At 35.2% G+C, this 132,884-nt stretch overlaps 3 protein-coding genes across 3 annotated transcripts in view; 1 reads left to right on the forward strand and 2 right to left on the reverse strand.

Moving 5' to 3' along the window:
* Positions 1-34,758: 34,758 nt before the first annotated feature.
* On the forward strand, positions 34,759-96,220 carry si:dkeyp-19e1.3 (USP6 N-terminal-like protein). The gene is made up of 14 exons (XM_056451435.1): positions 34,759-34,879; positions 57,989-58,062; positions 60,530-60,615; positions 64,321-64,360; positions 66,393-66,473; positions 66,729-66,836; positions 69,096-69,205; positions 73,234-73,282; positions 82,563-82,683; positions 82,794-82,888; positions 84,010-84,075; positions 90,804-90,903; positions 91,373-91,525; positions 92,469-96,220. The coding sequence occupies exons 2-14, from the start codon at positions 57,997-57,999 to the stop codon at positions 93,602-93,604; spliced, it is 2,211 nt and encodes a 736-aa protein (XP_056307410.1). The 5' UTR covers positions 34,759-34,879; positions 57,989-57,996; the 3' UTR covers positions 93,605-96,220.
* A 1,446-nt stretch (positions 96,221-97,666) lies between these two features.
* On the reverse strand, positions 97,667-113,534 carry uevld (UEV and lactate/malate dehyrogenase domains). The gene is given in 13 exon segments (XM_056451436.1): positions 97,667-98,355; positions 99,406-99,529; positions 99,618-99,705; positions 105,062-105,235; positions 107,070-107,240; positions 109,825-109,956; positions 110,042-110,116; positions 110,716-110,857; positions 112,057-112,220; positions 112,359-112,424; positions 113,149-113,160; positions 113,163-113,232; positions 113,382-113,534. Coding segments are annotated over 13 exon segments (1,425 nt in total). The 5' UTR covers positions 113,424-113,534; the 3' UTR covers positions 97,667-98,190.
* A 16,267-nt stretch (positions 113,535-129,801) lies between these two features.
* The window catches only part of si:dkey-11e23.9 (protein FAM13A), a 3,613-nt gene continuing 530 nt past the window's right edge, over positions 129,802-132,884 (reverse strand). The window contains exons 2-7 of the mRNA XM_056451274.1: positions 131,162-131,279; positions 130,873-131,079; positions 130,614-130,791; positions 130,333-130,459; positions 130,132-130,196; positions 129,802-129,998 (exon numbers count right to left, since the gene is read on the reverse strand). Of these exons, the coding sequence (XP_056307249.1) occupies positions 129,854-129,998; positions 130,132-130,196; positions 130,333-130,459; positions 130,614-130,791; positions 130,873-131,079; positions 131,162-131,279 (840 nt within the window). The 3' untranslated portion in view covers positions 129,802-129,853. The remainder of the gene's footprint in view (positions 129,999-130,131; positions 130,197-130,332; positions 130,460-130,613; positions 130,792-130,872; positions 131,080-131,161; positions 131,280-132,884) is intronic.

A 132,884-nucleotide genomic window follows, 5' to 3' on the forward strand; every position in this document is an offset into this window, starting at 1 on the left:
AGCATGGTTAACTTGACTTATTTACTGATATTGATTAACTTTAAATATTTTGATCATATATTTTACAGTCAGGGCAAATTAAAAGTAATCGAAGAGTCGCTTTAATGTTTCAACTGATACTTTTATTCTGACCTGTGTTTATTATTTCTATAAATGAATAAGTAACCACACTTGCATATTAAGTAATTAATTAAAAAGTTGGCAAAGTATAAATATATAATATTAAATTTAAACTAAATTATTTTACAATCCCACCGTCACCTTTAAAGAGAGTAACATTTCATAAAATAATTCTTGTTCTAAATGACAAGATTGATGTTATGATTTGTTTCTGTTTGTTGTATATAAACCATTGTTACCATGAATGACATTTTAGAGAATGTCTTTATGGTAAAATGGTATGATATGAACAACAACAACAACAACAAAGTAAAAGTAATCAGAATACATTCTAATCTGTTGAAAAACTAACTGCATGTCAAAAAACGGATTTTGCGGCTTGTTCAAAATTTAAAGTGAGTTAAAATAACAAAAAAAAATTTGAGGACAACCTAATTGCTTTATGTTCAATTCACTTAAATTTGTAAAAATGATTAGGTTAACTTAATCGATCTGTGTTGAGAGAACATGAAGGATTTTTTAAACCTGGGATTTTTTATACAGTAAAAAGCGTAAATTGAGTAAATCCACTGCCTTAACAGTGACAAGTTGATATTACTTAAAACATATAAGTAATTCTGTTGCAACTTAGAACTGTTAAGTTCACTTAACTTAATTGTTTTAAATTTCACATGGTTTATTTACTTAATACTGCAAAGATCATGGATTTACCTACTTTTTTAAGGTAAAGTCAACAACACTTTTTACAGTGTACTTTTGAATACAGTAATTTCAGATACAATAAAGACAAAATTAAACAACACTAAAATTAACACAAAACTAAAAATCCTGTAATCCTTATTGACCATTTACTTGTTCCAAACCTGCACTGTAAAAGGTGATTATTTATTTTAATTAAAAAACTGAGTGAACCGGTTGACTTAAAGTGACATGTTGACTTTGAAAGTGAGTAAAAACATTTTAACTTGGAACTGTTAAGATGATTTAACTTATTTTTTGTAATTTAGCACATAGTTTATTTACTTATAAATTCAACATAGGCTCTTTCTGAAAACATAGCCTTATATACGTTTCTGGAGATTGCAAATTTTGTTGCCAGAAAAACATATGGCTGCATTTTGTCTTTAAACCGAATGCTATGGAAGAGCATGATGCCGTTCCTTTTTGCGCTAACCAGCTGACCGCTTACCTCCTTGTGGATGGCTTTTCCACTGTCAGCAGTTTGTTTGGTGGCTTGTCACATGCATCGGAGGACTTCAGAAGCAGAGTTGACTGACTACAAGGTTCAAGTCTGGTGAAGAACAGTTCCAGAAAGCAGCAAGACAAAAACAGAAGCCAAAACAATAAAACAAACATATAAATAACAGGGTTAGAATGTAGTAAAATCTGAAAACATTCTCTGTTGAACACAAAGATATTTTGAAGAAAGCTGGATTACTTGTTACCGAGTTATATGAACTATGCGTTAAATCAACTTAACAATTCCAAGTTACTTTGAATTTATCAGTCAGTTAGTCAGTCAGTCAGTTGACAGCAGCCTCTGGTGGATTTAAGTAAGTACAGCAGGCGTGAATGGCACTCGTGAGAAAAATTTGAGATCTGAAAAAGCATACACAGCGGTCTCTGGTGGATTCACGGAAACAAAAACTGCAAAAAAAAGTACCTCCTGGAATGTATTTGGCACTCTTAATAAATATATAGGGGTACATATGCATAATAAGCTTGGATTGCATTTTGTTAAACCTTGATGCATCATCACAAGCCATTGGTGTTGATATTGGTATTTTTTCTTCAAAAACAATTTCAGCCCCAAAAATTCCTAAACAGTCTATTACTAATGGCCTCGAGTCTAAGTCAATTAACATACATTTTTAGATCATAATATTAAAGTACTGGATACTGTGGTCCTGTTCACAATCTAAATAACAATATATTTGAAAAAAAAATGTCTTTCAATTTCCAGTTTTATCATTGTCTGTTATTTTGCATTTGAAACAAAGTTTGTTTTCAAAGACCAATAGTACACTCAAAAATGGCATTCTCTGTTTGTTCATACTAATTTAAATTGAGCTGAAACAAAGAGTTTTTTGGGGGACAACTTAATTGTTTAATGATCAATCCACTTACATTTGTAAAAAGTAATAAATTAACTTAATTCCTGCATGTTGTCCCAACACAAATTGGACACAGATTGTGTGGAGCCCAGCATTTTTTACAGTGTAGTTATCAAGATGGATGTGGTTTGAAATTGGAAAAAATTGTTTCAGAATAAACACAATCTGAGTATTAATTCTAAGAAAAAACTGATAAATTATAATAATAATAATAAAAATTATCATTTCAATATTTTCAACAAACTTATTTTTTTTGAGGTTGCATTCAAATGTGTCCAAATCCTTAACTTGGATGAAAAAAAAAAAACACTGTAAAGGAACAGAACACATATAGTTGAAGTCAGAATGATTAGCCCCCTTTTGAATTATTATTTTTTTTAATATCTCCCAAATTCTGTTTAACAAAGCAAGGAAAATTCCACAATATGTCTGATCATATTTTGTCTTCTGGAGAAAGTCTTATTTGTTTTATTTCGGCTAGAATAAAAGCAGTGGTAATTTTTTAAAAACCAATTTGAGGTCAAAATTATTAGCCCCTTTAAGCTATATATTTTCCAGTCTACAGAACAAACCATCATTATACAATAACTTACCGTATTACCTAAACCTGCCTAGTTAACCTAATTAACCTAGTTAACGCTTTAAATGTCACTTTAAGCTGTATAGAAGTGTCTTGAAAAATATCTAGTAAAATATTATTTACTGTCATCATGACAAAGATAAAATAAATCAGTTATTAGAAATGAGTTAATACAACTATTATGTCTAGAAATGTGTTGAAAAAAATCTCTCCATTAAACAGAAATTAGGGGAAAAAATAAACAGGGGGTTAATAATTCAGGGGGGCTAATAATTCTGACATCAACTGTATAAGGTCGAGAACTAATTGTTGAATAGTGTTTATAATAAAATAAAGACATACTTTCATGATTTGTGAGAACACATAACCAGGGGTCCATTTTTTTAAAGTTCAGATATTTACATTGCTTAAGTGTCACAACACTTAAAAGATGTTTAGGGATTGAAAGACACCAAGTGATGAAGTATTTCAGGCGTAATTTTGTCCCATTCTTCCTACAAACAAATCTTAAGGTAGGACACAGTACGGGGTCTCTGTTGTTGCATTTTGCGCATCAAAATGCACCACACATTCTCTATTGGAAAGACTGTCGGGACTGCAGACAGGCCAGTCAATTACCTGTATCCTCTTCCTCCACAGCCAGAACTTTGTAATGTGTGCAGAATGTGGTTTTGCATTGTCTTGTTGAAATATGCATGGGCGTCCCTGGCAAAGAAGGCAGCATATTGTGCTCCAAAATCTCTATGTACTTTTCAGCATTAATGGTGCCATCAAAGAAGTGCAAGTTACATTTCCCAAGGGCACTGACACAACCCTATACCTTGACAGACCCTGGCTTTTGGACTTCGGATGATCCTTTTTTGGATTATCTTTTTCTTCTTTGTTCCGGAGCACAGGGCGTCCATTTCTTCCCCCCAAAAATACCTGAAATACTGATTCATCTGACCACAGAACATGTTTCCATTGTGTGATGGTCCATCCCAGGTGCCTCAGAGGCCAGAGAAGTCAATTGCGCTACTGGACACTGTTAACATAGGGCTTCCTTTTGGCACAGTACAGTTTTCACTGGCATTTGTCGAAGTACTACAGATTGTGGTACTTGACAAAGGTTTGCCCAAGTAGTCCTAAGCCCATGTGGTGATATCGCTTATAGATAAATGACGATTCTTGATGCAGTGCTGCCTGAAGGAATGGAGATCGTTGCTGTGGGTCTAAATAACAGGAAAGGGTGTATATTTACAAACGAAATAAAGCTGACCAGACAACACATGAAATATTTTGTGTTCATATTGTCTGCAATGAAATACAAATCCAAATGTGGAATTTATTTGTGTTTTCCATACTGTCCTAACTTTTTCTGATTAGGTGTTGTATTTACTTATGCAGTTATATACCATATAAAAAAATTGGATTTTGTGTTCCAAGGTCACGTTTATTAAAGAATATCGGTGATCCCCATTACGCTTTTAATACTTTTCTAAGCTACAGTTAAAGAGAAAACACTTGAAGCCATTATTCAAATCCCCATCCAGTGCCTTCCTATGGAGAGATCTTTAGAGATCAGAGGAAACACAAGGTCAAATGCATTTCATAGCCAAACTGAATTTGAACAATGCAGAAAATCTGTGCTTTCTTTTAATGTCACAATGCGTTATCTTTTCCTGTCCCCTGGTCCTATCAGTAAAGGACACTCTTTTAGCACAGCGGCCCTGAGGGTAATCGAGTACTCTTTAGCATTTCATCTCATCCTACTAGAGACCCAAGCTTTTTTTCTCCAGCTGTTGCAAAACTGCCAGTAATTCTTTTATCGGCAGGACCGCAGGGGCTCTGCACATCATGACTTTAATCAATTTACACATCAAACCCGCCACGGCTGGAGGGATCACTTGATGCTCAGGTAGAAGACAGAAAACAAACTGGCAGGTTCTAATCGCAATTGTGTTTGCCCTGGAAAATGACAATAGATTTTTGCTTGAGCTGATAAAGTGACTCAATTTTCCACAGTTGACTTTTGATTATTATTATTTTATTTTTCTTTAGGAAAGAGAAGACGAAAGGAAGATATTTTAAGTAACATGACAAGTTACTGATTTGAATGTTATTAATGGTGGATTATAAATGTCATTTTTGAAACTTCTACTTTTAATTACATGGGTAGCATGGTATATCTAAAATACATCGCAGTTTTGGTGTCATAAAACGCCAATATCTGTCTTATTTATGCAAGCAAGGGTTGTATTTTGGCAAAATTACCATTTATAAAAAAGGATTATCAGAATATTTTTAGAATATGTTTATATGATAAAATTAATATTGGAATATTACACAAATATCATGTTTGATGAAGATAAAAATAAATCCAAAAATCCAAAAATACATTCATTCACATTTAGGCCTTAAAATGTGTATTTATGACAATATAGAACAATAGTTTTTAAAAAATGTACACTTATGACTGGTTCTGTGACCCAGGGTCAGATTTGTAGTCAGCAGGGTAACCAATTACATTTAAAAAGTCATCCAGTCCAGTTCTGGCTCATGTCAAATAACATAAATGTTACCCTTGGGATGTTTAATAGTCTGAGCTGCTGAAACAAAGGTTGGAGGTTCAATCCAAAGTACTAAGTCCCGTTCTATCATCATCATCATCTCCTTGATCATGACTTGCTCCAGGCAGACTGTCATTGCAGTTGTATTATAAGTCACTTATGATTAAAAATACTAAATGCCAGATATACCTGAGACCTACAGAAGAGTAACTAGACCTGAATGGACAAGATAAAAAAGAGCTTTTTTATAATGGACAATGGTAGAGTTATCAATGAATTGGTTAACCTCACAAAAAAGTGTATATTTTGGGATATTTTATCAGAACCAGTCAACACTTTACCATAAGGTTCCATTAATTAATATTAGATGATGTATTTATTAAAACAGGCAAAATCTATGAAAGTACAGTCATCTTTGTTAAATAATGCATTAATAATGTTAGTTTGTAATGCATTAGTTGAAATGTTAGTAAATTAGCATTAACTATTGGGGAATTACCAACCTGCAGCACATATGATGGGCTCAACTGCGCCTACCGGTTGCAAAAAAGACCGGTTGCAATAGCAAACATGTCGTGTTGTGCGGTAGGATGCCAAATTTGAGTAGAGAACTTAAATTTTACCGTACACCACACTGCTTTCACTCCTGAATGGAGTGAGGACCTAGTTAAAAATTGACTCTGCAGTTATTTTATATCAGGTAAGTTCGCGCTATGCTGAATCATACACATTACTTGTTTTTGAAAGCAGCAATGATTCCAGCAAAAACAGTTAAATATTGTTAATTAAACTTGCGGACACTGAATGCTTAAAATGAAACCCTGCAAACCCCGAAACCCTTCACATACCCTGCCGTACAGGTGCAGTTCGCTGTCAGAATGCAGTTGTTTTGCTTGTTGATGATTACCCTCGCCTTCTACAGTTCTGTCTTCTTTCCTTGTCTTTGGCTAGGCAGAACCTCGGTTTTTAGCACTACATAGTTTTGAATCTGGTAATTGTGGAACATGATTTCTTTCACATGACCACACAGAACTAAAATGTAGGCATCTAAAGACTTGTAGGTCTTTAACTTCTCTCTTGTAAAATCACTTGGAGTTTCAGTGAGATAGTTGTATTTCGAGCAGGATGCTTGGCCATTTTGTCTTATCCAATATCCATAGGGAGGGTGCTAAATGGACCTGTCAGACGAACGCCGCTCACTTTAACAATAATTTTGCTGAATAACTGTGCTTATCACTGAGTGACAAGCTGTTATAACACGCTTAAAGCATTATGTAAATAATATATATAATATGTAATCAATATAACTTATCTCTAATACAACAACAAACTCTGTACCGCATAGGATGTCATTCCCTCGCTGTAAATGCTAGTGATACCGTTTTATTTTTCTGCAACCTTGCTGCGAGCGCATCTTGAATGTTTGCAAACCGGTAATTTGTCTATAGAACCTTGTAAAGCATGGCCTATACCTTCATAATTCTATTTTATTAACTCTTCGGTAATTTAAAGGGTTACAAAATGTGAATATGAAATATTACGTCTTATAAAATCAAACAACTTCACTTGCATAAAACAAGTTTAGGCTTAAATTATAATAAAAAAGGCTACACTGTAAAAAAATGCTGGGTTCCACACATTCGGTTGGGACAACATGAAGGAATTAAGTAAACTTATAAGCTTTTACAAATTTAAGTGGACTGAATATAAAACAATGAATTTGCCCCAAAAACCTCAAGAATTGTGTTATTGCAGCTCATTTTAAATAAGTAGTTTGAACAATCAACAAACACTCAGGTTTTGAGTAAATAATGAACGTGGATTTAATCTGAGACAATCACTCAAAAACAACACAATTCTGAAGTTTTTTGGTGGAAAACTTCATTGTTTTACGTTCAATCCACTTACATTTGTACAAATTATTAGGTTAGCTTAATTGATTTGTTTTGCGACAGCATGAAGGAATTGTGTGGAACCCTGCATTTTTACAGTGTTAAAGCTGCAGTCAAACATCTACAAACATCAAGACCACTTGAGGGAACATGTCCCTGTTTGCTCTAGTCGGCACATGGATATTAACTGACAGATGTAGGCAGAATGGCTACCCATGACCACCTGATGCGCTGAATCACCCTCATTCACAGCCTGTTTCTCCACACTTTAAATTGACGGTCTTTATTCGAAATGCCATTCCGAACTAGGTGACATCGCTTTGGCATTCACTATGCACTGTTTATGCATTTCTGTAAGTTACAGAAGAACCCACACCGGTACAGGGAGAACAATTATCACAATTACGTATTGATTGGATGGTAGCCTCCTCCTGAAGGGGAGCCGCGGCATAATTGTTAGACTTCAGACAGAGTAATTGCAGCACGCTCACAGCTGGCCGATTATTCTTCGTCCCCCACAATTCTCTCCTCTTTCCTTTATTATTTCTTTCTCTTGTTTTATCTTTTTCTTCTTCATTGAATGTTACCTTTCATCTCAACAGGCTCATTAGATGCACAAATTAGGAGTGACAACAAATAAGTATGCTATTAAATGTAATCTAATAAATTGTGTAATAAGCATAACAATGGCTGTTTGAAACAATTCATAAGTATTTTACAATTTGGTTAATTTTGAGTTCATATGAATCCCGTTTATATCTGTTTATCCATGGGTGAATGTTAGGGTTAGTGGGGTACGTAGTTTTACATACAGTGGGTAAAATAAGGATTGAACGCATCATGTTTTTTCCTGGGAATACTATTTCTAAAGGAGATGTTGACATGAAATTAAACCAGATTTTGGAAAGAAAAAAAAACAACACAAAGATATAAACAAAACAAAACAAAAAATCTGAAAAATGAGAATGTGTAATAACAATGAAATGACATGAGAAATTACTGAACTACTGAAATGTATTTATTACTTTATATAAAAGGTTTTTCTGGTGATGGCAGCTTAAAGACGCCTCATATGGAGAATAAGTCACATTAATTACTCAGGTGGGAGTTTTTCACAGACTTCAACTTCAAGATTTGTAAAAATCTTGATGGTTCTGTGGGTCTCGTCTATCAAATCTAATCTTTAATTTGTATTTTCTATTGGATTCAAGTCAGGTGATTGGCTGGGCCATTCTACAGCTTGATTTTCTTTCTCTGAAACCATTTTAAAGTTTCCTTGGCTATGTTTTGGATCATTGTCCCGCTGAAATGTCCACCCTGGTTTCATCTTCACCATCCTGATAATGTAGATGTTGGACCATTAATTTACGATGACAAGGGACAGACGGTTGCTGAATAACTACTCAGAGATTTCAGTTGGGCTTTCACTGCCTTTCTACACCTCTCTTCATGTGTTCAATACAAATTTTTAAACTAATTAAATTTGTTTTCTTTGCATATCTGAATTTCTTTGGTTGCTATAAACATTCTGTAAAAAAATTCAAGTCAACGACACTTTTAGAAATATGTTTTCTGAGAAAAATTATGATGTGTTCAATACTTATTTTCCAAAAAAAAAGAAAAGTTTTTGACTTAAATGGGTGGGGGTGTTGCATTGGCAGGTGTGTTTGTTTGTGTGTGTCTGTCTTTCCACCTGCAGGCCCCGCCCTAACTATGCAGACGACGTGCCCTGGGATTGGAGGAGGTTACCCAGGGCGTCCTTTAAAAACGGAAGAACGGGCGTGGGACGGGAGAGCGAGTTTTTTTGGCGTGTTGTTTGAGATTGTTGTGATAAAGTTATTCCTGTTGCTAAGTTGTTTTCGTTGATTGTGTTTTCCGTGCTGTTGAACTAGTTTTGTATACCCATCCATGTTCCCCCTTCCTATCATTTTGTTTTGGTCTCTTGTGTTGTTGATTGTTAATATTGTAAATATATACACGGTAAGAGGCAGTAGGGGTTGGACGCCACTTTTCTTTTTGTAAATATTTTCACCTGTTTTTGTACTTAGTTAGGGAGATAGGTGTTTTTTTCTGTTATTTTATTAAGTATAGTAAGTTTCATTTGGGTGTTTAGTTAGTATATTTTTGTTTATTATTTTTCTGTGGATTCTCCCCGAGGGAGTTGGCTTCATGTTTTTCTTGGTGACAAAAAAGGAAAAGACAAAAAAAGACAAATAAAGAGACCCTACACAAAGGGGTCATCAAAAGTGAATTTTATTTGTCGGATGTTTTTTTATGTTGCAGCCTTGACCCTAGACCAGGGTCGTAACACTGTACATATACTTTTTTTTTTAATACAACAAGTTATAAAAAAAACACATACTTGTTAAAAACTAAATCATTAAAAAAAAATTTTATATCATATGACTATAATTTAGATGCTTTGCTAATGTTAACCCCTAAAATGGCTAGCTTACTTCACTATATTGCATTTAAATCCTAATCTAATCAGCACAAACTATATGTTTATAAGGTATCTGAATACATATTTTACCAATGTTTTTGTTATGTAAGAAAAGTAAGAGATCAAAACATATTAACTGTCACCCTTCAACCTGTTGGACCATTTACGGTTACATTTTTACACCTTATTATAATCTAAAAATAAGCAATCATGACAAACTATATATCATTTGAAAGGTTAAAATGTCTAGTTTCCATATCTGACTGACTTTGGTAAGAGATTACTGAAGTATTGGTAGACTGTCTGCTTAATATCTGCTGATACTCCTCCTTCAACAGACATTTAACTGACTTCAAGAAACTTTGCAAGTACATGTCAACTTACACTAACCCTAACCCCAACCTAACAGTTTACTTACGATCTAATAAAAATTAGTTGGCGTGTTTATGCAATGTAACTTAAATTCAACAAATGGACCATTAAAATAAAGTGCGACCCAATGGTTATTTTTTAATTTGCAACAAGCACATGCATCAGAGTAAAGCATTATTTCGCTACAGCAATCTACATGTAAATAAAATCTGATGGCTAAGTTCAAGCCACTTCATTTCAAATATGTAGCAATAAAACTTCAGAATGTGATGTCTACATTGCAAATATTGTCAAAATAATAAACAAATATATATATATATATATATATATATATATATATATATATATATATATATATATATATATATATATATATATATATATATATACTGTATGGTTCATATTCCTTAAAACATACACAGAAACAGGGAGCACCCTTGTATGGTTACAATGGAAAATGAAATGTCAACTGGTGGTGGTGTTTGATTGATACTGCAGCCAAACAAAATTTTACTTAAAGCTCATTTCAAATTTGGAATTTAATTTGTTCAGATATTTGGCTTTAATTTTCTTTCAAATTTGGCCTAATACAGGTTTTGTACAATACCTATTTTTTCCAACCCAGGCTCCATCTGAAAACGTACCTCTATATACATTTCTGAAGTGTGCCAAATATGTCTCAGGGGGTACGTTTTTTTGCGTTTTTGTTTTCAAGAATCCACCAAAGGCCGCTGTGTATGCTTTTTGAGATCTCAAATTTCTCTCTGGGGTGCCATTCGCACCTGCTCATCTCGCGTAAATCCACAAGAGGCCACTGTCGACTGACTGACTAACTGAATGAATGACTGACAGACCGATCGACTGACGGACCCACCATTCTCCTTCCCTAAACCCAACCAATAGTATTTTCAAAAGCACCAATTGACCCGCCCACCCACTTCCACAAACCCAACCAACAATTTTATAAAGCAATCCAGAAAAAGAAAAGCCCCTCGTCTGATTTTTACCACGTTTTTTACCATTTTACCACATTCTCACCCTGTTTTTTACTTGTTTATTTTATTTTGGGGGGGATTTTGTTTTAGTCTTACCTGCTTTCCGATCATGAAAAAGTTCAGATGCTAAAAAATAAAAAAAGGGTGGGGGAAAACTTCATTTCAAGCCACATCAAAACGCAAAAGCCATATGTGTACTTTGTGTTTTGCTGGTTATGGCGTGTGGATGTAATTACCCGTTGGCATAATTGCACTTCAGTGTGTCAAAATACAGCTGCCAAGCAAAGCGGCTAATCACGTAGAGTGCACCTCTGCCGTTTTTTTGCACATGTAATTTGTCAGAGGTGGTTTGAGCTATAACTACGTTTGTGTCGTGACAGTCTAAAGTCCCCAAAAGCACCTTGTATTTCATATAAGTGCTGTTTTTTAAGCTAATAATATTAAGCTTTGACTGTCTACACTGTAAAAAAAATACTGAAAAAAAAATACACATAATAACAACGCTCTCCCTCATTTTAAGCTATTAATACTGCCCTTATTTTCATTTTTGGAATAAGATTGCAGAAGAATGGTTTGACTAGAATGTACAGTTTTTTACCATCATACTCATAACTTTTTAGTCACTTGGCAGAACTGCAGTTCGACCCGCTGTGGTTAAAACCCATTCTTACAACAGCTTGAAAGAAAGTTATTCATTTTTACAAATTTAAGTGGATTGAACATAAAACAATTAAAAAATTCAAGAATTGTGTTGTTTCAGCTAATTTGAAATTAGTTTGAACAAACATCAAACGTCATTTTTTGAGTGGTTGAAATTTATTTGAAACTGATAACATATCAAATGTTTATTATCTACATTCAGAAATATACACTCACCGGCCATTTTATTAGGTACACCTGTCCAACTGCTCGTTAACTCAAATTTCTAAACAGCCAATCACATGGCAGCAACTCAATGCATTTAGGCATGTAGACATGGTCAAGATGATCTGCTGTAGTTCAAACTGAGCATCAGAATAAGAAAGAAAGGTGATTTAGGTGACTCAGAATGTGGCATGGGTGTTTTCATGCCAGACGGGCTGGTCTAAGTTTTTCATAAACTGCTGATCTACTGGCATTTTCATGCACAAGCATCTCTAGGCTTTACAGAGAATGGTCTGAAAAAGAGAAAATATTGATGCCAGAGATCAGAATAAAATAACTGGTTCCAGCTGATAGAAAGGAAACAGTTACTCAAATAACCACTTGATACAACCGAGGTATGCAGAAGAGCCTCTCTGAATGCACAACACAGCGAACCTTGAGACAGATGGGCTACAGCAGCAGAAGATTCACACCAGGTGCCACTCCTGTCAGCTAAAAACAGGAAAAGGAGGCTACAATTTGCACAGGCTCACCAAAATTGGGCAATAGGAGGTTGGGAAAATGTTGCCTGGTCTGATAAGTCTCAATTTGGATGGTAGGGTCAGAAGTTGGCATCAACAATATGAAAGCATGGATCAATTCTGCCTTGTATCAATGGTTCAGGCTGGTGGTGGTGGTGTAATGGTGTGGGAGATATTCTTGGCACACTTTGGGCCCATTAATATCAATAATAGCCTACCTGAATATTGTTGCTGACCATGCTCATCCTTTTATGACCACAGTGTACCCATCTTCTGATGGCTACTTCCAGCAGGATAACGTGGAAAATGAATGTCCCAAATGTTATAAAGCGCGAATCATCTCAGACTAGTTTCTTGAACATGACAATAAGTTCACTGTACTCAAATGGCATCCATAGTCACCAGATCTCAGTCCAATAGAGCACCTTTGGGATGTGTTGGAATGGGAGATTCGCATTGCATTATGCTGCATTATGCTATCATGTCAATATGGACCAAAATCTCTGAGGAATTTTCCAGTACCTTGTTGAATCTATGCCACAAACAATTAAGGCAGTTCTGAAGGCAAAAGGGGGTACTAGTAAGGTGTATTTAATAAAGTGGCTGGTGAGTGTAGATATGGGAACTATCACTGGTGTGGTACCTTAACGAGTCCACATTTGTACCTAAAAGATATATATTAATGTCTAGAAATTGCAAAAACTAAGGTATGGTGTGGACCCATTATGCTTATTTGTAGTTTTTGAAAAGGTACCACTCCAGTGATAGTTCCAGTACCTTTATTTCTGAGAGTGTGCATATATGTGTGCTTGTTTTATCACCAAATCTTTAAGGAGAGAACACAATGTTCTTGGAAACATTATCATGGAGTAATGTGTACTGTGTAATTACTTTTCTGAAACATTTCATTTTGAATTTAATGAGTCGATTCTATTTTTGAGATTGAACTGACAGCTATTTTGAGTCTAGCCAAACTGGAATATTATATATAAGTGGACAGACAGAGTGAAAGAACAAAGCCGACAACAGAAACTGAAGAACTGTAATGTACCATGAAAGTTTTGAATCATCCAAAGGCATAGTTTACCCAAAAATGAAAATTACCTCATAATTTTTCCTCCGTTGTGTGGTTTTAAACCTTTATCATTTTTCTTTTTCTTTTTTTTTTGTTGAACAATAAAAGATTATAATTTTGAGAATGCTTATCACATATCAACTTCCATACTTTATTACAAAATTATTAAAGAAGTCTATGGGTACCAGCAACCAGCATTTTTTAAAATACGGTCTTTTGTGTTCAACAGAAGAAAGAAACTAAAATATGTACAAGTAAAAGGTAAACAAGTAAATGATGGCTGAATTTGCATGTGTGAACTGTCCCTTTAAGCATATTGTATTTTTGCATTAGAGAACAATTGATAGTTCTGCATTTTAACATGTTAATCATTGAGTAGCATGGTTTTATTATTATATACTATACTTTATTTACAAGCTTTTTCACAAATAAAGTAACCTGACAAAACAGCCATTCTAACTAACTAATTAATAATAGTTTTATTCCAGAAGGTTTTAATGAATTACATTTGTTCATTTTAAATAGCACTTGAGCTAAATAGTCACTGTTGAGCTGCCTAATGGTGTCTCAAATGACAATTTATGAAGATGATCAGGCCACGTTATTATGAATACCTGTTTAACTGCCTGTTAATGCAAATATCTATTCAGCTAATCAGATGGCAAAAGCTCAGTAAACTTAGGTAATCAGGCATTGATTCAATTTCTGATTTATGCAACCTTTTTCATCTTTGTGGAAGTGTGTAATGTTGCTGTTTGTTCATGAACAATCGATGCCTTAAACCATCATTGGGGGATAAACAAATTGTACTAAATTGTATGAATGAGATTGTACGAATTCATACGAATTTGCCCCTAAATCAAAAAAATTTAAATTGCAGTGAGATCGTGTTGAATATATTGCCCTCCGAAAGTCACTTTGGAGGGAAAACAACCATGGCTGCCATACTGAAGTGTTGTTCCAAACTAAAGAGCTCAGAACTGGCCACTTCAAAGGTCCCTTAAAAATGCAGGATTTTGAAGAGTACAACTGATTGACCCCAATAAAGCTTTGCACAGGGAAGTTGCTTGGTTGTGTATATGTGTGAGCCCAATGCAGGAGTGCATTAAAGCAATGCAGTTAAACACCAGAATATTCTCTATTCTTAACCATAACGCCAAGTACAACGACACACATTCAATATTAATCCACAAGTGTGAAAAAGTATCAAAAGTCAAAGTTTTTTGAAAATTGACCGTATCACTTCTGTGTAACAGCTGATGGTGGCCATAGCAACGGCAGGGAATTTATCTTATGTAATTTAATACCTTTGTTTAAATAAAACCCATAAAACTTTAAGTGTTCTGGGTACTTTTACATTGAATTACCTTGGGACTTGTGGAGCTGTGCATCGATGGATTTTCTCTTCAGTGTTTGGACTTTCAGCAGAGAAAATTAAACGGCACTGAACTGAACTAAACTGATCTTCAACTCTAAAAACTGGACTGACACAGTTTTAATTTACTAGAACTTCTATGTTAAGCTGATTTGACACAATCTATATTGTAAAAACGCTATAGAAATAAAGATTAATTGAATTGGATTACCATAGCGGTCCCCTGCATCTGTGTGTGTTGCCGCTGTGAAAATCTGTGTGTGCACGTACTGAAACTCCCCTTTTCATTCAAACCCTTCACTCTTTCACCACTCGACACTCCCTCCTAAACAAAGCCCACTTTCCTGACTTTTTGCAAACTAGAGGTGTGAAAACACCTTGCAGAGACATGGAGGGTTTCATGGCCCATTAATATGACCTCACAATACGATGAAATATCAGGTGAGAACAGTGAGAATGACCACTGTGGTAATTCTAGTTATTGAATTCTGTTTTTTATTCTAGTTATTTAATTCCTGTATTGAGCACCCCTTTAAGTCACTTTGAATATGTGCCAAATAGGCTGGCCTTGTTTATACTGTACCAGAGGTGAGTAGCCAAACAGGTTTGTGCTCGTAGATTGGAGATAAAAAAAAAATCCAATAACATTTTAAAACTTGAAGCAGAGTGTCACTTCTGTCAGGACAGAAGTTTTTGCACAAACTACCCAAACCAAACAATAGAAGGCTGGTGAGGGTGGGTTATACTGTAAGTGAAACAGCTCCAGCTAGTAAATGTGCTCTAGAAACTGACACCCATGCGGACAGTTGCCAGTTCATTCCCACCTCGGAACAGGTTGGGTGGTTTGTGACTAGCAGGGTTATATTGGGGCCGTGACCTAGATGGTAGTGAGGTTAAAGGGGGTGAGGGTAACAGAGGCCAGCTAGTAAAGTGTTTTGCAGGTAAACCGCACTCCTCTGAACCTGAAAATGTGCTCTAGCGACAGATGCTACAGACCATGGTGTTTAGCCTCCGTTAGAGCAACCAACTCCCATGCGGAGAGTCACCAGTTCAATCCCAACTCGGAGCAATTTGGCCGATGTAGGACCTTCAGAGTTACATAAGGAATATTTCTAGGCACACTTTGTGCTCCTTTGTACCTATTCTCCATTGTTTAAATGCCCCGACCAGCTAAAACACTATTAACCATAGCATACCAATCTTGTAATTAGTACTTCCGGATAGATAACATCACAAAGCTCTGACTGATCTCAAAAGCTTTTCTGAAACTAGTTTCTTGAACATGACAGAGAGTTAACAATGCCCAAGTAGTGTCTTCAATCATCATATTTCAATTCAAAAGAACACCATTGAGATGTAGTTGAAAGAGACATTCATATAATTCATGTTAAATTTCCAGCAACTGTGATATCCTTGCATATCAATACAGATCTAAATTGTTAAATCAATACCAAGAATTAGGGGCAAGGTATGCCTAATAAATTTGTCAGCATGTGCCATATATGATCAGGCTGAACATGGTCTGTCAATGTATCAAGAAAGTAAACACCATTTTATTTATTTATGCTTTTTGTCTTGTCCTTGCCTTATCTGAATTTATTTAGATACTTTTTTCTGTACAGTATGTTAGTCAAGTACATTGACATTGTAACTTAACTCAAAAGACCTCATCATATGTATTACGAAAGTTCTCACCTCAGGGTATTTTGCTCCAACAGCACTGCTTCCTTTCTCCCATTAGTCCCAAACCTTCTCTGAGAGGGAGCATGTTATTGAATTTACCTTTCGTAATAGCCCCTGCCGCAGGCAAGGATAGAACTGGATGTGATAATTACGAACACCCTAAACCCGCAGAAGCACCTCCTAATTAAACTCTGACATTTTCTCGCAGCCGAACACACACACTGTTTTGCTCAGTCTTATCTCCTTCCTGTTGCTCTTTGTTCTCCAAATCTCCAGCTCTGATGATAACAAGAAAAACAGCAACAAAAGTGTTCTTAAATACCGTTCTTCAAATGTTAATGGGCCGAGAAAATGTTTGGCTTTATTCACAGAGTGAAATCTACAGTTCTTGAGAACAACAGAAATGGATTTTGCTGTTTTCACCCTCAGATTTGTAAATTATCAGAGGCATAAGCCAAAAACACAGATTTTTGCTCTTAAAATGATCTACAGATTTCACATGGTATTTGCTGTTTGGTCACACAACATGTTTTTAAGGCTTTTAGCTCATTAAACTAATAATTCATTGCGTAATATAGTTACTGAGGTAGTAGTTTAGGTGGTTTAGGTATTGGTTATGATTAAGGATGTAGAATAAGATCATGCTTTATAAGTACTAATAAACAGTCAATATCTTACTAATAAGCAGTCAGTATACTTAAGTTTCAGTTTATTTATTTTTCACAACAAGGGACAGTGTACATTAATCAACATTCCCCAAGAACGTTTATGTACCTAAATTAGCCCAAGGTCTTCATTGATGGTCCCAAATGTTAAAGGACTTAATCTAAAGTGTTACCCACTTCATTATTGCAAATATTTGTCCATTTTATTTATTTAAAAATGAGTTGTTTTACAACCCCTGGGTAGTTTATGGGAGTGGTTTCACACTTGGATTGAGGACTTAAAACTAGAGACGACTGACGTGAAACTGATGTTTCGACAGTGGCGAGGTCTTGAAGTGCAAGTGTTTCAAAAGGGTTGAGGATTGGTGTGGTGGATGGCGGAGGGGTGTCGTGGACAAAAGTGAGGGGACCTGGGGTGTCGCGGACGAAAGTGAAGAGGGTTGGGGAGTCGCAGAAGAAAGTGAAAGTGATGCGGATGGGGAAGGAGGGAGGTTGAGGAGGGGGATTGGTAAAATGAGGTGCCGGATCTGGTGTGTTCCGCCAACAAACTGAGCCCTGCACCTGGCGAATCAGTGTTTGATTGACAGGGTCAGAAAAAATCTGTGTCATAGCTTAGTGGACTCTGAGTGTGCACAAAGATCCAGTGTTGCAAATTGCCTGGGTTTGAATCCTGGCTTGTACACATACTATGACTTGATTTATTTTAATTAAGCTGTTTTATGACCAAAACAAGACAAATTTATTCATAAAGTGTTGGTTCGGAGGTCAGATCAATGTTGAAACAACACACGTTACAAGAACAAGGCATTTAAAATCTAACCTCTTTAGCTGCATCAGTCTGGATTTGAACCCATCATCTTCGCATGTTAGTCAGGAACTCTCACCGCTTCAATAAATCACTTGAAACTTCAACTCTACAACGTGGGGTTTAATACCTCTTGCTTAACTGTTTCTTTGCTAAAGTTGTCTCAGAGCAAAACATAAAAAACGACCACTAGTTGTGACTGTAGAGATGGGTTTAGAAACGTTTTGAAGCTTCGACACATTTGCGTTTCATAAAGCCTCGCTTTGCCCACCTCTAGTTAAAACAGAAGGGTTTAACCAAAGGCTTTAACCAAATACAAACACTGCCGGTCTATAAAGGTGGTGTGTTAAGGCGCATTGTCGGTGCGTTGCTGTTTTGAGAAACTGAAATAGACCATGCCATTGACCAAGTAAAAGCTGGTCTAAAGTCCAACGCAGTGCGCGTTAGTTATGCGCCTATGCAGGTTCAAACACTTAATACACACAGGATGTACAGAAATACACAAATATCTTTACATTTGAAAAAAAGGAATAAAATGTTGCAAAAAATATTATTTAATACACAGGTATAAAAAACATTAACTCCATGCCTTCTTCATGTCCGGGGGGCTTTTTTTAGTTTGTTCATGACAATTTGCATTTTTATTATAATGTTATTATTATTAGCAGTATTATTTATTATATGCATATTTATATATTTTTTATGAAAGCAAATTTAGATTTGTCCATCTGTCGGGTTTTGGAGACGTATGCATCACCATATGGGGCATAGGACGTGTGTTTGGACATTACTCTGCGTTCTAAACACACTTAGGCAGCCTAATTTTTACCATGTTTTTAGATTTTACCACATTGTCACCATTATTTACTTGCTTTTTAAAATTTGTTGACTTTTGTTTTACCAGCTTTGTGGAACCATTCTTCGCCAGACTCAAACCCTATTGTCGTGGTCAACTCCACTCTGCATTTCAAGTCTACCGACGTATGCGGTGAGCCACTGGACAAACTGATAACAACGGAAAAGCCGTCCATACAGAGGTAAACGGTCAGCTGGTTACCGCCCCATGGCATTAGTTTCAAAGACAAAATGCAGCCATACAAACCTCTGGCTACATACTTTGTGATCTCCAGAAATGTATATAGGGGTATATACCAGTGTTAGATGTCAATTCGATGTTGTTTGGACATCAAGGTAGTCAACTGACATTAAATCAATTTGCATTTTTGTGTTATTTGATGTCAGTAGCTATGTTTCTATCCAAAAATGTGAATTAACTTTATGTGTAAAACTGGATTATCGCATAAAAGACATGCGAAAAAAGCAGCGTTTCTATCCAACAAGTCAAAGCGAACAAAATCATCACTTCTTGATTATCTGGTGTTAAATATCAACAGTAAAAACGGAATTTGCTGCAGCAGGAGAAGCTGCGTGAATCTTTTATTCATTTAATAAACGACTTGCGCCTCAAAATACGAAGTAACCACGCAGTGGTGTTTTAAGGTGTGAGCACAGACGCTCTTGACAGTTCTGGAGGTAATATAAACACTAATACTGGAATGGTTAAGGTGTTTTAGTATGATCAAAACAACATTTTAAATGTTTTACAATGTGGTCAGCCTACTGGTTTATCTATTCCTACACATTTTTACCATCACATGATCTTTTATGACAAAATCACATGACTTTTTTAATCCGCATACTTGATTTTGTTCAGTAAAAGTGTTTCCATCGCAGCTTATGCTCATCTTTTCTTATCGAATAAAAAGTTTATCCTACTCAGTTATGCGCAAATGTTTTTTATGCGCATTTTCGAAATGTATCAGCATCTTGGTGTCCAAAATGTGCATAAAAATGGGTGGATGGAAATGTAACTATTGTAACATCAAAGTGTTAAAGCTGGGATGAAAGCCAGTAGACTGACTTTATATGAAAGAAAATCAAAAGGATGTAATGTTTCCACCCCCTACTGAGAGTCTGTCAGTCTTCTGTTTTATGACACATTACATGAAGGGTTTTACAACGTGCAAGACACCAAATAAAACAGTTTAAAACAAGATTAAAGGACTATCTTTTTAGTAAAGCATACACACAAAGCATCACATAACTGTAGGATGCGTGAGTGTGCTCCATGTAGGTGAGTGGGCTTGACAAAGTGAGTTCTGTCTTATGGTCTGTTTCCACTGAGTGCTAAAGCACGGTACGGTAGGGGCTGGTATGGGTCACCTTTATCAGTCTTGCGTTTCCACTGCCAAAAGTGTACCAATGATGGCCGTGGTGTATGACAGAAAGTTTCGACATCATGTCGACATCATTCTCGCTCAAAGAAATGTCTAAGTAAAGCTGTACGGGTCGTTCACATATCATATGGGAAGCACTTCTCACAAAACAGATGCTTTATACACATAAATATTTGAGTATAAATGTTCATTACTAACCTTTCTGTGAACATAATTTGATTATAACTGCAGATCAATGATAGCCTCATATCAATGCGAAATAGCCCACTGTAACGTCTGCAATTATTTAAAATAATTAAATAAATGCAACATATATGAACACATAGCCTACAGACTCTTACAGTCTCCAATGTGTTACCAATTACAGAAAAACTACACACAGCATACATTTAGTCCTTATTTGAGTTCAAAAACAACACGCAACCTCTCATCTGCATCTTTAATCTTCGCCAGTACATGTAACCTCTTGTTAGAAAGTAATTCCATCATTCCGAGGTAATAATAGTCCAAAAGGTGATGATAATAGTTAAACATGGCAGTTTTTTCATGTTTTAGGTTGCTGAAAGAGTCATTTGCTCTTTTGATTATTCTGGCTTCTCCTTTGTTTTTTCGCGCTTCACTCTTGGCTCAAGAAGTTCGTTATTTTGAATATAGACGCACGGTGAGGGATTGTGAGAAAGCAAAACTGCTCACGATTTAGACGGCCTTGTCAACAACTACGGGGCACAGGGTAGATTGTCTTCTTGGCTCTGTGGCTGTTCATCAAGATGACAACAAGGTTTGTTTAAGCTCGGGTCAACCATGGCTCATTATTATATGTATATATTATTATGGTGTAATATCTAGGCTGTGTATTAGAAAATGGTGGTTCCTTTGTTTTCATTCTCGCTTGTTGCACATGCTGGTGACGTTGCTTTGTAAAGCAATAGCATTCAGCTGCACGTCTAGCTCTGCCATTTGGTACCCTTTCGTGCTAGGTACTCTTTCAAAAGGGTACCCAAAAAGTGAACCATACTTTTATATCTTTTTATAGTGGAAACAGCCAAAAAAGCGAACCAAACCATACCATATCGTACCACTCAGTGGAAATGAGCCATTAATGCACCAGGCGTTTTATATGTTTGTTTCTATATTTGTTTCTATAACTCCTGTTTTCATTTATAGCACTCCATTTTCAAATTAATATTTAATATAGCTTGTTAAAATTTCCATTGTGACAGCATCTAATTATTTTCTTTGTTCTCTACTTCTACCTGAGCATTCCAAGGCCTCTAGAGATCGTGCAGTGCCATCGATGGGATCCAAGACCTGTGAATAGAGTAAGCCAACCATCAAGGAATTCGAGGGCAACACATAGACTTAATACACAAATAACCTTCATTAAACATGTACACATAGACATCGCTATAAAACTGCAGGTTATGTTTAAATATATAATAACTAGGGGTTAAACAACTTTAGCTTTTTGTAAGTCGACTTTTATGTTATCAAAGTCGAGTCGATGTCGACTTGTCACTGCTGACATCATCAATAAAACACGATTAACGAAAAAGATGTCAATATTTAGCAACATGCCACAATTTGCGATTTATTTGCAGGAAAAATATATACATGCTGTTTGACAGCTCATAACATGTTGCAAAAACAATGCAACATTACCAATCACTAATTTTAGTGCAGAACAAATGCACTGTCAACACTTTCATTTCGTAAATAATGCAACATTAGTGCCCGGGGTAGTTTTACTGCTAAATAAACTGCTCAGATGCATATTTTACCGCTATGATGGTGCACGCTAGAAAGCTGCTCAAAATCCTGCTCAAGTCGGGCATTTTTTTGCAGTTACTGGCTCATCTTGGTTGTCAGACGTCTCCTCGCTGCACATCTCCACTGCGTTCTTCACCGGGGATGATATTCACACACGCTATAAAGTTTGTGACACTTCCGCAGCAGCGCACTTCATGCTTTCTGTGTGCTTCATGGTTCAGACAGAGAGAAATGCCCACCACGACTACAGTATGAAGTAGCAGAAAGTATGTGAGAGCCCAGTGCAGGAATGCAATAAAGCAATGCAGTTAAACACCAGCATATACTCTACTCTAAAACCTGACCCCAAGTAATAACAATGACACACATTCATTATTAATCCACACAGTGGCAAATGTTGAACTATTGTGAAAATTGACCACACCGTGTGTGTGAGGAACAGCTGATGGTAGCCATAGCAAAGGCAAACAGCAGAGGATCAGTAACGCGTTCAAATCAGTAAAGGAAGAAGCTTGCGTCACATTTTTAACGTAGTTTTAGACGCGATATGTGAATCCCATACAGATTTAACCTGAGAGATAAAGTACAAGCACTTATGTATAATAGATACATGATTACAAGCTGCGCGGTGCCATTACAACTTAAAACACACAATTAAACTCTTAATATTAAAATATTTTGCTACACACACTACTCAAAACGAGGTAACAATTTTAATTACACTTACATGTTATAATCTGGATGAAGAAGAAACTGGTCCATTTGAACTGTAAAAGTTACTGACAAAGTCCCTGTCAAAGTCTGACAAAGTCCCATAGTCTCTGCTGCTCCTTCAAAAACAAACGGCCGACGAATCCCGCGTTGCAGCGTAGGCTATTTATATTTATATCATTAAATTTGAAAAATGACAGGAACAAACACAGCACTAGGTTGGCTATACTGTGATGTTGTTGTGAAAATGAACTTTAACCCTTTATTCCTCGCAGACGAATCACCATCTGTCAGTGATCATAATCTTCGCGTCATGATCAGTCCTGTGATCCCCCGCGCCTCCGCTAGTATCTGAAGTGAAAGCATGTTCACATTTTACCGGAACTGGAACTACATATTTGGTGATGTACCGTGTCGACATCGATGCGATCAAACAAAAGATCCGAACCCAACTCTATTCGTTTATTTGACTATTTCACAAAAGAATCAATCATTTTAAACAAGGTGCACTTTTAGATTTAAACCTCAGCTGGATGTTTTCATTCACTTAGGGCTGTGTTACACAATGCATGGAAGCTCATTTTCAAAAACCCATAATAGGGGCTCTTTAATTTGATTGTAATGCAATATTATGCACCTTTTTTAAAGCTTTTTTGAAAAAATAATGTATAAAACACTATACAAATAAACTTGAATTGAATTGAAATAAATGAATATATACATACAGTACTATGTGTACATATTTTATTCCAAACCCATATGACTTTCTTTCCTCGGTGGAACATTTCCACTGTCCTGTCCATGAAAGTCAATGAATCCAAAACACTGGAGATCAACAACAAAATATCATTTAGGTCTCATTTGGCCTTCTAGGTGATATATTTTACCGTTTTAGCATTCAAACGTTTCTGAGTGACTAAAAAATTGTGAGGAGTGACAAGGACAGACAGCTAAAATGACAGCGGAGGGCAGAACGTTGTTTGCATGTGGCGATAAAAGGCTTTCTGTCACGGAATGTGTGGGACGACACAACACAAGACATTGTGTCTGAAATTGCTTATCGGAGCAGATGCGGGTAAATTGCCTTTGAAATGCAGCGTGACCGGAGAGCTGACACCGTCATAAGGCTGGATCAATGCCATTTTGGTAAACATGGCAGTCTGTAGCTGTGACGTGGAAGCAACGGGTGTTGTTGCGCCCATTGACGGCGTCCACTTCCTCTCGATAATGGCTGCAGCTGTGGCACGCGTCCACGCCAGCCCCGTAAGCTCACACAAGTGGTTTGGGGGCTCATCAAGCCTCCCAGGGAAGAGTTAGGCTGAAGAGGATCTAATGGAGAACAGGGGATGCGTGGACAGGCATTCTATACACTACTGTGGGTTTGTATCAATAATGCGACCTCTCGTGTTAGCCCACTTCAAATCCACCATTAGATGTAAAATATACAATGCAGGCTGCGTTTGCCAGATGGTTTCGATTTCCACATCAGTCAACAATTTCAGCTGCGCAAACATAAATTGGGCTGACATTCATTGTAGCCCCCTCTCCATCTGTATATGCAGCGAGGACTGGAGAAGGGTGCATGTGTTAGGGCGCACATGTGCCTGGCGCAATCTGAGCTTCATCTCTGACCAATGGAGTCGAGGGTCACGCAGACATCAGCGCTCGAGGGCTTTTGCAGCCTTTATCAGATCAGGGAGTCAACCAAACTAAATGTATTTATGGGATCTGAGACAATCTGCGTACTTACTGCTTGACCTGACCCTGAAACAGAGAGAACCTGCAATTTCTTGAACTCCCAGTGAGATGACGAAGTACTCAAATGTACAATTATCAAACTTATTGATTCATTCACATAAATCAACTGATAATTTGCTGTTTCTAAAGGAAATACTGGTGTTTGCAGGAAAAAAACAACAACAACTGGTTATATGTCATGATTATCATAACTGTTACGATGTCTTAACCTTGATAGCACATATACATCATGGAGGAGTCTAATTGATGTTTGAGTTTACATCTGAAGGACATTTGATAGAATAAAAACTCATATGCAATATGTCTAGGTGATGTCTCCTGACCGATGTTAAAGGTGGCATATACTGCATTGATTCAATATGTAAAATTTTTCTCTAATATCTACATAGTAGGTGGCTTATGTAAGTTCTGAAATTCTCCAGAAATTACTTTATATGCTAATTTCATATATTCATAATCAGAAGGTCGACATTGACCATATTTGGAATGGTTGTTAATTTTAATGAGCTCTGCAGCTCATTGCCTGCAGTCTGTCTCATAAAACACAGAGTGATGTACTCTGAAATAAACACGTGCAAAATAATAATACTTTTTTGTGACTTTTTTTTTTGCACTTTTTTGTCCAAAAATATTTTTAAAAATTGAGTATGCCTTGTTAACACTTTCACGTGTACGACCTCACTGGTGTTATCAGCCTACATTCAAATACACATAAGTACATAAGTACTAGTAAAACATAATATTTATAGCTTGTAAAATACTTGCTGATTTATGTGGAGATGCAATAATTGTTATTTTTAAATATAATTGGAGGATGTGCTTTATTCAGGTAAGATATACACTGTTTATGTCTCTAGAACGGTTACTTTATTCCTCTCCCATATAAACAGTCATTTTCTTTCATGTATTTTAGGAGAAAATTATTAATTAAAGGGCACCTATTTTCACCCTTTTTTCAAGATTTAATATGAATCTTATGTGTCTCCAGAATGTGTCTGTAAAGTTTCAGCTTAAAGTACACGGAGTGGGTAGCGCGTTCGCCTCACAGCAAGAAGGTCACTGGTTTGAGCCTCGGCTGGGTCAGTTGGCATTTCTGTGTGGAGTTTGCATGTTCTCCCTGTGTTCGCGTGGGTTTCCTCCGGGTGTTTCCCCGACAGTCCAAAGACATGTGGTACCGGTGAATTACGTAAACTAAAATAAACCATAGTGTATGTGTGTGTGAATGTGTGTATGGATGTTTTCCAGTAATGGGTTGTGGCTGGAAGGGCATTCGCTGCGTAAAAAAATATGCTGGATAAGTTGTTGGTTCATTCCGTTGTGGCGACCCCAGATTATTAAAGGGACTAAGCTGAAAAGAAAATGAAATCTGGGAAATTTCTGTTCTGAATTTTCACCCACACACATACACGTTTAGCTTTGCACGGCAAATGTGACAGGATGCACGTTAACATCTTCTGTATGGATATCTGTTATGTTAATATACAAAATAAACTTGATTTAATGTCCACAAACCAGGATTCAAGCATCTTATTTTATAATTGTACTGACACTATGCGGCTGTGGTCTCATACCCCCCCGTAGCTTATGTTTTAAAGATGAAATGCAGCCATACGTAGCTCTGGCCACGATCTCCAGAAATGTATATATGGCTACATTTTCATAATGAGCCTATGTTGAATTATGATGCCAGGTACTGTTATCAACCATCACCATACATTTAGAAACATGAAACATCTCCTCTCTATTTGACTCCAGCAATTATGCCCAAATGTACAGTGGCCGACAGAGCTTAACAGGCTGTAATTTAAGAAAACACATAGAAGTACAAAAAATGACAGCAAATTGGGAAAAGTTCCTCATTGGTTTGACAGCATACATGTTGCAAATTCTCACAATGCAAACAAAGTAAGAAAACACCTGCCTTTTCACACAACACATGTGAATAGCGTGGAACACAACGTAAAAAGGGGATACAAAAACGAGATGGACGTGGCCGGGATATCTATGTTTACTGTGCTATTGCTATTGTTCAGTTAAGTTTAATTCAATTCATGTTTATTTCTATAGCGCTTTTACAATGTAGATTGTGCCAAAGCAGCTTAACATATAAGTTCTACTAAATTGAAACTGTGTCAGTCCAGTTTTCAGAGCTGAAGTTCAGTTTAGTTCAATACAGTGTGGTTTAAATTTTACTGCTTAAAGTCCAAACACTGAAGAGCAAATCCATCAAGCTCCACAAGACCCTAACCAAGCAAGCCAGTGGCAACAGTGAAGAAGAACAAAACTTAACCAATTTACGAAAGTGAAAGAAAAAAACCTGGAGCGAAACCAGGCGACTTGGGCACGACCATTTCACCACTGGTCAAACTGCAGAGCTGCAATCTAGGCCAGGGATTCCAAAACTTTTCAGCCCATGACATCCAAAATAACATTTCCAGTGACTCGTGACCCCCAATATCCTCTGAAGTGGTTATAAATCTACAAACCCTGCATGCAACAGGGCACACACACCAATAGGCCTAAATCTATTCTTCATTTAATTTTGGAGAACGTCACTCTGAGACCTCCATATTGAGTTGTGGCCTTTATTTTTAATGTACATGAGTGCCGTAAAGGTGTCAGAAAGTTTAAACTGGTGGCATAAAATCAATCTGTGGCATCTGATACTATTGCTGTGTCTCTAATATAACGTAAATCAAATGGGAAAAAATGTAAAGGCCGATGGCTTTTTATTTGCATGTTGTTTTTTTAAATGTAACAATTAACTACTATTTGCTCTTCTGTATGTTATGGATAAAATATGGTGAGTCTAATAGTTTAATGAAATAAATTAGATTTTTGGAAATGACCAAGCGATCCCCCCTCATTGTCCCCCCCAACCAATGGAGATATTTTCTTAATTTGCTGGCGTTTTTTGTAATAGCGTGTGTTTTCTTAAATGACATCACGTTAAGCTTTCTCAGACGCTGTACAAACGTGTCCTAGAAATATCTTTTCACACAAATGTTTAGCTGCGCTAATATCTGATTAGGCAAATGTTTAGGATGTGACATGCTTGACCACATTGGATTTAGAGGGCACAAAAAGGTACAAATGACGTAGGCTATGCCACTCTCTGGCTTGTTAAAGGCCCCATTGCCTGTCACAGGTGTCTCCTATTGTACATCTGCCAAAACACCGTGGACATCAGGCCATCTTGTTTGAAAATTATACCCTTCAGAGCAAACAAGCTTCTTCACAGAGAATGGATACTCTGTCAGCGCTGGTTTGCATGGGGAATATGCAGCACTGGCAGTTTTATAGATTGTTGTGTCAATGAGAGATAGAAATGTGGCATTATCATTTGAATCATCTGTGTTTTAATGCAATTGCTCTTGAGGTAAATGGTGGCTATTTCACTGTGACACTGATGAGACAATAATGAGCACGGTAATAGCACGGTGGCTGCTTTTGTGTGCCTTGTTTTGGGGAACACAATTTATCACTACAGACACATACATAAACATGCAAACTGACTGTAAGTAATATTTTTAGGTTATATATTAGGTATATTTTTTAAGATGACGCTAAATTTAAAAAAACTGAATTTAATTGTAGTTAAATCTTTATTTTATTTAGATGCTTTGGTTTCAGGGTACAGTTGTCAGAAATGAGTTTTGTCTGCCTTCAAAAATTATTGAAAATTTCAATTGGATTGTAAATGGACATGCTAGCAACCATATTGCAGCATGCTAACAACAAAACAACTAACTAATAACTAGATTATGGCTGCATCCGAAATAGTGTCCTACCCGGTACTGCACTTGAATTTAAATGTATTACTCAGCGGTTAGAAAAGTACGTTCTATACAGTATGAATGTCAGTAGTATGAATGGAACTCGGACATACTACGTCCACCATTTTGTCATCATCACATGACCTACCCGCGTCAATTGCGTCGCTTTACTCCATTCATGAATTCTATTGCAGTGCATCATGGAATAGCGTAGCATCCATCGGATGCACACTTTAGAATTTCGCCAGAAGTAGTAGGTCATCCAGGTACTTCTCACATACTGTTTTTTTTTTTAATTCTATGAATTCAGACATACTTGGCTTGCATACTGTTTTAGCGTACTATATGGAAGTATGAGACTTCTAATGCAGCTTATGTTGCCAAAAATGTTGATGTTCTGATACATATCAATACTATATTCATATAATACATTTAAATCAGATATATGCAATGAAACAGAGCTGTCGGAATTAAATTATTCAAAGATGATGCTAAATTAAAAAAAAAAAAGTAGTTAAATCTATTTGTCTTAATCTTCATTTAGATGCTTTGCTAAGATTACAGTGGTCAGAAATGTGTTTTGCCTTATTTCAAATATAGTTGAAAATTTCAATTGGATTGCAAATGGACATGCTAGCAACCATATTGCAGAATGCTAACAACTACCTACCCAGCAGGCACAAGACGTCAACATGACGTCAGATTGATGTTGTACTCCAGCGTCGTGGGGACGTTGCATTTTGTTTTGTTTGGAATATCAATGTTCAACATCCAACTTAAAATCAACCAAATATCAACATAATGATGTTACAGCTTGACTTTGTGTAGACTTACATCAGATACATGACGAATAATTGTCAGCTTTTGATGTCAAAATGACGTTGATTTAAGATGTTGGTTCAATATTGGATTTTGGTCACTTTCTAACACAACCTAAAATCAACCAAATATCAACGTAATTTGTGTTCAACTGTAGTTAAATCTTTTCTTCATTTAGACGCTTTTTTTTACATTACAGTTGTCAGAAATGAGTTTCTTTCAAAAATGGTTGAAAATTTCAATTGGATTGTAAATGAACATGCTAGCAACCATATTGCAGCATGCTAACAACAAAACAACGAACTAACAACTAGAATATATTGTCAAAATGCTGATGTTCTGATACATATCAATACTATATTAATATGATACTTTTAAATCAGAAATATGCAATGAAACAGAGCTGTCAGAATTTAATTATTCAAAGATGATGCTAAATTAAAAAAAAAATGTGTTAAACTGTAGTTAAATCTTAAATTCATTTAAACACTTTGCTAAGATTACAGTTGTCAGAAATGTGTTTTGCCTTATTTCAAAAATGGTTGAAAATTTTAATTGTAATTGTAAATAAACATTCTACCTACCATACTGCAACATGCTAGCAACTATCTACCCAGCAGGTACAAGATGTCAACATACAACATGACGTCAGAATGATGTACCCCAACATCATGGGGACATTGCATTTTGTTTGGAATGTCAATGTCCAACTTAAAATCAACTAAATATCAATGTCTAATGATGTTACAGTTTGACGTTGTGACAAAATACGACAAAAGTGGACGTTACCACTATGATGTCTATCAGACAATGGACAATGTTACCATACCTGACGAATAATGTTTAAAATGTTGGCTCAACATTGGATTTTGGTCAGTTATGAACACAACCTAAAATCAACCAAATATCAACATCATTTGATGTCGTATTTGGGTGGCAAAATAACATTGTCCTTAGGCGCTGGCTAGACATTGAATTTTAGTCACATGACGTCACAACCTAAATCTAGCCCAATATTAACGTCTTATGACATTGTGTGCCTGCTGGGTAACAACTAAACTATGCTGTCAATTTTTTTATATTGTGTGTATATCGATACTGAAATATATATTTTTTTTACTTATATTGCTTTGTTTGTTTGTTTGTTTGTTTGTTTGTTTGTTTGTTTGTTTGTTTGTTTACACCTGGTACAGTGATAATTTACCAGCTTGAGTACAATTCTGAACCACTGGTATCAATGGGCCATACAAAAATCCTTTTAGGTATGCTTGAGGGCTTTATATTATATTATATTATATTATATTATATTATATTATATTATATTATATTATATTATATTATATTTAAATAGCTTGGCTTGTTAATATGAGAATGTGATCTGTACAAAGTCACAACAAAAGTGTACCAGACTGCCTTGGACTAGATTTTACATTCTTCCTGGCACAAATATATTCCAATTCATTTTCCAAAATCCTGGTATTCTCACATGCTAATATTTCGCAAGATTTGCCAAGGTTTTACAAGTTACAATTATAGAAGGGAGCTATGCTATTGCATCCATTTTGTTCCCCTAAGACAGTGATTCTCAATTCCTGCACATTTTGTATGTCTCTCTATTTAACACTCAAGGATCAGTTCATGGATCTCTCTGTTAATGAGCTGATGATATGAATCAGGTGTGTTAAGTAAGGAAGACATACAAAATGTACAGGGTAGGGTGGGGTAAACCGTACCGGAATTGAGAAACACTGCCCTAAGACATCATCAGAAATAATGTTAATATTAAGCTGTATAAACTGTATATAAAAATAAAATAGTCAGTGCCATGACCTGAGCTCGATACCTGATTCAAGGTCCTTTGTTGAACCTTCCCCTTTCTTTCTGCTTGTCAATTTTTTCTGTCTCCTCTAAACTGTCCTATAAAATAAAGGTATAAACAATAAATAAAAACACTAAGCATTAAACATGTCCTCTAAGCAGGATAAAACAATACAGTCTGGTTTCATTTTGCATGCAGGCAACAGAGCAACCGGTAAATAAATATGCCTGATACCAGCCAGAGACACCAGATTCAACCCCTCAGGCTATACATCACTTCCTTTCGCCGGACTAAAGTAAGCTGCCGCAGACAGTGCTGTTCAATCAAACTCTTGACGCAGTTTTCTAAATCGGGGCTTGTTAGTGAGTTTAATAAAAACAGGGATGTAACGCTTCACTCATGATTCGATTCAAAACCATTCTAGAATTAGATTTTCTTAGATAAAAAATATAAAAATAGATATTTTTATTTTCACAAAATCAGATTGAAGACATAAGCACTGTCACTTTATTAGGATATTGCTGCGTGTTTCTTTGTGAGAGTGAAATATAACTAAACTAAACTGAACTTTTAAAACAAACCCCAAACCAAATCCACTTCTCAAATGAAATAAATCTCTTAATATATGCAAAGTAAGTCCATAAATTAAGAGCCAACTATTGCATTTTTGTTCATGATCCAAACAAAGATCCAGTGTACATGCAGCATGAGCAGTGAGGGAAATAGTGAGATATTCAGTTGCAGACCCGCAGATTAACACAATTCAAGCCGGGGAAACCATTTATGGTTAGACAGATCGGTCCCAGTTTTGTATCGTTAAATGAGCTCAAGAAAGTTGGCATGATTTATATGTTTAATATGTATAAACAATTCTTGAAATACATGGTGTTTCATTCCGCTTTGGCGACCCCTGATTAATAAAGGGACTAAGCAGAAAATAAAATAAATGAATGAATGAAATATCACTTTACAATAATAGTAAATGAATAGCAATGAACTAATGCGTAAATTAAACATTACTTCATTATGAACTAATGATAATTAAGGCATGCACTAATTAATAACTGTGTGGTACTGTGTGATAAAAATGCACATTAGAGTGTGCTTTTAGTGTGGCCAGTCTAAGGTGCACTTATGCAATAATCATGGTTTATAATTAGCATCTTAATGTGTACATAATAAAGGTTTTTAGATTTTTGACTTCAGCTAATAAAAAGTTGGACCAAAAACCAAAGTTTTGCAAATTTTCAAATTGCAGTTTCAAATTTTGTTTAGTGTATGAAAACAGTGTTACTGCTGCAAGAATAGTTTCTTCATACACTTAAAAAAAAAAAAAAAAATATATATATATATATATATATATATATATATATATATATATATATATATATATATATATATATATATATATATATATATATATATATATATATATTGTAAATTAACAGTTCCATATTTTGTGATTCATGCTTTTATTTTTTATTTTTTATTATTTATTTATGCTTTTGAATTGCAGTATGGGACCTTGATCTTTCTTCTGACAACTTTTAAGCTTAAAAAGTTGAAAAAAGTTACTTTTATTAACATTTTTAATAGTTCAAAGCAATATACAGTATTGTCTGGGTTACCTTGCAATAAGCTGCCACTACATTTTCTGTTATTTTACAGATTTTTTTTTCTCTATATATTTTTTCTTATACATTATATTGTTTCGAGTTACTAAAATGTCAATATGTTACTTTAATTAACTGTAGAGTTGTATTTTCAACATCAAAAGTCGACAGAGCAGAGATCAACACCCCATAATGCAATTCACAACCACAAATAAACGGAAAACACAAAACATGCAAACTAATTAACAGATAATTTTTACAAGGTATGGTAATATAAATGTATTTTCTTCAGGCATAAAATTAACCAACAAACATATTTAGTGCACTAAAATGACTATAAGCAGTCAGTACACTGAAAAAAAAGCAATAAAAATGGCTGACTATTTTCAAACACACACACATACACACGTGATCCATTTTTATGGAGTGAATTTTTTGTTTCAATTTTTGTTGTGTGTAGGTAAACAATAAGTGTTACTATTGCAGGAAAAGTTTCTTCAAAGGTAATAAAATGTAATTTTTCCTTCATTTTCTTTTCAGCTTAGTCCCTTTATTAATCAGGGGTCGCCACAGCAGAATGAATCGCCAACTTATCCAGCATATGTTTTACGCACCGGATGACCTTCCAGCCACAACGCAACACTGGGAAACACTTCATAGACTCTTGCATTCACTCACATACACTACGGACATTTCAGCTTATTCAATTCACCTATTTCACATGTCTTTGGACCCGGAGGAAACGTACGTGAACACAGGGAGAACAGGCAAACTCCACACAGAAATGCCAACTGGCCCACCTGGGGCTTGAACCAGCGACCTTTCTGCTGTGAGATGATCGTGCTACCCACTGAGCCACCGTGACGCCCTAAATTGTCATAAATTCAGGTACAAAATTAATCAACAAACATATTTAGAGCACTAAAATAATTATAAGCAGCCAGTACACTGAAAAAAGCAATAGAAATGGCTGAGTATCTACAAATGAAACATCCACATTATGAAATTAATTGTATTTTGAAATTAATTGATTATGAAATTAAATGTATTAATTTAAATTTAGAATTTGATTAGACAAAATTGTGTTTTCTTGTAAAACATACTCAATTATATTTTTATAAAAAACTTTACAAAATCATGTAGGCTACTTGAAGACTAATAATTCCTAAGAAATATTTAAACATGAATGAACAAAACTTCAAGTGGCATTTTGGCATATTGTGGCTACAATATTATAGCTTTTAACATAAAATAGCAGCTAATTTGAAATATAAGGACACGAATCAGTAAATCTTGGATCTTGAAGATTGTCTCTGCATGAATGTTGACAATACTTTTTGAAACCCTACCCTACTGTGGTGAAATGTTGAACAACATTACAAATTTGCGTTGTCTATCTAACAACATATTGAGTTATTTTTTCTCTCAGGCAATTCGCACAAAATATAGGTTTAATCACATTTTAATATTTAATGTTACATTATATATTAAGTAGGTACTTAGAATTTTAAGAATAGATAAATTTGCAATGAATAAACATCAGCTTCTGGGTAATAAAACTGAATAGCTGGGCAATGTGTCAATATTAAGCTTAAAAAATTATATTTATTTTTTTCATATTTTGTTATTATTTATTATTTTGCAAATAGTTTCATAATACTGGGTTGCGTCTTTATAGGCAAACGCTGCGTAAAAACCCAAACATATGCCAAAGTAGTTGGTGGTTCATTCTGTTGTGGAATCTGAGCCGATGGAAAATTAATGAATGAATTAAAATTTGCAAATAGCCTACATCTATTCTAAAACCTCGCTCTTGGTCAGAAATTTACAAGCACTAATGGGCGCTAGATGGCGCAACACGGCTACTTATTGCCTTATAAAATACAGAAATGCATGTATTTTTTAAAATAAAAGTCAAATGTAATTATTAGATAATTTGTAAAAAAAATTGTTTGTTTTCATATATAGTATATGTTTAAATTAAATTTACATGTGAACTTTATATGTATAAAGCATTTATTATTATTATTATTATTATTATTAATAATAATAATAATAATAACAACAACAACAACAACCACAACAGCATCAGAATATATCTTGTGATTCTTGCAGTTACACGGAAACTTTCCAAACTATGAGCTGTGATCTGTAGCCTCATGTCACAAGCGCACGCTCACACACTCTCACTCGTGTGCTAATGCTGTGATCAGTCAGACTGGAACTGGAGTCTCGTCTGTCCGCATTGAGCGGTTTCATTAGTTATGAACACATAGATTATTTACTTGGTTGCAGCCTGTGAAGCGCAGACCGTCTGTTTTTAAAGGTAAAAGATTGTATTAGTTCATAATACTGATGTTGTCATATTTCGCTCAGCTTGTTTGTTTTTTTTGACGGTCGAGGCTGTTACAACATCCGTACGCTACAACTTCAGCGAAGTCTAACGTTAGGCTACTGATATTTCTGAATCTGTGTTTTCAGCGTCTTTATGTCGTTTAGAAGCTAGAATAACTTGATCATGTTTTCAATAAGCAGTTCTCAGCTAAAAGTTTCTTGTACATAAACTTCATGTGACTTCGTTTTTACTACATGTGATTGGACTTAAACAAATTGATGTCGATATTAAGATGGAGAATTGTATCAGTTAGACATTAGTAGATCACATTATGGAACACTAGACATGTACCAAACTAAATGAGCAACATATGGCTTATTTTTGTCATTCCATGTAGACCTACACAAACTAGCTTGGGATAAAGTTGGTTTTATATTTTGCACATTCGTTTTTTCTCCTTAGTAATAAAGGCTAATTTCAAAAAGTATTCTTTGCTAATTCTAAAAAGTGAAGTCATATTAATAGCAGCCAATGACTATCAATGTACAACTTTACAGTAAAATAAATAGTGCTCATGTTGTTTTGAAGTCATACTTACATGTGATTCCAGACCAAATATTCAAACTAGCGTGGTAAACAATATAGGGACGATGTCACAAGTTGTCACTGTTAAAAAATGAACAAATGTGCGAATATAAAAGCAACTTTAACTCCGTAAACTAAAGCATATGCTACAACATTCCTTGAGGTCTGTACTGTAATTTAAGTGTAATTTGATTTAGTATGACAAGTCTGTCAAAGTAAAATACTTTAGTTTTAAAACAACAAGATGGCTATTTTACATTTCAAATGTAAAATGCTAGCTGTTCCCATGAGACTCTTATGTTTTGTGTTCAAACCTTGAACTTCAGAAGGACAGGATGCTTTGTGGTCACCAGTCTACTTCCTTACCTTCTACCAGAGAGTGAGGTGTGGCCCACGCCGGTTTCCACTTCAGTAGCCCGCTCAAACACTAATACATCTTCTCAAATCTGCCTCATATACACACTGTTGATACAGTAGAAGTCATTGGATTATATGCTCTTTTGCAGTTGTACGTTAAACAGAGGAAGTGGGCCAACAGAAAGCATGTGTTTCTGTTTGAAACCCTCCAGTGAGAACTAATGAACCACAATCACACTGACATGTGGCCTGCTGCACATGCGTATGCTCAGAAAGAAGCTGTGGTGCTACTCTAGCTTTGGAGGCTCTTGTAGATGTGCCTTACATAGTGAAATTGTGCTTTATTGTTGACGCTTTTAATGAAATTTTGCATTTAAAATTTGTTTTTGAAGATTTGATTTGTATTATGTCTGTTATAAATTATGAGATCATCTGGGAAGAAACTAAGACGTTGTTGACTCATCTAATAATAGGATCGTTGCTTTTTTTTTTCTTTTGGTTCAAGAAATGTGGTTTAGAAGTAATGTGAGTCACTACTTTGTGCTTTTTTTTAAATCTGGATGATATGTCTTACTAATTCTGACCTTTAAATGTTATCTACATGTGTAGAACTTTCCGAGTTTGTTATGCACTTTAGTGTTTTTGGTAGCTAGCTTTTTTATTTTTAGTGCATTTGAAGATAACACTGCACTGTGAAACCCATAAAGTTAAGGAAACTCAAACCATTTATGGAAACCAATTGCAACAAACCATCTAAGTTCCCAAACTAATCCTAATGAGTACTTTGAACTTAATCTATTTGAGTACACAAAGCAATCTGAGCACAGTAAGTTAAGGCAACTCAAACCGTTTAAGGAAACCGATTGCTACAAACCATTTGAGTTAAAAAACTAATCTATATGAGTACTGTGAACTTACTCTATTTAAGTTGAAGTAATGGGGTATTTAATTAACTCATTATCTTCAACACTGTGTTCAAAACTTTTTTCAAATAACTTTCAGTAAATTTTGAGTAAACTACACTCATTTCATGTGATAAAGTTGACTGTTACAGTGGGTAAAAAGTACTGATATTAAAAAGCTGAAGTTATAGACACTCTTAAATTCTTGATAAATATCTCACATCTTACTTTTAAAATCCAGAGTGAGACGGACACTTACATTGTCTCTGAGAAAAAGTTTTAGGAAAACTGGATTCATGGGCAGTGTTGGGTATAATTAGTTACAAAATAAATAGTTACTGTAAAAAGATTATTTTTCAAGAGATTGCCTTTAATTTTCAAGTAATTTAATTACAGTTTTACTGTACATAAAATCATCAATTCTGGATTAATCAGTTAAGAGAAGCAGAGTAATTAATAGATCAAGTAGATTGAACATGCTTGAGAAACAATTAATTGAGTCAGCAGTTTATATCAATATATACACTACCGTCAAAAGTTTGGGGTCAGTTTTTGTTTTCATTCTTTTTTCTTCTTTTTTTTTTAAGAAAATGATTCTGTTCATCAAGGCAGCATTTATTAAATGTAAAAAAAAAAGTTAAATATTTATACAAAATTTAAATAACTGCTTTCTTATTGTATGTATTATCAAATGAAATTATTACTCCAGTCATTATTGCTTTTATTAGTGTTATAATTAATAATAATCATAATAATTAATATTAGAGTGATTTCTGAAGGATCATGTGACTCTGAAGACTGGAGTAATGAAGCTGAAACTGTTATTTTATAGTGCAGTAACATTTCACTATTTTACTATTTGTACTGTATTTTTTATTAAATAAATGCAGCCTTGGTGAGTAGGATAAGCTTATTTTAAAACATTTAAAAACCTTACTGAACCCAAACTTGTGACCGGTAATGTAGTATGCAAGCTGTAAAACAAAATGCTGGGTTCCAGACAATTCCTTGACGTTGTCCAAACACAAATTAATTAAGTTAACCTAATTGTTTTATGTTTAATCCAGTTAAATTTGTAAAAACAACTAAGTTGTCCCCAAACAAAATCAAGAATTGTGTTCATCTCATTTTAAGTAGTTTGAACAAGCAGCAAAAATAATTTTTGAGTGTATGAAATATTGTGTCATTAGCTTTGAAATGTATTCTGTTTCGATACGTATAATGTTTATTAGTCTTTAATGTTACTTTTTTTAATAAAGATAAAAAGTCCTATTTTGGCTTCGATTTAAGTCTTCGTCAAGTTTAATTTCTGTTGTCTGTTTACACTCACCGGCCACATTATTAGGTACATATGCTTGTTAACGCAAATTTCTTATCAACCAATCACATGCAACTCAATGCATTTAGGCATGTAGACATGGTCAAGACGATCTGCTGCAGTTCAACCGAGCATCAGAATGGGGAAGGAAGGTGAATTAAGTGACTTTGAATGTGGCATGGTAGTTGGTGCCAGACGGGCTGGTCTGAGTATTTCAGAAACTTCTGATCTATTGGGATTTTCACACACAACCACCTCTAGGGTTTGCAGAGAATGGTCTGAAAAAGAGAAAGTATCCAGTGAGCGGCAGTTGTGTGGGAGCAAATCCCTTGTTGATGCCAGAGGTAAGAGAAGAATGGCCAGACTGGCTCGAGCTGATAAAAAGGCAACAGCAACTCAAATAACCACTTGTTACAACTGAGGTATGCAGAATAGCATCTCTGAATGCACAAAAGGGTTGATTGAGGCAGTTCTGAAGGCAAAAGGGGATTCAACCCAGTACTAGTAAGGTGTACCTAATAAAGTGGCCGGTGAGTGTATATGTACCGTAGTGCATTTATGCATTTAATTTTTAGTGTAAAGTGAAGTAATTAAACAACTTGTTTAATTGAGTTACTGAGTTACTTTCAAACATAGTAGTTTAAAAGGTAATCTAAATACAATTTTAATGATGTAATTAATAACTTTAAATTAAGTTACTTAAAAATTAAGTTACTTTAATTACTTTTTAAACTAACTTACCCAACACTGTTCATGGGAAATAGAGAATTTTTTTAACAAAAGCATAGACTGGGGCTATAAAACGTTATTAAAATTAAGGTATTGACACCAACAGAATGTTTTTTTGATTAAACCAATTGATAGTTTCATTCTAGTTTATTATTTATGGTGTTCTCTTAGTGACAGCAGATGGCAATAATAGTAGTCAAATGTAAAATTTTAAATATATATAGTTGAATGCAACAAAACAATACAATAAGAATCATTGTTATCTTCAGCAAGACAGCTTGATCATTCCAGTGTTTTGCATTCATTATCATGCATCGGAAATGCTCGTTGCACAGTAAATTATGATTGCTTGATTCAGGCCTTCATTGAAGGATGCTAAATACCTTATAATGACAGATTTCCTATTTTCCTACACTATAATAAAAGGCTTTTTTACAAATTTAAGTGGATTGAACATAAAAGAATTAAGTTGCCCTTCCAAAAAAAAACAAACAAAAAAAACATATGAACTGTGTTGTTTCAGCTCATCAAATAAGTAGTTTCAACAAGCAGCAAAAGTCATTTTTTGAGTGTATATCTGTGGGATGCACTGTCTATATTAAGATATTGAAATTGCTTTGAATGCATGTTATTTTAGTGTTTTCAATTTTGAATTTTGCAAAACTTGAAAATTGTGTGGCTGGGTATTAAAGGGTATTTTTATTTAGAAGTTTATTACTATGGCTGTTATTACTATTACAATTTGTTTAATTACTATATAAAATGTCAATAATTATCCTTATGGATAATGAAAATTTTTATGGCTGGAAAATTAATCAAAGGCAATTTTTACGCATATTTTTCCAGTAAAACCAGTTCTAGTTAACCTTCAGCTTGTGCTTCCAGATATAGTATGGAGCTTAGTATATGACAAAACAATGTGAATTTGAATTGTGTTAATTTGTATTATTGACAATTGTAATTGAATTAAACTGAGCCGCATGTAGACACCAGTAAGCTGACGCAGCTCTGATTGGCCAAAATGCTTCGTTGTTGATGACCCCTGACTTCGTTGAATCTGAATTTCTGGTTTAGAATTTATGAATACTGAATTTGATGTTCTGAATTTCTTTATCTTGAAAAGTTGAAACTAAATTTTTACAAACTAGATACCCGCAGTCTTGGAATTCAAAAAAAAAAATTAATTCCCCCATTAAACACAATATATTTTATTTTAAGAAACATTTAAAATATTTTGGAACAGTAAACATGTCAGGCTAAATAATATATATAAATTAATTGAATTTAAAGTAAGCCATTGCACTGTTCAGGTAGCATGCTGGACGTTGGTGCATTAGTGATTTGCTTTTCAAATGTATCCTGAATCATGAGCTGACCATTAGCTTTTGAAAAGGAGGGTCCTTTTCTGCTGGAGATACTATTGACCTAAAAAAAACTAAATAAAATAATTGTTGTGCTTACATTTAGAATGTTCTTCAGCTTTGAATTTGAAGCACAATATATCGTTTCAGCATCGATATCGCAATGTTTGTCCGCAATAGTCACATCGTAGGATATGCAATGTTGAGGGATTATAGTTGATCACAGTGTAAAAAAAAAAATCCTGGTTGCCTTAAATTATTAAACTGAATCAAATTAACCTTATGAGTCCATTGAACTTATATTACGTTAAACTGACTTAAAACAGCTTGCATAACTTATAAAATTATTGAATACATAAATTAATATGAATTTTAAAGAGTAGAAATTCAAAACAGTTTGAAAATACATCTATAAAAACAGCCTTTAAAAAATTAAGTTGTCTTAATTTTTCCGATGTTCAATATAAATTAATATAATATTAAAGAATATAAAGAAATTTATATAATAAGTTAAGAAATTCAAAACCATTTTTTAACAATAGATAATATTCAGTTTTATTAAATCACAATTGTCAATAATTCAAATTAACATTGAAATTTCATTTTTGACGCTCCATAATAGAGTAACTTATAACTTGCAACCTAATAACTTATAAAATTAAAAACATGATTAACTTGCATTAATAAGCTACAATGACCTAAAAACATGTTGTCATGATGACTAATTGATCATATAATTTTTTTACAGTGCAGCACAATAATTTAGAATACCTAAAAATTGTGGATTCATTGCAATGTATAACCATAACAGAGCGAAACTTTATCATTTGCATGTGATTTCAAAGACATTTCAAGAGAGTTTAAAGCATTCGGACACAAAAAGTACAATATTTGTCACTTTAATGAGGAACAATTTTACTGAATTTTTAATACAATGACGCCTATAAAGTGTTATTTTACATTTCATTATTCAATTTCTGTACCTGAATGCTGTTTGACTCCTGAAAACCATAAAATCACTTTTTATTTAAGTTTTTCTTTGCTCTGTTGTAATTGATCTTGCTAGTAATTTGTTTATTATTTTTTACTTGATTCACACCCTTACAAAATCACCCCAATCAATCTAAATTCAAGATTGTTTTCCCCAAAAAGAGCTATTCAAGTCATCTACTGAAATTGTAATCGCAGTATATACCGCAGAAAAACAAAATATCGCAATGTCAGATTTTACAATGTCATGCAGAATTATTATTATTGTTTTGAAATATTTAGTCCTCTGTTTATCAGAGATATTTCATAGTGTGTATCACATGCTAAACAGTCATGCTAGCTATTAGTTGAGGAGTTTGATTTGACATTATATCCAGAGACAGGATGTCCCAATATTGTACCTCAAATAGTTTACTGGTTCACAGAACAGCTCACTCTGAGAACGTTCGTGGTATACAAATAATATATGAGAATTTACATAACATCAACTCATTTATTGTACTTGTTTTTAATATTATTTGACTCTCGATTAAGAGTAGTTTGGCTTTGGAGCTTTAAACTATATGTGGTCAGTCCATGAAAAGTCCAAGCCTGATGTGAAACTAATAATGCTAAATCTTAGCATTTGTGCAGTGTTTTAATAAAAGCTATATAAGGAAGTTAAAGGGATAGTTCACCCAATAATGAAAATCCTGTCATCAATTACTCACCCTTTACTCATTTCAGACCCTTATGATTCTCTTCTGTTGAATAACGAAGAATATTTTGTGAAGAAAACTGGTAACCTGTAACTTCCATATTTTTTTTTTGTTACGATGGAAGTCAATGAGTTGTAGGTTTTCTGCTTTTTTCATCTTTTGTTTTCAACCAAATAAGATTTGGAACCACTTGAGGGTAAATAATGAGTACATTTTGAGTGAACTATCCCTTTAAATAATTTATTACTGAAAGTTTGGTTCTGAAACTAACCCAAAGCTGTTCTTAATGTGACTATACATGTAAACTCTAGTGTGTCAAAGCTGTGTGTATTCTTGTTGCATGTCCGTGTGTTGGCGAACAGCTGAACTGAGCTCAGATCAATGTTGAGGATCTTTTTCTATCAGCACCTTTTCATTGCCCTCCTATCGTTGACCTCTGATTAATCGTATTCACAAAGGAAGTGATCCTGCTGTGTAAACAACAGCTTGTTGGTGATGGCACACCTGTATATACCTTTGCCTGCATTACATGCCAATTTCAACGGAATCCAACTGTGCATTTAGAGTTGGCATTTAGTCTTGCACATTTCACTTCAAGTCTCATTAGTCCATTAGGTTGAGGCTGTGGTATCAAAAAGGATTCAAACTTAAAGGTATCCAAAAAATGCATTCCTTTAGACATTGAGCTTCTTATTAGGACTGCACAATATAAGCATCGACATAGCTAAATGTGTGTGTAGGGATACGGCTGTCACGATCCTCCAAATCCTCGATTTGATTACATTTTCGATTCTAAAGTCACGTTTCAATTCGATTCTCGATTTAAAAAAGAAAAATTTGAAAGCACAAGCTATGCCATTTTAGGACTTTTATGCAATATAATAATATTTGACCTATGTGCGCTGTGACAGTCATAAAGCTCTGTGTTTCTCTGGAGGTCCAGCAATATGTAGTCAAGGCTACTAAATGTGCACTATTAAGACCTTCAATAACTCTCTCCTTCACATTATTGTACATGGAGTGTATCACCGTAGCTGTGAGATGCATTCTACTTGGGATTTCGTAGCATAATTAAATGCCTAAAACCAGAGTTTTCTACCACTGAATAAGTTTGCATGCCCGCGGCTATAAATACTCCTACTGCGCTTGTAATTGCCTTTGCACTTAAGTTTTATTTCAAATGAAGGCGGGAGAGTAGTTTGTGTAACACTTGTCGGTTTAACAGATAAATCAACACAATCTCACAGCAATTCGTAACTTTTTGATTTAGTGGCTAATTCGTATGAATTCGTATGATCTAACTCGTACAATATTGTACGAGTTGCTCATCCCCCAATGACGGTTGAGTTTAGGGGTGGGGTTAGGTGCTACGCCTCTTTTTTAAAATCTGACAATTTCGTATGACTGAACTCATACAAATTCGAACAAATTAGCCACTAAACTGACAAAACGTAAAATACTTACATTTTCTCATGAGATCAGGCAGGAAAAATCTATGTTTTTGTGGTGCCTGCGGAGATGCCCTGCCATGTTAGTCGTGCTGCCGGTGGAATAATGTGGTATACGTATATAGCAGAGCTTGCAAACTGTTTTTTGTGTGCAAACTGAAACAAACGTTGTCAACATAAAGCACTGCAAATTCAAAGTACTTCCACGCCGGCGACTTCAGTGAAAAAGGAGGAGGTTCAAGTTCTGTCGACAGGTCTCCTGCGTCTGCAGTTGCCATGCTATCTTTTGGCTGTTTGTTGTAGCTGTTAGGTTGACTCAAAGCTAGGCATGGGACGATAACCGTTTTCAAGGTTTGGAAAAGTCAAGGTTTTTATCCTGCCTGAATCCAGAGTTTTCTACCACTGATCAAGGTTGTATGTCCGCGGCTATAAATACTCCTACTGCGCTTGTAATTGCCTTTGCACTTGTTAAGTTTTATTCCAAATGAAGACGGGAGAGTAGTTTGTGTGACACTTGTCAGTATAACAGATAAATCAACACAATCTCACAGCAATTCGTAACTTTTTGATTTAGTGGCTAATTCGTATGAATTCGTTACAGGATATACGTTAATTTCCACTGCTGTATGGACATCTGTTATGTTAATGTACAACATAAACCTGATTTAAGTCCACAAACTGGGATTGACACATGTTCTTGATGAATTACACATTGATTTTACTTTTCTTTATTACAAACATGCATTATTGAGATGCAGATGATCACAGCAAACTCAACAGATCTTTAATCCTAGTTACTTTGCGCAGGTCCTGTCTTGTGGATATGATTATACGTGTTTCTATGGAGACATGTTAATACATGGGTGTCAATCAATTCCACACTACATCACGTTGCGGTGGTCTTCACAATGGGAGGGATTTGAATCCCATTTTAACATCAGAAAGTTAAAAAAACAGAGACATATTTTCTTTATATCACCTCAATATGACTATGGACACACTACCTACACACCGTTCTGTCCAAACAGCTTCTAAAAGTAGATTTTCGTCATAGGTTCAAAAGTGTGTTGTGGTTATCTGCTAAGGTCTGATAAAAAGCGCTCTGGTTTAGGTTACTTTTTTCTGTTGAGCACAAAATATTATTAGTATTAGCACATAGTATTTGTTTTTCCTACAATGATTGTCAATAGTTACAGATTTCTAACATTTTTCAAAATAACTTTAGTGCTCGACTCAAACTGGTTTGAAGTTTTGTCAATTGGAATATGATTTGTATACGAGCAATTCCAGCGTTATGAATGTGACATTGGCAGTAAAAACTCAAAATGTAAATTGACAGAGGAAGTATATGCTAACATTATATTGAAAGATCTGTTTATTTTCAAAACTACTAGCCAAAGAGTTGTTGGAGCAGAAAAATCTGTAAACATTTTTTATATTTTAAATGAGGAAATTAAACATGCGTTATGGATGTGACAAAAAAGTCTGCAAATTTACAGTATACAACATACTTTGTAGAAAGAGAGTTGGCTCACGATAGAACAAACATGATTGAGTTCAGGTATGGCCCGATATAAGATTCTGACGGTATGATAACCTTGGATAAAAATATCACGGTATCATGGTATTGCGCTCACTGCTCTAAAATTCATTCGTTTTAAATGTCTGGGTAAAAAGCAAAAACTTTTTTCCCCCTTTTAAAACAATATATTTTATTTTTGGAAAGATTTATGATATTTTGGAACAGTAAACATGTCAGGCTAAATAATTCAAATGAATCATTGACTTCTGCTGTGTACATTAGTTTCAAAAACACAGATCTCTTTACTATTTAAAACAACATCTTTAGATATATTTTCTGCTGGAGATAATGTTGTCCTAAAAAAACAAACAAAAAAATGTAACTAAAAAATCTTACACATACCTTAGGAATGGTATTACAGAAAGTTTTGTCAGTTTTAAAACCTCGACTTTTCCAAACCGCGGTATACCTTGAAAACGGTTATCGTCCCATACCTAATTGATTTTATTAGATTTTACATTTATGCATTTATAAGAAAAAAGCTTCGTTATGGATGTGACATCTCTCTGTTATGGGTGTAATGGATGTGAAATTGCCACTAGTGTGACTTTGGTCAATCAAATAGAATTGTTTGAATACACTGACAGAGACATTTTTGAGTATTTTTAAAGCATTGTAAAATACAAACCTACACAAAAAAACGTTTTTGCTATTTTGGCGAAAATGAATTTTTTTCATGGCGAGGTTGACATTTACATGGAACTGCTCACATTGTTTGTTCATTAATTTAAAAGATTTGGTTATTTTGAGTAATTATTTCCTTTTTTTGTAATTGTCACAAATTGACAATTTTGTAGTTGGTTTGGTTAGTAAATACTTAATTTATAAATGTTTAATTTTTTCCCCTATGTTGTTTAAGTGGATTGTTTGTCTTTAAATACTCTGTAGTCATTTCATTTAGGCAAGGCAAGTTTATTTATATAGCACATTTCATACACTGTGGCAATTCAAAGTGCTTTACATAAACAGGAATAAAAGAAACAAGTATAAGAGAAATAAAAACAAATAATAAAACTGGTTAAAAAAAACATAAAAACTGATAAAATGTGTTATAAAAGAATGAAAAAGCAGTGCGATCTGTCGGATGTAGCACAGTGCTCATTCAGTAATAGCACGGCTAAACAGATGTGTTTTCAGTCTTGATATGAATGTGCCAACTGTTGGAGCACATCTGATCATTTCTGGAAGCTGATTTCAGCAGCGAGGGGCATAATAGCTGAAAGCAGATTCACCCTGCTTTGACTGAACTCTTGGAATTTCTAGTTTATATGATCCTAAAGATCTGAGTGATCTGTTAGGTTTGTATTCAGTGAGCATTTCTGTAATGTATTGAGCTCCTGGGCCATTTAGGGATTTATAGACAAGTAATAATACTTTAAAATCTATTCTGAATGTAACTGGGAGCCAGTGTAAAGACCTGAGGACAGGTGTGATGTGCTCTGATTTCCTGACTCTGGTCAGAATCCTGGCTGCAGCGTTCTGGATGAGGTGTAACTGTCTGACTGTCTTTTTGGGAAGGCCAGTGAGGAGTCCGTTACAGTAATCCACCCTGCTGCTGATAAAAGCATGAACAAGTTTCTCTAAGTCTTCACTGGAAACAAAGCATCTAATTTAGCAGGACAGTTTGATTTTGTTCTGACTTTCTGAATTTCTGTTGTATTTTTGTTTTGTTGGCCTCAATTTGTTTTCCAGCTAGTATTTGTGTTGCATTAAGTTTATTATTTTGTTTATTTGAGTACATTTTCCCCTTTATTTCCCTGTGTCCTTGTGCCTTACCATTAGGCTTTCTCACAGTTTGCATTTCAGAATGTTCAACCATCTCTTTTAGTTCAGAATTATTATTGCTCTTGCTAAACATGAGCGAGGTTAGCTATGATATAAATCTGCATTGTTGAGGAGAATAGTTTCAGAGGTCAGAGACTCTTCTAGGATAACAGCTGGAGGATTTCAGCAGTTATTTGACTTTCAGAGTCATAAAAAATCACCTACAGTATTATTGTTTGGGAGAGTTTCAAGACAATAATGATATACTAACTCTCATACAAAAAACAAACTCCAGTTTCTTCAGTTAATATTTAGAGTTCACACAAGAATTAATAAAAAATGCCTTGCATCCACAGTAAATTGGATCAAAAATAAATAAAAAAAGTCTGAATATCAGGATGAGGATTCCAAAATCAATGCAAAATGGGTCCCTGAGCTTAAAATAAAGGTTATTTTATGGACATATTCTATTAAATTGTCTCTGATTTAGTGGTGTTCCCCAACCTCATCAGACATTATAGAAGAGTTAAAGGTCTTGTGAATATTTAAATAAAATTTTTTTAGATGTTAGTATCAGTGTTTTAGACTTGCAGATATCTATAATCTAATGTGTTACAAAACGGTGACAAAATTGCATCAAAGAAGATATAAATAGCCTTTTCACTTCCATCTAAATGTATCAACTGTTCTTTTTTCCCATGTCGTTGGTCAAATATTGACCAATTAAATTCTCTCTATTATCTTACATGCCCCGTATGGGATCAAATTCCTGCCTAAAGTACCATGGTCACAGATAAAAAAAAAATAATGCACGTAAATCAAAAGTATTGACAGCGCGTGTCAAATTATTTTGGGAGGAATTCCCTGGAATCACGGACAGGTGTATGTTACAGTATAAATAATATTTATATGAATCACCAATCACTGACAGGTGTCTATATTATCTGAAACTCCTGGAAACAAATGCCACACTAAGCAGCTATGAGTTGCATTGGAGTGACGTCAAATCCCTCTTCATCTCATTGGCTAAAGGAGCAACCGTCAATCTCGACTAGTGGACCAATGATGACTCAAAAGTCCGCCTGTAATTTAAATGAAACTTGCATTGCCTTTCGTTACATGACCCCGTTGTTTCTTATTGTGCGTTTAGTTTTTGCTTTTGTGCATTATTAGTTTACACACAATAAAAATATTTTGATTTACCTCATAATTTTTCTATCCGTGACCACTATACTTTAGGCGTGAATTTGATCCCATAGTCCCATCCCCTTCAAGACACTTCTCGCTTGCTTTTCATAGATGTGCTTGAGATAAACTACTCTTACCGTGAATTGGACAAAACATTTATATTGATACATTTTTTAGGTATTTTATTATTAGTAGTATTATTAGTAATATTGTTGTTTAAAGGGCCATGAAACCCTCCATGTGTTAGCAGGGTGTTTTCACACCTCTAGTATGAAAAAAGTCAGGAAAATGGGTGAATCCAGCTTTGTTTAGGTGGGAGTGTCGAGTGGCGAAAGATGGAAGGGTTTGCATGAAATGGGGAGTTTCAGTACATGCACGCGCTGATTTTTACAGCAGCAACACAAACACAGATGCAGGGGAGATAGACAGTGACTACATTTACATGGACATCAGTAATCGAACTATTTGCCTTAATCTGATAAGGACAATAATATGATTAAGGTGTTTATATGAGTTACTTTTTGAATGTTCCTTTCATGATCCCATTTTACATGTAATAGCACATAATTCGAATAACGTCATTGCGTCACCAGGCTATCCACATTTCCTCTGGAGATTCATGTAATTTCGGGTGTTTCATTCTTAATTTGTCAACTTTATCTGCAGTTGGGCACTTTCATTTTCACAAAATTTTATGCATGCAATAATGGATGTGAGAAACTGCTGGAAGAGTGTAGTTTTAATAGAATTTGAGACCGCATGCCAAATGGGAGAAAAAAAAACTCAGCATTTCTCGGTAGATGCAGAGACTCGGTAGGTGCAAGGAATATCGTCAAACAGTCGTGTGTGTCTCTTGTCACGAAATGAGGCAAAAATTCTACACGACGGTAATGTTTACATGTCTATAATATTGTAGTGATATTAACTATATCATTTTGACTAAGGTATGTCTTTAAAAAATGACACATATAACATATATTTAAAAACATATATATTTGTCGCGTGTTAGCAGACCACTGTAATCCACAAATGTGGGTTCACACGCGAGCGGTGCTCTCATCGTCGGGAAATGGAAACAAAACCTTCATTGCGGCACATTTATAAACACAACACTGAGGACCCATGTCTCCAAACAATTCTTCTTCTTCCACTTGTTTTAATTACGGTTAGCAACACAACGTTGCATCTCTCTGAACACTGTCACGTTGTACTGGCCGCTACAGAAGTCCAGTCTCCACGCTAGAATTTACACAAGGATCTCATGGCCCTGACACAGCTTCAAAATTTAATTTTTAAACCGGAGGAACGAATTTGCTCGAAATAACGCAAAAACAACCAATTTTCACTTTTTTTGTGAAATATGTGTCCTAATTGTGTTTTTAGCAATATACAGTTGAAGTCAGAATTATTAGCACCCCTTTGAATATTTTTTTTCTTTTTTTTATATTTCCCAAATTATGTTTAACAGAGCAAGAAAATTTTCACAGTATGTCTGATCATTTTTTTTTCTTCTATGAACCATTTTAATTTCAAAATTTTTAGCCGTTTTAAGCTGATTTTTTTTCGACTGTCAACAGAACAAACCATCGTTATACAATAACTTTCCTAATTACCATAACCTGCCTAGCTAACCTATACCTAGTTAAGCCTTTAAATGTCACTTTAAGCTGTATAGAAGTGTCTTGAAAAATATCTTGTCAAATATTATTTACTATCATCATGGCAAAGATAAAAGAAATCAGTTCTTAGAAATGAGTTATTAACACTTATGTTTAGAAATATGTAAATAAATAAAAAACTTCTCTCCATTAAACAGAAATTGGGAAAAAAATAAACGGGGCTAATAATTCTGCTAGTATTTGTTTTTATTCTTCTTTTGCAAGGATGGCTAATTTTATGCAGACGTCAGTAGCATGCTAGACACTGATTTCTGTCAAGCCATTACATTCCCTGAGACTGTGGTAAATAAATTATCGTTCTCTTGCAATTTGACCTGTTTTCCCTGGTCAGCTTATAGAAGATTTATTTTTTTTTAAAAGAAGCTTTTTCCTAGTGTGAAAAAGAAAGGTGTTTTGGATCTTAGTCCTAGACAGTGTATCATCACCATTAAAAATATAAATATCATTAAATATGCTATATTATTAAAGAGTTAGTTAGCCAAAAACAATATGTCATCATCTACTCACTCTTTATTTGTTTCAAACCTAATATGAGCTTTTTTTTTCTTCTGTCAAACACAAAAGGAGATCAGCACCAATAGCCTATTTAAGTGCATCAACACAGCACTGAGGTATTTGTGTTTTTACTATGCAAGTCAATGGTTACAGATTTTCCACTTTCTTCAAAATATCTTCTTTTGTGTTCTACTTAAGTTCTGGAACTACTTGGTGGTGAGTAAATAGTAAGTCAATATTAATTTTGAGTGGACCATCCCTTTAAGATGTGGGTTATTACTCCCATGTCACTGACAAGGTATTCCAGAACTTCATTGTTTTTTATGCTTTCTTTTTTTATATACTGAATAATACCCTCGCAGCTCATGAAACTTTTTTTTTTTTTGCGATCCATTTACAATAATATTAAAATGCATGAAAGTAAGTAATTGACGACAAAATAGCCAATTCGGTGAGCTACTGCATCTATTTATTACTCTCACTTTTAGTTAGATTCATAACACGCTGTCAGAAAACATTAATTTAGTGCCTTTAGTGATAGAACAGCTTTCACTGGTTACTTTACATTTAGTAATTTATTATACACTTTTATCAAAAACGACTTACAAATGAGGTATTCGGTGAATTAACATGAAAACAAACAAGAAGTGCTACTAATACAAGGGAACTATTAGTGCAAAGAGATAGTTAATTCTCATACTGTATACTTCACACTTGTGTGCTGTTAGGGATGCCAACAGACAAGATGGGGGCACGAACACATCGCGAGGCCCATCGTCTCTCCAGTTTCTGCAGTTTTGCAGTATTATTCCTGCTCATTTCAGGTCTCTTCGTGCAGAACATTAGTGCCTTTACATCGTACACCCGACAGGAGATTTGGATATTGGTTTGTGCATTCCAGACAGTTTTATTAGCAATCTTCAATTCATCCGTGAGATCGCCAGAACACCCCAGGCTAAGCGCCCTGCCCGGCTGGGCGGAAGTGCTCGAAGGCGGCATCAAGACCATAAACAAAGACGGGGGAAGTGTAGCGGGCTAAGAGCTAAGCTAAAGCTAACACCACACCGGCTCTCTTTACCCAGCATTTTTCTCGCCAATGTACGTTCACTGGTGAACAAAATGGATGAAGCATTCAACACTGTCATACCCTTTAAGTTAATGATCAAACTTCGAGACCTGGATATCGACACGTCTCTCTGCAACTGGGTTATGGACTTTTTGATCAACAGACCTCAGAATATAGAATGCAGACAACAGAATGTTAGATCAGGTCACATCTGCTCCACCACCGTCACACTCAACACTGGTGTACCACAGGGCTGTGTGCTGAGCCCCTTCCTCTTCTCCCTTTTTACCATCGACTGTAGGCCTGTGAACAGATCCAACTCCATCATCAAATTTGCAGATGACACCACAGTGATTGGTCTAATCAGCAATAATGATGAGACTGCCTACAGGGAGGAGATACAGCATCTGGCCACTTGGTGCACCGACAATAATTTGCTCCTTAACACCAACAAGCCCAAGGAGCTCATTGTGAACTTCAGGAAGGGACGAACAGGCTCACGTGATCCCAGCCACATCAATGGGATGACCATTGAGCCTATCTCATCCTTCAAGTTCCTAAGGACCCACATCTCAAAGGACCTTTCCTGGACCACCAACACCTCCAGCCTGGTCAAGAAGGCTCACAAGGCAACTTAAGAAGAACCAGCTTTCATCAGCTGTCTTGGTGAACTTTTACAGCTGCACAATAGAAAGCATCCTGACCAACTGCGTCACAGTTTGGTATGGAAGCTGCTCTGTTGCGGAGCGTAAGGCACAGCAGCAGGTGGTGAAAACTGCCATTGAGGATATCCAGAAGAAATGCTCTCTGCGCCGAGCATGCAGTATTCTTAAGGACTCCTCTCACCCTGCTCACAGACTGTTTTCTCTCCTGCCCTCCGGCAGGCGCTTCAGGCTCCCCCGGACAAAAACCAGCAGACTGAGGAACAGCTTTTTCCCCAGAGCTGTCTCCCTTTTTAACTCTGCCCCTCACTGACTCTTTTGCCCCCCCAATACACCCCCCACTCTCCTCTAACTTAAACTCCTCACAATCACTGCACTATTTAACATTTGCACATATTCATTGCACTACATTGCACTGATTCACTTATTTGAACTTTACATACCCACTGCACATGTACTTTCGTAATCATGTACACACCCACTGTGCATGTACATTTGTAATTGTTTATCTATCTGCACACTTCTGATTATTAATAGCATTCTGTACATATATTCTGCACACTTCTGATTATTAATAGCTACCTGTACATATATTCATTTATTGTAAATCTCTGTTCATAGCTAACACAACCTGTATATAATGTTCATAGTACATCCATCTGTAAATATCACCATAGTTTATCCATAACTGCACTTTATAACTTATACCTGTATCCTGCTCTTGCTGCTATTGCACTGCTGGTTAGATCTAAACTGCATTTTGTTGCATTGTACTTGTACGTGTGTAATGACAATAAAGTAGATTTTTAGTCTTGATATGGCCACAACATTCTTTGTGTTTTAGTTAATGGAACAATTTTTGGTAACAACTCTTATGACACATATTTTAGGAAAATGCTTTGGAAAAAATTTTACAAAACACTGGGCAAATGTATTACCCTTCCATTATGTTAGTGAGCTTGTTTTGGTCCATTGACTTCTATTGTAATGTAATTTTTTGATTGCAAAGCCATGACACCATATTGTTATGTATTATTAATTTTGTAAATAATGTTTGTTGGAATAGGTTAAATTTGTAGTTTCTGCTGTTGATCATCAGTTGCAGTGCGAAAAGGCTTAGTTTCTGGCTTTGGGGTTATATGGAGTAAGGTGTGTTTGTGTGTGTGAGAGTACGAGTGCAAGAGAGACCTATGCGCACTTACGTTGATATGTCTGAGAAACTATAAATAAGCACCTCATCTCTCAGAACATAGTAAGCAAAGTAATTGTATTTATGCACACACAATATAATCTGCTGTTATACTCCATATAACTTCATATAAAAGCCAGAAACTTTTTTCTTTTTTTTTTTTGCACAGGCCTAAAGGGTCAATGATGCCAACTGATGATCAACAGTAAAAATTTTACCTCTTCCCAACAAGAAAACAACCAACAATCAAGAATACATGATTATATGCTGTCATGGCTTTGCAATCAAAAAAATGTTTTTATAATGGAAGTCAATGGGGCAAAAACAGCTACTATCATAACGAAAGGGTAGTCAATTTGAACAATACAAAGGGCTTAAACATATCAAGAGATACTCATTATATTTAAAGGAGCATCTTTGCAACTTTTCAGCTTTTCTTAAAGGGCACATAGTTTACCTCTTTTTTTATGATTTAATATTAATATTATGGTTCTTCGGAGTGTGCCAGTTTAGGTTCAGTTTAAAACACAATTCAGATTTTTTTATTATAATGTGTTAAAAAGTGTCATGTTGGGGGTGTGTCCACAGTTTGCTGATTTAGGGGTGTGTTGCTTCACATGTAGACTAGTTTCGGCTTCCCGCCCAACGTAACAAGGGGGCAGGGCCATGAGCTCACCCGCTCTGTGTTTGCAACAGAGTCAGACAGGCAGACAGAGATGGAGCTGGAGTGAGAGGATCAGCAATCAGTCGTACATATACGACTCGGACACAGACCAAGCAGAGAGTACAAAATCATATGTGTCTTTGTACAGTTTTACAGCCAACTGTTTGCTAGTTTCAAGTGCCGAGCTTGTACACAGAAACTATTAACCACGCACACTGAATAAACTTTGACTGAGGCACCGGATGCGCCTCTCGAAGCCGCGAAACGGCACACCAGACACTCTCTGTGGCAAGGCAGAGACATGAAGTGTCCCGAATCGTAGCGCCAAGCATTTTTGAATTGTAAACATAGGTTTCTGCAGCAGTCCGCGGCGCCCAGCCGTCGACTTGTGTGTACCCTGATAGAAACCTATGTTTAGAATTCTAAAACACATGCTAGTTAAGATTACAGGGAGCTTCTGGGATCGCAAGAAATGCAAACGGCTGAAGTGTAAGGTAGACTCAATGAGAAGTACACATGTTTGCAAACCTACCTAAAGATACAACCAATAATTCCGATTGGAGTGATAATGTGGAGAATATTGCTCTTGTGTTGAGCCCAATGAGCCTTGCATCTAAAAATAGAGCAAGGGTGTTCCTTTAGTGATATTGCTTCGACTCGCGCTGAAAATGGCGGACATGAATCAGCAAACTGAGGATATGATGACGCGCCTGTCAATCAATATTGGTGGGCGGGGGACCGCTCTCCTGCGTAAAGTTGCGGTCGGTTTGAAAACCGCTCCAATTGGTCCACCGTTTTTTATGTTGTTAAATTGAAAACAAAAGCACTGGGTGTACTTATATCACCCCAATATGACAGTCTACACACCATACATGCACATATGTCTGTCCAAACAGCTTGAAAAGTAGATTTTGTACTATAGGTGCCCTTTAAGTGGTACATATTAAAATCTTAGATTTGTACTGCCTTTAAAGCGTTTCTGCAGGTTTCACCAAGTTAAATTTAAGACATTTTAAGACCATTATGAATGAAATTTTAGACTCATAAAGGGCTAAACACTAAGGAATTTTTCAAATGGCCCAGATGGAAAAGAGTTTTATTTGTCCTATCAAAACAATATATCATAGTTGAATTCATCTAATAATACAATTATATATTAATAATAAAAAATGTTAATAGTTTAGATATTTCTTATCAAAATATTTTAAATATTGGTTTAAAACAAGCAAGCTCTACTTGTATCCATACACTTCTTTTACTACATAAACTTTCTTTATAATAAAAAAAAATATGAACAAACGTTAAATGTTTTCAAAACTATAATAAACTAAATCTATGCACAACAATCTGTCCAGGTTGGTGTCCTCATCTGTAAATACATGGAGCACTTTTAACCAAAAGTTATTGTAAGGAAAATAATTAAGCTATTATGATAAATAGAGTTAAAAATAAAAAAAAAAAAGTTTTATTGAGATGGATTGTAGGTGATTTTATGGGTTTTGGCCAGATTGGGTAGCAATACATAAACTAAAAAAAATAAGACCTGTTTAAAAAAGATTTAGGACACACAATATTTCAGTAAATTTAAGCCTTTTTAAGGCCTAAAATTTAGATTTTGAGATTTAAGACCCCGCAGAAACCCTGCTTTAATTAATTTGTACAAAGTTGTCCCTTTAAGGGTATTAGCTGTTATATCCACAAACATGCCATTTTTGCACATTTTTTTGTAAGTGAAAAAAAAAGTTTGAAAGGGAAACCTGGGTTTCCATTTATATTATCGTATGTTTTGAAAAGCACAGGTGGTTTAACAGCAAGGTGCCCATGTGTCTCAGCACAACAGTTGTCTGGTGTACTAGAGATTGTAAAAGTCCCACCTGTCCACAGAGAATGTGAACCCACAGATGTCAACACATGGTGCTGAACAGGCAACAGACCTGCTGTAGATGCCTGAAATGCAGAACACAGCATTTTTAGCTGCATATCTCAAATCTATGTTAATGGGGGATTTCGTTTTGTGGCCGTTTGTATGGCAAATCTTTCAAAAATACGAAGTAGAAACCCTTAATTTTTTTAGTACATCAATTTAATTTAAATGCACCCCAAAATTTAAATCCTCAAGTAAGACTGCCCTGATTTACCAAATACATTTGATATTATTTTATTTCTTTACTCTAATTGCTACAATGATCCTTATGATTTGGATTTTAATCTGAAGAGACACTTTAATCTGAAGTTTAACTTGTGTATGTGAATCTCTCATTCCACCACATCCCAAAGGTCCTCTATTGGGTTGAGATCTGGTGATTGTGTAGGCCATTTGAGTAGAGTGAACTCATTGTCATGTTCTAGAAACCCATCTGAGATGATTCACACTTTATGACATGGCACATTATCCTGCTGGAAGTAGCCATCAGAGTATGGGTACACTGTGGTCATAAAGGGATAGACGTGGTTAGCAACAATACTCAGGTAGACTGCGGCATTGGCGTAATGCTCAATTGGTACTAATGGGCCAAAAGTGTGCCAAGAAAATATCCCCCACACTATTACATCACCACCACCAACCTGAACTGTTGATACAAGGTAGGATGGATCCATGCTTTCATGTTGTTGATGCCAAATTCTGACCCTACCATACGAATGTCGCAGCAGAAATCAAGATTCATCTTCTATCCGATCTTCTATTGTCCAATTTTGGTGAGCCTGTGCGAATTGTAGCTGACAGGAGTTGCACCCGGTGTGGTCTGCCTCAAGGAAGGTTTGATGTGTTGTGTGTTTAGAGCAACTCTTCGGCATACTACGGTTGTAACGAGTGGTTATTTGAGTTACTGTTGTCTTTCTATCAGGCCGAACCAGTCTGGCCATTTTCCTCTGATCTCTGGCATCAACAAGGGATTTTGCACCCACAGAACTACCGCTCACTGCATATTTTCTCTTTTTCTGACCATTCTCTAACCCTAGAGATGGTTGTGCGTGAAAATCCCAGTAGATCAGCAGTTTCTGAAATACTCAGACCAACCCGTCTGGCACCAACAACCATGCCACATTCAAAGTCACTTAAACCACCTTTCTTCCCCATTCTGATGCTCGGTTTGAACTGCAGCAGATCGTCTTGACCATTTCTACATGCCTAAATGTATTAAATTGCTGTCATGTGATTGGTTGATTAGAAATTTCTGTCCTGTCTCTGTTATCCTGTTGCACTGTAGAAGCTCTGTCACGAAAACAAATTCCTCGTATGTGTGAACATACCTGGCAATAAAGCTCATTCTGATTCTGATTCTGAAAATAATCAGTAATCGATATTATTCTATATTATCCAATGGCAACAGGGTTGTTGATTAATTGCAGTAAATTTTTTATGCACATTTTGTCAGTAAAGCCGGTTCTAATAAAACCCCCATCACTTGCTTTCAGATGGAGCAACATTCACTAAACAGACTTGTAGTTCAATGATAAACTATGCAAAAATTAATATTAAAATCTAATTTGATTCAATAAATCAATCAATAAGGATTATGACAGCTGTTTGCATTTCTTCTCTATGAACTATGGCTCTTTGTAGTATATAATGCTCTTGAAATTATCATGTTTAATTTACTCACTAAAAAACTTCAGTTGAGAGTTTGGAAAAACAAAAAAGGTAGGTGATTCCATAGCCGTGGGTTTATTAGTCATGATGATGAATACGTAACAGAATTAGAGTAGCATGTTGTATGGATGTAGTCCTGCTTATGATATGGTCAGCAGAATTCAGAATCAACTGATGGAGAGATTTATGTGGTAAACTAAATACGAATAGTCAATGTGGGAAGTGACAAGTAGGTGAACAAGATTGGCTGTACTGTGTCAGGGTGAGAGGAGAACGGAGGTGTGCAATATTACGAAGATGAACGTAACAAGACTGAGTTGTGTGCTTCAAATGAAAGTGTGCTGTCAAAGATGATGTTTTTCTAAAAAGAAACTGTATTAAGGTTAAAAACAATCTAGCAAATATGTATAATTGTTTAATGATAGAAATGTTGCCGGTATATGAAACTATATAGCTGTAATGTGCTTTTAAAAACTTTAAGTATATTGAGAATGGTTGGTATATCCTATAGCATAACCGCACCTAATGGGTGGGGAGGTTAGGTTTTGACCATCAATTTGGTCAAATATATACTTGACGAATTACCTGACACAACATCTGTTGTTGGCCCATGGTAATTGCTCAACCTCACCTCACATGGATGTCTTCCCGCTTCAGGCAGAACTTGAATAAATGTTGTAATATTGCTGGAATGTAGAAGCTTCAGATCGTTTTCATGCGTCTTAGCCAAACAGACCTGGAGGAGGATTAGTCGAGGGTAGTTTGTCATATTCAGCGACCTTCGGAAACTTGTTTTCATCCATTTGACAATTTGTTTTGTTCCTTTTCCAGATTTTGAGATGAAGAAGGACATCGACACGCTAATAGCAGAAGAACGGGCTGACATCATTGAAAAATATGAGAAGGCAAGTTACAGCACATCCTTTAAGTTGCATACCGGCTGACATTCTATAGTGTTGACCTACGTTTTTAACTAAAAAAATCAAAACAATGAACTAACGTCTAGACAAAGGGGAACTAGTTAATGAATCTTCAGTATCCACAGTGACAGTTCTCTTAGAGAGGAAATTTCAGGGATCAAGAATCCCAGATATATATTATCTCGTCCACAAAAGTTGCTGCATTTTACTGCATCTCAGCAAGGGAGCAGTTTTTGTATGAAGGTGAATATTAAGGATATGTTTCAGACAGGTTTGAAGAGACATAAAACATCATGTCTAATGGTTTAAAAGAATATTCAATTTGAAACCAAGTACAGTGTGGTGGTCACAATAGTGCCTACTGTAGATCTCTGTGTAAATTGGGTCACAATTCTTTTATTTGTTTGTTCCTTAATAGAAAGAAGACATTTTGGTGTGTGAACTAGTTGTGAAATTTCATGGACTGTACTAAAGGTAACTTTAGGTAGCCACAGTTAAATAGGACAGAATGTTGTATGAGCAGCGGGTCCAGACAAGCCTAAAAAAGGAAGACTGTACTTCCCCCCTTTTTTTTTTCGGAAAATAACCTCTTTTACAACTTTCCTAGAGTTAAACAGTTTAGTTTTACCATTTTTGAATCCATTCAGCTCATCTCCAGATCTAACAGGAGCACTGTTAGCTTACATTCACATAGATAATCGAATCAGATTAAACTATTAGCATCTCACTCAAAAATGACCAAAGAGTTTTGAAAATTATTGGTGTCATCATATCACTAAGATCAGAGATGCCCAAAGTAGGGCCCGCGGGCCAAAATTGGCCCATTGTAACCTTTGATTTGGCCCAACATTGCATCTGAGGAGAGTGAGCATAATGGAGAAGGTTGAGGAATCTCTGTGTTGCCTTTAACACAGAGATCGTCATTTCTAATTGAACGTAATTTTTTGTTTGTTTTATTGGTGAGCTACAAAAAAAGCAATCTGAAATGAAATGTTTCAATTAAATGTTGTAAATGCATCTGATTTTATAAAATGTAAATAATGTCTTGATGGATAGAGGACTATGCGGAAGACATAGGCGAGCAAATCAAGGCAAAAACTTGTGTAATTCTGTTATAAATGAGATATTATTTTTACTGTGATAAGTTCATTATAAAATAAAAAAAAATTAAATACTGTATTTTCTATTCATTTGTAAATATTATTAAGTAATTTAAGAATTTACCCATGGCAACTATATTTACCTGCCCACAAGCCTCATTCAAGTTTGGTTTTTGGCCCTTCAAAAGAAGAAGTTTAGGCACCCCTGACTAAGACCAGTAGAAATTGAAATTATTATGATATGTCTAGGAACTATACTCTTATTCCTTTTAATGCCCACTTATACAATTTGTGAAGTATGTAAGTGTCATACATAAGGCCAGAGGTTAAATTATCTGAAGGGAAGCCCTTTTTTGATGGACAATAGCTTAATGTCTTGCTAAACTCAAACACATACTACAGTCTGGATGGAAATTTTCAGTGTACTTCAGATACCTTTGTTCCTTGTCTAAAGATAAAGGCCCAATCCCAATTCTATTCTTATTATGGATTATAGATAGCGAAATTTAGCTGGGTTTTTTAAAGCATGATGGTTAAATGAATGCATTAAAACATATGCTTGTTTGTTTTAAAAAATCGTAATGACAAAAAATACAAATTTGTGCTTCTCCTTACTTCTATGTGTAGTCATGCTGCTGTTGTAGATGGTGTATTTAGGGAAATTTTCTTAACCCTTCTACTGTGGTCCTGAAAAATCTTTGTTTCATGGGGTATCCAGCCCTTCCCCTTAGCCCTACACCTTCAAGCTAAATAGAATTGGGACACCCCTACACCTTCATGTGAACACGCAAAACGAGGGGTAGGGATATGGGAAAGGGCTTAGGGGTAGAATTAGGATTGGGCCAAAGTGTTTCCTATAGACAAACAAACATGTCAGTCTGTTTCAAGATATTGTGGGTTCTCTTGGTTTTTTGTATCATTGCCTAACTTATTTTGGATATCTGGATGTTGTTATAAACTGTTGTCAGAAAGAAATCAAATGCCTAAAGCCATGGTTACAGAATTTAAGCATGTGAAATTATGATGGACGGTGCCTTGAAAAGGGGCTGGATAAAACAAGAGGATGTGACACTAATAAAACAAACAATTGCTCCATATTTAAAATTTTCTGCACTCTTTGAACCTCTATTTTCCTCACAAATTCACGTGATGCAAATTGGTCATAGTTCAGGTCATAGTTCACCAAACTTGAACTTTCGATCACAGTGGCATTCGAAATATGTAGCAGAAGCTTGCCTTTCCAGTCTGCAGCATTCGCAGTGTGACCTTGGCTTAAGTGCTTTTTTGTCTTTATTTTGTCATGTTATATAGTGGTTGTCAGCTTTTTAGTTTCTTTGTTGGCCTGGTTGCAGGGCAGACAGGAGGGTGTGCACATTAACCCCTGGGAGGATGCAGACTACAGCATCTTTAAGTTCACAGACCGCTTCGGGTTTCTGCAGTAAGTCTAGCCAATCCATGCAGTTTTACCACACAAGCTAGCAAAATTATCTTGCTCCATGGTTATCAATGTTGACTTGTGAACTGCCATGTATGTATGTATGTATGTATGCATGTATGTATGTATGTATGTATGTGTATATATGTATGTATGTATATATATATATATATATATATATGTATATATATATGTAAATATATATGTATATATATATATATATATATATATATATATATATATATATATATATATATATATATATATATATATATATATATATATGATGATCAAAATACATATCGAAATACATACATATATATATATATATATATATATATATATATATATATATATATATATATATATATATATATATATTTATATTTATATATATATATATATATACAGTGCATCCGGAAAGTATTCATAGTATTTCCCTTTTTCCACATTTTTTTATGTTACAGCCTTATTCCAAAATGGATTCAATTCATTTATTTCGTCAAAATTCTACACACAATACCCCATAATGGCAATGTGAAAAAAGATTTTTGGAAGTTGTTATTAAAAATAACAAACCTAAAAACTCACATGTATCTAAGTATTCACAGCCTTTGCAGTGAAGCTTTAAATTAAGCTCAGGTACATTCTGTTTCCACTTTTCCACTGTTTCAGCAGCTTAATTGAAATTCACCTGTGTTAAATTTAGTTGATTGGACATGATTTGAAAAGTCATACACCTGTCTATATATAATGTCCCAGGGTTGACAGTGCATGTCAAAGCACAAACCAAGCATGAAGACAAAGGAATTGTCTATAGACCTCCGAGACAGGATTGTCTCGAGGCACAAGGCTGAGGAAGGTTACAGAAACATTTCTGCTGCTCTGAAAGTTCCAATAAGCACAATGGCCTTCATCATCCGTAAGTGGAAGATGTTTAGAACCACCAGGACTCTTCCTAGAGCTGGCTGGCCAAGCTGAGTGATCCAGGGAGAAGGGATTTAGTCAAGAAGGTTATCAATAGCCCGATGGTCACTCTGTCTGAGCTCCAGCGTTCTTCTGTGGAGAGAGGAGAACCTTACAGAAGGACAACCATCTGTGCAGCAATCCACCATTTAGGCCTGTATGGTAGAGTGGCCAAACGGAAACCACTCCCCGCCTGGAATGTGCCAAAAGGTATCCAAAGGACTCTAAGACCTAAGACTAAAATTGAACTCTTTGGAGTAAATGCCAGGAGTTACATTTGGAGGAAACCAGGCACCGCTCATCACCAAGCTAATACCATCCCTACAGTGAAGTATAGTGGTGGCAGCATCATGCCGTGGGGATGTTTTTCAGCAGCAGGACCTGGAAGACTAGTCTGGAAAGTGGAAAAGATGAATGCAGCAGTGTATAGAGTCATCATGAATGAAAACCTGCTCCAGAGTGCTCTTGACCTCAGATTGGGGTGACGGTTCATCTTCCAGCAGGGCAATGACCCAAAGCGCACTGCCAAAATATCAATGGAGTGGCTTCACAACAACTCGGTTCTTGAGTGCCCAGACCTAAATCCTATTGAACATCTTTGGAGAGATCTGAAAATGGCTGTACATCATCGCTTCCCATCCAGCCTGATAGAGCTTGAGAGGTACTGCAAAGTGGAATGGGTAAAAATTCCTAAAAACAGGTGTGCCAAGCTTGTGGCATCATATTCAAAAAGACTTGAGGCTGTAATTGCTGCCAAAGGTACATCAACAAAGTACTGAGCAAAGGCTGTAAATACTTACTTATTCCTGTGACGCTCCAGAGACAGACGAGTCTTCGCTGAGGCCAGCTTCCAGCCTCCGCCTCTAAGACTGCAGCTCTGCAGAAGACATTTGGCCAGCGGAGAAATTAAAATGGTCGTGCCCAACTGAGTCTGGTTTCTCTCAAGGTTTTTTTTCTTCACTTTCTTCAATTAGTGAAGTTTTTTTTCCCCTCTCCGCTGTCGCCACTAGCTTGCATGATTCGGGATCTATAGAGCTGCGCATCGTTGGTTTTGCTCTTCAGTGTTTGGACTCTCAGTAGTGATTATTAAACCACACTGAACTGAGCTAAACTGAACTGAACTTAAACACTACAAACTGAACTACACTGTTCCTATTTACTATGACCTTTTATGTGAAGCTGCTTTGACACAATCTACATTGTATAAGAGCTATACAAATAAAGGTAAAATGAATTGAATTGAATTGAATTATGTACATGTGATTTTTCAGGTTCTTTATTTTTAATAAATTTGCAACAATTTTTAAAAAAATCTTTTTTTTTTTTCACATTGTCATTTTGGGGTATTGTGTGTAGAATTTTGAGGAAATAAATGAATTTAATCCATTTTGGAATAAGGCTGTAACATAAAACAAGCGAAATGAATACTTTCCGAATGCACTGTATATATGGTTGCAAAATTGTGGGTATTGTCAAGGCTAGAAACTTTCCATGGGAATTAATGGGAACCTATGATAATTAACGGGAACTAATATGAATAAACTGTGAATTTGGTTAATTGAAGGTTAGCCTATGACAGGGTACAATATTGTAATAAAAAAAAAAATCTTACTGCATAATTTTGATTAAAACAACCAGATTTAATGCAGTTCTCTATCCTGCATATTCCTCAAATCACACGTGCACAACACTGTATGCACTGATATTTTCTTGAATTGTCTTGATGCTAACAAAATAACTTTAAAAAAAATGTTTGATTTATTTAAATTCTTTTTTTATTTAAATTCAATTCAAAAATACTGTGCACCAACATTTACCACTGTATAAACAAATACACTAACCGAGGTGAAAATGTTTAATACCTGAATATCAAAATAATATCAAAGCCACATTTCTGCATTTGAATCCAAATCCTATATTATTTAAGGTTGTAAGTTTGATATTTAGGGGGGGTTAGGGAATTTGTTCCTTTTACAGCAAACTTAAGCGAATCTGTTTTCTTACATTCCAGAAAATTCCAGAGACCCCAAGTTCCCATGGAAATTTACTTAGCGCTTTCCGCCCCTTTGCAACCCTATATGTACACTACCGGTCAAAAGTTTGGGGTCAGTTTTTTTTTTTTTTAAGAAAATGATTCTGTTCATCAAGGCGGCATTTATTAACTAAAAAAAAAGTATTTTGTTAAATACAAATTTATTAAATATTCATTTATTACTTATTGTAGGTAGTTTCAAATGAAATGATTACTCCAGTCATTATTGCTTTTATTACTATTAAATTAATAATAACAATAATAATAATAATAATAATAATAATAATAATGATAATAATAACAATAATAATAATAATAATAATTAATATTAGAGTGATTTCTGAAGAATCATGTGACTGAAGACTGGAGAAATGAAGCTGGAAATCATTCCCAAAATCACTGGAATAAATTATTAAATTAAATTATAATCTTTTGAACAGTTATTTTACAGTGCAATAATATTTCACAATTTTACAATATTTACTGTATTTTTGATTAAATCAATATGAACAAGCTTATTTTAAAACATTTAAAAATCATACTTACCCCGAACTTTTGACCAGTGGTGTATATTTTTTTATGGGGAATTTTGTTACATCTGTGACTGATGAGTTTTGGGGATTAGCAGTAAAAATATAGCTAATATATTAATCATACCTCAAGTAGTAGTTGTACAAATTTTTCAACCATTTCCGCCTTATACTTTCCAGTGAAGAGGAACTGCCAACACCAACTGCAGTGGAGGAGAAGGTGAGATTAGGATATCAGCTTTCTAGATTCTTCTTTTATGGAAACAATATACATTTGGTCACCCACTGACGCTAAGCAGGGCTGTGCCCAGTCAGTACCTGGATGGGAGAACACATTGGAAAGCTAGGATGCTGCGGGAAGTGGGGTTAGTGAGACCAGCAGGGGGCGCTCAACCTCTGGTCTGTGTGGGTCCTAATGCCCCAGTATATTGATGGAGACTCTATACTGCTCATTGAGGGCCGTCTTTCGGATGAGACGTGAAACCGAAGTCCCAACTCTCTGTGGTCATTAAAAATCCCAGGATGTCCTTCGAAAATGTGTAGGGGTTTAACCCTGGCATCCTGGCCAAATTTGCCCACTGGTCTCTGTCCATCATGGCCTCCTAACCATCCCCATATCATAATTGGCTTCATCACTCTGTCTGTATAATTGCTTTATACAATACAGATAATTTCAATGCAGCTTAATCGAGATAAATATAACAGACAATACAAAATATTGTTCATACAAGGCTAGGGATGCACCGATCCTGATACTTGAATCAGATATCGGTTCGATACCGCATATTTTTGCTGCATTGGATATCGGCCAGCTGGTACCGATCCAAATCCGATATTGCGTGTGCTATATTTTGTGTAATTTATAAGCCAACAAAAGCCATGAAAGTAGCCTATTATAAGGCACTAGAAAGTTGTCATGTAGGGCTACTATATCTCAAATGTTTTGAAGCCATTCTATAGTTTGTGAAGTACAGATGAATATTCAAGTGGTCAAATTCACGTTTAATTCAGTGCTTCCCTCCGCTGCGCCTGTCAATCATTTTTCATTCATTCACAATTCAAATGCTGTACTTTTATGACAACACGAAAAACTTTCTCCAAGACTATTTGAAGAGAAATGCATTTAGTTTTGCATTAAATGGGTTCATTTTGACCTGCAACAAGGAGTTCATTGCTGCTTCTAAATCATGCGCTGGCGTAGAGAGGGTTATTACTTGCTTCTCACGCACAAAGTAGACCTACCTGAAATTTTAAATTAGAAAAGGCTCAGTAATACATTAGCCCTGATCCTCAACGCACTGATTTCTTCCCTTTGTGCTGCTGTTTTGGAAGTGTTTGCTGATACCGGAGGGCTGCACACTGTGTCTCAGTGATGCATCAACCAATTCATCCATGCACCAGCTGCACAGTTGCGATGTGCGCCGCTCCGTTATTCTCACAATAAGTTTCTGTTCTCACATCCTTCCAACTGAGTTTATTCTTCAGAGGGGAATACTTTCAGTGCTGCCAATAGTTTGTAAAGCCGGCTGACCGGCTCATTGTGGTCAAAGTAGTTGATTAAATTAATAAAAATGAAACTAACAAGCTCTATATGGATTGTATACAAAAACAAAATTATTTAGCCTAATGTAGGCTACTCTGAAACTATGAATATTTCACTGTAATTTTATTTATATTAATATTTTATTTAACTGACCAGTTTGTGTTTTGCCTCTGAAGCACATAAGCAGACCTTGTTTTACAACAAGTTTAAGCAAGAGAATGTTTAATAAGTAAAACTGGCCTCAAACAGTTTAGTTTACTCTGCATCAAGGCTTGTTATTTTACCAATGACTAGGGTGTATAGTGGTAGCCTATTACAATTTCAAAGAAAAATCTTAATATTAAAAAAGGAAACATAAGCTGGACCACAACAGATCAAATCAATGTCATAATGAATGCTCAAATAATGTAGTCTAGTTTATTATGTCTGTTATTTTTACTAAAGAAGATTTTTTTGAGCTTATCGCTAGAACTACAGAAACTGCAATTATGAAAAAAAACAGCAAAAAAAAAAAAAAAAACAGTATCTGGATAGGATCTATATCGGTCGATACTCAGACTTTTGGTATAGGGATCGGATCAGTTCCAAAAAAATGGTATTGGTGCATCCCTATACAAGGCATAAAAAAACTTTTTTTTTTTTTAAATGTTGGTTCAGTATGCTCAGTGTTGCATTATATAATTCAAAATGTATTATGCTCTTTCTTTAGCACAAACTCCAGGAGATGGAAAGAGAGGAAAAATGGATAAAGATGGTGAAAAAGTGGGAAAAGTACCATAATAGTGAAAAGGTAACTTTAATCGACAGCTACACCTTTAAGTGGATGACATGTTTAAAGCTGCTGTACAATACATCTAAGAATTGTGTATAATGTTTTTAATTTACATTATTGTCTTGTATCAATTAGCTTTTGCTGCCATTATAGTCACAAAATTACTACAGTGAAGTCTGCTATGGCTAAAGAGGCACACACTTCCTAAATTATGGGGACCCAAAAATAAATCTCGCCATCTGTTTGTTTTTCTTTCCCATGTGCATTTTCCAGATGATGAAGCGGGTGTACAAGGGGATTCCCTTGAAGCTGCGTGGTCAGGCCTGGGCTCTTCTATTAGATGTGGAGAAGGTGAAACAAGCAAACTTCAGGAAGTATGAGGTAGGATCACATTTGTGACATATGTTTGGGTTCCAGTTGGTCCTTTGAATGAATAACTGCCTGTTTGTTGAGATTCGTTCCATGACTCAATTGTTTGGGTTTTGATTCGTCCTGTGTGATTGTTTGGGTTTAAATTAGCCAGACGTGTTGTGTCTGAGCCTTTGGCACATCAATGTTTTATTTATAACAAATATTTGCTGCTTTGCATGCTAACAACTTTTTCTTTTCATCTATATTTGTAACCCCCCCCAACCCCCAAATAAAAAAAGACAACAAAGATCTAGAATAAGCTGCAAAGTGGATCAAAGTATTTAATTCACATTTTTTACTAAGATAAAAAAACAGCATTTATTACAGTTAATATAACTTAGTCTTTGTTAACAGTGTATTGACTAATGCTATTGCATGGCTGTCTGGAATACTCTATTCCGATTGGTCAGTTGTGACATTTAAAGGTATGCTGATCCTAATACAGATTTACCTGGATGCTTTGAATCACCTTGACCATCAGTGAATACATTCACATCCTTATATATTTTTTATATATTTTGACTGTTTGGCGCAATCCTTTGATTGAATAATACGTATGTTAGTGTATGCTCGATTCAGCCAGTTTTGTTTCTGTTAGTATTGCATTTTTGACTGCATGGTGCAATGTTGTAACTGAATAATACGCAAGTGAGGGCTATTTTTATTTCAGTCAGCTTTGCGTTTAATTAAAGTATTAATATCTATTACGGCTAAAAATTTTGTCTAAATGTTGTGTTGTTCTAACCCCCTAAGACCTTTGTTTATCTTTGGAACACAAATTAAGATATTTTAGATGAAATCTGAGAGACGTTCAAATTCCAAATTTGTCAAAATATTCCAAGCTTCAAAAAAAATTTAAAAACTACTTTTTTTCGTCTATGTTTTCCGCATCATATCAGGGTGCATTTACTTCGGGCAATAAGACACTTGTTGGTGTTTTCAGTAGTATGGCAAGAGAAATTTCTTGTAAAATGGTGTTCAAACTTACATTGGAAGCATTTAACACTGAATAAAGCACATAATCAGTACCTGAGGAAACAATTGTCATAGCAGTTTATGTTGTTGTTGTTTTTTTTTTTTGTTGTTTTTTTTACAAAGTGATGTTGTTGTTTTAGCACACAAAACTGTTCTTGAAGCTTCGTATGATTACAATTGAACCACTGAAGTCACATAGAATGCTTTCACAAATGTTTTTGGCTTCTTTTCTGGAACATTGCTGTTTACAGAGTGTAAGAGAGCTCTTGGATTTCATCTACAATATCTTAATTTGTGTTCTGAAGATAGACACATTTGAAATGAAATAAGTAGATTGTACAATAGTAGAGTTTAATTATTATTACTATTATTATTATTATTATTATTATTATTATTATTATTATTGTTATTATTATCATCATTACACTATCATTAATAATAAATCATTTTATGTATTTTTAAATACAGCCTTGTTAATAAATTCAAACACATTTAAAAATCTTGCCAACCCCAAACATTTGATCAGTAGTGTAGATACTACCATACCATGGTTCTAATTTTATTCTGATACATTAAAGATTCTCTTGTACTTATAATTAAATTAAAAGCATATCCCTATCTGAATTTCTTGATATATCTAGATGATACTATCTTAGTTGTTTACTGTTCTAGTAAATGCAAATAGCAGAAGTGTCTCTCTTATATTGAAACTAGTGACTATCAAGGTTCCTGTTTCAAAATGTTTGTCAGTAACAGCAATGCGTAGTATGTAGTAGCAGTTGCTGGCTAATTGTCTATTTCCATAAAACCAAAATGAGCAATTACTACACATCTTTTTTTAAGTTTTACTGTGGATTTTATTTAAAGAATAGCTCACTTTAAGTAATAATTTTGTTATGCTTCAAATTTGTATATACTGAGCTCTTTCCATCCAGTATTTTGTAGTGACATTGTTAAAAAAATGTAAATAAACAAATTAAAAAAACAGTAAAATTTGCATGAAAAACCATTAGTAAATCATTTGTTGGTTAATTATGTTTTTGGTTGAAGGATATCTATCATCTCATCCCAATAACATCCTCCCAATAGCAGATAGACAGTGTTTGTTTTTGTCAATTCTCCTCAGTGATGCTTATGCTAAAATGTTACAATTTGGTTTGGGAAAGCATATTTTTACATTAACCTAATGAACAGAAGTCAAAAAAACCTATAAAATATAAATTGTCTACTTTTTTGGCTTGTATGTTTTTGCAGAAAATGAAGGAACAAGCCAAGAGGTATTCAACAGAAATTAAGCAGATAGACCTTGACGTCAACAGGACCTTTAGAAACCATATCATGTTCATGGAACGATTTGGGGTCAAGTAAGACATTGCACAAACGCATACATGTGCACACACACTCAACAAAAAATAATATTTATTTAGCTTTATATATAGTTTTTTTTTCACGTGTTATGCTGCGTTTTATTTTAAGATGGTTCTGAAATGAGCTTCTCAGACCTTAACCAAACCCTTAACCAAAACAAGAGCTCACTTCCTCTTTGTCAGTGCATTTTTTTTGTTCATCAGCTTCCTGTTACTGTGAAAGGCCTCACAGGAAATGACATGACCGGTGACTCGTTGCCATTATGCCCAGAATAAATAGAAACTTTGATGTTCTCCATAACAACTAAAGTTCTGCCACGCTGTCATGACAAAAAAAAAAAATATTTCCTTTTGCACCGGACAGTCATGAAGACGCACTTGGGATTTAATGTCCTCTTAAGATTGGACCGATATCAAAAAAATAATTATTAAATTATACAACCCCATATCAGATAAAGTTAGGACAGTATGAAAATCACAAATAAAAAAATGAAGTAGTGATTTCTAAATTTACTTTGACTTGTATTTCATTGCAGACAATACAACAAACATTATTTAATGTGTTCCTCATAACTTTTATTGTGTTTTTTTCAAAATAAGCACATTCCAATTTTGGTTTTTGCTACACATTTCAAAAAAAGTTTTGAAAACAGTAAAACATTTACCACTTTGTAACATCGCTATTCCCTTTAAAACACTTTAAAGACGTTTTGGGACTGAAGACACCATTTGGGACTGAAGACACCAGTATCCTCTTCCTCTACAGCCAGGGCTTAATATGTGCAGAATGTGGTTTTGCATTGTCTTGTTGAAATATGCATGGGCATCTCTGGACAAGACGGCAGCATATTGTGCTCCAAAATCTCTATGTACTTTTCAGCATTAATGGTGTCATCACAGAAGTGCAAGTTACATTTACCAAGGGTACCTGACCATGACAGAACCTGGCTTTTGGACTTACTGCTAACAGCCTGGATGACCTTTTTTTTTTTTTTTTTGGGTCCGGAGGACAAGGCGTCCATTACTGATTCATCTCACCACAGTGCATGTTGATGGATCAACAATGCTTCTGGACACTGTTAACATAGGGCTTCCTTTATGGCACATTACAGTTTTAACTGGCATTTGTGGATGTAACTACAGTATGTATTGTGGTGCTTGACTAAGGTTTGTCACAGTATCATGTGATGATATCGATTATAGATGAATGATGATGCTTGATGCAGTGCTGCCTGAGGGATTGGAGATCACAGTTGTTCAGCTTAGACTTGCACCCTTGTCCTTTACACACTGAAATTTGCACTGATTACTTGAATCTTTTAATTATGTTATGCACTGTTGACAGTGAAATATCCAAATGTCTTCCTATTTTTCTTTGAGGAACATTGTTTTTAAACATTTCAAGAATTTTCTCACGTATTTGTTGGCAAACTGGCGATCTTCAGCCCATTTTTGCTCCTGAAGTACTAGACCTTTCAATTTACCTGATTACTAGCCCTAAATTGCTCCTGTCCCAACTCTTTTTTTTAAATGTGTTGCAAGAACCAAAATTAGAATACGTGTTTATTTTGAGACAAAAAAAACAAAACAAAACAATAAAAATCATCTAGGAACACATTAAATAATGTTTGTTGTATTGTCTGCAATGAGATACAAGTCAAAGTTAATTTAGAAACACTACTTTTTTTCATTTTTTTTGTAGCCAGTCAGACATGAGTTTTTAATAAAACATAGACCTGCTGTGGGACGCTTTTCAAAAACCTTCCGGTATATCTGAAATCCAGATGCGTCATGTAACATAACAGGCTAGGTCTTCAAACCACACGGTGTGTACATGTAGATCAAAGTGCACAAGAGGTTTTAAACCATGCGGTCTATACACCCACAATAGACAAAGAGCAACCACTTCACTTTTTTTATTTCACAAGGTGCCTGGTAGAAGGAATCTATGAGCAAAGACTTCTACGTTTTTATTAGCGCAGCGCAGCCAATAAGAGGATATAGGTCCGGAAGTGCCGTTTGACACATCTGCTGTTTGTTTGCGTTACTCATCCGCATTTCTACAGCACAGAGGTCACAATTCTGCTTTCCTCTGGCCTGTTACCAGGGGTCTTGCAATGCATCACTAAATCCTTTCAAATATGCCGATGCTATGAAATATTAATGTACATCTCCTGTGAACATAATGGCTTATGCATGAATACACTCTTGCTGCTGGTTAGCTAGTTTCATTCCACTGATTGATTTAAGATTGGACCCTCAGTGCGTTTTGCTCAAAATGCAGTTGGGTTATTGACAAAGGAATACAAAATCTAGATTTTAAAGGCTTAGATCACTCAAAAATGAAAATTCTGTTCTTAACACTTCACATTGACTACGCTTTCGTTATGTTGGTAGCTGTTTTTTACCCTATTGACTTCCATTGTAATGACATTTTTTGATTGCAAAGCCATGACAGCATATAATCATATAATCTAAGCCGTTAGATAGGCCTGAGCTGAGCTCTATAGTAAAACAGCAAATTTTACTGTAGTTTGCATGCGTAACACACTTACTATGTTTGCTATGTTCTGAAAGCCGAGCTGTTTATTTTAATTCTCTTAGACATGGTGTGGTAAGTGCGCAAAGGTCTCTCTCGCATTCTCACACACATACACACACTATACTCCAAATAACTCCATAAAAAAGCCAGAAACAAAGCTCTTTTTTTTGATCTGCAACTTATGATCAACTGTACAAATTAGAACATTTACCTCTTCCCAATAGGCAAAACCACCAATAGTCAAGAATGCATGATTATATGGTGTCATGGCTTTGCAATCAAAAATTGTTAATATAATGAAGGTCAAAATGGCAAAAAAAAACAGCTACTAAATAACAAAATGGTAGTAAATTTGCATAGAGTGTATTGTAGTTTTTTTAAATTTTTAAAGCATTTTCCCAAAATATGATTTGTCACCAAAAAAATCATTCATTTGCTGATAGTTGTGACAAATTAAGACTCAAAATCATAATTATTCACCTTTGTTAATTTTCAGAATATAAATTTTAGATATTATATTTAGATATTTTAAAAGAATTCTGAGAGCTCCCTCATCCTCCGTAGATAGCAATGGTCCCAAAATATTCAAAATGGATCCAAAAACATTGTCAAAACATTTCATCCGACTTCAGTGCTTCAACTGTAATCATAGTAGTATCTAAGAACAAAGGTTCTCAAACTTTTTCACTTCAAGGCCCACCTCCATCTCTGAAAATGTTTTGAAGGACCAAATTGATTTTGTATAGAAAATGCACATTTTAAAGCTTTATTTATTAGCAAAACATTTCTTTTGCCTTCTATTATTCTCTTATTTTTAAAAATATTTTTATAACAATAAAAAACTAAACAATATAAATATATATCTTTAAATATAAAATAAAATATAATAATATATAATTTAATATTTCAAAAAAAAACAAAAAAAAAAAAACGCACAGACAGATACAAAGCTCCTCAATTCTTTACTTCAGTTATTCTTTACAACTGCAGAATATTTGGGCATTTTCTTCAATAAATGAACCTGACAGGACAACAGGAGATGGTAAAAAAATTGTTTCTGCTTTGAATTAGACTGACTACTATTCATCTATTGATCTACCATTCATATCCATTAAAAAAAAACAAAGAAATGTAAAACACAGTAAAAACACTCTAAATCTGTTGAAATACATCGACCTGAAGGCAGCTGGGTTTGAAGCTGGACATTATTGGATAAAATAATGCTGAAACCTCAGCTTTAAATCAGGAATAAAATATATAATAAAGTACATTCAGTAAATATATTTCAAAATTGTACATTTCTTACTGTATTTTTTTATCAAATCTGTGTACAAAAAAATCAGCATCACGTCACTGATCATGTCATACATTGAAACTAAAGGTGTAAAATCATAAGTATTACTGTCATATTATATTAGGAACAGTTCTGAACTTTCTGAATCCTTATGAAGTTGTTATTAACCTAATTTCTTGTTTGTTACAGGCAGCAAGCCCTGTTCCATGTTTTGGCAGCCTATTCAGTCTACAACACGGTAAGGGAGTGACCGAGTTAAAATGTTTGTGTGTAAGTGTGTTATGTAATTCAGAACGGCATGTGCTGGATGAATCCGGGCCGAGGAGAAGTATAGATCAGTGTCCCACCCTGTCAACACAGTCCCCCCCACACACACAATTACCGTGCTAATGGGGACTTCCCAAAGACTTCTATTGTTTTCAGTTATTGTTAGACCGTAACCCTAAAATAAAACTTGTATTTGTTTCAGTGAATAAAGAAATGGCTGCAAGCCAATTTCCAGACAACCCATAATGTACTGCTCGCAAGGTTAGGCGAATAGTATCCCAAATGGTTGCTTGTTAAAGTAGGAGGTAATGTAAACCTGAATATAATTCAATTTAATTTATGAGAATAAGCCACACATTGTTGTTTGACATTTATAGGTCACACTTTATTTTGATGGTCTCTTTGTTGAATTTAAGTTACATTGCATCTACATGCCAGCTAATTTTCATTAGATTATAAGTAGACTGTTAAGTAAGGGTTGAGGTTAGGGTCAGTGTAAGTTGACGTAGTTGCCAAGTTTCTTTTAGTCAGTTAAATGTCTGTTGAAGGAGCAGTATCAGCAGATATTAAGTCTACTAGTACTCAAATGGACCATCAAAATAAAGTGTTACCCAATTACATTTCCAACAATACAATTTCCTTACCCAAAAATAAAAAATTCTGTCAATATATTTGATTTATGTACTTGAGATTATCCCAAATGTTTCAAAGAATGTTCAAATCAAAGTAAATAAGCAATTTTAAATAGTGGCATGGACGATGTCCTGTGTTATCATGGGAATTATGTTATACACCCTTGATTATCAGTTTGGTTTTATAGAGGTCTAACAGGGAAACACCAAAGGTCCTTTAGACTGCACAGAGCAGCATTAGAACAGACCCTTATAATGCATTAGAAATAATAATAATACATTTTATTTATGATGCGCTTTTCTTAAACTCAATGTGTCTTCAAGATATACAACAACAAATAAAATGCAACCCAAGCCAGAATTACAAGCTTACCTAAAATCTACTACTAAACTACCAAAAGCCCTGAGTTTTGAGATTGTAGCGAAACAGAAGGTTGGTTAGATAAACAGGAGCTAGATTATTTAAAGCTTTATAGGTAAGAAGCAATATTTTAAAATCAATACAAAACTTAACAGGCAGCCAGTGTAAGGAGGATAAAATTGGGGTGATATGATCATATTTTCTAGACCTGGTAAGAACTCTGGCAGCTGCATTTTGAACTTGCTGAAGTTTATTAATAGAGGATGCTGGGCAGCCAGCAAACAGAGCATTACTGTAATCCAGCCTAGAAGTCATAAAAGCATGAACTAGCTTTTCTCTTTAAGAGAAGAAAATTGTTGGTCATCCAGTATTTAACATCTTTAATAAACTCCGTTAGCTTAGACCTTACAGACGTCTCATCAGGTTTTGTTGAAATATATAATTGAGTGTCATCTGCATAGGAGTGAAAGCTGATCCCATGTCTTCTAATAATGTCTCCCACTGGTAGCATGTATATTGTAAACAGCAAAGGGCCTAAAACTGATCTCTGAGGTACCCCATACTTTACTGGGCTGACTTATGAAAGCTGCCCATTAATATTCACAAACTGGTAACGGTCAGCTAAGTATGACTTAAACCATTGTAGAGCCAGTCCCTGGACACCTGTAGAATTTAAGCAATTTATGAAGATATTGTGGTTAATGGTGTCAAATGCCGCACTAAAATCGAGTAAAACTAATAGCGAGATGCACCCTTGGTCAGCAGCTAAGAGTAAATCATTGGTTATTTTCACTAATGTGGTTTCTGTACTGTGATGAGCTCTGAAACCTGACTGAAACACTTCAAAAACATTGTTCGTCTGCAGAAAGGAGAATAATTGGGCAGAAACAACTTTTTCTAGCATTTTAGACATAAATGGAAGATTTGAAATAGGCCTATAATTAGCTAAGCTGCTGGGGTCCAGTTGTTGTTTCTTAATAATAGGCTTAATAACAGCTAGCTTGTAAGGATTAGGAATATGGCCTAAAGATAAAGAAGAGTTGATAACGTTAAGAAGTTCTCCTATAACAGGTAGCAATTCTTTCAGTAATTTTGTTGGAATTGGGTCTAATATACACGTAGCTGGTTTAGAACTATTTATAATTTTATCTAGCTCTTCCTGTTCTATGATTTTGATTTTGAAGCACTGTAGGTTATTAAGGTTCAGTGGAATGTTTACTGGATCTGAAGTATAAGGCAGTGCAGAAAGTTTAACATCTTCTATTTTCTGTCTAAAGCCTTCTATTTTATCACTGAAAAAATTCATGAAGTCATCACTACTAATTTGCAGTGAGACATTTTATTCCAAAGATGACCAATTATTTGTTAATTTAGCAGTGATGCTAAATAAAAATCTAGGATTATTTTCTATCAGTTTGCGGAGGTGCTCAGCCCTGGCAGATTTTAGAGCCCCCCTATAGCTGGACATACTGTCTTTGTACGCAATTCTAAAGACCTCTAAATTTTTTTTTTAATTTACTTTCCAGGGCACGGGTTGCTGTTTTGAGAGCTTGAGTATGACTGTTATACCATGGTGTAGTTTTATTCTCTCTAGCCTTTTTAATTTGATGGGTGCCACGGTATTTAGAGTGCTAGTAAAGATGGCATCCATACTGCTGGTCACTACATCAAGGTCATTTGCGTTTGCGGGTACATTTCAAAATAGAGAAAGATCAGACAAGTTATTTGTGAATTCATTTTTTTGGACGGAACGATAGTTCTACCAGGATGATATATCGGAGCGGATCTGCTAATTTCAGGTAAACACAGCTTATATAGTAAGAGGTAGTGGTCTGTAATATCATCACTTTGTGGTATAACGTCTACATCAATGACCTCAATTCCATAAGACAGAATTAGATGTAATAATGTATGCTTTAAGCGATGGGTTGGACCAACGTTTCGCTTTATCCCAAGTGAATGTAGTAAATCCATAAACGCGGGCCGAATGTATCGTTAGCGTCATCTATGTGGATGTTAAAGTCTCCTACAATTAGTATTTTATCAGTTTTAACTAGTAAGTCAGAGATAAAATCAGAAAACTCTTTTAGAAAATTGACATAGGGTCCTGGAGGTCTATATATGGTGATTAAAGCGAGAGATAACATAGTTTTTTGCATAATATCCGGAAGCATAACATTAAGCGCTAATACTTCAAAGGAGTTAAATAAAAGTCTGTTTCTCTGATTAACATTAAGAATATCACTAAAGATTGATGCAACTCCACCACCACGACCAGTTTGACGAGCCTAATGTTTATATAAGAATCCTGGAGGAGTTGCTTTATTATAATATAGTCATTTTGTTTCAGTGAGACTGAGTGCATTAAGATTGTTATCTGTTATTATTTCATTTATGATAAGTGCTTTAGGTGCTAGTGACCTGATGTTTAGGAGGCCAAGCTTTACGAAATTTGTATTTTCACTTTTTAGCGTTTTTTCTGGTTTGATTCTTAACAGATTTTTTCTGGAGCACACAGTACGTTTATTTCTTGATGTAATAATAGGAACAGGAACAGACACAGTCTCTATGGGGTTAGCCAGACATGCATTACTGTGATTTAAGTGGGACAAACAAGAGTCCATATGGCTAAAATGGGAATTTAGTGAATTTTCACTTACTAGTCAGACAGAACGAAGTGTCCTGTAGATGTTGTCTGACAGGAGTTTAGCTCCAGCTCAACTGGGGTGCAGCCCGTCAGCACGAAAAAGCCTTGGACGCTCCCAGAAAAGATTCCAGTTATTAGCAAAGAGCAATTTCTGTTCTTTACACCATGTTAATAATAGCCATTCATTCAGAGCAAAAAGTCTACTGAACCTTTAATTTCCTCGGCGGTAGGTAGGAAGCGGTCCAGAAATTATGATCTGCGTGGCAGGGGATGTGCGTCGATCCGTCTCGATCAGGCTCCTGAAGTCCATCTTCAGGATCTCTGTCTGCTGCAGCCCGGTGTCGTTCGTCCCCACGTGGAGGATGACAGCACCGATGCTCTCGCCAGCACTCAGGATAGTAGGTACCTGGGCAGAAATATTCTTTATGCGAGCACCAGGAAAGCAATAGTACGTATGTTGTTACCTTTAGTGGAAGCAACGTGGACGTGTCGAACGATGGAGTCACCGATAATAGCCACATCGAAACCCATCTCGCGGAGAGTGGCAAAGTGGTTCTCCTTGGAGATCTCGAACACGGGAGGAGGAGACGTTCTGCCCTGGGGCCTGGTAAGCACCTTACATCGCACCGCACCGCACCCAGAGGCTATGGTAGCCGGGTGCCGGCGTGAACGACACCTGGGCGAATCGTGTCCTTGGTTCGCTGGGCCTGGACAGAGAAACACACGGTGTTGAGGTGGACGGAGTGTTGAGATTGTATCGCACACCTACCTCAGATGAGCGAGCCGGAGCGCAGGGCATATCGAGCAAGGCCCGCGCTAGCAGACTAAAGCTACAAACAGCAAGTGGATGCTCGAGAGACAGAATGTTTTAAAGTAGATTTGTTTGTATAAATGTATTAAGGGTTAGTTCACCCAAAGTAGGAGAGACAAATACTTAGCGAATGAGGAGGTATTGTATGATAAAAATGTAAATTGCGAATCTATGCGACAGAGCTCCAAACACACGCAGCCAGGGTACCGTAACAGTGACAGTGACGTCACTCGAGCATGCGCAGTAGTGATCCGGCTTTGGTTGTTGAGAATATAGTGCGTTGATGTTGTTCCGTGAAACTAGCGTCGAATGCTACTTAATGACGTTAATTATACTATAGCATGAAAAACGGGATTATGAAAGGAACGTTCAAAAAGCAATTCATGTAAACACCTTAATCATATTATTGTCTTATTTAGATTAAGTCAAATAATTAGATAACTGATGTCCATGTAAACGTAGTCAGTAGCTATGTTTCCATCCCAAAAATGCGAATAAAGCAGCGCTTCCATCCAATGAGTCAAAGAGAACAAAATTGTCACTTTCTGATTAACTGGCGCCAAATATCAATAGTAAAAACTGAATTTACTGCAGTAGAAAAAGCTGCGTGAATCTTTTCTTTATTTAATAAATTACTTACGCCTCAGAATACAGTATGTCGACAAGCAATGAACGTTTAAAGGTATAAGATGCGGAGATGGTAATTAGTAATATAATAACACTAATACTAAAATGGTTAAGGCATTTTAGAATGACTAAAACAAGTTTGTCCATTCACACACATTGTTATCGCCACATGTTCTCTTATAACAAAATCACATTACTTTTTTTAATGCGCATACTGCAGTTTGTTAGGTAAAAGTGTTCGCGTCTGTCTAGTGCTGAATAGATGTTGTGTTATTTAATTTATTTTTGGGGTACTTAATGAAACTGACCCTAATTAAAGACAATACAGGGGATGTACAAAGACAAATGGAAGAACTGTTTTGTTGTTATAGTCATGGTTAGGCAGGATGTTTTGACAAAATTGCAGGAGCACAAATTTCTTTGTAAAAATGAGGAGAGTGTCAGTTTTGAAGAGACGAGAAGTGGTACAATGTTCCTTTTCCTTTCCAGTGTGCCTAGTAGAAAGTGAGTCAGCTGGGCAAGAGGAGGGCCATGGAGAGGGAAGGAGAGCTAGAAGTGTGTATTTAGTGAAATGAGCAGGAGGCACATAGCTGGTATTCAGATGCACATGCGTGATTAAAATGAAAACTGCAGACAGGACACGGCACTAGAGAACTATTTTTGCAGACCTGCGTTGACGTTTAAGTTACTACAAACTCAGAAATTTCAGCTATGCTGCATCATTGTGAAATATATGATAATATCGCGATAACAGTGTATTTCTTACAATATAACAAATCCCTAGAAAAAAAAGTATTTTTATTAGCTATGTTTTTAAATCATTATGTCATGATATTAAATAAACAATTAAAGATATTTGTTCAGATATAATTAAATTCTAGTTCAGACTGAAAACTGTGTCAAGGTGCTTAGTCTTTAAAACGCTATAAATGGAAACTGACTCTGATTGACTCTTTTCCACTTTTGTCTCGACTCCCGCCATTAGTATTTATTTTCAGCTCTGGGTTCACTTTTGAGCCTCTTCAGCCAATAGCAGAACAACAACTACAGGGGAGGTGGGGATAAAGATAGTAAGACCCCATCTGATAGGGCAAATTTAGATAAACAATAGTGCACAAAATAAATGTAATTTATCATGTGTCTGCATATTCTATTAGAACGATAATGATAATTTAGCGATATGTTTATATATTGTGCAATCCTATTTTGTTGTATTTAGTTATTTGTTTCGTTACTAGCGGTGTCATACTTGGAGATATATATATATATATATATATATATATATATATATATATATATATATATATATATATATATATATATATATATATATATATATATATATATATATATATATATATATATATATATATATATATATATATATATATATATAATATATTATATATATATATAATATATATGTTTGATAATATTTTTTCTTCTGGAGAGTCTTATTTGTTTTATTTTGGCTAGAATAAAAGCAGTTTTTAACTTTTAAAAACCATTTTATATATATATTTTTTTTTTCGATTAGTCTACAGAACAAACCATCGTTATACAATAACTTGACTAATTACCCTAACCTGCCTAGTTAATCTAATTAACCTAGTTAAGCCTTTAAATATCACGTTAAGCTGTATAGAAGTGTCTTGAAAAATATCTAGTCAAATATTATGTACTGTCATGGCAAAGATAAAAGAAATCCGTTATTAGAAGTGAGTTATTAAAACTATTATGTTTAGAAATGTGTTGAAAAAATCTCTCTCTCTCTCTAAAAAAATCTATTAAAAAATATTTAATCAGAGAAGCAAGCATCCTTTTAACATTATATTCAATCTTTTTCCTGAATTGTTTCTTTTCTGCTGATAAAAATTGGCAGTGTTTTTCAACAACTGACATTTTCTTTTTCAACATATTTAAAATGCAAAAAACGTTTGTGCTCTCACTAAAAAGAAAAAAAGGACACTTACTGCTAACACTTGGATTTTAAACAAAAATAAAAGCATTAAAGGTGCAGTAGGTGATCTGCCAAAATGCTAACCGGTTAGCATATTAACTTCGGACGGCAGGGGAGGGACTGTGTTTCAAAGCCACGCCTCCTGAAATCGCGAACGCGCACCACGACATGAGAACAGACAACCCACTAGTGACTAGTTCATGTTATTCACCAGTTTGAAATGTAGTTAGTGTTTGGCCGGAGACGTGCAGGAATTACACTTACATGCTATTTCAGAGTGAATATTCAGAGTAGCATGGTGAACAATATAGGGAGTGCGTCACAAGCTGTCATTTATCAAAAATGACCCAATGTGAATATAAAAGTAACTTCAGCTCAGTAAAGCAGGCTAGGCGGAATATTGTTATTTACTGATGTTTTGTTGTTAAACTAAATAAAAATCTACATTATCGATGCTGTAAAAGGTCCCGTATGAAACTGAAAATAGTCACATCAGTCTTTCAACGGTAGATTTCAGTGGTTGAACAACCCTTCTGTGCATATAACCCATTCATAACAACACAATACATCTGCTTTGGGGGACTAAAATAGTTTAAAACATAGTATTACCTGTCTAACAGAAATACTTCAGCCATGGTGTCGTCCTTCCTCCAGCATGCAAAAGTAACTCCAAAATTGAATCAGGATTTTAAAAAGTTTCAATTCAGCATTTGATTTTACCGTGACTGTCTCAAATGCATGTGAACACGCAGTCTACATTTGCTGACAGCTTGGGCTACTTATCAGAATTATGGTAGATGTCGGCCCGACAATATTTAATTTAACATTTTTTAGTTTTATGCCTTACCCAGAATATAAAAATACATATAAACACATTTAAATCATTTACTTTAATTACTACTGGACAGTGAAGAAACTTTCAACCAGCACAACAAAAAAAAAATTTGAGAACAATCACCTGCTGCACCTTTACAGCAATAATACCATGTAAAATGCGTCATTGTAAGTGTCCAGCTCTTTTGGTTAACAGTGGCTTATACAGTGCTCTCTATGGTTTAAGATCATTGCTCATCTTAAAAAAAAATGTACGCCATGGAGTGTTAACTCTTTCATCCAATGCCTTCTTGTTAAAAGATTTTACTCAAGCATTATACACCGAAAAAGATGGTACATTGCAAATTGTTGTAAATGTAAATGGGCTGAATTTAAACAATTAATTTAACTGAACATTGCTAAATTGTATTTGCTTAATTTAGCCCATATGAATCATTTGCAACCACTTACCTTAAAAAAATTATTAAATCCAATTAATCATTTTTTTTGAGTGTGCAGCTTCTTTCCATTACTTGCAAACAAGTCCATATCCACAATTTTTCCAGACTCAAAAAAACAACAACTTTATTATCACCTACTGTAGATATGGTGGTTATATCCGGTCCTACATATAGAAATCTGAGGTACAGCAAATGTATGCAAATAATCACATATGTAAATGATAAGTTGAGGTTTAGATTTCAAATATATTAAAATATGGCACATATATACAGTTGAAGTCAGAATTATTAGCCTTCCTGTATATTTTTTTCCCCAATTTCTGTTTAACGGAAAATATTTTTTTTTCAACACAATTCTAAACATATTAGTTTTAATAACTCCTTTTTAATAACTGTTTTTTTTTTCTTTGCCATGATGACAAAAAATAATATTTTACTAGAATTTTTTCAAGATGCTAGTATTCAGCTTAAAGCAATGGTCTCAAACTGGATTCCTGGAGGGCCGCAGCTCTGCACAGTTTTGCTCCAACCCTAATCAAACAGAGCTGATCCAACTAATCAAGGTGATTAGCTTAACGTGACATTTAAAGGCTTTATAACAGTGGTTTGTTTTGTAGACAACCAAAAAAATATTGCTTAAGAGGGCTAATATTGACTTTAAAATGGTTTTAAAATAATTAAAAACTGCTTTTATTCTAGCCAGAATAAAACAAATAAGAAGAAAAAATATGATCGTAAATACTGTAAAAAAATCCTTGCTCTGTTAAACATCATTTGGGAAATATGGGAAATTTGGGAAAAAGAACAACTGTCATTTGAGAACCAAACCGAAAAATGTATGTGCACCCCCACAAATGAGCACTTTTAATACTTAGACCACTGTCAGTGTTTGTGTCAAAAAGTGTAGTGTGATAATCTGGTTATGTGGTTTTTGTATAGGAAGTGAGCTACTGTCAGGGGATGAGCCAAATCGCTGCCATTCTGCTCATGTATATGAACGAGGAGGATGCATTCTGGGCCTTATCACAGCTACTGACCAATCAGAAACATGCCATGCATGGTAAGCTTCAGAGCTCAATCTCTAACCACTTTCTGCATAGATAAATAGATAGATAGCTTTGTTGAATGTGCTGTAATTGATCCAATGTCTTCCTCTGTTATTATTAAAAGGATTCTTCATCCCAGGGTTTCCCAAGCTCCACCGTTTTCAGGTTCATCATGACAAAATACTGTCCAAACTCCTTTCCAAACTCAGGAAGCACTTGGTAAGACTTCTTGGTTTAGTCTTAAATGTATAGTTCACCCTAAAATGTCAATTCTGTGATCATTTGTGTTGACCACACAGGAAGATACAATCACCGGCCACTTTATTAGATACACCTGTCCAACTGCTCGTTAATGCAAATGTCTAATCAGCCAATCATATGGCAGCAACTCAATGCATTTAGGCATGTACACATAGTCAAGATGATCTGCTGCAGGTCAAACTGCTTATAGAAAGGCCACTCATAACAACCGAGGTATGCAGCTGAGCATCTCTGAACGCACAACATGTCCAACCTTGAGGCGGATGGACTACAGCAGCAGAAAACCACAACGGGTGCCACTCCTGTCAGCTAAGAACAGGAAAATGAGGCTACAATTTACACAGGTTCACCAAAATTGGACAATAGAGGATTGGAAACATGTTTCCTGGTCTGAAAACTCTCAATTTCTGCTGCGACATTCAGATGGTTGGTTCAAAATTTGGCATCAACAACATGAAAGCATCAATGGTATCAACGGTTCAGGCTGGTAGTCATGGTGTGGGGGATATTTTCTTGGCACACTTCGATAACACGCCATGTCATAAAGCGTGAATCATCTCAGACTGGTTTCTTGAACATGACAATGAGTTCACTGTACTTAAATGACCTACACAGTCACCAGAACTCAATCCAATAGAGCACCTTTGGGATGTGGTGGAACGGGAGATTCGTAGATTTGCAGCCGACAAATCTGCAGCAACTGCATGACTCTATCATGTCATTATGGATCAAACTCTCTGAGGACTATTTCCAGTACCTTTTTGAATCTATGCCACAAAGGATTCAAGCATGATTGAGGTTCTGAAGGCAAGGGGGGTACTAGTACAGTGTACCTAATAAAGTGGCTAGTGAGTGTATGTTGAAGAATGTTGTAAAGCAGCAGCCATTGACTTCCATAATTGACCTGTTCCTGTAGTTTTTGCAATATTATTCATAATATTTTGTATTGTGATCATAAGGCAAACCACTTTTCAGGAAAAGATCATTTTTGGATGAACCTTCACTTTAAGTTTGCTTGGATTTATCAAAACATAACTAGATACAAGTCTTTAGTCATTTAAATGTTGTCTTCAATTCAGGAAAAGGAACAGATGTCCACTGGTATCTACACAACCAAATGGTTCCTTCAGTGCTTTATTGACAGGGTAAGACATTTTCATTTTTAATGTACTGTATATAATTTGTTTTCACTACTGTTGTGCTGTGTGTCTCTTGTAAAAGAATCTTGGTTACTGGGTTAAATAAATCACAGAGAGACATACAGGAAACAAAAAGAGGTGTGTCTGTGTAAAACTGGTTTTCATGTCCTTAACAGAAGTGCCACAAAATATTAACACAATGTGAACTTGACACAGATCCTTTCTCTGTGATCCAGTCAAAATGTTCAGTATACAGTCTACCCTTTTATTTTTAAAGATGCTATAGGTATGCATTGATACAAAATTATTCTCTGATATCTAAATAGAAGATATGGGGCTTAGGTAAGTACAAAAACCCACAAATGGTTTTATAGGTTCATTTTAACACATACACTTAATGCACGAATAGACTACATTGAACATGTACACAGAATATGCTATGAAACTGCAGGTTAACTATGTTTATGTATAATAACTTTAACCGTTAAAAGCTATTAGTACTAGTTAATTAAAGTTATTGGTAACTAATAAAGTTATGGTAACTAATAACCTTAACTTTTCCAAATCTGATTGTAATGCAATAATTATGGAGTCAATCTAGGGCCACGTATTCTTGTGAAATAAAAGAAAGCTTTGCAAACAAAAAATAAAGTGTTGAGCAATAAATAAATAAAAAAATAACTAAATAAATAAATAAATAAATAAATGAAAATTTCCCAAAATCGCAAAGTGAATTTAATTTTTTTTTATTTTTTTTTGGAGAAATAAAAATGAATTTTGCTAACAAAAATAAAGAGTTGCAAAGGGAAAATTAAGTTTTGAGAAATAAAAATGAAACTTGCAAACAAACAAAAAGAACTGCAAATAAAATAAAATTCAAAAATCAAAATCAAAAGTGCAAAAAAAAAAACTAAAATATTTGCAATAAAAAAAAACGATATATTAAAATGTTCATTTGGATTACCTTTTTAGTCAAGAGCGAGTTTTACTTTGCACTTCACGTTTCGGCATGTTTCACTTTGTGGCCCTGATTTGACAAAGGGCCATAACACTCAAGTTACCTTGACTCCACCCCCTTGTCAAATCAGGGCCACAAAGTGAAACGCGTAGAAACGTGAAAGTGAAAACAGCATTGCAAACTTACTAGTGACTAAGATGCTGATCAAACTGAGCATTGCAGTTGGCTGGATGGGTTTTGTAAAGGCAATGCTATAAAAAAAATGTTTTGCAAATAGTTATAATAATTTACAAAAATATAGCTCTCTGATATACAAACACACACGCATACAGTGCTCAGCATATATAAGTACACCCCTCACAAATCGATCTTTTAAAATCATATTTTTAATAGGAAGCTATACAATATTACATTTGTGCATATACGTTATATTAGAAGCCAAATATAACAAAATAACTTATGAAAATGGTCCAAAAACTAGTACAGCCAAATTTATGTTATAGAAAAATATTAAATAAAAATTTTAAAAAATAGGAAAAATCAAGAGAAGCAAAAAAGATTGAAAAATTGTGTTGAAATTTTGTAGGTTGTAATTTGTTTTGCAATATTAAGCTTGAATTTAATTCTATTATCTTTCAATTTCTAAATATGTTTGTTGAATAAAGTATTATTTTAATAAGTATATCTGTTTAATAAATCTGTTTTGTTTAAATGCACCAAAATACATTGCCTATATTTACTGAGAAATGAAGAAAAATATTCATTTTCAAAATGGGGTGTACTCAATTATGCTGAGCACTTTACACGTTTTATTGTACAATTAACGTGTTTTCACTTGCATTTTTATACTTAAGTACAAACTTTTTCTGTGCTCAAGTAGTTATTTTTGTTGTTTCCATTTACAAAAATTGGCAACATCTCTAAAAAACAATTAAATTCATTTCATCTTTATTTCTAAACCCAATGCAAAACAGTCATGATGTTTGTCTCGCTGTTAATCACTCCGATCCAGTAAAACTGCATTCACCGGAGTGCTGTCTGTCATGACCTTTCTGAGCATGACAGTGTGGTTAGTAATGCAACATACACTGTAGTGTTGTTTTTGGCGGCCTGCTTTAATTTTAGTCTTTGTGTGAAGCTGACATTTTTGAATTTATTAGTTTTAGTCACGTTTTATAAGTATACACTTTTTAGTGTAGTCAGGTTTTACTCAACTAAAATTCTGAGCCATTTAGTCAGAATCATCCATAACTATTTTCATCAAGTTTTAGTCAATGAAAACTGATCACATTGCAGTCTTAAGCCTGATTCATACTTTTGCGCACATCACGATACGGACGAGGCTTTTATACTTGATGCGTTCACCATTGTGATATTCTTAAAAACTACAGAGGGTGGTCAAAGGAAACCCACCATAAAAACCATAGAAGTAGGAAGTTTCCGGAACTACATCATATCATTATTATCGTTCAATAATGATGTTTAAACTAATTATTTTTATCAATAATAAAAATAATTAATAATTAATAAATAAAATAATCATAAATTATTTTAAATGATTATAAAGATTTTTAAAACCATTCAAGATTTTTTTAATCAAACATGGATGCATCACTTGCTTTTGTTCATATCTCGGACAGTTTTAGATTAGATTAGATTAGATTCAACTTTATTGTCATTACACATGTACAAGTACAAGGCAACGAAATGCAGTTTAGGTCTAACCAGCAGTGCAATAGCAGCAAGTGCAGGATACAGGTATAAGTTATAAAGTGCAGTTATAGAAAAACTATGGTGATATTTACAGATGGATGTACTATCAACATTATATACAGGTTGTATTAGCTATGAACAGATTTACAATAAATGAATATATGTACAGGATACTATTAATAGCAGAAGTGTGCAGATAGATAAACATAATTACAAATGTCCATGTGCAGTGGGTATGTATAGTTCAAGTAAATGAATCAGTGCAATGAATATGTGCAAACTTTAAATGTGCAAATGTTAAATAGTGCAGTGATTGTGAGGAGTATAAGTTAGAGGAGTGTGGGGGGTGTATTGGGGGGGCAAAAGAGTCAGTGAGGGGCAGAGTTCAAAAGGAAGACAGCTCTGGGGAAAAAGCTGTTCCTCAGTCTGCTGGTTTTTGTCCGGGGGAGCCTGAAGCGCCTGCCGGAAGGCAGGAGAGAAAACAGTCTGTGAGCAGGGTGAGAGGTGTCCTTAAGAATACTGCGTGCTCGGCGCAGGCAGTGTTTCTTCTGGATGTCCTCTATGTCTGGCAGTGTAGTCCCTGTGATGCGTTGGGCAGTTTTCACCACCCGCTGCAGTGCCTTACGCTCAGCAACAGAGCAGCTTCCATACCAGACTGTGACGCAGTTGGTCAGGATGCTTTCTATTGTGCATCGGTAGAAGTTCACCAAGACGGCTGATGAAAGCTGGTTTTTCTTTAGTTGCCTCAAGAAGAATAGGCGCTGATGAGCCTTCTTGACCAGGCTGGAGGTGTTGGTGGTCCAGGAAAGGTCTTTAGAGATGTGGGTCCCCAGGAACTTGAAGGATGAGACAGGCTCAACGGCCATCCCATTAATGTGGATGGGATCATGCGAGCCTGTTCGTCCCTTCCTGAAGTCCACAATGAGCTCCTTGGTCTTGCTGGTGTTAAGGAGCAGATTATTGTTGGTGCACCAAGTGGCCAGATGCTGTATCTCCTCCCTGTAGGCAGTCCCATCATTATTGCTGATTAGACCAATCACTGTGGTGTCATCTGCAAATTTGATGATGGTGTTGGATCTGTTCACAGGCCTACAGTCGATGGTAAAAAGGGAGTAGAGGAAGGGGCTCAGCACGCAGCCCTGTGGTACACCAGTGTTGAGTGTGACGGTGGTGGAGCAGATGTGGCCTGATCTAACATTCTGAGGTCTGTTAGTCAGAAAGTCCATAACCCAGTTGCAGAGAGACGTGTCGATATCCAGGTCTCTGAGTTTGATCAGTAACTTGGAGGGTATGACAGTGTTGAATGCTGAGCTGAAGTCAACAAACAGCATTCGTGCATAAGTGTTTTTATTGTCCAGGTGAGTGAGTACAGAGTGCAGTGCTATGGAGACGGCATCTTCTGTGCTCCTGTTGCCACGGTAGGCAAACTGATGTGGGTCCAGTGTGGATGGCAGAGAGTCTTTCAGATGTGCCAGGACCAACCGCTCGAAGCACTTCATGATGATGGGTGTGAGTGCTACAGGGCGGTAGTCATTCAGGCATGTTGGGCTGGAGTGTTTCAGCACTGGCACAATAGAGGTGGTTTTAAAGCATGTTGGCACAGTTGCTAGGTTAAGTGACAGGTTGAAAATGTCTGTGAATACCCCAGTGAGCTGTTCTTCACATGCTTTGAGGACGCGCCCAGGGATACCGTCTGGTCCAGCAGCCTTACGAACATTGATCCGACTCAGTGCGGTGTAGACTTCTGAGGAGGTGAGTGTGATAATGGAGTGGTCGGTTGAGGTAGTGTTCCTGGTGTAGGGTTCTGTATTGTCTCTTTCAAAGCGGGCATAAAAGTCATTTAGCTCGTTCAGGAAGGAGACATTTGTGGCTGTGGGGATGGACTGGCTGGGTTTGTAGTTGCTGATGGCCTGGATGCCCTGCCACATGCTCCGAGGATCAGAGTTGGAAAAGTGTTCCTCTAGCTTTAGCTTGTAGCAGTGCTTGGCCTTTTTGATGCCCCTCTTCAGATTAGCCCTGGAAGTGCTGTAGGCCTGTGCATCCCCTGATCTGAAGGCAGTGTTGCGTGCCTTCAGCAGGAGGCGCACCTCTACAAATATATATTTTTTCATTATGGCAAGAATAAAAGCAAAAAAAGTACACTTACTAAAAAATACAGATGTTTCTTTAGATTTAGCCCGCTCCAGAATTCACACATTATCTGGCTAGTTTCTGTCCTCTTCTTATGCTAAAAAGGCAATGATGGGCCAACATTCCGAACCATTATCACCAATAAAGCCAGGGCATCAGTATATTGTAAACCGATAGGTTCAAATGTTCCTTTCCAGTTATCAAAGAAATAATTTGGTCCTTAATTAAAGTTTGTAACTTAAATTGTTTTAAATTTAAAAAAATTATATTTACATGAGTGTAAAACCTATGAATGATGGAAAAACATATTCTGTAATTGTGTACCTGGGTCTGTATACACTTTTGCCATGTCCTCTTTTGGCTTTAACAAACTTATCTCTCAGGTTTTTCCAAAATCTGTAACAAAAACTTTCTTCCTTTCCCATTGCTGTTGGAATTTCTAGCCAACAATAATTGGTCATCTGGTTATGCCTATGATTATGCATAGACCAATCATACAGATGTCTGTGGTACATGTTTCAGGCAAAATCTATTTCATATTCAACTCAAATCAAATGCGGCACCGCACAAACTGTTCGCTCAAGTCTCAAAAAATTGTGCGCTCCACCAGCTGAAATCATGTTGTGCGCACCCAAAGCGAACCTCCGCAACATCAATGACATCACATTCGCCATGTGCACTCAAGAGAAATAGCAAATGCGTCTAGTATAAACCAGGCTTTAGTCAATGAACATTGTATTTTGGTCTCTTTTCATTAATTTTCCTTCGGCTTAGTCTCTTATTTATCAGGGGTCAGCACAGTGGAATGAACCGCCAACTATTCCAGCATATGTTTTTTTATGTCAGCAGATGCCCGTCATTTACTTCCACATTTGTTTTTTTTAAAGGTCCGTACTGGCCCAATACCCCCATAAGTGGTTCTGTTCTCTCATCAGTTGGAATAGAATATCTTTTGCATAGATTATGATAGAGACCTTTTTCTTTTTTCTTATGATTGCTGACTAGACCACACAGAACATATACAATTATTTTAATCACTTTCAACAGTGTTTTATGAAAATTCAAAGGATTTTCTTTAAAATGATACCAAACTTTTACATTTACACCTCTGCATGTGGATTTGGGAAGCTTTTGAATTTGGGTAGGCAAAATCCAGGTGGAAGCCCTAAAATAGCACTTGACTTTATTAAAAAAAAAATTAAAATTGAGTGGTAGAGATGCTAATTTAAGCTAGTAGTAAGCAAGCTATCTTTATGCCACCATGGTAGGAGCTAAGGGATATGACACAGTGCATAAAAGTGCATTAAACACTTCTATTCAGCAGTATTATATTTGTTTGCTGCCTCATTACAAACCTTAACAGACCGTATGCCCCATTGAGGTGGCATTAATTAAATTTATAATCTGTATATCCCGCATTTTGCATTCTGATGAGCTATGTTCATGCATGCCTCCCTGCTTCACAGAACTGCTTACTCTTCATTAAAGCCTGTCTTTTTTTTCAAAGTTAGAGTTCCACATACATTATATTAAATATATGTATATTAACAATCCTGTGTGGATAAAATTTTTTGTTCCAATTAGCCTGTTTTTCGCCAAGATTTTACACACAAGGGATTTATATGGGAACAAGGAAACAATGGTGTTTGAGGCTCACAATATGTCATTTCCATGTATTGAACTCTTATTATTCAGCTATGCCTAGGTGTATCCAGATTTTAATCCTTTTATGGTAGCTTTAAATAAAAAGAGTCCAAATTCTGCAACATTGTGCTGACTATTTGGGAATAATGAGTATTATGTCACTCACAATGATACTTGATTTGAAAAAGACAGTAAACATTATCTGCTGAAGGTTTTATGTGACTGGGCTGATGTTTGAGCTCTCCTTAGCCTGGTGATGACCTGTATCTTTTGTGTTTCTGTTTTACAGACTCCCTTCACACTCACCTTACGTCTCTGGGATATCTACATATTAGAAGGAGAAAAGGTTCTAACAGCCATGGCTTATACTCTCCTCAAATTGCACAAAAGTAAGCAAGAATTACACTTTGGATACAAATCTTGAGCTGGGGAAGTATGCATGTTCAAAATCTACTAGGGACAATTCACGAGCTATCATCTAGTCCCCGTCTTCACACAACAGTGTTGCGGTTAAAGTTTGGGCTACCAAATGTTTGTTGGTACACACATGGGAAAATTCATGAACTTGTTGGAAACTTAAAAAGAAACTTAACTTTCTGTAGATAAGATTAGCTAAAGGTTTATAACAGGGGTGTCCAAACTTGGTCCTGGAGGGCCGGGGTCCTGCAAAGTTTAGTTCCAACCCCAATCAGATTCACCTGGGCTAGCTAATCAAGATCTTACTAGGCTTTCTAGAAACATCCTTGCAAGTGTGTTGAGGCAAGTTGGAGCTAAAATCTGCAGGACACCAGCCCTCCAGGACCGAGTTTGGACATCCCTGGTTTATAAAGTCTAAATCTTCATGTCTCCCCCTGTCAGAGCATCTTCTCAAATTGTCCCTGGAGGACCTGAGGGAGTTTCTGCAGGAACGTACTGCTTCCTCATTCAGCATGAGTGATGATGTTGTCATTGAGCACTTACAATCATCTATGTCAGAACTTCGCAGGATGAAGCTTGACCTCCCCCCTCCAGGTAAAATTCTAAGTGATTGATTTTTGTTTGTAAATTATACCTTTCTCAACAATTAGCATGTAGTCTATTAAAGGAAGTCTTGGTCACAAGATACTTGTGATAAGTCTACTCAGATTGATTTTGGAGTCTGGAAAGTGTAGACCCTTAAAAATAAAGGTTTCAGATTTGAACACAAAGGATTCTAGACTCTTATGGTAAGGAAGTGGTTCCACACTTTTGATGTCATATTTGTTCACAAAGTACAGTACATCTGTACAGGTGCTAAAGATTTTAAAGACCAGTGAAATTATCTTATAACCTGTGGTGTTACTTCAGGAACCATAAAATCAACTCAGGTGAACCTAAGGGATTAGTTCACCCAAAAGGGAAAGTTCTGTTATTAATTACTCACGGTCCTATTAGATGAAATCTGAGAGCTTCTTCATCCACCATATACGAGCCAATGGTCCAGACATTTAAAGTCCAGAAAAGGAAGCAAAAACATTGTCAAAACATTCCATGTGATATACGAGGCTCCAAGAACACTTTTGTTCAGGGAAAAATATTGTATATACCTCTCTCCCATATCAGGTCATGGTGCACATTTACTATAGGCAGTAGGACGTGTTGCAATAGTAAACTTTATAGTAAACGCTCATTGATCTGATGAAGGTATATACAAAGTTACAGTTTTTTGGAAAACCAAAGTACTTTAAGATTTTTATGATTACAGTTGGACCACTGAAGTCACATGGAATGTTTTGGTTCCTTTTTTAAACTTTGAACATTTATGGACCATTGCTTTATGGAAGTTGTGGTGGCTCTTGAATTTCATCTAAAACATCTTAATTTGTGTTCCCAAAATGAACAAAGGTCTCAGGACAAATTAAAAAGAGGGTTGTCTCTTGATCCAAAGGAACCTTGTAAGAAACTTGTTTTAATTTTCTATGGATTTGTCTTTTAGGCAAGGGAGATGAGTTTCCAAAGATACCCCTGGGTGAAGAGCGTTTAATAGAACTGCTTCCAGTAATCCAGACAGAGCGCGTGCCCTTACCGCCAGCAGCACACAACAATAAAGCCTCAACAAAGCTTCAGACGGAAGACAACGCCTCCCACAACCAGTGCAGCAATAAACCAATCCCTAGTATTACCTCATCTTCATCCCTTTCACAGCAAACCCAGTTACCTTCCAGCTCTTCACTCTCACAATCTACACCTGAAGATTCAGATACGACACAAGAAAGTGCGCCTGTACAAACACAGAGTCAGGTACTCCAACTAGAACCTACATCACGTTCAACAGAAGCTCTTTCGTTGAAAGATGAATGTGTCAGCAGGCCCCTTTCAGGGGTGTCTGAAGATTGGCCTCCTCCATATCAACCACCAATAACAGATTCTTCCAGTATAGTCTCATTTAATCTTCCAGAATTACCTCCTCCACCTCTTCCCTACACTGACCAAGGGGTTGAACTTCCAGAAGACCCATTTTACATTCCCCCGCTTCCACCACCACCACCAATTACCCAACCATTGGATCTCATTGTAGAAGATCCATCGTCATCACCTTCGCTGTATAGATCCTATCGGCAGCTAAGCAAGTTTCCTATTAACCTCTACGTTCCCCCATCCTCAGGTGATCGGCGACCTTCCAACACCTCAAATTATGACAACATCTCCGAAGAGGAGGATCAGTCTGTAGATCGCCTATTGGAGATGGCAGCCACATTGCCACAAAACCCTATGTTGGACGTCAAGAACACCGCTTACACCCTTCCTTCAGAAGATGCCATGTCTCTTTCTCTACCACCCCCATCTATGTTTTTTTACACCCCTGACTCTTCGCCACTCCCTCCACCTCCTCTATGCACTGAGTCGTCGAGTAATTGGGTAACTCCAGACTGCATTTTCCCCCAACCACCTGTTGGGTTCGAAGATCAACCCTTCCTCTTATCTTCAGTCTCGTGCAGTCAGCTGGTTATGAACCAGAATGAACAAGACAAAGGTCAGTCAAGGCCCCCAAGACTACCACCCAAAAAACTACAGACAACAATGCCCCCTCCTGTTCATTCTGATTACAGAATGCATGTTCCAAGTCACTAGTTGCTGAAATCAACCTTTTCAAGAAAGTACCATTGTTAGTGTGAACTGAAGAACTTTTATGCCTTGGTGATATGAAGTGTTTTTAAGCTTTTTAGATTTCTGGTTTTGTTTAAATGTGTGTTATACAGTATTCTACATGAAAACAGTATGCTAAAGTGTGTATGTGTGTTATGAGTAGGCCCACACGGAATCTGCGCGCGCAGAATTCTGCAGATTTTCCGCAGATCTTTAGCCCATCATTAATTCTGTTTATTTACTTGAGTAAATGTGTGTAAATCTATATTTATAGTTTTTAAATTAATTACAGTAATATTATTGACATATGAAAATGTTCATCTGATTTATGTACAATGCAGTTTGTACAGTAATATTTTCTGTCTTTTAGTAGAGATATTATATGAAACACTTGTTTTGTTTACCAAATAAATTGAATCTAATTGGATTTGCATTTTAAACATGAAATAAAAGTTTAAAAGATTTTATTTTTTATTTCACATATTAGGATTTTAGTTATGATATTCCCAGAATAATTCCGCAAAAATCTGCAGATTTTTACCAAAATTCTCAGCAGAAATAGCAAAAAACGTCCGCAGATTCTATCTGGCCCTAGTTATGAGTGTGTGTTCAAAGCAAATGTGGTGCATTGGAATCCAATTTCCTAAGGCATCTAGTGGTTTTGGTTATCAGAAGTACAATTTAGGGACTTGAGTAATCATTTTTCTGAGGAGCTTAAAGAGTTGGTTCATCTAAAAATGAAATTTCGGTTAATAATTACTCACCCTCACGTTGTTCCAATACCTAAAGACCTTCGTTCACGTTCTGAACTAAAAATTTAGGATGAACTTTAAGTCCTCTCTCATCCTCAATTGACAGCAATGGTCGAAAGATGTTCCAAAGTCCAGATAAGATTTTATGTTCTGTAGGGTTCAGTGACTGTGACGTCGCTTTTTCCCATTGAACGCAAAACATTCAAATAACGTTACTGATCAATTTGGACATGGGCTAACATTAGTTTTGTCTTCCTAATTATTATTTCAGACCCATAAAAAAAGTTACTACTAGATAACGATCACCTGTATTTTCCCTGTCATGGCTAGGCGTGTATCAGCAAACTAAGCTAAAGCCAGATAAAGCCCACACTTTACCGAATAAACGGTGACCCATCAGATCCTGTAGGTCAGAAAGTATGGTCTACTGCTGAACAACTCATTTTATCATGGTAAAATAACACAGAAATCAAACAGTGGTACATCAATCTCCTCCTGAAGCTCCGACGGTCTGCTTAGAGAAGCTGTCAATCACAACTGTCAATCACAATGACACGCCCCGTTTTTATAGCATTAAATTACTGGCTAAAAACATACTTGTAACAAAAATGAAGATCTGAACCTATATCAGCATGATAATAAGTGCCTTAATTGACCAAAACTATCTTTCGGGACATTTTATTGCAAGTGTAATTAAATTTTTTTATTTGGGTTCGAGTCTCGTTCATTAACACGGGGAGGCGGGCTTTATGACTTGTACTGCAGCCAGCCCCCAGTGGGCAATCTAACGGCCGGGAGTGTCACTCAAAAGTAGGGATGTGGCACACTTGGTATGATTACAGTTGAACAGCTGAAGTCACATGACGGCACACAACGTTTTGACTGTTTTTGGTTACTTTTCTGGACTTTGAACGACCATTGTGGTTTGTATAGGATGAGAGAGCTCTCAGATTGCATCTAAAATATCTTAATTTGTGAAAGTGAGCAAAGGATTCAGGTTTGGTAGGACATTAGGTTCAGTTATTTCAAAATTTTCAATTAATGGTGAACTAATCCGACAAAAGACAGACACCACTAATGTGTTTATCACTGTTTTGTTTGCATGTTGTTTTGCTGAGGGGTTTTAAAGTTTCTTGTCTTGTAACCTGTCATACAAGTACCACCGTAGCATTGTTTTCATCTTCATGGAAGACAAAATTACTGATTTGACTGCTTTTTTGTCCATTAGATCAGTGGTTCCCAACCCTGTTCCTAAAGACACACCAACTGTACACATTTTCAACCTCTTCCTAATCAAACACACCTGAATCAACTCATCAGAAAATTAGAAGAGACTCTAAAACCTGAAATGAATGGGTCAGATGCGACAAGAAGGTCGCTGGTTCGAGCCCTGGAGGGGTCAGTTGGCATTTCTGTGTGGAGTTTGCATGTTCTCCCCAAGTTCACATGGGTTTCCTCCGGTTTCCCCCACAGCCCAAAGACATGCGCTATAGGTGAATGGAATAAACTAAATTTGCTGTAGTGTATGTATTGGTGTTTGCCAGTGCTGGGTTGTGCCTGGAAGGGCATCCGCTGTGTAAAACACATGCTGGATAAATTGGCTGTTCAATCCGCTGTGGCGACCCCTGATTAATAAAGGGACTAAGCCGAAAAGAAAATTAATGTATGAATGGGCCATATAAGGGGATGTCCAAAATATGTACTCTTGGTGTGCCATCAGGAACAGAGTTGGGAAACACCATTAGATCATACATTGTAATTATTTGTTGTCATATTGTTTTATGTATCCTGGTGCATTTTATTTCTTTTGAAACTTTGTTTACATTATGAAAATACACCCAAAGGATGTTGTTCTGGCACATTTAAATGTAAACATCTCACCACAAGAACATATAAGAGGTTACATTGATTTCAGGATATTTTTCTGCCCTCCTTCCTGTGCTTAAAAAAATATTCTGCTTTATAATTTTAAACTATATACTGTCCTCTGACGCCACCTTGTGGAAAGTGATGAAGCACAACATTGGGATGCAGCTACCATTATGAATGTTAATATTAAGAATGTTAATATTAAGAATGTTTATATGTGTGTGTGTGTGTGTGTGTGTGTAAATGTAAATAGTACAGGTTTTATTTGCACTTGAGTTGTTTGCATTAAGAGTATATGGTATTTAATTGCTTTCATGTTATGCTTCTCAGGTTATATGGTGTTTTTGTAGTTTTATTGACAGTTTTTTAAAAAAAATCTGATTTGGTTTATTCTTGTTTGACTTTTTAACTAAACAATACACTCACCTGGCCACTTTATTAGGTATAGCTTGCTAGTACCGGGTTGGTTACCCTTTTGCTTTAATCCTTTGTGGCAAAGATTCAGCAAGGTACTGGATATATTCCTTCGAGCTTTGGTTCAAATTGACATGATAGCATCAAGCAGTTGCTGCAGATTTGTCAGCTGCACTTCCATGATGCGACTCTAGTTCAACCACATCCCAAAGGTGCTCTATTGGATTGAGATCTGCTGACTGTGGAAGCCATTTGAGTACAGTGAACTCATTGTCATGTTCAAGAAACCAGTCTGAGATGATTCACGCTTTATGACATGGCATGTTATCCTGCTGGAAGTAGCTATCAGAAGATGGGTACACTGTGGTCATAAAGGGATGGACATGGTCAGCAACAATACTAAGGTTGACTGTGGCGTTGACACGATGCTCAATTGGTACTAATGTGCCCAAAGTGTGCCAAGAATATATCCCCCACACCATTATACCACCACCACCAGCCTGAACCGTTGATACAAGGCAGGATGGATCCATGCTTTCATGTTGTTGATGCCAAATTCAGACTCTACCATCCGAATGCCGCAGCAGAAATTGATCAGACCAGGCAACGTTTTTCCAATCTTCTATTGTCCAATTTTGGTGAGCTTGTGAGAATTGAAGCCTCAGTTTCCTGTTCTTACCTGACAGAAGTGGCACCCGGTGTGGTCTTCTGCTGCTGTAGCCAATCCGTCTCAAGGTTGAATGTGTTGTGCATTCAGAGGTGCTCTTCTGCATACTTTGGTTGTAACGAGTGCTTATTTGAGTTACTGTGGCCTTTCTATCAACTAGAACCAGTCTGGCCATTCTCCTCTGACCTCAACGAGGCATTTGCGCCCACAGAACTGCTACTCACTGGATATTTTTTCTTTTTCAGACCATTCTCTGTAAACCCTAGAGATGGTTGTGCATGAAAATCCCAGTATTAATTAAAACAAACAAACAAACAATCGCTATAGTGATGAGACAATACATGATAAATTTAAGTGTTTATTTTAATATTTACATTATTGCAATCTTTAATTCTTGATTTCACATTCCGAGGTACAGTACATGACACAATAATAAAATATAAAATATAGGTCAGGAATCTTTTTTTTTTTAGAAATTAAAATATACAATCGCTTGCATTAAAGCACAGCAAGAACCCGTGCCTTTTGCCTGATCAGTAATAGCTTTGTACCACACAACCATAATTTAACCATTTACCATAATATGAACATCCATAAAGGCACCGTTTGAACAGATAACCAGCCAATAAGTTATATAGCAAAAGGATTGCATCTATATAGTTTGTGTTGTAAACAGTATTGAAGTGCAAGGATATTTTGCATAATGCTTCATAAGTCTTTAGTGCTACTGCTGTGTAAATATTAGTATGCATTGCTGGAAGGGTCTTCAATGTCCTTCAAGAACTCACCCCTCATAAAATAAGTGTTCTTAAAGGTGTGAATTTAGCAGAGCCTGCAGAGCAAATGTACCACTTAAAGAGGTGATTAAGTTACAATCTTAGCTGCATGAAGAGATTGACCTGACATGCCACACTTTCCCTCAGCTTCATTTCATCTTCTGATCCTAAAGCCACTCCTGGTAATCGAGTAGAGCCCGTTTCGCCGAGGATGCACGGCAAGCTGAGGAACACTTTGGAACCGATTCCACCCCAACCCTGAATGAATGAAAAAGCACAAATATTAGGCTCATTGGACACATGCATGTTAATGCAAAATAAACCCATGCATTAAAAAAAATATGCATAATCAAATATATATAGTGCTGAAGTCAGAATTATAATATTAATTATTATTTTTTAAATATTTCCCAAATAATGTTTAACAGAGTAAGGGAATTTTCACAGTATGTCTGATAATATTTTTTTCTCTTGGAGAAAGTCTTATTTGTTTTATTTGAATATTTATTTTACTAGAATAAAAGCAGTTTTTAATTTTTAAAAAACCTTTAACGGTTAAAATTATTAGCCCCTTTAAGCTAACAAACTATAGTTATACAATAACTTACCCTAACCTGCCTAGTTAACCTAATTAACCTAGTTAAGCCTTTAAATGTCACTTTAAGCTGAATACTAGTATCTTGAAAAATATCTAGTCAAATATTATGTGCTGTCATTATGGCAAAGATAAAATAAATCAGTTATTAGAAATGAGTTATTCAAACTAATATGTTTAGAAATGTGCTGAAAAAAAATCTCCGTTAAACAGAAATTGGGGGAAAGAATAAACAGGGGGGCTAATAATTCTGATTCATACATATATTCATACCTCTAAGGTAAAAACCTCTAAGTGCCATCTGGAATTTTCTTTTTAAAATTATCATTGTTCTCATGCTCCTATGATTCAGTAATTTCACAATTTATATGGGCTAAATTAAACAAACAAATTAAATTTTGTAATGTTCAAGGTTTAAATTTAGCCCATATAATTTGTTTGCAACTACAAAAAAAAAATGTAATTCTTACTGTTTTTGATGTTTGTTTTCTTCAAGTAATAGATCTGTTTTGTTTAGTTTTTTCTTCAAAAACATAGTAAATAAATATATAAATATCCCTAATGGGGATTTTATTTTTTAGAACCAACAAATCAGACTTGACTAGTCAAACAAGACTTGATTGATAATCTATAATTAAATTCTTCATGTTCAAAATGAATAAGCACAAAGTTACAGAAGAGATATACACCATACAACAAGTAAAGAAACATACCTCAGCCAGTGTTGTGACGGAATGTACTTTCTTTTGATTGGTTACAACGCTGTGGGTGATGTCAGCAATCGACAACCCAACAGACCATGATCTTTGGCCTCTTCCCTTGATCATCTCTAACGCTCTGTGAAAAAACATTTCAGACTTTACAATGAAATAACAAAGCATAAAATCAATAATAGTAGTGGGATGGTGATCGTTTAAATGTATACCTGTCCATTAAGGGTTTGGTGGAGTTGGACACTGAGGTTAACGCTTGCAATTGGTCAGTTCCTGGTCCCATATTACCCCATACTGCCACTGAAATTCAACCAAAAGAAAAGCAAACATACAGTTGAAGTCAGAATTATTAGCCCCCCTTTGATTTTTTTTTTTTTTTTTCCTTTTTAAATATTTCCAAATGATGTTTAATAGAGCAATGAAATTTTCACAGTATGTCTGATAATATTTTTTCTTCTGGAGAAAGACTTATTTGTTTTATTTCGGATATAATAAAAGCAGTTTTTAATTAAATTAAAAATCCATTTTAAGATCAAAATTATTAGCCCCTTTAAGCTATATATATTTTGATAGTCTACACAACAAATCATTATACAATAACTTGCCTACTTACCCTAACCTGCCTTAACCTAATTAACCTAGTTAAGCCTTTAAATGTCACTTTAAGCTGTATAGAAGTGTCTTGAAAAATATCTAGTCAAATATTATTTACTGTCGACATGGCAAAGATAAAATAAATCAGTTATTAGAAATGAGTTATTAAAACTATTATGATTAGAAATTGTTTTGAAAAAATCTTCTCTCCGTTAAACAGAAATTGGGAAAAAAAATAAACAGGGGGGCTATAAATTGTTGCTGTAAATTGTTAATTTAACAACTGTTATACCAAAACACAAGCACACATTTGAATGGGGATTTTCATCCAGGATAATTTCTGACTTTTTAATTCCACAGAATCATATTTCCTAATGTCATTGATATTTACACATTCGCATTTATACACTACAAATGAAAAACCTTATTTACACGCTTCTTGTACAGATCTTGAAATGTAACACTTTCATTCAGATTTAGAAAGACTGAAAGACGCAAGGTCTAAAATTTATTTGAAGATATCAAAGAATAAATCCCTAGGAATCAAGTAGGGTTGGGATGTCTAATGTGAAACATCACGATGGACGATGGCATGGTCACTGTAGGAGGCAGTGAAATAATTATTTATGAATAATTAATTAATAACGAATTAATTATTTGTAGCCTACTGTTTCAACTACCTGACCCGCATGGTCTTTGTTTTACCCATAATTAAGTCATAAATAAATAAAGATAATTTACACACAAATCACCACCTGTCAATCACTTTTTTTTCCACAGGACTCAGGCATGAATAGGCAGAGTGATCTGCGTCGTTATAATGGCGTCGACAAACTTGGTTTGGAAAAAAAGGTGCACAACCAACAGGAACCAACCAACAGTATCTGAGGTTTTCACTAAAATAAGTACAACTATAAAAGCGAAAGACTGAAGCAGTGTACTGACGATGTGACACGTTACCTGATAGATTCAAAAGACCAAAGAGTCGTAAGATGAATTAAATATCACGTTTAACAACTATAGTGAAACGCTATCCAGGTACATCCTTGACAAACTGCCTGACGTACACTGCTCTCTGGGGTTTTGTGCTCAAAGCACCTGCTGACTACTGGAGCTCAGAGACATGTGCATATACTGCTGAAAGCACATGCTAGAGTGTGTATGTTTGTGTGTGGTCACGTCATCTGTGTTTTCAGCAGTATAGTGTGGATGGAGAGCTGTTCAGAAATGCTAAGTAAAACACAGTGTGGACGTGGATCGTTTTCATCTAAAATGCCATTTTAAAACTAAGATGTATTAGTGTAAACAGTGTGTTTTTAGTGAGCAGGTTGTCGCTGCGACGGGGGTGAGGCGGATGATCGTGATTCCGGCTCAGAATCGTGATGTCTACTGCAGGTCTATCAACCAACCCTAACATCAAGTGGCTTTTTAGTCTTAATTTAGTCACTCCCAGGGCAGTTTATATCAAAGTTGATATTTAGCTGCATCTTGTTGGTATTTCATAACATCTCATTTTTATAAGGTGGGTCGTTGGACGACCAGGACATACACTACAGACAATTTAGCTTACCCAATTCACCTATAGCGCATGTCTTTGGACTCTGGGGAAACCGGAGTACCCGGAGGAAACCCATGCGAACACGGAGAGAACATGCAAACTCCACACAGAAATGCCAACTGACCAGTTTTTTTATGGACTTTTGGAAATTTAGATTTTTACATAAATGTGAAAGATTTATAATTAATGAGCTTTTCAAATAGTTAAAAAATAACAAAGACAAGCTCAGCTTTTCCTACTGTAAACAGAGTATATTTACACGGACACCAATAAGAAGATTTGAATACTATTAAGACAATACTCTGATTAAGAGTCTACCATGTAAACATCGATTTTTGATTACCGTAATCCGACTAAAGTCATAATTGAACTAAACAGAAATCGAATCAAAACATGTGGAGTATTCCCATTTTAAATTGCATTATTGAAGGACAGACATGTTAATGCCGCAATCAAACGATTACCATCCCGTTGGACTTTTTTTTGACGTGTTTTGTGAAAAGGATGTTCCACATCTGGCTCTTTGACACTATTCTCTGCACCTATTGAGTCAGTAAAGAAGCACATACACATTGCAAAATGCTGTGTTTTTTTTTTTTTTTTACATTCAGCATGCCGTATTAAATTCCATTAAAACACCAGTCCTTACTTCAAACTCACATCCAATACCTCAGGTTGTCATGGCGCATAAATGAAATGTTCCTGAACGAATGTGAAACTGCCGAACTGAAGTCGAAAAATTAAAAATGAAACACCCGAAATTACATGAAACTCCGGAGGAAACGTGGATAGCGTGGTGATGCAATGACGTTAATCGATCTGTCTATAACATGTAAAACAGGATCATGAAAGAAACATTCAAAAAGCAGCTCATGTAAACTTCCTAATCATATTATTGTCATGTTCAGATTAAGATAAATAATTTGATTAATGACGTCCATGTAAACATACTCATTGTTCACTCAGTTATACATGTGCTTAAAAGCCTAACTAAAATCTGTTCATCATATAAAGCGAGATCCTATTCAGCTGAATAGTCTTTCAAAAGGAGGCAGAAACTTCTTAAGTCTGGTTAAAGGCATTTTCATTTGTGTTCTGAAGATGAACACACTTTTTATTGGTTTGTATCAGTTTGAAGGTGAGTAAATGTTTTTGTCGTTTATGAAGTAACCCCTTTAAAGCAGGCCCACTACTCTAAAAATAAAGGATTTGTGGCTTTTCTCCCAGGATTTGAAAATAGTTGAGATGTTTTTCAAGATACTTGTATTGAGCTGAAAGTGCGATTTAAAGGCTTAACTAGGTTAATTAAGCAAGTTAGGGTAATTTGGCAAATCATTGTATAAAGATTGTTTGTTCTATAGGCCAGGGGTTCCCAAACTTTTAAGCCCACGACCCCCAAAATAACAATGCCAGTGACTCGCAACCCCCAATATTCTCTGAGGTTGTTATAAATACAGAAACCTTGCATGCAATGGCGCCCACACACCAATAGACCCAAGTCTATTCTTCGTTTAATTATTTTTTTTTATGTATGTCAGTGCTGTAAATGTGCCAGAAAGTTTAACCTGGTTTATCAAAATCAATCTGCTGCATCTGACGCTATTGCTGTGTCTTTAATATAATGTAATTACCCCAGGTGTTGCATTCCAATAGAACTAGTAACTATAAATAACTATTTTTTTCTCTTCAGTAGGTTATGGATAAAATATGGTAAATCTTCTGGTTTAATAAAAATAAATAGATTTTTGGAAATCACCAAGTGACCCCCCCTTCATTGTCTCGCAACCCCTCGGGGGGTCCCAACCCCCACTTTGAGAACCACTGCTGTAGACAATCGAAAACAAGTATTGCTTAAGGGTTAGGGATTTAACTGCAACAAATAAGACTTTCTCTAAGGAAATACTATGAAAAATTCCTTGCTCCGTTAAACATCATTTGGGAAATATTTGAAAAAAAAAAAATTAAATAAAAAAAAAATTAAAAAAATTAATTATATATATATATATATATATATATATATATATTCACATATATCATAATTTTGACTTCAACTATATATCGAAGTGCACACAGTTGCAGTTTTATTTTTTGTTTTAAGTGGTCCGTCCATGACCAAGAGTGAAAATGGAAAATCTTTGTAATAAATATTACAGTTTTCTAATGCATAAAACTTTACTATCTACATTAGATAACATCCATAAAACAGAACGTTTCAAAATGGCTGCGTCTGAAATTGCCTACTACTTAGTAGGTACTACATTTGAATATTAATTTACTACATAACCATTAGAAAAGTATGTTCTATACAATATGAATGGAACTCGGACGTACTATATCCGCCATTTCTCATAAACAAGTGACCCATAGATATATACATTAGATGTCGCCTGCCCTGTTGTTGTCTATTGGAAGGAATGCGTCAATAGAGTTGCCATTTTAGTACAGGGTAGCGCTGGACCAAGCTGCAGTGGAGGACTGTGGCCATCCAAAGCCAGAGATATACACATATATCTATGATCGGGAGTTTTCCCGGAGGTCAGTATGCATTTATTTTTTTTTTAAATAACGAAAACTATAATTTTACATCACTTTTCTACAATGATGGATAAGTGATCGCACAGGCATTCCTGACAAAAAGCTTGTGTTTGTGTGTATGGAAATGTACGATCCTCCCTTCCGGTTAAATTTGATCTAATCTGTGTCCTGAAACACACCCCCTCTCCCACTTTCACTTCTTATACTGACGGAGGGAGCAATTCGTTTGTGAATGAATCTCTGTTATGAACGACTCGTTCACTTAGCCGAAAATAATACAAGTTTCTGGCACCGCAGCATCTCGTTGTCATATTTCATTTACATTGTTAGCTGATTTTATTCAACAAAACTAGCATAAGTAGAGTATTTAGTGCGAGTTGGTGCTATTTTGCCTAATGGTGAATGGAGTAAGTGACTGTTTTATCATCAATAACGTTACTTGTTTAGCACAAAAGTTCATAACACACAAAAACGTAAATAAAATAAATCTTACCAATGAAATGTTCTGCCTTTGTGCTTTGTTTTCTTTGTTAGCTCGTTACTACACCCGCAGACAGCGCTAAAGTCCAGCATCTTCACGTAGCTTGTCTTGACTAGTGCGGTTAAATGACTTTTGTCGTGGGAGCACTGTACAAATGTGGCAGTGCTATTGACGCATGCTCAGGGTCCCTATGCGATATCTAGTGTATATATTGATGCCCGTGACCTACCTGCGTCAGTTGCATCACCTCACTGGCATTCATGAATGCTCTCATGTGGCATCATCGGATAGTGTAGCGTCCATCGGATGCACACTTCAGAATCTCGCCAGAAGAAGTAGGTCATCCAGGTACTTCTCGCATACTGTTTTTCAAATTCTATGAATTCTGACATACTACTCGGCTCGCATACTGTTTTAGCCTACTATATAGTATGGAAGTATGCAATTCCAGACACAGCCAATATCTTTAAACCATGTGACCCACTCACCCTTGTTCTCCGAGAGTTCTCCAATGACCCAGGCCTGCTTGCCAGTGTTATTAGCCACTAGTGAAATGTTGATAATGTGAGAAAGCCTCTCTGAGTCCAGATTACAGCCCACACCGATCACTTGAGTTGGCAGAAGATGACTTTGTCTCCAGGCAACATGTGTCATAACGTCTACTGTGGGAATAATATCAGAGGTTACATTCATGATCTACAAAACAAAGTTGCCCATTACATTTTAGACTAGTCATTTTTGCCATCAGACATTCGTCCTAATTCAGCAACAAGAACCCTGCAAAGTAGACTCTACAGGATATTCCGCTATGATTACAGCTTGAATGGTTTTGACTAGTCATTTCTCACTGGCTGGGCTGCACCAACAAGGATTAAGCTTTCATTTAGACCCAATCAAATCAAGGTTTATCAAATAATTATGTTGCACCTAACTTAAAAGGGGACCTACTATGTCCCTTTTTACAAGATGTGAATGAAGTCTCTGATGTCCTAGAGCAGTGTTTCCCAACCCTGTTCCTGGAGGCACACCAACAGTACATATTTTGGATGTCTCCCTTTTCTGACCCATTAACTTCAGGTGTTGGAGTCTCTTCTGATGTTATTATAAGTTGATTCAGGTGTGTTTGATTAGGGAGAGGGAAAATGTGTACTGTTGGTGTGCCTTCAGGAACAGGGTTGGGAAACACTGTCCTAGAGTATATATGTGAGATTTCAGCTCAAAATGTAATGTTTTAGAACTCTTTGAAAGGGGCCTAAAGGGGCAGTTTCATAATTGCACCATTTTGGTGACTGTCACTTTAAATTCAAATGAGATTGTGCTCTTTTATAGTTGAGGGCGGAGTTACAAATGCATATGTGTTGTTCAAAAACGAGATTACCATCCAATGCTAATGAGGAAGAGATCGTCACTAATGGGCGGAGCTTTTCCACCTCTGATGACATGTACAAATGAAGAATGTCAATCAAAGTGTTTCTGCAGACTGTTTTTATACAAGTGTGATTATAAAATATAAAGTTTAAAAAGTTCACAGTCACACACTGTTGCCACGCAATTGTGTTTAAACCTCTTATAAAAGTGATTTTTGCATAATAGGTCCCCTTTAAAACTTGCTTTAAAAAGAAGCAAGCTTAAATTAATACAGCGTTCCTCAATCCCGGTCCCCACACTGCACATTTCCTAAGTCTCTATTTTTACGTCACACATTTGTCCTAATTCACCAACAAGTGCCCTGCAAAGTGGACTCTACAGGATATTCTGCTATGAATTCAGCTTGAAGGTGCCGTTCCAGATGACATTAATAATAAGTTATTTGAGTCATTGCAGAGATGTATGAATGCAGTCATCCAAGCTCATGGGAGTCATACACAATATTAATTCTTTTTCCACTGCACTATGACTTTATATTCTATACTGTATATTATTTCTGTTCAGTGACCAGACTTTTGCCAAAGCAAATTCAGACCTTATTGTCCTTAATGACCATATTTTATTTTAGTAAAATAAACAATCTAGGGGCCTTTGCCTTTTATATAAGCCACTTCTGATATCAAACGATCAACTACAAAGTTATTATAAAGTCAAGTTATTATTTGTTGTTCCTAAATCTTAGATTGGTGACAAGACTTTTGTCAGGTAGTGTAGTCTGCTGTAGCATTTGAGGAGCACCGGTATATAGGGAAAAAGATGATTGATGCTGACAATGAGCTTGTGACATTGAGAAGGAAGACAGGTGCACAGTCAAAAAAAATGCACCCTGCTGAGTAAAGTGCCTGGAAGCATGTTAATTTTGTCCTCTTGTTGTAATCATATCTGATCATAATTTTTTTTAAAGAGTAAATAGCCCAACGGTTTAGCGGCGATAATATATTTCATAAAGGAAATGGTGGGACACTAGTCAGTTAGTTTTCTGACAAGATGAAATTTCCATCATGACGAGCTATTTGAAATCTGTTGGAGAGACCTGGGCTAAGCAAGTAGCTGCTAATAATCACTAACCTGGTTGAGAAGCAATGACCAGGACAGCATTTGGACTCAGCTGAGCGAGACGAGGGATTATGCCTCTATACATGTCCACATTAGTCTGCACTACACTCAGATAAGACTGCTCATCACTCCAGGCATTTGCTGTGATGACCAATACCTTAGATCCTGCTGAAGCTGACAGGTCTATAAAAAAAAAAGAAAAAAAAAAGAATTTGAATAAGTTTTATATAGACAGTTAAAAAAAAAAAAAAAAAAAAAAGGAAGAAAGAAACACAGACATTTAAAGACTTTGTGGTGACTTAATTCCTATCATCAGCAGGGATATTTCAGAAACTAAATCCATGAAAAAGCAAACAATCTTACTTTCAAAAAAGCTATTTTTTGTTCATTTTTTAAGACTAAGATAATGCACTAAAATAACTAAAAGTAAAATTTTTAACTTAAAATCACTTTGTGGAGGGATAACATTATGATTACATGATTTCTAGAATATACAGTGCTCAGCATAAATGAGTACACCCCCTTTGAAAATGAACTTTGCATCAATTTCTCAATTGTATCAAATATAGACATGATTATTTGGTGCATTTAAATAAAACACTTTTATTGAAAAGTTGTATTCATTAGAACAAGAGAGTGGTTACCGACATCTTTATGAATAGAAAGAAAATTTGGTTTAATTAATTATTTTTAAAATAAAAATGTGACTACATTTCTTTTATAACCTTTATTACAATTTTATCTAATATTTTTTTTGGGTGTAGTTATTTTTGAACCGTGATCTTCAGTTATTGTGTTAAATTGATTCCATTCAAATTTTTTATTAATTCATTAATTAATTGGCTTTGGTACTGACCAATGTAATGTATATACACAAATACTTTATTGTATTGTATCCTATAGAATTTAAAATAAGAGATCTGCAAGCGTTATACTTTATGCTGGGCACTATATAAAGTTGAAGTCAGAATTATTAGCCCCCCTTTAAATTTGTTTTTCTTTTTTAAATATTTCCCACATGACGTTTAACAGAGCAAGGACATTTTTCACAGTATGTCTGATAATATTTTTTCTTCGGGAGAAAGACTAATTTGTTTTATTTCGGCTAGAATAAAAGCAGTTTTCAAAAAAAAAAAAAAAAAAAAAAAAAATGTTAAGATTAAAATTATTAGCCCCTTTAAGCTATATTTTTTGATAGTCTACAGAACAAACCAACGTTATACAATAACTTGCCTAATTACCCTAACCTGCCTAGTTAACCTAATTAAGCTATTTAAAGCAATTAAGTGTCACTTTAAGCTGTATAGAAGTATCTTGAGAAATATCTAGTCAAATATTATTTACTGTCATCATGGCAAAGATAAAATAAATCAGTTATTAGAAATGTGTTATTAAAACTATTATGTTTAGAAATGTGTTGAAAAAAATCTTCTCTCTGTTAAACAGAAATTGGGGAAAAAAATAACGGGGGCGAATAATTCAGGGGCTTTAATAATTCTGACTTCAACTGTAATTACAAATTTTGCTATAAAAATAATAAATAACAATTTTAATATTTTTAAACATTGCTGATATTTATTTAAAAAATACAATATACTGGTAAAAATGTATATACATCATTTGTATGTTGCTTAAATTGTTGTTACATAACAATAAAATTTAGCACAATTAAAATCTATGAAAAAATAAAAATAATAAATGAAAATGGAAAGGTAAAACACTACTATTTTATTCATTTCATTCATTCTCCTTCGGCTTAGTCCCTTATTTATTACAGCAGAATGAACCACCAACTATTCCGGCATATGTTTTACACAGCAGATGCCCTTCCAGCCACAACCCAGTACTGGGAAAATCTCTACAATTTAAATACACAAAATAAAGAATCTATATAGTATTAAATATTCAAAGAAAATTACAAAAGGACAACAAATCGTCACCTTGGAATTATAAGGTTCTTTCTGCGTTCTCAATGATTTAGAGATATTGAGCTTCAAAGATTTTGCATTCCATAGCAAACAGTATGTGTGTAACATTTGTTTTTTTTTTAAAAAAGGCTTAAAATGTAAACAACTTATTTAAAAAAATCCCATAATGTAAATAAGTTGTCATTTAATAAGAATATGTCAATAACTCAATTTTGACAAAAATGTCAGATAGAACCTTATAATTCTAAGGTGACAAAATTACTATAACGTATATTAAAATAAAATAAAAAATCATCATATAAAAATGTTTTATTCATTCACCGTATTCAGCATATGTTATTAGGCAGCGAATGCCCTTCCAGCCGCAAGTACTGGGAAACACCCATACACTCTTGCATTCACACACATACACTACGGCCAATTTAGCTTATTCAATTCACCTACACCCACATGTCTTGGACTGTGAGGCAAAAAGGGAGCACACAGAGGAAACCCACTCAAACACGGGGAGAACATGCAAACTCCACACAGAAATGTCAGCTGACCCAGCCAGGGCTCGAACCAGTGACCTTCTTGGTATGAGGCGAAAGCGCTCCCCACTGCGCCACCTCTAAATGTTTTATTCTACAATTTTATACATCACACTATAGAAAAGTAAAACAGTATATAACAGTATATAAATAATAACTGATGAAAACGTATGATCATTTGTGTAAAAAAAATAATAATTTCATTATAAAATGAAGACTACGCAATTCAAATGTTACCAACATTATAAAACTGAGATTTCCATATGTAATATTTAATGCACAAAAAAAAAAAAAAAAAAAAATACACACCTTTTGAGACCTCAACTTTTGGTAAGCTGAAAATCTCCAAATCCATTGTGCCTCCTTTGGTTGAGTTCTCAGGTATGTCAATCAAAACCAGTTTGTCGACACAGCTCTGTGACGCAAAGAATGACATTACAGCTCAGTCATAAAAAATGTGTCGACGTAGTCATTAGCCATTTCTGGCAACCAAGCACAATTATTTAATTACTTTTGCCATAATTGCTCAATACAGCAGCTATTCCCAGATCTCCCCCGCCAATCACAGACACTTTAACCTCTTGATCAGGTCGATTTCCACCTAGAAGTGCAATTGTACATCAGATTATTATGATTTGGAGCAACATTTTAAATACAGTTAAAGTCAGAATTATTAGCCCCCTGTATATTTTCCCCCAATTTTTGTTTAAAGGAAATAAGATTTTTTCAACACGTTTTTAAACATAATAGTTTTAATAACTAATTTCTAATAACTGATTTATTTTATCTTTGTCATGATGACAGTACATAATATTTTACTAGATATTTTTTAAGATACTAGTATTCAGCTTGAAGTGACATTTAAAGGTTTAACTAGGTTAATTAGACAGGATAGGGTAATTAGGCAAGTTATTCTATAACGATGGTATGTTCTGTAGACAATCAAAAAAAATATTGCTTAAAAGGGCTAATAATGTTGACCTTAAAATGTTTTTTAAAACATTTAAAACTGCTTTTATTCTACCTGAAATAAAACAAATAACTTTCCCCGGAAGAAAAAAATATTATAGGAAAGACTGAAAAATTCCTTGCTCTGTTAAATTTCATTTGGGAAATATTTCAAAAAAAAAAAATAAAAAAAAAAAAAAAAATCACAGGAAGGCTAATAATTTTGACTTCAACTTGATAAATCAGACAAACCTTCAGTAATTGTAAGATTTGACACATAATCAAGTAGATTGCTGGGACTGTCGCCATGTGCTGAAGATTTGGTTCCCAGTGGAGGTTCCTCTTCAAATTTTGCGATCATTTCTGCCAGAAGAGCATTCACAGAAGACTTTGGCTGCAACAGCAATATGTTTTAAATAATCATTCATAAAATTGTTAGTGAAATATTTAAAATTTTAAGTCAAACTGATTTGGTGCTCAATAAACATTTACATACATTACATTTAGCCATTTAGCAGACACTTTAGTCTAAAGTGACTTTTGAGGAGGCATTCAGTGATTTAACAAGAAGCAGCAATACAAAAAAGAAATGCTAATTATGCAAATTATACTGTTTGTAGAGTAAGGAGGAGAGAATAGTGTTTCTACAGGTGGTTTGTCAAGCCCACTCACCTGCTTGAGGAACACTTCATAAATGCACAAAAATATATATATATATATATATATTTTTTTTTTTACAGATATGAAAATGGTTAGAAAGTGTCTGCAAATGTTGGTTAAAGTGTCAGAGAGATGAAAGTGTGTATTTTCTACAGGTGGTTTGTCAAGCCCACTCATCTGTGTGGGCACACATATACAAGATATGCAAACTTTTATAAACGTTTATATTCATCTTTTTTTTTTTTAAGAAATTTTTTAAAAAGAAAATCAGCATTGCATGAAAATGAACAGAATATTTCTATTTTAACTATAAAAATCCTATTCAACTACATTTTCCATTCATAACAAACTTGCAACAAAGCTTTTTCCATGTAAAATTCAATTAATACGAATATTAATTATTATCTAAGCTAATTTCTACTGGAAATAATAGACCACCTGGGAACCTTTAGCATACTACTTTCAACATTTTACGGTAGTGTTGTCACGATACTGGAATTTCTATCCTCGAGACGATACAGAGAAAAAAATAACAATATTTAATACCATTTTCGATGCTGTGAGGAATCTTAAATATCCTAGTATTCCTGAAATATCGATATTTTTCACAACACCTATACTACAGTTTGGGACATACAAATTTTATTTTCAAATACACAGAATATATAATGCAATAACATAACAACAATAATAGTAATAATAACATATTACACATGTAGAAAACATATCTACATACGGTTTGGGACATACTAATTCTATTTTGAATACACAGCAATATTACTGATTATTTCAGAAAAATCACACAACACTGAAGACTGAACTAATAATGGCTGTTGAAACTTCAATTCATTACTTTGATAAATTTATAGACGCACATTTTTTTAAAAACATCTAAAAATCATTAGTGCATGTATTTATTTGACGTTCTCTTACATGGTCCCAGTTGTGCAAGGCTGGCAGGTGTATTCTGCCCTTCGAATCAACATGTTTACCCTCTCGAATGACCATGTTGGATGTAGGTCTCAGGTAGCAGATTGGAGGCGTGAACGGAAAGGAATCCAAAAGCCAAAGCAGGATGGGAAGGTTATAAGAGCGCCCTAAAAAATACATTGTAATAAAACAACACACTTAAATCTACATAAATAAGGGCCTTATGAGTAATTACTATATACTAGTGTATTTCTAACATGTGACTTATTCCAATAAACAAAGGATGTAATTTTATGGCGTCTCACCTTGATATACGACCGGGATATTTCCAACTAGTTTGAGCAGATCCTTCTGTAAACTGTCACTAAATGCTGTAAAATATGTTTTGACAGTTACTCAGTAGAATCAAATGATCACAAATAAGATGTATAAACCAAGGAATCTAAATAGAATTTTTATAATACAGGACTAAAGACTCATTACGTAATATATTGTCATTTTTTCACCCAGTATGGAACCCATAGTGTGTAAGGAATTGTCCTCTCCAGTTGAGGACTATGGATCCCTTGCAGTTTGCCTATAGGGCCAATCGAGGCACTGTGGATGCCTCTCTTAAATAAAGTTCAACATCATCTAGATAGGCCAAATATGTACGTTAGAATAGTCTTTATGGATTTTTCAGCTGCTTTTAATACTGTTCAACCTAACCTTCTTTTGGAATGTCATCATAAATTAGGAGGAAGTATTTGGTTGATTGTATGGATCAGAGAATTTAAAAAAAAACGACCACAACGTGTCTGTGTTAATCATGTTACATCTGACTGCTCTGTTTTAAATATAGGGGTACCTCAGTGATGTGTATTATCCCCTATTATATATATATATATATATATATATATATATATATATGTGTGTGTGTGTGTGTGTATATGTGTATGTGTATGTGTATATATATATATATATATATATATATATATATATATATATATATATATATATATATATATATATATATATATATACCGGTATATATAAAGAATGAATGTTTGAAACTGATCAATGTAAGTTTACATACTTGATTTTGTTTCTACTTACTATAAGTTCCAGCATTAATTTCATATCAGGGTAGACGCGAGAAAGTTTTTGTAACTCTTCAACAGCAACATCACGAAACTTATACTGTAAGAAACCAAATAACACGTTTGAATAAAATAATACAAGTTCTGGCACGCTGAATCAACGTTTTAAACAGGTTTAACCAGTGTCCATCATCCTAACTCGTGAGCTATTTAAGATTTCTAGCATAAACAAAACAGTAAATTACTTACCTTGGAGAGAACTTTCCTTACAGGTTCAGAATTTACATCCATAGTGGCTGTTTAAGACTTATCCGAGTGCAGTAAAACCGGTGAATACCCGAGCTGTTGAATCTTAAACTCGGTTGTGAAATGAAACTATTCCGCAAACACATTTGAGCTCAGCTGATTCTTCTGTCATACGGCAAGCCGAGAGGAATGAATGTCATGGACGACAATGCGCTTTTAAATCTATATTGTCAGTCCTGTGTATTATATAAAGGTACAAAATGTAATATAAAATAGTTTATCAACATTTTCTGTAAACAGTTTAGAAGATTGTCCGTGTTTTATATATATATTAAATGTATAAATATACGTGTTTATTTACTTAATTAAATATTTCTTCATTTCTAGAGTTTCTCTGGCGAGGCAGCTGAGTGTAGCGGTTTCTTACCTCTAAAGTCAACCTGTACATCGAGATGCATCCGAGCCAATTGACCACCGAGAGATCTCAAGTAGCCTTTCTTATTTTCTTGCTGACGGTAAAGCCCTACTATGGGCAAAAGCAATATGGAATTCCAAAAGTGTCATAATTCATTCGTATGAACAGTTCACTGCCCATCTATCTGAAGTTTTCAGCGTCCCTACCGGATCTCTATCCACTCCTTTATCGAAATTTTCTGCGAATAGCGTAGGAAATTGGTCCGTTTATATATATATATATATATATATATATATATCTATATATATATATATATATATATATATATATATATATATATATATATATGTGTGTGTGTGTGTGTGTGTGTGTGTGCGTGCCGTGCGGTCGTGGCGTGCGTGCGTGCGTGTGTGGGTGTGTGATTTTAAATACGTGTTTATTTACTTAAATTTCTTCATTATGTTTTCTTTGTATTTTGATGGACTATATTTTAAATACACTAAGAGGCAGAATTTTTGGTGATTATTATTATTATTATTATAAAAATAACTTTGTTCTCAGATGATACTTTGAGAAAAACAAGAAAAACTTTTATCAATAGTTTTTGATTAGATGTGAAAAAAAATCATGCCATGTGACATGTTAGACTTATCGGTAACTTGCCACTAAGTAAGGCTTTTGGCCACACAGTAACTGTGCTAAGTCAGCTTGAAAACAAAAACTCTGCTTTGTGCACCATTCACCTTTATTTGTTTAGCGCTTTTACAATGTAGATTGTGTCAAAGCAGCTTCACATAAAGGGTCATAGTAAATTGAAACAGTGTAGTTCAGTTTGTAGTGTTTAAGTTCAGTTTAGTTTAGCTCAGTTCAGTGTGGCTTAAAAATCACTACGGAGAGTCCAAACACTAAAGAGCAAATCTAACGATGCACAGCTCTACAGATCCCGAACCATGCAAGCCAGTGGCGACAGCGGAGAGGGAAAAAAAACTTCACTAATTGGAGAAAGTGAAGAAAAAAAACCTTGAGAGAAACCACTCATTTGGGCACGACCATTTTAATTTCTCCGCTGGCCAAACGTCTTGTGCAGAGCTGCAGTCTCAGCGGCGGAAGATGTTAGCAACTACAACTATATAACTACTATAACCTACAGCATCTTGCGCAAGATGACAACTAGGCCTACCATGCAACCACCAAAAATCCCTTATCAACAGTCCATCAAATGTCTAGCAACCACCTAGAGTACCCTAGCAACTGTGATTTCTTCCTGAAAGTTGATGTTTGAAATTAGTTTGCTAGCTATTTACTTAACTTACACGGCAAACATGTTCATGCATGGCCCATGCTGACCTTTTTCAGGCACTGCAGGCTGCAGTAGCCCAGGTATGGCCCACAGCTGTGATCTACTGTATCTATCACCATTTAAAGTGGATAAAATGTTAGACACATATAAATGTTGTTCAATGGTTTTAGGACAACTTTGATGAAAGGTTTTAATCCACTTCAAATGCTGATTACATATTATTTATTTCGTGCTTTGAGGCGACAGTGCTAACCACTGAGATCATTATTCTTAACTGTTATTAATAATAGAAAGCATATCAATTCTTCAGACAAATGTATTTTATTGTTTTGGCAGCAAACACAAATACAACAGAAAATGTCTTACAAAATTAAATAAATCAGCAGATATGAATACATTTACTATTTATAATAAAACAAAGAGGTTAAATTAATAAACAACACGGTGTAAATAGGACTTGTGTGTTTAAGCAGGGTTGGACTGCGGCTCTCCAGGAACTGAGTTTGTCACCTATGGTATAGCATATTTTCAAAGCAACTTGCAACATTTATCACAATCACATATCTAAAGATAAAAAATAAATAAATTACTTCATTTGTACAAAGTTTTCCAGTCAAATTCAATGAGCCAAAGCTAGACAGAGTTTTTAAAAACACATTTTACTAGTTATTTTGCAAGATATTTAAATACACTAATATTCAGCTTAACGTCCAATTTAAAGGCTTAACTAGGGTGAACTAGGTAATAGCTTGAAATAGATTTTTGAAAAAGAATAAAAATTTCAAGAGGGTGAATAATTTTGCCTTCAAATGTATCTCTTCCATATATACCTACATTTGAATAAGATCTAGTGTGGCATTGATTGACTTGATAAGCAGATGAACACACACATACTCTATACACTCTCAGAAAAAAAGGTATGCAGTGGTACAAAAAATGTTCCTTAAGGAAAAGACTTCTTATGATGCATTTCTGTACCTTTTATGGTACAAATAAATGAAGGTACACAATTGTTCTCATAAAAAGTTACATAAGTGTTGGACAACTCCTTTATTACAATATATATGAAAATAAATATTAGTTGAAAGGCAAAGTGATTTTATGAATAATTTCGATATTAAAACATGAATCATCATTTAAAGGCATATGTTTAAAGAAACTCATAAACATTCATTATTAAGTTCTATAAAACAAAACAACTGGTAAAACTAAACTATATGTATTGTAAACCAAACTTTTAAGGCATTTTTAATAAATGTTTGGTAAGCATGTTCTGATATTTTCTGATATCCACTTTCAATTTGCTTTCCACTACGCACGTGAGCTGGCAAAATGCCTTTAAGTCGTACTTGTACCTTCATGGATCACATTTGTATCTTTGATGAAGGTACAATATTGTATCTGCAGGTTTTAAAAACCAAAGGTACATTTTGGTTTCCCATGGTACAAATCATGTCCTTAAAGGTACAAACTGCAATGGTACAAATTTGTTTCTTTGTCCTAAGGTCCAATTCTGTCCCATAAAAACATATACTGCCCCAGTGACAAGGGTTTGTACCTTCTTTGTCAGAAAAACAAAATAACATACATCAATCTTAATAGAATTGCAAAAATAAAAAGGCAACACCAAGGATCTATATCTCTATATATATATATATATATATATATATATATATTATATATATATATATATATATATTATATATATATATATATATATATATATATATATAATTTACTTAAAAAGCTCAGGACAACAAAAGTTTATATTGTCCCCTACTATGAATTCACAGTTGGAACACAGCTCTGAAAAACCCTTAGCAACAAATTCACAACCTGGGACCGGACAATGAAGGTTTGTGTGTGGATGGCTATACAGTATGTATCATCTTCTGTGATTCTCTGTAAGGATTGGAATTAAATGATTTTAGTGTGTATAAAAACTGCTTAGCTGCCTGAAAGGCACATTACAATGTTTGCATCTGTACATTATGGCAAAGCCAATAAATATAAGTTGTTTAATTAATACATGTACTTAAATGAAAGTAATGTAAGCAGTTGTAGGGAGATGCCAACTAGCAAACAATGCAGCTTTCAAGTACACAGTTCAAGATAAATACAATTTGATTTAATACAGACATTATTTTAGAAACCCTCAAAATATCTGAACACATTTTAATTACTCATTGTAGATTCTTATTTATAATGGCTTAAAACATATAAGACTTGGCATCTGAACTGATAGACAGAGAATGGAGCACACTCAAAAGTAACAAATCAAACACCTGGGGGCTGTTTCATAAAAGTCGTTTAGAAAAGCGGGGATTAAAGTCAAAAACCTGACTTCAATGAGATGAACTAAACGTCCACGCTTAAATTAGTTCCAAAACAGCAAGTTAAAGATAATTTGATCTAACGAATCTGAGTTCAGTTTAAATAATCTAGATAACTGCTCATGCACATTAAGCTGCGGTCACACTTGAGTTTGTGCATACAAAATTCTGTAGTACGGCACTGCGAAAATGGGCGGGATTAAAAAAGATGATTAGACATTTAAAAAAGTGAGCGATTGGTCCATGTTTTAAATTCCTGTCCAGAGAGGTCCTGTTTTGATCCTCGATTGTTCTCAAGCAATCATGTGATGTGATTTTGCAGGTCAGAGTTCACCAAGCTTGAACTTTCCAACGCAGCGTACTGCGAAATTTGCCGCACGAGCTTGCGTTTCCGGTCTGACGCATTCGCGTGCGTATGAATGGAAGTCTATAGGGAGAAAAGTGCAGTGTGACCACAGCTTTACTGTCGTGAAACCCTGAAGATCGAGCATAGATTCATTGATTATCTTGTGTGCTACCATGGCAACTACGAGAACTGAAAGAGCACTGAAATGAGACACAGCTATTCACAGCAAGTGATACCTATGCCTATGGCGAGGGAGGCGAGTGTGAGTATTTACAACGCTCCTACTACTTAAAAACGCAGAAACTCTGCACAATTTCATGCATGTGTGTTTGCTGGACAGTCTTTCACTGACACTTACAGCAGAAGCCCCTATTTCACTGCGACTGAGAGAATGAAAGTAAACTCCATTTCTCTCTCTCTCACTGTGTGAGTCATGGATCAGCTGTTATCGCCACTGCCGTTTATCAGTGTCACTCATCTGTGAAGAGCGCCAGCGCCAATCGCAGGCCTCTCACCCTCTCACTCTGTTGAGCGCGTGACCAAGACAAGGCTCAGAGAACGAGCGGGAAATTTATATATATAAAGGTACAGTTTATATATCTGACTGTTTGTATTAAAGGACAAAATTGTATCACAAATAGTATATACATATGTTTATACATTTTAATACAGGAATTGTTGTGCTGTGAAGAAAATATAAAACTGTGTATGGAAAAGCATCGTCAATGCATCGTGATGCATCGAGACATCGAATTGAACCGAATTGATGGAATGATAATCGTAACCGAACCAAACCATGAGACCAGTGTAGGATCACACCTCTACATACCACATAAGAAAAAGTAGAGTCCTGTGAGAGACACAGCTGACATTAAAGAGGAAAAACTATATTTGAGCTAAGGAAGTAATTTATTCATTCATTTTCTTTTCGGCTTAGACCCTTTATTAATCAGGGGTTGCCACAGCGGAATGAACCGCCAACTTATCCAGCACGTTTCACACAGCGGATGCCCTTCCAGCCGCAACCCATATCTGGGAAACCTCTATACACACTCATACACAACAGACAATTTAGCCTACCCAATTCACCTGTACCGCATGTCTTTGGACTGTGGCGGAAGCCAGAGCACTCGGAGGAAACCCACACAAACGCAGGGAGAACATGCAAACTCCACACAGAAACGCCAACTGACCCAGCCGAGGCTTGAACCAGCGACCTTTTTGCTGTGAGGCGACAGCACTATCTACTGCGCCACTGCATCGCCCCTAAGGAAGTAATATTTCTTTTAAATAATTTTAATAATTTAAAATAATTTAAAGCTAGCAATGCCTGATTGTAGTTAAACCTGTGTAATTTGTGTGTCTGTGTGTGGAAATATTTACTTCACATTGTTGGCGATAGTGGTTTAGCTGTTAGGTGAACAGATTCATGGCCACATAAAGTAACGCTGGGTCAGTTGTAACAACTAAACTGCTACTAACTTCAGTGAAATGATACCACTAACTAGGCCTGTCACGATATCTATTTTTTGTTGTACAATATATTGCTCCAAAATATATCGCGATAAACAATATTATTGTCATTTTAAGGCCATTTTATGCCACTCATTACATAATGCCAGAATGACAATATAATATCATCACAATGCAAGTACACTTGTCCATACAACACATCATATTTAATTCTTAAAAATATTTAATTTATTTAGTCATTTTAACAATTTAATAATTAGGGAATCAGAATGTGAAAACGTATATCTTAAATAAATAATAAAAAATGTTAACACAAAGTTTTTACTATTACTATTTTCAATTGTCAGACACCCACATGAAAATATACTATAGTAATTTATAGTAAATACTATAGTGTTTTTTAAACTTACTGACACTGATGCCACCAATAGAGATGGAGAGGTTGTGCAATCAGCTAAAATGTTGCCAGAGTTGGGTTTTATGTATGGCCATTATATATTTTATCACCAAAAATGATTGAAGTCATGTCCATAAATTTAGCGATAATTTGATATATTGATTATTGTGACAGGCCTACCACCAACCCCAAGCAGATAAAACTGTTGAAAAAAAATGTATCTGATTTAATTTCAGTGTTCTTTTAGCTCTTAAAAGAGAAAGAAGTCAAAGTAGTTTGTGTTTGTTTAGTGTTTAACCTCTGTGAGCTCAAGAAGCCTGCACACACAAATAGTGTTCAATTGTTGAAGCTGATGCACATTTGCACATTTTATTCAGCTTTGTAACACAGAGACACACACTAGTTATACTGAAACTCAATGTTGAATAAAAAGCTTTTAAATCCATTTTTTGGTCATAATTCTTATTTTATAATGTCACATCTCACCCCGATGGAAATCATAATTTACATCTCACCACGAGGTGTGTTACAACTAACCCAGACTGTGGGGGGAAATTGTAACATTTCACTCTTCCTGTTTGAAACAAAAAATGTTCACATTTTCTGTTTGTACTGCAAATATAACTTATATGCCATTTAATAGCAGATACTTGTTACTCAAGATCTCAAAGATATATAGTGAAATGTAAAAGATGTACAATTATCCCTGGTCTCCCCCATACAAATATGTCATATGTACATGCAACATACTGTAATGACAAACAGCAATTGTTACAATATATTTTAAACTGTATCAAAAATGATTTATTTATGATATGAATATGATGACATATAGATTCATGAGGTCCAATCTACATGTCCAGATTTTGATGAATATAGACTACTGTATGTTAATACTTTACCTTTAGCATTTTATTTATTTATTTATTTATTTTTTGGAACAGTGGCGATTTTAATTAACTTTTAAATGCATTTTTATTTAAACCAGAGATGCCCAAAGTAGGACACAGAGATCGTAATTTCTAAATTGACGTAACTTTTTTGTCAGTTTTATTGCTAAGCTACAAAAAAAGCTAACTAAAATTTAATGTTTCAATTAAAAATAATCCGATTTTTTTAAATGAAAATACTGTCACTCGACGGATAGAGAACTATGCAGAAGCAAATCAAGGCAAAAACTAGTGTAATTCTGTTATAAATGACATTTTTACTGTAATAAGTTCATTGTAAAATGTAAAAAAAAATTCTGTATTACTTATTATAAAGCAATGTTTTCTAGTCATTTTTAAATTGTATTAAATAAATTAGGAAATGACCAAAGGCAACTAACTATTCACCTCGCTAGCCTCAATCAAGTTTGGCTTTTCGCCTTCATAAGAAAAAGTTGGGGCACCCCTGATTTAAACGTAAGCACAGTACAGTGTTAATGTTCAAACTATTTATAATGTTTAAAGTGGCTAACAATGCTAAACATAATTTTTATGAATAAATCTGCTTTGTTTTTCAACTGTGCAGAGCTTTAGCTGATAAATTAGGCCTACTATGCTACTATATTTCGATGCTAGTCATTAGGTGATACTTGGAGAAATTCTTTCTGAGGTGAAAAAGTTTGAGAGCCATTGATCTATACTAAACACCACCCTCTTCATCTTGGAAGGACGTCCATCAATGCACCCATCCATCAATTTACAGGTGTGATTCCCTTTTTCTCCATGTAGTCCATTCCAATCTGTAAAATACAATAGAAAGATGACAAGTCATTAATTAAACTTAATACTGTGTGATAAACTTAAATAACTGAACTTAATAAACTTAATAATTTCTTTGGAGGTTTTATCTACCATTGTCTCCAGTTTGGTTCTGTTCTAACACTAAAAAATAATATTTCGCAGCTCTAAATAAATACTCTACAAGATGACAATCTATAAACTTAGAATAAATAAATGTGTTACTATAATTAGTAAAACTATCAATAGAACAAATAACAATGTAAAGCTACAAATGTTAAACAGACCGACAGCATAAATTACAGGTAAATAATAAAACAGTAATATGTAATGTGGTAAAGCTGACAGCATACAAATACATTATAACATATCAATTTATGGGGTGATATAACAACAATCTGCAATTTTAAATAAGCTACTAAAGAAGATAAAATACAAACTAAAACAAAAATATATATATTCAATATCCTAAAATCCACAAGTGGACAATAAAGCAATTCTTTAGTGTCCTTCACCCAAAGTATGTCGAAACAACCATTTAAAACAACCTAAAATTATACTTTAGAAAGATCTTTACTTACCACTAATGTCAGCAATGGTCAGATACTTAATGCAGGTCACACTAGTTTCTCAACATCATCGAATGTTTTTCGAACACATTCCTTTTTAGCCACAGCGCCGCCATGTGCAATCTCCTTCATTAAACGTGCACTGCACGCCATATACAATCTCGTTGATTTCCGAGAAGCACTATGGAATATAATAATAATAATAATAATAATAATAATTCTGTTTAATAATTCTAAGGATTTGGGTTGCTGTACCTTTTTAGTATATAAATAATAGCAACTTTGATTCTCAGTTTGGCTAACTTCAGTATGTTTATATTTTATTTTACATGCATACTATATACGTCTTATTTTTCAGGCATGTAGTAAATTAATCTGTATCTAGCCTCTAGGCCTATATGTAATCTCTAAAAAATAAAATATAGTTCCGTATCAGCCACTAGAGAGCAATGTAGTCACAACTTTGTGTGTAAAAATATAGGCTGGCTAAACCATAGACATCGTTTAATATGTATCCACCTATAGCGCATGCATTTGAACTGTGGGGGAAACCAGAGCACCCGGAGGAAACCCACGCCAACACGGGGAGAACATGCACCCAGCCGGGACTCGAACCAGTGACCTTGCTGTGAGGCGACAGTTAACCACTGAGACACTGTGTGGCCAAAACATCTGTAAATATTTTTATATTCATTCATTCATTTTCTTTTCAGCTTAGTCCCTTTATTAATCTGGGGTCGCCACAGCGGAATGAACCGTCAACTATGTTTTGCGCAGCGGATGCCCTTCCAGCTACAACCCATCTCTAGAAAACATCCATACAACTCAGGGCCGGCCCAAGCCTTCAGGGGGCCCTAAGCAGGATTTTATTTGGGGCCCCCTTGGTGCAAACAATGTGACAAATTATCATCGATCCTTGATTATTCGCACACTGTAAATTTAAAACATGCATTATCGATTTTATTTGCTGTAGCTGTGTTACCTAAATCATAAAATATGTTTAAAGACAATTCTAAATATTATACTGCAGAAACAACTGCCTATTGATCAACTGCCTATTGATCCCACTTTTTATATGACTACTTGCCACAAAACTAAACAATTAGACACAAAACATTAATCTAAGCTGTAATTAATGTTGACAGAAACAAAAACAGCTGGAAGTAGCCAATAGTATACTTATTATTATTATTATTCAGTCACAAAACGCTGCCAAACAGTCAAGAATAGTGACAATAAAGATAATTTTTTAAAAATGGATAAATGTTAACACTGAAAAAAATGCATTTTGTAGTTCAAATAGCTTAAAACTGTTTACATCAAATTCAAATTAAATCAGGAAGCATTTTGTAGACGTATTCGCATATAGCATATTACTTAATATCTAGAAAAAAAAAATTCAGTTTTCAGAAATAATTATAAATGAAGTGAATTTTTTTCTGTAAAGTGAACAAATTAATCTGCCAATGAGATAAGTAAAATAATCTTACTTAAAACCAAAAACAATATTCTTTTATTTACCCTAATTGGCAGATTATTGAGCTTTTTTTATGAAAAAAAAAAGCACATAATTTTGACTAAAATCTGTCTAAAAAAAATTTATTGGTTAAATTTTTTTTAGTTATTTGGACTAGAAACAAGACAAAAACTAGAAGAAAGCAAATCATTTTTGTAGTGTATTTACCATCCATAGTTCATGGCTGTGTAATAAGAAATTTTAAACAAATGTATAAATCAGAGGCTTATTTTTTATCACCAAGTTTATGAAGCATTTTGCTGCTGTGCCGTGCACTGTTGCTTCAATCACGATATCAGTGATTCTGCGATAAATCAGCAGATCACAAGAAAACCAATCACAAATATATCATGAAAAAAATGCATCAAAAGTGGAAAAAAATGCAAAAAGGAAAAAATGCATCAAAAGGTTGATGCATTTCTTTTAATGACAGCATGTTTTAAAATTGCAACAATGAAAAACAAGCGCTCCGCTGTCAAACAACTCAACAATGCTGATGTGCAAAGAGCAGTTTGTGATTGAAAAACACAGTCATCTCTATCATAGCAGCAGAATCTCAATTTTGTGGAATATGCATTTAAGAAAACACTGTCAAAGTCAATTATTGCTTCTAGTTTTCTGTAAACTTAAAACACTTATTACAACTTGATCAACTTATTTTATGAAAACATGGAAACTTTTTATTCTTAGCCCTGGATTATTTGAATAAACAATTTGTAATATAGTTAATGCATTCATATTTTGGTGAGAACAGACTCCTCTGATCGCGTATGAAGTTTTCAGCAGTGGAGAACATCAGTTATTTACTCACCCTAATATTTTTTTGCCAAAATACCATCTACAAGACTTGCCAAAATCTGTAAGGGTTAAATAAACGCAAGGCCTTTTAAAATTTATGTTCATCCCCTATTGATATCTTTATCTAATACATATTTTGGCGGAATTAAAAAGTTTGAGGACATTTAAGTCACAGCACCGCCCGCGGGCACGCGCGAGCGATAAAGCGAAGTGAAAGCGCGTCTGTGAGGAAAAACTAGCGGAAAGTTCGGGGGAGCTGGATGTCTGAAACACAAATACCTTGGTTCAGCTTGGACAGAAGAATGTCCGTATGCCTGAGATTTCCACCATTGCAATGGCTCACCTGTCAGCGGTTTACATGACGCCGGTGTGTCTCTGATGATCTGCTGTTATGGGAAGCGCCTGGTGGTAGCTGGGTGTACTGTATTTAAAGCGGTAATCTGTTGCAGTCAGTGTGAAAGACTAATTAATTCATATATTTTGTAAATTTAGATAAGTATCGATACGTGGCGCCAGAGTATGTATCGCGGCCGGAAATAACATGATAAATGGGCATATGTTTTGTCCCACCCCTTATCCATAACCCAACAAACAAATATAAAATGAAACTCACTCATTCATTTCGTGCACTCTTGGGGGGCCCCTGGTGGCCACGGGGCCCTAAGCAGCCGCTTAGTTCGCTTATGCCTTGGGCCGGCTCTGATACAACTACAGACAATTTAGCCTACCCTGTACAGCATGTCTTTGGACTGTGGGGGAAAACAAAGCATCCAGAGGAAACCCACACGAACACAGGAGGAACATGCAAACTCCACACAGAAACGCCAACTGCAGCCAAGGCTCGAACCAGCGACCTTCTTGCTGTGAGGCAACAGCACTACCTACTGCGCCACTGCTTTGTCCTATTTTTTATATCTTTTACATAATTATTTTTTTTTTTTTAAACTTTACTAAAAAAAAGCATTCTATATAACATGTATGGGAAAAAATAAAGAAAAAAATCATTCTATAAAACATGTATGGGGAAAAAAACACAATTCATTGAAGAAAAAAAAATGAGTATTCCATTAATGTAACTGAGATCGTGTTTAATTCTTGTGTTGATTTTGATAACTATTGTCCTCATTTTAAAGTCACTTTGGATAAAATGTTTGCAGTATAAGGCACTCTGAATTTGTGCGCTTTCATCCACTTGGACCATATTGGTGCTGGGACGGGAATCGTTGTCATACTGAAATTTTTATCTTTCCCAACAACAATACCTTTGCAATCAGTCAGCAGCTAGTTATCCCATTCCAAGGTCATTAAATTGACCATAAACCCAAGTTCACAAGGTAATGGATGTTTATATTTACATCTCATATTGTTTTTCTTGAAGTCCATTTGAGATCAAGGATAAGTTAACACACATTTTCAAATCTTCCGAAATTAATAAAGACAAAACAGTAGTGTAATTCAGTGCTGGGAAAAGTTATTGTAATGCATTACAATATTGAGTTACTCCCCATAAAAGTAACTAGTTGCGTTACTTAGTTTCTATTTATGGAAAGTAATGTGTTATGTTACTTTTAAATTACTTCTTGAGAACTTTCTGATGCTTTACATGTATACAGATTATTGGAAGTTGAAAGCAATGTGTTTGCTACTTCTGTTTTTGTGTCTTATTAGTTTAGTAAAATCACTGGGCATTGAGACTATCCCCTTTTCTTACATGTGTTAAAAATAATGAGAATTCTTCCATCACAGAAATGTAAGGCTCTGTCATCTTGGTTTCTTTCTGTTGCCGCGGGCAGCTCATTCTCTCATTAAGTGTGATTCAACATAATTACACTAATTTTTAATTCACAATTTATTAGTAATTACTAGTTAGTAAAGTATAATAATTCACAAATTATTAGTAATTACTAGTTAGTAAAGTAACTCGAGTTACATTTTTTTAAAAAGTAACTCAGATATCATTACCTAATTTTCAAAAGTTATGCGTTACTTTACTCGTTATTTAGAAAAGTAATATTATGTAACTCACGTTACTTGTAATGCGTTATCCCCAACACTGGTAATTATTGTCATTTAATAATAGCATTACAAATCAAGCTTGACAACATTTTTATAATGCAATATACATATATATATATATATATATATATATATATATATATATATATATATATATATATATATATATCAATATATATATATCAATATATATATATATATATATATATATATATATATATATATATATATATATATATATATATATATATATATATATATGGGTTCAGATGCAAAAACCTCTAAATGCCGTTTGACATTTTCTTCTAAAATTAGCATTTTCTCCGACTCTTGTGTGTAGGCTCAGAAATTTTACTTTTATGGTGACGAATAAGTTCTTTTCATTGACTTTAAAATGAAAAACTGAAAATGAGAATAATGCTCATTTTAGAAGAAAATTTCTCATGGCATATAGAGGTTTTGCATCGGAACTCTTCTTATACACACACACACACACATACAAAAACACACACACAAACACACATATATATATAGTTGAAGTCAGAATTGAATTCCCTCCTGAATTATTACCGCTTGTTTTTCAAGATTTTTTTCAGCACATTTTTAAATAAAATAGTTTTAATAACTCATTTCTAATAACTGATTTATTTTATCTTTGCCATGATGACAGTAAATAATATTTGACTAGATATTTTTAAGACACTTTTATACAGGTTAAAGTGACATTTAAAGGCTTAACTAGGTTAATTAGGTTAACTAGGCAGGTTAGGGTAATTAGGCTTGTCATTGTATAACAATGGTTTGTTCTGTAGACTATCGAAAAAATACAGCTTAAAGGGGCTAATATACCACCTCATATGATATCGCTCAGGTCCTACTCTTAACATATAAATAAATCCACGCAAATTTTAGAATAAAGGTCTGCACTTAACACAAGTTGAAAATTTATCTAAAAAAATTGGGCTCGAAAATGTAATACTTCGTCAGATGACGTTTATTACTTTATAATACTTTTTAAGGCCCTTAATTTTGGCTAACATCATTTACTATCTTTTACAACCCGTGGACACCCTGTAGTATAAAGTAGCTCTTCTGTGTTTATGATTTTACTCACAGACATCTGTGCTGTTCAGCCCCAACAAAACGTTTCAAAACTTGGTCATTTCTTGAAGAATGATTGGAGCTGGATGAAACTGCTATAAATATGTTTTGAAACATGAATTTTCGTTGAAACTGTCATGGAATTTCAACTAAAACATAAGGTCAGTAGCTTACAGCTAATAGCATTTCATTTTATCGCAACTCTGCCACAGAGAGTGGTTGAACACAAGCCCATATAGACCATTTTGAGATATGTAAACAAAAACAATGGTCAAACAATTGTTTGGTTAACGATTTAATGAAAACCTAAAATATGAGGGGATGTCAAAAAAAAATGTTGATTCATTTAGGTAGAAGCGACAAACTGCAGGCATGGAAGTTTATATCTTCTTAATGCAAAATTTTGCCATTGTTTTGGAGCACACTATCTTATAAATGTCCTTAGAACTAACATATAAATACAAACATCTAAAAAACTTTCTTTTGATTACTTTAATACTGCAAAATATGCTTTATGTTACAGTCAATGTCCTTGCCATCCAGAATTAATGAAAACATCCTATTAAGTAAAGGGAAGTGGAAACTAATTATTGTGATCCAACATTAGCTTCGCACTTAAGGATGAAATAACAAACAAGTGTTATGATCTTTATAGCATGTGTTTATGGCATGTATATACACATTGCTGCTAATTGGTCTGACATTTTTGACACACCCACTAAACAAGAGACTAAATTAATAGTGAATGACGGAGTTTTTCTGCACAATGAGTTTCTGTGACAGTGTTACTCATGTTACTCACTGTAGTTGACAGGGGCGCCTTCGAGGGGCCACCACTGTGGCCACCCCAATATGGTTTTGCTGTTGATATTATTAATTTAAATGTACTTACGGAAATTCACAATATTTAAATAAATAAATAAATTGCAGCCACTAAATTATTGTGGATTGATTGGCGCCACCGACGTAGCTGATTCACTTCCCCTCCCCCTCTCTGATCGTGGTTGACAGCACGCACACACCTTCAACAGGCAGTAATGGAAATTATTTAGGAAACAACAACAGGTATGTTTGTTATACATGCATATATTTACGTAAGTAACTATTCTATGCTGTCTGTTAACCTTTCTAGTTAAATACCAAACGTGTTAATGTTACTTAGCAAAGCTCAGAATTAGGTCATTTTGATTTACATAGTTTAATGTTTTCGCCTTTCTACAAAACGTTCGCTTTTGCTGATTAGGCTTCTACACATTTAAATATAATAATAAAATTAAGGGTAAAGTTCCTATAGCACACGTAGTTTAGTATTGTTTGTGGGTTTATGCAAAACTTTGCGTTCATGAGACTGTACACTTATTAAAAAATCTAGCTTATTTAGCACCTCCATTGTTTTGCTTGCTGACTTACAAAATCTCAGTGATTTTGTGGATGTATTTTGCAAAAAGGTACATCAATAAAAAACTGTATTAGTAATATTGTGGCTCAAAAAGAAATATAGACACATGATATTATTAGTGAGTGTGTGTGTATAGTAATGTATTTTGTTCAGTTTGTTTTAGAAATTAATTCATTAATCTTCATTAATTTTAGACATAGCATGATCTGTATTCTGTACAATAAAAGTATGTGAAAAATAACTGAACTGAAAAATATTTTTAAACGAAATATTGATTTTTATCAATATTTGCACATGTACTTGCTTAATTATTTCAAGGAATAAATTGCGATATTTTAAGAGTAATGAATTAAAACCACATCATTACATTTACCAAAAACAAAAATATAACATTACACTGTATTTATGATTTTTTGGTGTGCCACCCCAACATTTGGTGTGGCCTCATATGGCAACCTCTAAGAAAATTTTCTGGGGGCACCACTGGTAGTTGAGGTAATAGTTGCAATGATTGACATTTATGTAGAATTTAAATAGCTGACTAACAAATGTTGTTCATGGTGCTACAGGCTATCTTTGCGTAAAAACCAATGCTATGAGTAATGTGGTTTCAGAACTTAATATAATTAATCCAATATTAAATATAAAAGTTAATTATAATATTTAAAGATAAAAACTTAACACTTTTAATTTTGCACACTTAAAATATCAATGCAGTTAGTTGCTGTTAAATTATCAGGTTTAGGGTGTTCTTATGTGAACAGTTTTGTAATACCATGTTTATAATTTTGTAAATGCATTTAAAGATATGAATATTTTGAGCATAAAAAATTGTAACTTGTCTCTGTAAGTATACAGTAAGAGTATGCAGACATAAAGAAAAGAGAGACACCAACTGACTGAAGATGACAAGCTTTATTTTAGTCAGCTTCAGATTCAGAATCAGCATCTGCCTTGTCTTTGTCTTCATAATCAAATCTGTGATTGCACCTCACGTCCAGCAGCCTCAGTGATCCTCAACAGCATGCATTGTTTTCTGATGAGCATCACCGCACAGCATTGCTGCTGTCATTCAGAAATCCTCATCACAGTTTCACTTTCAGTTTAGCCCCAGAGGGTTCTTCACTCTCTTCCACTTTGCACCTGCCATTGCGGGAGCCAAATTTTTGCCAAAAATGCAAAAATCGTCTTTTCAGACGCCCAAGTCGCCCAATTTTTGGTGGCTTTGAGCTTTAAAAAAACAAACACATCACAATCATGAATATGGATGATTAACTTTCCACAATACATCAATATGTGTGTACATTTGAGCAGTTGTGAGCAGTATCAGTCTGTAGTGTGTGTTTGTGTTCAGAATCTGTACCTAGTGTGCTGGACACACTTTTCAGGAGTGAAGTCCCCTCCGGCCTCAGACACACTGTCTCCCTCCTCAAACACACAAAGTAAACCAAATTAAAATAATGATCTATCATCGTTTTCATCAGTTTACCACCATTCTGATTCAATTAAAAAATCCATCACACACACAGATGGTATCATTTGAAACAAACAAGTATAAACTCACTGCTGTGTAGGTGGCAGATGCTTGAGGGTACATATTGGGCAGTAGATGTCTGAGGTTGTCCAGCATGTACTCCGTGAAGCTGATACACATCTCCTCTTCCTCAAGCTTTGTGGGGCCTTGAGGAACACTACACACACACACATAACAAAAACATTTTACATTAATAAATGTACCAGACACCCATCTGTCTATTATGACTGACAGCTCCATTTCACACAGACTTTAAGTTATGTCGTAATGTACATACACCATCAGCTAAATACAGATATACAAACACTTACTGGAAGATGATCGGCCCAAATTCTATGGACAGGTTGGTGGTGGTCATGCGGTTGGCATGACTGGCAGCAGCCACTCGGGACAGGAAGAACATTAGAAAGCAGAGGATATTGTAATTTTCATCTGGAATGGAATCCAGTATTTTCTTCACTGCCTTGTGACGTTTGCTGAGTTTGAACACTGCAAGATAAAATATTTCCAGAGTTCAATAATTTGATAAATCTATTTTGATGTGGGGGAACTCACAAAACCTTCACTTACTCTTGAACACTTCCAGCAGTTCAAGCATGAATGGCTCTGGAATGAGACCACCGGGAAGAGTCCTGAGGAAATGTTTCAAGACGTAGGCTGAGGAATGAACATCCTCAATGTTCATCTTTGGGAAGCCTCCGCGATCAAAACATTTCCTCAGTTCATACTGCTGCAATACTGTCCCACCAACCCTGAACAGGCCTCTGGTACTGAGGCCTAAACACATATTTTACAAATACAGTCTTGGCATACATGACAAACACTTGGCAACACCGTCAAACACCAAGTCAGCACTCACCATGCTTCTCGAGGAAGCCCACCAGGTGTGTAAAGGCCAGAGGAAGCCCCTGTCTCATCTGTCCGGTCTTCCTCAGATGTGACAAGGGAACACCGAACACCTTGCTCGGTGCTTCCTCCTGCACAAGAAAGAGGGTTAAGAATGAAAAACGAAAAATCTAATGAATGTGAATTATCAGTAACTATGAGTTTACCTTTAAAAATGAAATGTATTATATTTCTCCACACACACACACATTAAATTCTTTACTAACACTAAGCATTTGTAAATTACTAGTAGGCCTAATATTATGTGTGAATATTTATACTTACACACACGGATAAAACTCCCATTATGGGGGTTTTGCCGAGTTAACCAAATCCAAGGGGTGTCCAAAGCCGTCAGTCGAAGTCAGAAGAAAGGGTCGTTACCGGGAAATCCAAAACCGTGTCCGAATGTGTCAAAGTGAAATCGCAAATCCAAAGCCGTAGTCGAAGTCCGAAAAAAGTGTCAAAACCGTGAATCAATAACCGTAAATCAATCGAGAAATCGCAAACCACACAAAAACCACTAACCACAACCAACGCCAGAACACCCAACAAAGAATTCTAATAAAGTACGTGCATATAAACCTGCCGCAACTCTCACGTCATTAGAACGCGTTCTATTTAGAATCCGAGGATTAGCTTCTAGTTTTCGAAAATGTCCACCACTAAATCATTAATATATATATATATATATATATATATATATATATATATATATATATATATATATATATATATAAAAACATTAATAAACTGCACATACATGTATCATAAGCTGAAGCGCGTTTTACAACGACGAAACGCGCTTCAATTTAAGATACATGTAATTTAATTTGTTCAGCCTTGCAAACTGCTTAATTGCACTGTTTAATTGCATTAAACACAGCTTACAAGGCTGACCAAATTATAAAACTAAACAGAATATATTAATTTAATATGAATTATATTTTTAATAATACTTCATGTATATATATATATATATATATATATATATATATATATATATATATATATATATATATATATATATATATATATAACAACATTATTACATTTACATTTAGTCATTTATATTTAGTCATTTAGCAGACGCTTTTATCCAAAGCGACTTACAAATGAGGACAAGGAAGCAATTTACACAAATATAAAAGCAGCAGTGAACAAGTGCTATAGACAAGTTTCAGGTGTGTAAAGTCTAAGAAGCTAAGCATTAGTAAAAAAAAATTGTATTCTTTATTAAATAAAAGAATAATAACACCACGTTATTACCCATATACTGTATAACAACATTATAATTAAATAAAAGAATAATAACACCACGTTACTACTCGTTGAAATACAAATATGTTTTGCACACTTTCAAAGTAAATGTTATTTGGTGTATTATACGTAAGTATATTTTAGAAAAATATGTATTAAATAATTATTGCCTATTTAAACTTCGTTTAAAAAACTGCAGACAGCCTAAACACGTTAGAATTCACAAAGTAATAATATAAAAATAATTTTGTAACAATTAATGTTTTAAAGTTGTAAAACATTTAAGTTAAGTTATAAATATTTAAATATTTTCAAGCCACTTCATTAACCTATTTTCAGAAAGTGAAATACGCTGAAATGGTCATCAAACCTTATTGACTGTCGATTTTTGTGGACAGTATCCGAACATTAGTTTTATCTTTGGTTATTATTTTATA

Source organism: Danio aesculapii, chromosome 25, assembly GCF_903798145.1.
Source record: "Danio aesculapii chromosome 25, fDanAes4.1, whole genome shotgun sequence".
NCBI lineage: Eukaryota > Metazoa > Chordata > Actinopteri > Cypriniformes > Danionidae > Danio > Danio aesculapii.

Coding starts and splice junctions, on each gene's coding strand:
- si:dkeyp-19e1.3 (XM_056451435.1), top strand. CDS start 57,997: ATGAAGAAGGACATCGACACGCTAATAGCAGAAGAACGGGCTGACATC. Junction 60,616..64,320: donor GACCGCTTCGGGTTTCTGCA/GTAAGTCTAGCC, acceptor TATACTTTCCAG/TGAAGAGGAACTGCCAACAC. Junction 69,206..73,233: donor ATGGAACGATTTGGGGTCAA/GTAAGACATTGC, acceptor TGTTTGTTACAG/GCAGCAAGCCCTGTTCCATG.